The sequence below is a fragment of the Typha angustifolia genome, chromosome 7 (genome assembly GCF_048772165.1).
Source record: "Typha angustifolia cultivar Huaian chromosome 7, ASM4877216v1, whole genome shotgun sequence".
In the NCBI taxonomy this organism is placed as follows: Eukaryota; Viridiplantae; Streptophyta; class Magnoliopsida; order Poales; family Typhaceae; genus Typha; species Typha angustifolia.
The window spans coordinates 15391547-15512651 of record NC_133245.1 but is presented as its reverse complement, the minus strand read 5'-3'; the positions used below and the strand labels follow the sequence as shown (position 1 = coordinate 15512651).

General features: G+C 39.0%; 23 protein-coding genes and 1 non-coding gene across 33 annotated transcripts; 9 read left to right on the top strand and 15 right to left on the bottom strand.

Moving 5' to 3' along the window:
- Positions 1–5440: 5440 nt before the first annotated feature.
- Positions 5441–7505, bottom strand: LOC140763329 (protein DETOXIFICATION 49-like). Its single transcript, XM_073101466.1, has one exon. The coding sequence runs from the start codon at positions 7197–7199 to the stop codon at positions 5592–5594; it is 1608 nt and encodes a 535-aa protein (XP_072957567.1). The 5' UTR covers positions 7200–7505; the 3' UTR covers positions 5441–5591.
- Positions 7506–9307: 1802 nt separating this feature from the next.
- On the bottom strand, positions 9308–13034 carry LOC140762768 (uncharacterized). 4 transcript variants are annotated; one of them, XM_073100710.1, is made up of 2 exons: positions 12733–13034; positions 9308–11228 (listed from the first exon to the last, which is right to left on the bottom strand). In XM_073100710.1, exons 1-2 carry the CDS (start codon positions 12884–12886, stop codon positions 9538–9540), a joined length of 1845 nt encoding a protein of 614 aa, XP_072956811.1. In that variant the 5' UTR covers positions 12887–13034; the 3' UTR covers positions 9308–9537. The 4 variants fall into 4 exon arrangements, with proteins under 4 accessions (XP_072956811.1, XP_072956812.1, XP_072956813.1 ...); XM_073100711.1 differs by lacking the exon at positions 12733–13034 and adding an exon at positions 11576–11732; XM_073100712.1 differs by lacking the exon at positions 12733–13034 and adding an exon at positions 11321–11509.
- Positions 13035–13198: 164 nt separating this feature from the next.
- LOC140762770 (protein COFACTOR ASSEMBLY OF COMPLEX C SUBUNIT B CCB2, chloroplastic) lies at positions 13199–16308 on the bottom strand. Its single transcript, XM_073100714.1, has 6 exons — positions 16010–16308; positions 15817–15926; positions 15671–15742; positions 14888–15031; positions 14454–14607; positions 13199–13582 (listed from the first exon to the last, which is right to left on the bottom strand). The coding sequence occupies exons 1-6, from the start codon at positions 16215–16217 to the stop codon at positions 13344–13346; spliced, it is 927 nt and encodes a 308-aa protein (XP_072956815.1). The 5' UTR covers positions 16218–16308; the 3' UTR covers positions 13199–13343.
- A 690-nt stretch (positions 16309–16998) lies between these two features.
- Positions 16999–22825, bottom strand: LOC140763431 (lysophospholipid acyltransferase 1-like). The gene is made up of 8 exons (XM_073101623.1): positions 22410–22825; positions 21401–21456; positions 20492–20712; positions 19967–20375; positions 19109–19194; positions 18315–18378; positions 18058–18176; positions 16999–17449 (listed from the first exon to the last, which is right to left on the bottom strand). The coding sequence occupies exons 1-8, from the start codon at positions 22709–22711 to the stop codon at positions 17309–17311; spliced, it is 1398 nt and encodes a 465-aa protein (XP_072957724.1). The 5' UTR covers positions 22712–22825; the 3' UTR covers positions 16999–17308.
- A 978-nt stretch (positions 22826–23803) lies between these two features.
- Positions 23804–29477, top strand: LOC140763430 (probable transcriptional regulator SLK2). Its single transcript, XM_073101622.1, has 10 exons — positions 23804–23910; positions 24029–24199; positions 24296–24430; positions 24692–24740; positions 26387–26601; positions 26745–26813; positions 27318–27418; positions 28064–28157; positions 28269–28338; positions 28561–29477. The coding sequence occupies exons 2-10, from the start codon at positions 24068–24070 to the stop codon at positions 29187–29189; spliced, it is 1494 nt and encodes a 497-aa protein (XP_072957723.1). The 5' UTR covers positions 23804–23910; positions 24029–24067; the 3' UTR covers positions 29190–29477.
- Positions 29478–29991: 514 nt separating this feature from the next.
- On the bottom strand, positions 29992–33201 carry LOC140763458 (cytochrome P450 87A3). 2 transcript variants are annotated; one of them, XM_073101655.1, is made up of 9 exons: positions 32928–33201; positions 32085–32409; positions 31824–31973; positions 31480–31734; positions 31263–31352; positions 31098–31176; positions 30919–31025; positions 30459–30589; positions 29992–30342 (listed from the first exon to the last, which is right to left on the bottom strand). In XM_073101655.1, exons 1-9 carry the CDS (start codon positions 33158–33160, stop codon positions 30252–30254), a joined length of 1461 nt encoding a protein of 486 aa, XP_072957756.1. In that variant the 5' UTR covers positions 33161–33201; the 3' UTR covers positions 29992–30251. The 2 variants fall into 2 exon arrangements, with proteins under 2 accessions (XP_072957756.1, XP_072957757.1); XM_073101656.1 differs by having other exon boundaries at positions 30919–31010.
- Positions 33202–35847: 2646 nt separating this feature from the next.
- LOC140761983 (probable methyltransferase PMT15) lies at positions 35848–38616 on the bottom strand. The gene is made up of 6 exons (XM_073099560.1): positions 37828–38616; positions 37525–37735; positions 37129–37426; positions 36576–36968; positions 36389–36466; positions 35848–36292 (listed from the first exon to the last, which is right to left on the bottom strand). The coding sequence occupies exons 1-6, from the start codon at positions 38482–38484 to the stop codon at positions 36064–36066; spliced, it is 1866 nt and encodes a 621-aa protein (XP_072955661.1). The 5' UTR covers positions 38485–38616; the 3' UTR covers positions 35848–36063.
- A 3470-nt stretch (positions 38617–42086) lies between these two features.
- LOC140763114 (E3 ubiquitin ligase BIG BROTHER-related-like) lies at positions 42087–45941 on the top strand. Of its 3 annotated transcripts, none has more exons than XM_073101169.1 (8): positions 42087–42287; positions 42715–42889; positions 43383–43626; positions 43976–44055; positions 44128–44172; positions 44257–44378; positions 44709–44817; positions 45724–45941. In XM_073101169.1, the coding sequence occupies exons 2-8, from the start codon at positions 42743–42745 to the stop codon at positions 45760–45762; spliced, it is 786 nt and encodes a 261-aa protein (XP_072957270.1). In that variant the 5' UTR covers positions 42087–42287; positions 42715–42742; the 3' UTR covers positions 45763–45941. The 3 variants fall into 3 exon arrangements, with proteins under 3 accessions (XP_072957270.1, XP_072957269.1, XP_072957268.1); XM_073101168.1 differs by lacking the exon at positions 42087–42287 and adding an exon at positions 42294–42618 and having other exon boundaries at positions 43991–44055; XM_073101167.1 differs by lacking the exon at positions 42087–42287 and adding an exon at positions 42294–42618.
- A 2236-nt stretch (positions 45942–48177) lies between these two features.
- On the top strand, positions 48178–51230 carry LOC140762358 (F-box protein PP2-A13-like). Its single transcript, XM_073100099.1, has 3 exons — positions 48178–48847; positions 49046–49164; positions 50481–51230. Exons 1-3 carry the CDS (start codon positions 48521–48523, stop codon positions 50908–50910), a joined length of 876 nt encoding a protein of 291 aa, XP_072956200.1. The 5' UTR covers positions 48178–48520; the 3' UTR covers positions 50911–51230.
- A 496-nt stretch (positions 51231–51726) lies between these two features.
- LOC140762357 (probable pectin methyltransferase QUA3) lies at positions 51727–57257 on the top strand. Its single transcript, XM_073100098.1, has 7 exons — positions 51727–52396; positions 53652–53855; positions 53947–54157; positions 54259–54520; positions 54629–55000; positions 55485–55580; positions 56789–57257. Exons 1-7 carry the CDS (start codon positions 51944–51946, stop codon positions 57009–57011), a joined length of 1821 nt encoding a protein of 606 aa, XP_072956199.1. The 5' UTR covers positions 51727–51943; the 3' UTR covers positions 57012–57257.
- Positions 57258–57577: 320 nt separating this feature from the next.
- On the bottom strand, positions 57578–57651 carry TRNAV-AAC (transfer RNA valine (anticodon AAC)). Its single transcript has one exon. It is a non-coding gene; the product is annotated as a tRNA-Val (tRNA).
- A 2362-nt stretch (positions 57652–60013) lies between these two features.
- LOC140763242 (RHOMBOID-like protein 2) lies at positions 60014–63576 on the bottom strand. Its single transcript, XM_073101334.1, has 5 exons — positions 62876–63576; positions 62050–62213; positions 61667–61830; positions 61329–61579; positions 60014–60354 (listed from the first exon to the last, which is right to left on the bottom strand). The coding sequence occupies exons 1-5, from the start codon at positions 63175–63177 to the stop codon at positions 60243–60245; spliced, it is 993 nt and encodes a 330-aa protein (XP_072957435.1). The 5' UTR covers positions 63178–63576; the 3' UTR covers positions 60014–60242.
- Positions 63577–68440: 4864 nt separating this feature from the next.
- Positions 68441–73676, top strand: LOC140763078 (homeobox-leucine zipper protein ROC5-like). Its single transcript, XM_073101116.1, has 9 exons — positions 68441–69063; positions 69171–69361; positions 69454–69571; positions 69665–70369; positions 70485–70586; positions 70693–70908; positions 72079–72256; positions 72396–72766; positions 72874–73676. Exons 1-9 carry the CDS (start codon positions 68971–68973, stop codon positions 73228–73230), a joined length of 2331 nt encoding a protein of 776 aa, XP_072957217.1. The 5' UTR covers positions 68441–68970; the 3' UTR covers positions 73231–73676.
- Positions 73677–74573: 897 nt separating this feature from the next.
- On the top strand, positions 74574–80936 carry LOC140762206 (shaggy-related protein kinase epsilon-like). Its single transcript, XM_073099848.1, has 13 exons — positions 74574–74837; positions 75060–75353; positions 75436–75528; positions 75964–76023; positions 76109–76381; positions 76508–76582; positions 77299–77355; positions 77428–77568; positions 79039–79089; positions 79182–79277; positions 79342–79425; positions 80213–80315; positions 80446–80936. Exons 1-13 carry the CDS (start codon positions 74778–74780, stop codon positions 80499–80501), a joined length of 1443 nt encoding a protein of 480 aa, XP_072955949.1. The 5' UTR covers positions 74574–74777; the 3' UTR covers positions 80502–80936.
- A 343-nt stretch (positions 80937–81279) lies between these two features.
- LOC140762207 (replication factor C subunit 2) lies at positions 81280–83550 on the bottom strand. The gene is made up of 7 exons (XM_073099849.1): positions 83238–83550; positions 83009–83115; positions 82824–82925; positions 82537–82732; positions 82100–82228; positions 81824–82018; positions 81280–81736 (listed from the first exon to the last, which is right to left on the bottom strand). Exons 1-7 carry the CDS (start codon positions 83409–83411, stop codon positions 81626–81628), a joined length of 1014 nt encoding a protein of 337 aa, XP_072955950.1. The 5' UTR covers positions 83412–83550; the 3' UTR covers positions 81280–81625.
- A 1886-nt stretch (positions 83551–85436) lies between these two features.
- On the top strand, positions 85437–90052 carry LOC140763005 (E3 ubiquitin-protein ligase At1g12760-like). Of its 2 annotated transcripts, none has more exons than XM_073101024.1 (5): positions 85437–86174; positions 87471–87590; positions 87689–87821; positions 88816–88980; positions 89595–90052. In XM_073101024.1, exons 1-5 carry the CDS (start codon positions 85636–85638, stop codon positions 89766–89768), a joined length of 1131 nt encoding a protein of 376 aa, XP_072957125.1. In that variant the 5' UTR covers positions 85437–85635; the 3' UTR covers positions 89769–90052. The 2 variants fall into 2 exon arrangements, with proteins under 2 accessions (XP_072957125.1, XP_072957126.1); XM_073101025.1 differs by having other exon boundaries at positions 85438–86174; positions 88819–88980.
- Positions 90053–90396: 344 nt separating this feature from the next.
- LOC140763103 (mitochondrial inner membrane protein OXA1-like) lies at positions 90397–97609 on the bottom strand. The gene is made up of 10 exons (XM_073101156.1): positions 97434–97609; positions 96545–97289; positions 96380–96470; positions 95098–95142; positions 94855–94913; positions 93739–93814; positions 93461–93592; positions 92364–92471; positions 90980–91034; positions 90397–90880 (listed from the first exon to the last, which is right to left on the bottom strand). The coding sequence occupies exons 2-10, from the start codon at positions 97000–97002 to the stop codon at positions 90624–90626; spliced, it is 1281 nt and encodes a 426-aa protein (XP_072957257.1). The 5' UTR covers positions 97003–97289; positions 97434–97609; the 3' UTR covers positions 90397–90623.
- A 143-nt stretch (positions 97610–97752) lies between these two features.
- On the bottom strand, positions 97753–99210 carry LOC140763104 (heat stress transcription factor B-2b-like). The gene is made up of 2 exons (XM_073101157.1): positions 98686–99210; positions 97753–98591 (listed from the first exon to the last, which is right to left on the bottom strand). Exons 1-2 carry the CDS (start codon positions 98938–98940, stop codon positions 97941–97943), a joined length of 906 nt encoding a protein of 301 aa, XP_072957258.1. The 5' UTR covers positions 98941–99210; the 3' UTR covers positions 97753–97940.
- A 1024-nt stretch (positions 99211–100234) lies between these two features.
- LOC140763107 (uncharacterized) lies at positions 100235–102168 on the top strand. Its single transcript, XM_073101161.1, has 3 exons — positions 100235–100577; positions 101692–101774; positions 101868–102168. The coding sequence occupies exons 1-3, from the start codon at positions 100319–100321 to the stop codon at positions 101937–101939; spliced, it is 414 nt and encodes a 137-aa protein (XP_072957262.1). The 5' UTR covers positions 100235–100318; the 3' UTR covers positions 101940–102168.
- Positions 102169–102265: 97 nt separating this feature from the next.
- Positions 102266–103064, bottom strand: LOC140763105 (uncharacterized). Its single transcript, XM_073101159.1, has one exon. The coding sequence runs from the start codon at positions 102994–102996 to the stop codon at positions 102343–102345; it is 654 nt and encodes a 217-aa protein (XP_072957260.1). The 5' UTR covers positions 102997–103064; the 3' UTR covers positions 102266–102342.
- Positions 103065–103424: 360 nt separating this feature from the next.
- LOC140763106 (uncharacterized) lies at positions 103425–106513 on the bottom strand. Its single transcript, XM_073101160.1, has 4 exons — positions 106210–106513; positions 105992–106132; positions 103688–103863; positions 103425–103604 (listed from the first exon to the last, which is right to left on the bottom strand). Exons 1-3 carry the CDS (start codon positions 106402–106404, stop codon positions 103720–103722), a joined length of 480 nt encoding a protein of 159 aa, XP_072957261.1. The 5' UTR covers positions 106405–106513; the 3' UTR covers positions 103425–103604; positions 103688–103719.
- A 3477-nt stretch (positions 106514–109990) lies between these two features.
- On the top strand, positions 109991–116795 carry LOC140762680 (laccase-6). Of its 2 annotated transcripts, XR_012104743.1 has the most exons (7): positions 109991–110229; positions 110399–110550; positions 110665–110909; positions 111005–111133; positions 111236–112177; positions 112266–113004; positions 116488–116795. XR_012104743.1 is itself a non-coding variant. In XM_073100573.1 (6 exons), exons 1-6 carry the CDS (start codon positions 110092–110094, stop codon positions 112394–112396), a joined length of 1737 nt encoding a protein of 578 aa, XP_072956674.1. In that variant the 5' UTR covers positions 109991–110091; the 3' UTR covers positions 112397–113355. The 2 variants fall into 2 exon arrangements, 1 of the variants encoding a protein (XP_072956674.1); XM_073100573.1 differs by lacking the exon at positions 116488–116795 and having other exon boundaries at positions 112266–113355.
- Positions 113502–115658, bottom strand: LOC140762682 (pyridoxine/pyridoxamine 5'-phosphate oxidase 2). 2 transcript variants are annotated; one of them, XR_012104744.1, is made up of 8 exons: positions 115477–115658; positions 115366–115415; positions 115203–115260; positions 115090–115122; positions 114707–114802; positions 114289–114456; positions 113781–113948; positions 113502–113705 (listed from the first exon to the last, which is right to left on the bottom strand). XR_012104744.1 is itself a non-coding variant. In XM_073100575.1 (7 exons), exons 1-7 carry the CDS (start codon positions 115576–115578, stop codon positions 113847–113849), a joined length of 609 nt encoding a protein of 202 aa, XP_072956676.1. In that variant the 5' UTR covers positions 115579–115658; the 3' UTR covers positions 113763–113846. The 2 variants fall into 2 exon arrangements, 1 of the variants encoding a protein (XP_072956676.1); XM_073100575.1 differs by lacking the exon at positions 113502–113705 and having other exon boundaries at positions 113763–113948.
- Positions 116796–116948: 153 nt separating the features above from the next.
- LOC140762681 (aluminum-activated malate transporter 10) lies at positions 116949–119201 on the bottom strand. The gene is made up of 5 exons (XM_073100574.1): positions 118649–119201; positions 118409–118549; positions 118036–118308; positions 117687–117946; positions 116949–117592 (listed from the first exon to the last, which is right to left on the bottom strand). Exons 1-5 carry the CDS (start codon positions 118989–118991, stop codon positions 117080–117082), a joined length of 1530 nt encoding a protein of 509 aa, XP_072956675.1. The 5' UTR covers positions 118992–119201; the 3' UTR covers positions 116949–117079.
- Between the last annotated feature and the right edge of the window lie 1904 nt (positions 119202–121105).

Here is a 121105-nt window from a genome sequence, read left to right as displayed (position 1 = left end):
TGGCACAATTCAGTGCAGGCCGAAGGCACTGGGAGATTGCCATGGATGGCTTTATTACTTTATTACAATTATATTGAGAGCAGAAGGAACTTTGGCAAATTTCAAATAAATTTTTTTTCCTTCTAATAAACAATAATGTCTTGTATTCAAACTCAATTGTGACTGCGTATTTTGTGTAGTATGCAATAGCAGAAGCAACATATCAAGAAAGGGAGTTGACAATTACATGATGCAGTATGCAATAGCAGAGGCAACATATCAAAAAAGGAAGTCCACAATACAGAGCCACTTACTGGGCATCTTCTTTGGAACGGAAAGCGTCCCTGTTGTACTTCATTTTTGGAATAGCAGCAACAGCAACAGGTTCCAAGCCACTAATTGCATGTTCTGACTATTGGCCAAAGTTGCAAATAAATAAATGTCAATTGGAATCATAATTCCCTTGCATGCAAATGCTACTTATCGTCTACTTGGAAGAAAAGCTGCTGGGGCAGACTTTGGTAAAACACTTCCACCAAGTTATGACTAATAAAGAATCAACATATTTGACATGTTAACATAAACTTAGATCCTTTTGGCAATAGTTCAACCATCCAAACACAAGCCAAAGTGGATTTTTCTCCGAGCAACTTAAGATATTAACACAGAAACATTTTGCCTCTTCCCAACAAACTTGTCTTGCACATCAAGTAATGAAAGGATAAGAGATGCCTCTGCATATTGTACATAAGTTTATATTTCACCAGAGAGAAGTCTCTTTCCTTAAAAAAAAAACACTAAGCAATTGATTTGCTACTTTAGTTATGAAGTGATACTCAGCAGAAGCATCATCAACGAGCACTTCAACCTCTCTTAGATGTGGCAAACGACTGACTGCAAAGATAAAAGCATCCAAAAGGCCATCCAATATACCTTGGAGAATTGCAACTAATATCTTAAGAGTCTTCTATATGTAGCTAGATCACTAAATATAAATTTTTGTAGAAACTAGATATTTCCTAGAAATAGCTAAATTATTCACTATAAAGCATTAAACAGCACAATTAAAGACTTAAAGATGTGGGCCCATCCGTTTTCGAAGGGGGGGCCGTGTTCTTATCCCGTCAATTATTAGTTTCATGGACCATGTTCTTCTCCAAACCTTATTCCTCCTCCTCCTGATTCATAAAACTCTATAGAAAAGAAAAAGGAAAAACACAAATAATTATCGAGGGTTCAGAAAGGTGAGTGGGAACTAACCGGCTCGTCGAGATCGGACTGGAGCTCGATATCGAACGGGGCGGCGCGAGACTCGTTGGACCGGATCCGACCGCAGATGAGTCGCGCGCAAACGAACACGATAAAGGTAGCGCTCATACCGAACCCGATGACGGTGGAGACTAGGTTCAATCCCGAACCCAACATCGCGAAATCCTTCACCCTACCTACCTCTTTCTATCTCTTATTACACCTATCTCCTCCTCCTCCTCCTCTTCTTCTTCCCCACTCTATCTCAAACCGTCGCCACCACCGCCGCCGCCGCCGCCGAAAACGGTGGCTCGGGATTGTGGATGGGAATGGTAAGCATCCATTTAGCAGTGGGATGGGATTTGGGATTTGGGATCTTGTAAATAGCTTTGGGAGAGATGGCAAGTAATGGTCAGAGAGGGACAGAGAAAGACTTGAATCTTAGCGATTGGAATCAAACGTTCCACAAGAGTCACTGTGGAAGGCGGGGCCCGCGCGGCGGCAGGCGGCGTGGGGGCGTCTCTTTCCTTCTTTCTTACTTGCTTAGGGGGAGGGGCTTATGATATGTGGTAGGTAGGTTGTATAGGGGGGGGTGAGGAGGGTCTTCATATAGTAATAATATGGAGATATTATTTTGAGTTTTAGTCTTTAGAAAGTTTAAAAAGAGAAAAAGGAAGATTCTTTGGCTCAATAATGAGTCAATAGTTATGCCAAGAGACAACAAAGGTATTAGGATAAAAATATCTAGGCATGTACGTACAGTAGTAACACATGGGGGCTACCTTGTCTTTCAAATCAAAACCTCTCTAAATAAAAATAAAAATAAAATGGCTGCATAGAAACAAGGGATAATATATTAGTAGTGATGCAAAAACTTTTTTTATATATACTAATTGTCTATAAATTTTAGTAATTATATCATAAACTTTTATATATTTAGGAGTGTAAATAACTGAAGCCTAAATAGGTTGGATCCGCTCGAAATTAATTTCGAGCTTAAAATATTATTTAACTTCAACTCGGCTGGGCTTGAGGTGAGTCGAACCCGTGCCACATCTATATATATTTAGAAAATAAATATAAATATCTCAAATATCTAATTTGTATCTTCGATACTTAGGGAATATAGTAATTTAGGTTACTATCCGAAGAATCCCATCAAAGTTCCCATGGGCCACTAAAGCCCATGGCCCCTCAATCGGAGCCCAAACAGAGCGCTGTTAATGGCCCATCATGGACCGGCCTTCTCCGAGCTATAGTCCATTGGCGCTAAGCCCAACACCCACGAAAAGGATTGGACCAGGCTTTCCATATGTTAACAAAGACGAGACAAATTTAGAGGAAGCTTTATTTTTTCTTTCTTTATTTCAGGGAGTACTAACATAAAGAGAAAATTAAAAGAGTGGCAATGTTAACATCACCAAATTGTACATCTATATATATATATATATATATATAATAACAATAATGAATATATAGTATTTTCATTCTTGTTGGTATGGCCCTATCTTAACGTGCTCCGTTAACGTCAGTATTCAGTCCTTTGGAAAAATATACATTTTATTTTGTCAATGAAAATGACGTCCTTGAGAGATCAACGAACTATTACGGTCGTGTGGATTTTCTTTCTCTTATTTTGTCCTGCCTCAAACAAATAAATTGATTGAGAACCATTCACCGAAGAAAACGAGTCCCTCTAACGCCGCTGCATAACTCAAATAGTAACCCTACATAGACTCCAAGCAAAAATCAACCCTTGAAATCAAACTTCAAAAAAAATAAAAACTGGCGCTTCTTTCAATTTGTGCACCGCACGCATACTAACTTTGATCCAGTTCATGTTTCAACTTTTGAAAGTCAAGTAAAACATCCAATAGGAGTAATCACTATGGTGGCATTTTGATCATCTCTCTGACTAGAAACCATCCATGGATTGTTTTGGTTTGGTCAAGCTATATACGCTATGGATGCATATGTACTGTAAATAACCCTATTTTGCAATATTAGACCTTGGTTTCAAGTGCATAATTCGTTGCAGGTCATTTATGATCATGCGTGACAATAATTCTACGTACGAACTTTATTATACCCATGCAGCAACCAGATCACCTGATCAGAAGAAAAAAAAATAATGCAGCCAAGTAGTATTATATCCAATATTAATTAAAGCTAGCTTTATATATATATATATATATTAGCTCATTTATGTGCACGCACACCAGTTGACCATGAGATGATGACGCAAGGCAACAAAGTCAAACAATAAATAAGGAGAAAAAAAAAGTCCATTCTAAAGAATTCAACGAATACAGATGTCAGAAGCTTAAAATTTCCAGCTCGATTCGGGATAAACTTAAAACACTACCTGGGGAATGGATAAGGTAGTGTTATTATTTATAGGAATACTTATAATACGTATATTGCGTATGAGGGTTTATTAATCAATATGAGGTTTATGAGGGAGTTTGGTTCAAATTATCGATGTTAGTTGTTGCCTTCCATAACGTAGTGAAAAGAAGACCGGGTGTAAATTGCCGGTCTCCCATAGACAAGCTTGGTACTCTCTCTTCGTTGACCAAGCCAAGCATGCATGAGTTGTTGACTTGTTGTGCTTTCGTCAAACACTGACTTAGCACCATTTGAATCTACTTTGTTTCAAAGAACTCTCACAGACACACATACTAATCCAGAATTCACAGAATCAGAGAAGCAAAGAGATTAAGACTAGTAAAAGATCTAAAATGCTCTTAGCATTATATTTTCTCCTAACACGATAGATAGATAAGATCATATCATGACGGCCACGGCTCTTCGAATATAGTATCATGAGCAGTACTTTTACCTATAAATACATTGCTACACGTAAATAGCCCAATGAGAGCAGCGTGTCGGTTGCAAAGATTGGTATTAATTCTATGACTCAGCAACCCAAGGTAGCATCATTGATCAGCTTATATTAAAGTGCATATATGTATATACAAATAACCTCTGGGATTGAAGGAATAGGATGATTGGTTGTGCTGAGTTGAAGTTAATTAGTTTCTTTTATCACCCCTTGATCTTTTATTAGTGCACATGTCATCCATTTCTGTGGAACAAAGCAGCCCATATTTTTCACAACAACTGACCTAAAACTGCGATTCAAGAAGGTGGCTGCATAGATAATCCATAATGGTAATTTAAAAACATACAATTGGATGCCGCGAGCCGCAATTGGCTTTAAAGGAGAGAAGAATCTCAAGTCACAACAACTTGTTTATAACTTTTATGGAATCAGGTTCTTGATTCATCTCTTAAAAGTATGATTAAATAACAAAGAATCAATGCGATTAGCCAGTGGGCGATTCCGTGAAAACGATACATAAGAAGACTGAAGAATTATTGAGCCATGCATCTTCTTTTACACCGTACATGATACGAATAGCTATGTAGAGTTGAAGGTAATCCATTGACTTTGAGAGAAAAAAAAAAAAAAATTTAAAGGGACGCAACCATTCGCATCTAGCTTTGACTTTGCAGGCAGTGGTGGCCTCCATTGATGTGAAAGTTGGAGATAGGTATTCAGAGAGTGCTTTGGTTTTTGGCCTTTGGAGTTTTGAAACGATAACTTGTTATGTATATGATGAAAGCATCAAATTAAACCACGAGTGGATTAGTGGAACAGTATGGATACCAAGTATATTGATGCACGCATGCATCTAGGGGGGTGAATCCACCTGGGCTTCTGCTTGCTTGTTCTCCAACAACCCAACATAGTTGTTGGGTACGTGTCATTTTCTCGTGCATGCTTCATTCTTATGCTGAGGCGATCGATGACTTGGACAAAATTACGCAATGAAGGAAAAGTAATACGTCGTTTAGGTAGAAACATCTTTTATGGCCTGCAACCACTTCCTCCTATCGTCTCTACTTAATCTCTCCACTCTTTCTTTCTTTCTTTTTTTTACTTCTCGTTTTTCTTTTTCTTTGATATAGATTCTACCGAATGTGGGAAGGCATAAATATGACTGGCCCAACGAGTCAAATAAAATCGGTGAGTTGACCAGCTCGGCGGGCCGACTGGGTTAGAAAATGGAAGGTGGACCGGCTTAGTTCCAAAAATCGGCGCCGTGTGAAGACCAAAGTATATGGAAAAGCCGGTGACTGAGTCAGAACGATGCCGGCTTTATGGACGCAATTGGTCATAGTACGAATTGTGTAAATATATTTTATTTTTAATTGATGTTTTCACTCTCTTTATAATTACAAACATAATCTGTTACAAAACTGAGGAGGATTTAATAATAAGAAAAAAATGTTACAAAAGTGTCACACCTAAAAAGAATAATAATAATAATAAAAAATAGTTACCATTAATTTTCATTTCATTGCTCGATTTTTATGTGAATTACCAGACGAGTCTTCTCGTCTTCAGTAAAAGTCTCCTTCTCCGGTCCCGCACCAGTGAGTAGCTGCGCCCGCTCGGCCTGCGACTCCCAATCCGTCCGCATAATAACCCCAAGCATGAGTAGGACGCAGGTGCCTTGCGCCGCGAGGAGTCCAAGCCACAGGCCCTTAAAGTCGAGCCCACCCCAGAATGCCAATCCCACGGCGACAGGTGTTCCGACCGCATAGAACGCCCCTAGGTTAATGTTCGCACCGACCTTGGGCCTCGCGCTTCCTCGCAGCACTCCGCACCCGGTCGTCTGCGGGCAGTTCCCCAGCTCGCACATCCCCAGAATGGGCAACACCGACGCCGTCAGCCCGATGATGGCCACGTCGGACGTGAACATCCGGGCCCACACGTTCCGAACTGAAACCGAGAAACCGAACGCGACGAGCCCGAGCACGAGGCTGCACCCGAGCCCGACCTTAGCGGCGCGGCTGGCTCGGTCGGGCCGGTTGGCTCCGAGCTCGTTCCCGACTCGGGTCGACACGCCGAAGCTTAACGACGATGGGAAGATATAAATCAACGACGTGGTCTGGATTAGGATCCCCATTGAAGCCACGGTCGCCTGCGGGTTGGCTAGGAGTCCGCATAGAAGTATCATGATCTCGTACCACCACCACTCCAAGCACACGCTAATGCAACTTGGAATGGCTAAGCCGAGAAGAGATCCCCACCCTCGAATGCAGTCTTTGGAGGCGGCAAACCCACCGGTGACTTCGTGGATTCCGGAGAAGTAGACGTAAGCGAGGAGGAATAAGAGAAAGTTAAGGTTAGCCCACACTGACGCTAATGCGACTCCTTTTATTCCAAGGTTAAGGATCGAGGCGAATAGGTAATTTATCGGCAAGTGGAGGAGGATAGCGAGAATAGCGCAGTAGGTGAGGGGGAGAGTTATCGACTGTGCGCGGAGATAAATACGCAGAGGGTGGATAAACGATTGGAGGAGGAGATCGGGGAGGGAGAATAAGATGTAGGATTGGGCTGCGGCTGAGATGGAGTCGTCTTGGCCGCAGAGGAGAAGTATGGGGCGCATGTAGGTCCACAGGATGGCAATGGGGATGGAGACGCATAGGAGGAGGAGTACGGTGCGTTGGAGAGCGAGGCCGAGCAGGGCGTGGCGGCGCGCGCCGAAGGCTTGGCCGCAGATAGGCTCCATGCCCATCGCTAAGCCAGAGAGGACGGAGTAGCCGGTGATGTTGGCGAAGCCGATGGCGAGGGCGCCGCCGGCGAGGGATAACTTTCCGAGCTTACCAAGAAAGAGCATGGAGATCATGGAGCGGAGGTATAGAATTAGGCCGGTTAGGATCATCGGAAAGGCTAACGCTAGTATTGCCCTGGCCTCTACAAACGCCGCCGTTGATGTGGCCGACCGCAGTTTATGGTCAAGGACAGGAGGCGGCGTCTCCGCTATCGGGATCGATACCGCCGGCTTTTTGACGAACGGGGTGGTGAGGCGCTTATTAGGGTTAGGGTCATGGTGGTGGTGGTGGTTGCATTGGCATGGTGTGGTAGTGTTCTCTAATAAGTTGGAAGGGTTAGACATCGTTATGGCAGTTGGGAGTTTTGGAGGGAGAAAAGGGAGGGTTTCAAATTAAACTGCCAAAGAATATTAAGTTGATATATAGAAAGGTAGGTAGGGAGGTAGGAGGGGGTGGTTGTGTTGTGGTTTCTTATGCCTTCTCTTTGGAAGCTATTGTTTGTCGTCTATAGGAAGGGGTTGGTTTGGCCTGCAACGATAATTTAGCTTACAGATCTAGAGGAGTCTTGGCTTTTGGAGATCTCTTTTGGCTACAAAAAAGCACCGAGTTCTTCTCTTTTGGGGCAGAGACGATGGGGATGAGGAGGAGGGGGAGAGGGAGGGGGTTGGCTTGAGAATTACGAGAGTTATGGGGGGTGGGGGTTTATATACGACAATGGATTAGTTATATCCATCCCTATTTCTACCATCTATCATATCAGTTGTCATTTTAAACGGTTTGAGAACGGTCCTAACTTCTATTTTATATAAAATATAGATATCTATTTATTTAACTTAAATTATTATTTTTTTGTCTACTATAATATTTTAAATTTAAAAAAATAGAATTTTTTTTATAACTTCGTTAAGAACTAATATTTGGGTATATACCTGAATTATTTTCTATGTGTAACCTGCATGGTAATTATAGGATATTAATATAATGTCTTACTTATTGTTTATGAATTCTTAAGGAAATTTTTTATGGTAAATTTTCCATACCACTTGGTCCCCTACACATCGCTCGTCGCTGCAATATATATATATATATATAAGCTTTGACGAATGGCTCTTCGTTGACCAAATACCATCCGCCACGAACGTAAGTTTGGCGCTTGAAGGTTTATTAATGTCAACAGATTTATAATAGCTAGTACTATTTTTTATATTTCTGTTTGTCAAACAAATGAAAAAAGTACTACGAAAAAATATAGGAAAAAAAAGGTACGTTTACTTTTTTTTTTTTTTTTTTTAGACAGACAGCCATTTAAACGGCTTTATCATATCATTTCTCTTTCCTCTTGGTGATAATTCTCGCCGTCCCTACTAACTCAATCAAATTCTTTAGCAGAAGTATGAACAAACCAAGACTATGCCTACCATTTTCCATTTGGTAGCTTTAAGATGATCGAGACGATAATAATACATTTATAATATCCAAAATTGTAGCAGTTGTACATGAGTTCGAAACTCCTCTTTTATAGGAGAAGTTAAAGAATTATTTCTGAAGGCTTAGTCTATCACCTGCACGAGGTGTAACCTATTAATCGGCACTTCCGTTGTTTCTATGCGTTGTTTCTTCGTGGCAGTGGTCGTATTAGAACATTATTTTGGCTTAATTAGGGAAGACCCACGGGCAAGTCATGGCCACTTTGTACTTTTGGAGCCCATGGTTTGTTTGTATCTCTAATTAATTTTTCTGTTAATCTATGCGTCCAAAAAAACCATTTGCAATCTCGCTGGAGCACGTACGATCTCAAATATCTAAGGAAATAGCCTATCAGGATCTCGTTGCATGCAGGCCACGTGCAAATTTATAAGATTAAAAGACCATCTAGAATTAGTGTTTTGACACGGAATAATTCTTCAGTTTACTTCTTTGATTTGATGTCAAATTTGAAAAATTTAGCAACCAAACAAGGCGAGCAGCCCACTGGGCTTGGAAGCCCAATATGCACAGCCCAAAAGGATTAGAAGTAGACTTGTCTATGTTCTGTTGCATAACTTTTTGATAGGCCTCTGCTGATAGAATGCACCTGAGATTAAAATCCAATTTCTGGGCCACTCTTCTCATTTCTTACTGGTCACTGCGAAGCCTCTGCCTTAGCTTTTTTTTTTTTTTTTTCTGGATTATTTTTGTTTCAACCTGTTTGGGTCGTCTTCTTTCCTTCATCAGGCGAAGGCGATAATGATGGTGAGAACAGTGTCAAGGGCAAAGGCGAGGACGAGGACTCTCGTCTCGACAAGTGCTACGGCAAGTGTCACTGGTACAGCAATTCTTAAATTAAACTACACCCCCTTCTTAAAAGTAAGCAAAAATGGTAGGAAAAGCGATAGAGAAATGCTTCAGGGTAGCAATGCCAGAAAAGAGAGCAGCATCATATATTCTCCTTTTAAACTGAATAATACGAGCATCATAACAAGCAAAGCATTTATCACAAGAAGCCAGAAATTAATACAAATAAATAACTTAGTCTAAGTTAGAACTTATGACCCTGCAAAAGGTAATCACTTATATATTACATCAAATCTCAAGAGAGAAGCAACCACTATGCTTTTAAAGCGCCCTACAGCTTCAGTTCTCCTATTTCAAAGAGACAATGAAACAGGAAAAGTACACACAAAGTTACGATCACAAACTAATTTACTCTCTGGTGAACAACCTCCTCAATTTCCCTCTCTCTAACTTCTCAAGCAGCTTCTTTGCACCAGCAACATCCATATCAGAGAGCTTCTTCAGATACCCAATTGCCCCATGAGAAGTCATCAGCTTCTTGCATCTCTTGCTCTGCGAAAGACACAAGAGGCAAGAGATGGCATACTTCTTCGCAGTATTCGCCGGACTTGGATCAAGCAACTGGACTAGATTTGGCACACTTTTCTCATCCTTCTTGATGTCTCTACAGTTCTGTGGGTAGCTCATCAGGCTTGCAATGGCTTGCGCCGCGGCCTCCCTAGCCGCGTTTGCCTTCGCCTCGAGGAGAGTTACTAACAAAGGCAAGCAACCGGATTCTCCGACCAGTTTTTTAGTCTCCGGCGAGGTTGAGATCTTACTAATGGCAGCCGCCGCCGCCTGCTTCGCACCCAAAGACCCGTCTTTTAACACATGGAGTAAACTGGGAAGAAGGCCGAGAGATACGAGAGTATCAATGGAGACAGAGGCCACTAGATTCCTTAAAGCTCCCATTGCGGATTCCTGCGGCAATGGGCCGTCGAGGTAGGCTAAGAGGTGACTCAATCCTCCTTCGGAGATAACCAATCTCCGTAGATTCTCGTTGGTGGAGGTTAGATTTTGCAAGCACTCGGCGGCGTACTCCTTTGCGCCGATAACTATTCCGCTATCGAGTAGATTTATCATGACCCGGATAACTCCTTCCTCGGCTAATGCTTGCCTCACTTCCGGCACGGCGGAGATGTTCTTCAGTGCGCCCGCCGCCGCCGGTTGGGTGATGGAGTCTCCGGTCCGGGAGATCTCGATCAAGGGGCGGATCCCGCCGTGACCGGCGATCGTGCGCGCCGTGTCGGCGGACATAGACAACCTTTGCAGCGCCACCGCAGCTTTCTCCCGGCCGACGGGGCTCCCCGACTCTGCGAGCCGGATCAGCGGCGGGAGCACGCCTTCCGCAACGAGGAGATGCTCGCAGGCGCCGGACTCCGTGAGGAGGCATATCACGGCGGCCGCCTTGTCTCTGACCCTGGGCGGCGCCGTCGCGGAGAGTAGCTTTATGAGGGCGGAGATATTGCTCCTCCCAAGCGCGGCGAGGACGCTTTTCTCGTCGTCTTTGACGACCTCGAGGAGCTCATCGACGGCCCGTTGCTTTGCCTCCGCGTGCCCGATCTGGAGCCGGGCGAGCAGCTCCCGCACGTTCGGCTGCTGGTTGCCGGCATCAGCGGCGGGCTGCGGCGGGGAGGGCGCCGTGGCGTCGCTAAGGACACCCGTCTTGATCAGCAGCGCGCAGTCGCGGAGGTTGAGGTCGAGCTTTCCGGCGAGGGCGTCGAGGTCGCTCTGCATCTGGAGCTTGCCGACACTTCCATGATCGGCGGCGGCGAGCCCGACGGCATCGGAGAGAGTGGCGGCGACGGATTGGAGTAGCTCAACGCAGAGCGAGTTCTTGGAGAAGCAAGGGTGGCTGGAGAGGTCAGAGAGGCACGGCTGGACGCGCTCCAATTTGGAGATTATAGACTTCCAGCGGCCAGGGAAGCCGGCGGCCGCGCCGGCCTTGTCGAGAGCGGCGGGGACGAGATGCAAGGCTTGGGAGAGCAAGTGCTCAGCGGCATTAGCGTCAAGAGTTGGCTCTGGGTCGGCGGCCATTGCTGGGCTGCTGTGGTCGTGGCCTGAGAAGAATTGGGTAGTTGAGATGGAGAATAGATAGTGGTATCATCACTTAACGAGATGCTAATTGATTTAATGACACAAAAACCACTACTTGTGCGTCGCTCGCCATTAACGCACATACGTTGTACATGCCCTTCCCCAGGGGAAAAGATGGTGCCTTTCGCTTTCTCCCTTTTAAGGAATGGTCATTTGCCATCAGCGATACGCCAATATGAAGTTCGTAGAAATGTCAATATGAAGAAGGCGTTATAAAAACCTCAATATTTGAGTAAACAATCTAGACGACTAACGTTGCCAATAAATTACAAAACTTGGCTTCAGAATGATTCTCCACTCACGAACTTACAACTTACAACTAGCTGTGGTGAGAGAATCCACTTGACTCGGTTCATATGGTGATAAACCCAGGCGTTCAACGTTTTGCCTGACCGCCTTGCCATTTCATCATCCTTCTCCAGTACAAAGTGAGTGAGGACAAAACGAGGCATAAAAGCTAAAATGGTTATATATTTAAAGTGGTCCCTAGTAAGTTGTTGGCATATGTTTGGTTTCACAATTCACAGGACTTGGCCTGGTAAACAAAACAATCCAAAATCATATATGCCAGCAAATTGCATTTATGACCAAAATCACAGCAAAGAATGAGATGCAAGTTGGCATACACTACGAGTCTGGCGACCCTACACCCGGTTTGTTCAAAGAGAGAGAGAAAAATAAAAAAGGAGACATAAATATTTTTTCTTATTTAAATATATTTTCAGAAGAGAATATAGAAGAAAGTGCACCTTTTTACTCTCCATTTTTTAGACTTTTCCCTTCCTTTCTCTCTCTTTTTTTCCCTCTTATATTTCTAAGCAGATTCTATTCTTGTCTCTTTCATTCTCTATATGCAAATATGGTGTTAGTTTCAGTAAATATATTCCAAAATGGTTTTCACTCGGTTAAGTAGGCAACGAGTGCTCCAACCAAAATGTACTTTTTACTGCTAAGAAGCGGGTAGGCAAGTGGCATGCATATGATGTGCTAAGGATTAGCTAATCCTTATCATATTATAAGAAAAAATAGGTATCGTAATCTTTTGTCATCTACTTTATAGCCCAATCGCACAAGTGAGTGGAGCTTCTTTCTGGTAAAGCCATGGTTCGAACACAACTAGAGCTTAGCTTTTCATAGTGACACCACTGGACCACCCAAAATTCTCAAATCCCCTACCGGAAATATCTGCCTATCTCTTTCTTAACGGAAACAGCTTCACAAGATTAAGGGTGATTTAATCATCTTAAACACCCCCTGATTAATTCCACTCGGCACCGTTCCAGCCAAAGCAATTCGGCCCCCAAAAATCCAAATCAAAACAAATCTCGAAGAGAAAAGTGGGGAAAAAGATCTTTGTTTCGAAAGCAACAGAGGAGTGAGTGGACCCTAAGATGCGTTAATAAAACTCTAATAACTAAAAGGGGAAGAGATAGAAGAGGTGGATAAGTTGGAAAGTTGGATAAGTACCTCTTGGGATCTCTTCGCTTAGCCGAGAAGCTTGCACGCGTACCTCCGGTGCTTCTTTCTGCTTCTTGATCCAAACTACACTGACGGAAACGAGTGCTACGATCAAGAAGAAGAGTAGCAGAGAACACTGCAAACCCAAGACGCCGGCATGCATCAAACGATCTCTTGGCTTGCGATTTCGGAAGCGAAGCTAATCCAAGATAATAGTAGCAGAGCGGAAGAGGAGATAAAAGTATTTTGAACTCGCTGTTACTCGTGCTTCCCTTAATAGTTGGGCATTTGAAACTTGAAAGTTTGAATTGGGCCACGGAGGGCGTTGGATGTCCAGATCGGACGGTCCTGATTTGCGCGTGGCGAAGGCGGATCCGACCGTTTGGAGGAGATTTCAAATGAGTCTGACAACACGCGGCGAGTTGTACGACAGAAACGGATCCTTTTTGGATCTTCCGAGCGTCATATGATTGGATCCGGAATCGATTCGAACCCAATATTATTTGAGAATATGAATCAAGCATGATTGGTATAGAAAAGTATCTTGCAGGTTGAAGAATGTTATTTCTTGATTAAGAGTTTACAATAAAAAAGAGAAAAAAGAAAAAGAAAAAGAATAGTTAAGATGTTATAATGGCTTGGAAGTCTCTGACTTCTGTACCTTGAAACTTATTTGCAACTGCTCGTATCCAAGCTCTATCTTTATCACCATATGCATAATTTGAATTGGAGGCCAACAAGACAAAACCTTCAACTTCTGTTGTAAGACTTGTATCTAAGTTAGAGGTACTAAGAACTGGCTGCACGAGCAAAGACAGAGGTCCACTGGGGAGCGCCCTCCCAAGTTGAGAATCTGAACCTGGCAAAACAGTGATTTTGTGATGACAAAAAACTATGCCATGCTAGTGGCCAATATTTACAGACAGATGCATGTTCGTTCATTTTCAAGTAACAAGTGTGTACACAAGATATTGATTGCATCATCATCTTGTTTCCTTTTGGGCCAAGAATTAAGCAACAAAATAAATTGAAGGCTTTTTGGAATTCAATCTCTTTGTTTTTTTTCCCCGATATCTGGTTTGATTTTCAGCAGTTATGGTGTAGACTTACTGGATCTTGGCTCAAATACTTATTTTATAAGAGGTTTTCAGTTATAAAACAGTGTCGTGATTTGAGCTCCATGCTTTTCATCTAAACTCAAGGTCAAGTTTGTCATAAATAATCTGAGGGAACAAAGTAAGCATATTTCATATTCTTGCTCAAGTCACGCTTACTAGAAAGTAGAAACTAAATCAATTATAACAAAGCGAGTGTGATCCTGAAAGCTCAAATTATGTAAAGTTGAGAGTCTGAGACTGACAAAATGTTCAATTAGGGTAATACTTGATCAAACCCTACTTTTAAAGTTCTAAACAAGCCTTCCGGACTAACTCATGCATGCTCCAGCTCAAATGTGCATATTATTGGGGTTCACAAAATACATGGCAAATTTTGGATGAAGTTATGCAGTGACCCTAATTCCCCATTACAATCTGAAGCACAACATAGTTATGTCCTAGTCTTAATAAACACATGCATTAGTACAGAATATCACAAACAGTTGAAAAACTTTTCAACAAACTTTAAATACTACAATCCTATTCTACACTATCTAGTAAGAGATGAGCACCTCATGAATATAGTACGTTTCTTTTAATAAAACAGGAAAATCTTCTCGCAAATATGTTCACCTGTAAATTTAGGGAAGTATAGGATGTCCTTCAGATCAAGAAACCCAGTTTGTTGAATCTGAGTCTTGAACCATTCTATTAAGTCAGTCTGAGAAAGATCTTCAGGTGTGTTCCAGTAGCCACGTATGCATAATGCATCATTAACTGCTATAAGCTAGTAAGGAAGAGAAAAGAGGAAAATTCAGAAACAGAATTAGATGTCAGATATAAGTATGAAAGTTGATGACTTTGATTTCATAACAACTAGCTGTCAAACATGGCTGTGACTGGAATAGGTGGCACAATCATAAAAACACATAAATAAATAGTAGCAAAAATCACTGGACGGACTAACATGGCCAGGCCAAAGGCACACCCTCCAACATAAAACCTTTGATACAATATATTTCCATGACATTGAAGTATAATACATACATATGGTGTAGAAAAAATACCACTGACATGGTGTTCGTGTTGCGCAATAAAACATATGATGCCCAAGCCATGTCTTCCTTTTGACTAACCGAGAGACTTTCCGACATGACAAATATTTGCCTGCTTTCTTCTGGCGGAGACAGGCGATCTACTGCATTTATACCCTACAAAGTTCCCAGAAGTAAAACATTTTGTTAGTCATAATATTTTACTGACAGTGGTGATGAATTATGTATCATTATAGATAGGACCAGAACACTGCATAAAAAAGGTCATGACAATAAAATACAGGATTATTCCTTAAAACACAAAAGGCATACTCTTACATACTTCTGAAATGAAGAAAAGCAAATGAAATAAACTCATTAATTGATAATGACTAATTAATAGAGAAAAATAGTTATCTCACTACTTCCAGCAAAAGTGAAGTATAAATGTATGAGTAGCTTGAATTTGAATATATTCAGTAACATGTACAACCGAAGAGCAACATTGGCAGCTAGAGCAACTCAGAGAAAGTAGCTCCTCAGATAGTTGTAACAACAACAAGAAGTTAAAATAAACAAGCAGATATAGAGAGATAAGACCATCATAAAATACTAAGTAATAATCACATGATCATATCGAATTACAGCATATATGACCGTATGAAATGGAACTCTCGAGTCAATTTCGCTGTCTTTGCCAAGAACAGGATAAATTTCCTCAAAATGAGATCTCAATATGGAACTTAGTTGCGGTAGCGCATTTTGCAAACATCTCCAGGATTTAACAAATTAAACACAGCCTCACTAATTACTCACCTCAAGAAACCTTCCAAAATACGGGAGGGCAATCGAGAAAGAAGCCAAGAGAACACCCAAAACCTCCGATCTCTGCACCCAAAAGGACTAACTCAAGCAAAGTTTATGCCAAAGGGGCGATAAAGATTGTAATGGACACCGATTACAAGCTGTGCTGGCGTGGGCGACGACGAGAGGAAGTGATTGAGGAGGACAAGGGATCCAAATCCTGCTCCAATCCATCTGGGTAAGTAGGACTCGTCCAACCCAGGTATTCCTGACATCCCAAAATGGAACCTTTGTCAAGAAAAACAGGTGGAGAAAAACTCCAATGAAAAGAGACTAGAATTGGGTGCTTGCCGAGAGTGAAGCGGAGCACGGAGAGGTTGAGTTCTTGCTGCTTCCGGGAGTTAGAATCTTGAGCTTTCGTGGTGAAGCAGCGACGATGGCGGTGGCGAGTTCGGCTAAATCCTCTGCAAGGAGCGAAGGGTTTGGAATTGGGATTGAGATACGCAAATCGAAGTAGCGGTGTCGTAGCAATTGGAATCGAGACGCACCCTTTCGCCATTTCTTGCCTTCTCTTTCTAAGTCTCAATGTTTACTGCCACTCCCCACCCCCCTTTGGAGGATTGGGTGGGGGCGTTAATGAATGCAAATCGCGTGTGTAAGCTACGTCTCTGGCTTTTTATGCTTTTGATTTCGTTCCGAGTAATTCCACTATTTGAGAAATAATGGGATTGAAATAAATTTGACCAAATATTCTAATTTATGGATTTTAATGTGTATTATAAATATAAATTATGTATATTAAAATACGCATCATCTATAAAAAAATATATGCATTCAACTTTATATACTAAATTGAAAAGCTAAATATAATTAAATTGTAAAAACTATGGTGAAAGTTATATTTGCCGACCTGAATTCCTCGAATTTGATCACTTTCAAATCCACCAAAATTAATTTAAAATAATTTCAGAGAGTTGCGAGCACTGTGACGAATCCTCTTGTTCAAGAATTCCTTGTGACTTTTGCAATTTAATTTTAGATTTAACATATAAAATTGAGTATAAATATTTTCTATATTCGAATGCATATTTTGTTATATTACAGTGCACACAAATTATATTTGCAATACACAAACAGAAAAATCTAATTGAATTATTACATTATAAAAGTTCCCGTCCATAGAGAATTTCCTGGCTGGCCTTTTCTTGTCTCCCAAGTGTTATCTAATATCACCAATGGTGATAAATCTTTACATGCAGAAAATTAAAGAAATAAACTTTTAAAAACCTTCATAGTGAGGAAAAATAAAGAAAAAGTAATAATAATTGGAACCAGATATAAAAATTTCTTCACAATACGAGAAGCTAAACTGTTATTGCTGAAAAGGAAAGAACATCCTGTAATTGTTTAACATTTAACCACAATAGACATATCAAGCTGAGGATAAAAATCAATTACTATGGTCTTGAATTCTCACAACAGACACAAAGGATCAGAGAAGTAAATTGACCTCATGGGTCTTAGAAATGTTCTTCCACCTGATTTGGTGATAATTAAATTTTCAAGAAAAATAGCAAGAATGGGCAAAGTGAATTCATTCGTAACTCTCCTTCATGGTTCTTCCAGATGTATGATATAACATGTTTTGCCTTACTCATTCTTCTGAGTTCTAGGCTTGACAGGTCTTGCTGGTTTCACAATGTTACCCAGCAGAATAAATAGAATGGGAACCATGGTGCCGACAAAATATACACTTTGGTAGGAGGCCAGGGTTTCCTTCAAGCTCAACACCTTCAACAGGTAAAGATAAACATAAGGACATGATTATTGTAACTAATAAACATGCGAAGTTCTAAAAGGTGGAAAAAAATAGTTTCTTTTATTTCAAATTAGCAAGACAATAAGACAGACTGAGAAAGATCGACAATATTATGATCTCTCATTTCTTTTCTTAGGCACAGGTTGCTTAGTTTTCATCACCTGTCAACTACAGCTCATTCACAAGATTATTATATTGAGTTCAAGGATAATTTAGTGGTGTGTTAACATATTCTCACAGAAAAATAATATCGTGTGAAGTAATAACAAAAGAATATATGAACTATGAAGTATCAATAATACACAAATAATCAATCTGTCAAATGTAAATAGTTCTTAATTAATCCAATTAGAGAGTACTTAGAGAAGCATTCAGCTAGTCAGAATGTTCCTACTATGCTACTATGGATTTTTGATCCCAAGTAATAAGGACATAAACTCAAGAAAAGAAATAAATGGCATGCAAATCAACAAGGTGACTTCTATTTGACTGAGAAAAGGAACTTTCATCAAAGTAACTTCCTGTGCACTTCAAGGAAAAGGGTTTATTGTTAAAGAGATGATTTCAGAAAGATACTGACCATAAAACCAATGCAGGAATAGTTAAGCACAAGTATCGTGTATGACAAATTGATGAGCATCAACATCTTCTCAAGTACTGCACTTTTTACTGAGACAGCTTGCTGCCATCTGTATATGACTGTTAAAAACTTAAGTCAGTGACATGAAATTAAGAAAGATCAAAACCCTCCTTAAAGATTAACATGGGTGGAGGGATGGAAACCACACGTAGGTATATTACTGAAAAAAGTTTAACAACAATCCGAGGAAGAGCTACCTCGTGATCCTGCTATCATCAACGCTGATTGAACAAAGAATATGATATATCCAGGATACAATCCCTGCAGTTATATAAAGAATCAGAGAGAATAGTAGAAGCTGAAAATAATGTCATAATATGCACTTGAACAGAAGCAACCACTGAAACTAACAGTTCCAGCAGTAAATAGATACTTAGATGGTGACGGGCAGTCTTCAAACTAAAGAAAGGGAATGATTACCAGCCAAAATGGTATAACATAGATCTAACCATGGACATTGTAAAGGTAGCATAATCAATGGTCTTCAATCCTTATGGTTACATATTCCAAACTAAGGGATATATGAGTACCACATCCATTAGGAACTTAAAGCTTAAACACGCAAGGCAAATTCACATACTACAATACAAACACCACAAAGAAGTGTACAGAGAAATGGCATTCAGCCATGAGATTCCTGGGAACTATTAATTGCTTGAACAGATTAAAGTTTTAACATAAATCTTAAAAACTTATGAAAAATGCCAAAACACAGTGATGGAGGCAATCATGCAATTATAACCACACCAAATGTTACGATAACATGGATTGTCATCAAATATCCTATTTCTGCATGCAATTATTCTAGGGAGACCAGATATAGGTATGTCTTTATCTAGCAGACTAGCACCCTATTATCCTACCATCACGAATGAAAACATTCCAGGATACCAAACTACTAGTTCGAAATTATTGTGAGTAAAATAGTTAAACCATATGAATGACTAGAATAGGACATTTTCCAACAAGAGAAGAACAGCATTATACTCACATGCCATATCGCGCTAACTGTCTGTGTCGCCAACAACTGCAGGAATCCAGGTTTCTTGCCTTTCTGAATTAGCCTCTCATAAACATCTATAACAGAACAATATTGATGTTAGATGGTCCTACAATTTTATATGAAGCATAAAGAGCAGAAGCAGTCCATACTAAGAGCGGATATTATTTCATGCTAACAAGATTTAATATCCATGAGAAAAGTTGTAAAGTTAACAAATTCAGCTAACAATAGTAAGCCATTTTTATTTCTGAATGTATTGTGATATCTTTCATTCAGTAATGCACTTTTTGAGCCATAATGGTATAGATGTATGTAAGCTTGTAGAAATCCCTGTACCAGAAATTCCAGCTCTTCAGAATGCTATCTTATGACTTGTTCAAATAAGGCCCATGACTACCTGAGGTTTCTAAGTGCCAAACACAAATGGCCATCCTGTCCGCATGGTGTCTCAGTATTAGTTTATTGGTGCACATTGTTTTGTCTCCTGGACTACAAGCATCCCTTTGTGCTTTTCTGCATGTATGCGGACAGGAGCTATCTTTTGCTGAGCATAGCTGCAGAAAAGCACAAAGGGATGCCTGTAGTCCAGGAAACAAAACAATGTGCATCAATAATTAATACTAAGACACCATTTGTTGTTTCAATAGATAATGAGCAGAAATAACAAAACATAAAGCATTGAAGACTGCCATTTATTGTTATCCATGCATCTGTTCACACGTATGTGGAAAATTGCAACAAAGTTATTCATGCACAAATTTCCATTGAAGAGGAACATATAAATTAGACTATATTAATGAAATTTATGACACTCATTCCTCATCAAAGCAAGATGTTGAAACTTACAATACCGTAGCCAAGTGCTGACTTGAATATTCCACACGAGGGGCAGTTGCACTGCACTTGTAGCAAGTTCAACACCATGAATATCAACATTTTTTGCACGCTCCCACTTGGGTTTTGGAGGAGAAGAGTCTGTCCAACCAGTGAAACCCAGACCAGATATGATTACGGATGCTTCTGAGATCGACCAGATAAAATAATACTTCCAACGCATGGTAAAGCCAGACATGTATTGGTAGGACAGCCGTTGCCAGAAGCCCCATTCATAGTATATGGGTTCACTAAACCTTGAAAGTGGATAATACGGCACCAAATATAAGTATAAACCCATACATATGGCAGACTGAATTAAAGCACGCAAAGTAGCAAAGTAAGGTGAAGGTGATGGCTTGTCCTTGGAACAGACCCATATCTGAAAAGAAAAATAGGGAGAAAATAACTCATAAACTGGACCAAGAAAGAAAAGTTAGAAAAAGAAAATAAAAACACAGCCGGCCTGAAAAGTAAAGGCAGGCAGCTAGCACCTACCCCTTTTCTTTCAGTCCATTCAAGGTAATCCTTCACCTCATATACAGGTCCGGCAAAGTGGCTGCCACAGCATAGACAGTAACCAAAATATTCTATTATAGAGGGGCAACGAAGCAATCGGTACTTTTTCTGAGCCTCACGCAAACCATCTTCTTTCAGCAGACCATCACTGTAGTTTATTGCGCATGAAATGACTTTCAGTGTCAAAACCATTAGAGCTCCTGCATGATGCACAACATAAGAGTAATAAGAATGATGCAGTAAAATGATTAGATTTTTCACCATCATCTTATAAAGAATGCATGATACTTTATCATCACAGAATAAAATATACACTCGAATTTTGACTAACATTAAAAAAATTGAATATCCTATATATTTAAATTTCAAAGATCATGCCGTGAGAAAGTATAATAAAACTGGGCCTTAAAAGTTGTCGTAACTGAACTGCAATTTCAAGGCCTAAACTGACCTCTTCATGTTGGGTCCAAATGGAGAATCTTTGACACAAATCAATAGAACCACAGGGCAACTGAGAAAGAGATATTTGCATTTATATTTTCAGGTATTTAGAAAAGATGTTGATGATAACTACCTTTAAGTGAACCATATAAAAATGGAAAGAGGAGGCATTTTGCACTTTGCAGTAACAGGCCATGCATCTTTTGTACAGAAACCATATGCAATGTCCTACCGAATGATGTCTTTTCAGGCTGGTTTAGGTCAATTTTAATGTGACTTGGAAAATATAAATGATGACAGATCCCTACTTTGAAGAGTCATATAACCTTAAGTGAGGAAAAGCTGTAATTGATGTAGTAAATTATAATTAATCAACAAGAAAAATGTAATTACCAGCTGTAATCAATGTAATAAATTATAATTAATCAACAAGCAAAATGTCATTACCAGTCGCATCAATGCCTCCTTCCTTCCATGCATCCCCACTCATATAGTATACATGGCTTCACAAGAAAACAGAAAAAAGGAAAAAGAGATCAGTAAGAAAATACAGAGTCACATATATTGAAAATTCAGACCTTCAAGCAAAAATTGCAGCATAACTGGTGAAAAGTTTATATGTAGAGATAAAAAAGATTCATGTATCTATAAATGTATGAAAACTGTCATCATCATTATCATTCAAGTCTTTTCCCAAAAATGCAATCCCAACTAGAGCATAGATAAAGTTTCAGAAGGCTCTCAAGAAAGAACTGATATTTTTTTTTTAACTGGCTGTCAACCTGCCATCAACCCGCTACATTTTGTGCCCAATTCTGGTACAGTGGGCAGGAAGCATTATCAAGAGTATGATCATCATAAGCAAAGAATAGAGATATTAGCATAAACGGCAATATCTATATAACAGAAACTGGGTGTACTCCATGCATATTGCATGATGCTCTGTAAATGACCAAAACTTCAATACAGCAAATGTAATTAGTAGTTAGATGTAAACGTACAGTAATTCAGAAAATGTAATGACCTAGCCAAAATCTAGGAGACACTTCAAGTGTTGCTTTAATGAACAGGTAGACATTATTAATTGCTTGGTTGGCTCTTCCAGGTGAGGCCACACTAATGATTGGGGTAGGTGTCTGGTCATATCTTCACTTTCTTGAGTCGACCATCAATTAGGAGGCGACTTACAACTGTAAATTGCTTTACCATAAATGGTGGTGATGAGACAATAAATGAGGCTATATAGTTAGTTGCTTGTCTTTGTGAAGGATCTACATTTACAAAACAACTTGATTCTAAGTACATAACAGCTAGAGCTTGGCGCATCTAATCAAACCAATCTAAAACGACGAAAGATTCAAACTTTCATTAATGTACAACTATTTCATCAAATACTAAAATAAATAAACCATATTCACTCAAATTGATATCTAAACAAGATCGAAGGGAAAATTACCAGCCGATGAGGTAACCGAATCCGGCGAAGAATGTGAAGATACCGCAGTAGCGGCGGAAGAGGATCATCGAGGCGTAACCCATCGCCATGGGGAAGAAGAAATGGAGGTTGGAAGAGAAGCCAAAGGAGAGATACGAGAGAAAAGCCCCAGATAGACCCGCATAGAGATGCTTCGCTAGGGTTCCGGGGACGAGCCGCCACATGAAACTCACGGGGATGGTGGCGGCGAAGCATAGGAGGAAGCGGAGGACTGGCACCGATACCCCGATCGCCGCCGCCATCGACTCCATCTCCAATCCCATCTCGATCGAGGGAGAGAGAGAAGGAAGCGTCGGAAGAGGAGTAACGTCAATGGCCAAGTCGTATGGGGAGTTGATAAGGCTTTTTGCACTTTAATATCGCATATTTTATGAATTTGCAGTCGAGGGGTTTAACAAGTGCTCATGTGTTGGGATTTAATAAGGATTATTTTACATTTCAACAGCCAGTATTTTTTTTATTAGATTTACATGTGAGGATTATTATTTTTATAATATCTGGTTGTCTCTTTCTAAAGGAACTAAAGGGGGACCAGTCCTTTTACCCTACGAGTCCTTTCTTCCTTTTGGGATCCTGAAATTAAAACAGTGATCAGGGAGCAACATTAAATGCATCCTCTTTACTCTCTTTAGAGAAAAAAAATAAAATAAAATAAAATTTTAATTTGAGTTGGTCTTTTCTAATTTTAATATTTATAGGTTACAAAGAAAGGAGTTTCTTTTTTTTCCGAATAAAGAAAGCTGAGAGTCTTAAATTTGGAGGTGGGATTGTAAGAGGAACATATGGTTTGCACTTTCCCCTGCATTAATTTCATGCAATCTGGGTATTTAGTGAGTTTTTTCCTCTGAGGAGTATCCCCACTAGCACAACAACAAGTAGAATAAGTATTTGGATGTTGAATTGAAATATAGCTGGACCTTGAAACTCATGAACTGATTTAGTGGCCAATTTTTGTGAAATGGCTAAGGAGCCAGGACTGTAGAAAGTTATTGCAGTCGTCACTGCAGGTGATCTGCGGAAAGTTGGAAACTGTTGCTATCCGTGAATGTTTGTTATGTCGACTAGTAGCACGAGTTTGTATTTTAAATTTTACTTGGATTAGTGATTTGGACGTGCAACTTTAGGATCTAAGTTATCCAATTTCGAAGGGTAATTGGGAAAATATATATAATCTTTCATAGGCTCAGATACGGAATAAGAGTAGAGAATCCGAAACTCACTTTCGACCAATCAGACGAACCCACGTGTCTTTTAAAGCCCCGTAAGACTCCTGCGGTCCAACCCGTTGGCGGCGAAATATATAGGACTAGAAAACCCAGTCCCCGTCTCGCTCGTAATGCAAAGCCGATCTCTTTGGAGCGCTACGAGGGAGCCTAAAGCCGTAAGCCGAAAGCCCTCGGCGTTGAAGACAAGGGCGAGCGTCGAAACTACTAAACCTCGTCTTCCAAGATTTCTACAAGAAGTATTAGCTGCATCCTTTTTTGTTCTTTTTTTGTTGCATGGATCAATCTAATTTGATATAGAATTTGTTTTGTTCGGTCGTGGAAATCATACTGATGATATCTGGATTAGGGTTTTAGTTTCCTGTGATCAGAGTCGAGGCGAATGTTAGGACGGTTATGGCTTTTGATATGATCCAACAACCACAGCAGATATTGTCTCCTTCAGTTGTGGAGAAACATTCGCCAAGTGGTGATTTATGTCTTCAAAGGCTTGGGCAGTATATTAATCACCTGCAGTATCAGCAGCGTGTGAGTTATGGCTATGATTGCTAGATTCATGTTGATGAACTGTGACTTCTTAATGGTAATTAAAGTTGAACCGACTCTGTTTGTTGTTAAATTTAGGACAATTCTATGTCATCCTGGAGAATGTTTGTCAAAACATTTTTTGCACGTCAGGCTAAGAAAAGGTGGTGTTTTTCATCATATGAGAAGGTTGGCACTCATATGCATGGTGTTAAAGAAAATGTCTCTTCCAAGGTGAGATACTTTCTCTGCTAATTTCATTCATTTCTTTTGTGCGTGCTTCATTTGTCCCTATTGCTGTGCCTGCCATTAGTTGCTTTTTAGATTGCTATACATCTAAAAGTGACATTCTAGAGAAGCACATGCATATGCAATATTACTTTGTATAAGCATGTCTCTACAGATAGTCATTTCGTCAGTGGAGGTGTGTACACAGAGCATTTATCTACTACTACAGATCTGTTGGCATACTGACAACAGGTGCATTTATTGCAGGGTGCATGGCGGTGTAATATTTGTGGTTCTGAATCTGGAAAAGGATTTGGTTAGTATTCGGTAGAACCTTTACTTTTGTTGGTTGCTATTTACGTATGAATCTACAAGTTTGCTGATCTTCTCTTCGCATGCTGATGATTTAAAAATATGAATCTCTACTTTCCTTGAAAGTTCTTGCCTTTTAAGTTCGACAGTTGGTATTATATGTTGGAAGGAAGAACAAAGGAAAGCCAATTTAACATTCTGTAGAACAGCAATGGGATAGAACCTATTATGAAGTCAGGGGCTTGGTAGTATAACTAAAAGATTAAAAGAGTTCATTGAAGAACCCATATAGAAATGTGTTGGACTAGAGCAAATATGGTACGCTGATGTAGATTGAAGGCAGAAAAAGTAAAAAAATACTAATTTTATGGCCATATTTGTTCTTCAAATAAGATTCCTATACTGATCTTTCTTTATCTCTTCAGCCTCCATGAAGCACTACTATTCAAGAAGCACTTTGTTGTTCCTTATTGCCACAGTCCAGTTCTTAACAAAATGGTAACTTGCAACAAGGATCCACACTTTCTAGTCTTTTCATAAAGCTCAATTTAGGTTAGTAAGTACTTTCAGAATATTTGAGTTGAACTAATTTTTGTTTGATTAAAACTTGAAATCTATTTGAAACAGAGTTTAGGCAGTACCACCAATTTTTGATTCAATTTCAAGGCTGAAGAAATTAATCTAGGCTTGTTCTTTTCTTTTGTAAATATAAATCGTCATTAATCATAGATTAGAGAAAACAGTAAATTATTGCCCAACGAAAATGTGCCGTACTGCCATAAAGGAGTAAACCTCATTGATAATTTGATATGTGCTGATCTGGTTAACACTCTTAAGAATGCCCTTATGCCTAATAAATATGTATTAAGGTGTTGGCATGGTACCATTATCAGTTTATCACGTGTAAACACAACCATCATGTCCATCTGTATAATGCAAGAAAACTTGGGAAAAGTTGCTGGTTTAATTTGTCATAAAAGCATGAAAATTGAGGTGAAACTTGATCTCAGAAAGTTATCTGACTATGTTCTGACTACAGTCTACGGGCAGTCTTAATGAAATTGCTAACAGCTATTAAAGTCTGATAAAATAACTAAATTTTAATAACAAGACATAATTTAATGAGAAGAACCAAATATTTGTTTTCTTTACATAACTTCTTAGCTTCTTGTTGGTTATGAAGTTATAACCTTGGTACATGACTACATAGATTTCCCTTTCTTCACATTCATCCTTGACTCTTTTTAAATAAAATGACAAGAATTAATAAAGTTTCTGACTGTGCTACCACTAACTAACTCTGACAATAAAATGAAGATGATGATCTGAAATAGTGTCATTGATTTTAGATGTGAATGATCAATTGTCAGAGAGAATACCTCTTTGTTAGTATGTGTCTAAACAATTTTGTTTTTCATTAATAACTATCAAAAGTTTATTGATCTTCCACCATGTCCTTTAGAAGACTATGCACTTTTCGCTCTTCGAGGGATGTTTATGCAAATAACAAATTGTTGAAGGAATACATATCAGACAATCCTTTATTCAGTTTCTTTTGAAATTGGACTTCATGTCCTTTGGTACTCTATTTCTTGGCTTTTTTTTTTCTTAACTATGGCAATAATTTTGTAACCAATTTTCCTTCTGCAGAAGCAGTGTTTGAGGCACTTCCTAGGCTTTATCAGATTGAATTTCAAAGTGGCATTATAGATGAGCCCTTATCTCTTGGTATGCTCCGCCAATATAGGCTTTTATCGGGAATGACTATGATAGTGGATGAGAATACTTCTCAAGAAAGTATCTTTAATCACCATCGCGTCATTCATAAGGGTCAACTCTGCATCATTTTCACACCAACCTTAAAGGTTTTTAACAAATGACTAAGATCTATTATGTTTGCTATTTGAGTATGACTTTATGAGTTTCAGTTTCATAGGTTATTATATTTGTATCTAAATTTTATTTCGTTGTTCTATTTCAAACTTGAGCTTATCTCTTTACTGTTCAGATATACTCTTGGGATTTCTGTGTTCGACAGCATGAAAAATACGTCCTTTATAAAATGGTGGAAACAAAGGTATATTTATCATCCTCATTACTTTTAAATGTCCATATTCGGATCACTTTAGTTCAATAATGTCATGTGGAGTCATCTGGAAGTAGAATGTTATAACAAGCTACTATTAGGACTCAATTGTGTGGTAAAACATGGAGCAGAATTAAATTTCTTACTTTTACTAGCTTATTGTTGTATTTTCATGTATCATTTTGTTGTTCTAAATTTTTTTATTACATTAAGTTTCTCAAACTGACAATCAGGAATCTTATATGAAGTGCTTTTTATTTAACTCCGGATACATATCATGTTCTTTGTTTGTACCTTGGAATGCATAAATAAACACGAATGTGACTGTATTGCCAAATTTCCACCTTTTCTTATGAAAGACAATCTAAAGGTACCAGAACCAGGACAGATTTATAAGTTAAGAATGGTGGTTCACATTTAAAATTCTGATTTAATCTGACAACTGCTTTAATCCACTTTTAACATATGTCATAGTTGACTGACTTGTTTTTTCAGGCGGACCAGTTGATGCAAGTTTTTCAGACGTACGAAGCTGCTGCCAGTGGAAGTGGATCTACCGTGGCTTCATCAGGAGTTTCTGAAGCTATTTATGAAACGTGAGTGAATTGATCGCATGTTTTGTCAATAGTGTTAATTAATGACACATAGGGATCCACATATTCCTTAATCTATGTTGCCGCATTGGTTTTAATTTTAGTAGCATATTTGACCAAATTTAGATGATTTCAGTTAATTTTGCATGTCTGACATTTGGGTACTTGTGATGAATATAACTTTTCTATACTGTACATTTATAGTTCCTTTCCCAATGAAGACTCCAGAAATAAGGAGACCTGAATATCATGTTTGTGAGCAGATGATATCAAGGATTGCTGTGCAGAGACATGGAGGAATGTGAGCCTTGGGCCAGAATGGCAGCAGATATGCCATCCCAACACTTGGCACTTATAATCCTGCCACTGGCACAATCTGTTGTGCCAGGTTTTAATGCCTCATTTTATTGAAAATGACTGCTTTTGCATTCTTTTACGAGTTATTCCATTGGTCATGCAGTTGCTGTAGTAGCACATTGTCACCAGCAAAGTTGTCAATGTTTTTATTCTTAGATGATTTATTTGCCGAGTATGTGTTCTGAAGTTCCTCTTATTTCCTACTACACCGACTTAATCAGCCCAATTTATCATGCTTTAATCTAGTAAATTCACTTTAAAGTCTTTATTCTAGACTCGTTCTTCTGTCAGGTTCACTGAAGCAAGCTGTGAGCTAGCTAGAAGCCTGGAGCTGCCACCTCTGAATGTATATGGATATGCCGATCAATTTGCACAGTGCTTAGAGGTGTTTGGTGATATCTCAGCTGGATATCTCAGCTGGAATTAACTTGCCTTATTTTTATCTCTTTTGCACATTTATTATTGATTTTTATTTTGTATGATTGCCACTTGCCAGTTGGCAGATGTTGCGAGTAGAATGGTGGACCTAATGGACTTCAGCCAGAAGTACAATATGGGTGCCATAGGTATCATTATTTTTCATATTCTAACTGATTTTACCCGTCATTTGCAAAGACAACATTCTACACTAGTATGCTCCTTCAGTGACGAATGATATTTATTGTATGGACACGTCTGAATACATTATTTCATCTTGTAGCACATGTTTTCTGGCCCAGTTCAGGGAGACTCCAAGGGAGCTTTCCTTAATAACACAATATTTTGATCAAAGCTCATCTTACTTGCAGAGAGCTTGAACACCTATCATGTTCAGGTTGCTGCAGCTAAGCTCCAGACTCCCAAGATGCACAAGGTTGAGCAACCTAGGTGTTTGTCAGTTGATCCAAATGATAACCTCGTTGCTCTCGAATTTCTGAACAATGACCTGAGTATTGCTGATAATTTCCGTCAGACAAAGAATATGGCCTTTCAGATCCCTATGCCAACTGCAACAAATCCGGATGTTAAAAGTTCACTGCCGCCGCATCAGCAGCAATCACAACTCCTACAAAATTGTGATCTGCAGGCCTTCCAAGTGAACCAACAGCTGCAGAGTATATTCAATAACAACTTGGAAGCATCGGAACAGCTACAAAAGAGCCACAATATGAATGGTAATGTAGCAACCTGTGAAGTCTTTAATGGACGAATCATTAATACTGGAGATTGCTCGAGTAGCATTAGCAAAGAGCCCCTTTTGAATGAAGGAGAGCAGCGCAGGTGCATGAACTTGCGGAATAGCACTTTTCAAGAAGTGGTAAGCTTCAGGTCAGTCTGCAACTGCCATAGCTCTTCCAATTATGGCAACAACAAATCCAGTGAGGTACCAAGGAACCAAGTACTTGACAAAGATGCTTGTCTGACTGAGCTGATGTAGAATTAATTTAAAGTTATTGAAAATGAGAAAGCAAACAGAGATGGGAGATGTATCTCATGCTCGGAAGATGTGAAAGTCTAGTAAATAGAATTGACAGGTAGAGATGTGAGCTAGTAATTATGACCTTTCGTCATGGTTGAAACTGTTTATAGTTCTCTTTTTTCTCAAGAAAAGATGAAATCGACATTTAGTGTGTCCACTTTCTTACAAGTTGTTGCCCATAATTGTGGTTTCTGACGGCGAATTGATTCTCGCATATGTGACCAGGACAATTAAGTTATAATCAGATGGTCGAGAAGTGACATCATGATGTTATGTGTTGATTTAATCTGAATGGAGCTTGGCTTACATAAGATGATGTACTTGACCTTAAGACCGTGTACTCCAGCAATGGCATGTCCTCTCTACTTTTAGTTTTAAAAAGCTGACAATCCGAGCTACGCCTGTCTCTATACTTCCAACATTCTGTTCACAAATTGAGTTTAGAAATCCTTTCTCAACTAAGGAGATTGATTCCTAAACTGATTCAGTAGTTAAATAATTTTTTTATTTTTTTATATTTAATTAAATTATTATTTTTTAAATATTAAGATTGAAAAATGAGTTTAATTATTTGAGTTGGAGTTTAAATTCAAACCAAACAAAACCAGTGACCAAACGCCAAAACTTTGAAGCTACAGTCCTAAGTTCTTTTATCTCCTTTAAGAAAATGGTATAGAAATTGTCTACTCCTTTTATCCTACGTACTCTTGTTAATAAAAATAATAATAATAATAAAATTTATGTTAAGCAAGCACTCCACAAGCACTTATATAATATATATTAATTCAAGCTTTAGTACAACAGAAACTGGTAGCTGCCAGTTTAGAAGCGATAATACGTAGTAGTACAGTAGGGACAGAAAGCTGCCTATGTACTTAGCACACTTTGCAACACACCAACAAATACCCCAAATAAGACTAATATTTGGCAATTGAACCGATCGATACCATCAAGTAGCAATCATGGTTCTAGTAGCTAACAGTTGGATCTGCAATTATTCTTACATCAGACGCTTAGGCATCAGGCTTTGGGGATAAGCTGGATGTGAAAACCATCAGGAAATCCAAGTCCAGGAGTTCGAACTGTGTTTCCTCCTTTAATTGCCTTCCAACTGCATGCCAAGAAGCAGAAATATACCTTAAGCAATTCTAATGAAATCAGAGACACACGCAATGGATATTTAATTTGGTATGTCTAAGGTCTTAAATATATGCGAAGTAGCAATACCTATACTTTGTAACCAAACAATGGAGGAAGACGGCCATAAGAGACTTGCTGAAGTCAGCGCCTACACAGAACCTTAATCCACCTCCAAAGGCCATGAATTGCTTCGTTCCACCAGTGATTTCGGGTTTATCCTGCCCACCAGAGTTGATCTTTTTTACTATTATTCTTTTGTTAGCAATCAAATTTAGATTTCGTTGGATAAACTAGGCAGTGACCCATCTTAAACTTTTCTCGGCCTCTGGTGATATACAGTCTTAATTTGATCATGTTAAGCAAATAGAATAAGAAGGAAGCTGGCCAGCAAATAGCAATCCTTTGTCTATTGTCCAATGGCCAGGAGAAGATATATATATATATATATATATATATATATATATATATATATATATATCACTAGGATTCCTAGTAATTAGCACCTCTATCGAGTAGCATTAATCACTTTGATGAGAAGATTACAAACCTGCCACCTCCATGGATTGAAGGTAAGTGGGTCTTCATATATCTCTGGATTCAGATGAACTGCAGGAGGACAGACCATAACTCCCCATCCGGCTGGAATTGTATAACCTGTGAAAATTAACAGTAGATCAAGTTTAATATGAAACAACTGTTATATATATATATAATTTAAAAAATTACCTTTTATTTCAATGTCCTGGAGTGCTTTTCTAAATATTCCTGGAACAATGTTTGCCAATCGAACGATTTCATATATAACCTTCCAAGCCAGATAGAAAACAGAACACGTCAATCCCAACACCATGCTTAGGAGTTTATGTAGGATCAAAACACAGTCGCACCCACCTGAAATGTGAACTTCATAGATTTGTACTCCTTCCATGTGATACCCGAATCCGGATTCTCCCGGTTTCTGAGAATTGTTTCATGCTCCTCCTAATAGATCGAAAAGGCCATTTTCTTCAGCTTATATATGCATATATACTTCCAGTTAAAAATTTAGTTTCATTTTTAAGTACGTAATTAATAATTATCGTGTCATGCAACGTAAGCATGCACTAACCGTTAACTCTTTAAGTACTTTAGGATTGTTCGTGAGATATGTCATGCCATGTGTTAGTGCCAAGGACGTCGTCTCAAAGCTTGCAAAGAGGAGAACAAACATCAAATCCAGAGCGATTGTTTCAGTTAACACCGGCTTCTCTTTCTTTAACTCCTCGATCACATGGTCGAAGAAATCCTCACATTTCCTCTCAGCTGGGGAGTTCCTCCTCTCATCTAGCATACTCTTAAGCACTTTCATCGCCCTCTTCCGACCCTAATTAAAGTGCGTACCTCATTAGACATAAGCAGCAATCTTTATTGGAAGTACGCAATCAAGTACGTATATAATTCATAATTGCGTACCTGCATACAGTCGTGATAGGCAGTCCCAGGAACGTTCAGTGGGAACGAGATAAGTCCACGAATGAATGCAACAAAGCTTTTCCTGAGACTCTCGGATTCATCTGAGGGCTCGTAGCTGATCAACTTCTTAGCAGTGAGATCAAATATCATCTACAAAATAAAGCAATATACATGTAATATATATATATATATATATATATATATATATATATGATTAGGTACGTAAGTTTGAGTACGGATTTAATTTTATATATAGTATACAGTTGAGATGGCTTCTTTCAATTCGATGCTTGGTTTGCTCGACCAAGTGCTAAGATTACTGCAGCAAGACTTGTCCACCTCACTAAGAAGCACATCTTTGAGGTTCTCAGGGCCATACAGCCTAAGAACCAAACTTTTGAGGTATTTGTACAAGAACCCATGCAAGGATCCCACGTTATCACGTCCAAAGATCTCCGTGAACGTATCAGGATACCAGCTCTGGAATAGCTTCCCTTCTTGTTGGAATACATAGTAATTCACGTCTGGATCCGCCGACACCACCACCGGCCGGCCGACCAAGCTCGTCCTGAACACCGGACCATACCTAACCACATTTCAGGGAAAAAAAATTAAAAGAATTTCTTATATATTTGCCAAGGGCGCAGCAAGGATTTATTTTATGGAGGCCAAATAACAATATGATATTATTTAGTAATATTCTTTAAAAAAAATTCTCGTATTTATACTAGATATGAGTTATTTTAGAAATTAAAGTAGTTCTTTGTGGAAAAGAAAACAAAATTTTGAAACAAATTTTAAATCAGGGAGGACCAAATAATGATACTAATAGAAGAATACCTTCTTTTATCTATAACTTTCACTATTATTAAAGGCCCCCCTCTTTCAAATAGGTGGCCCTTCTTGATGACGGTCTTAAGTATTCCCGTGGTTAAAACAATATTTGTTTTTCACTTTCTCTCGAGTTTGTTTACTAGAGACTTATACTGAAATAAGTGACCAAAGTCTTTGATGATGATGATGATGATGATGATGATGATGATGATGATAGATAATAGATAAAGAAGAAGAAGATTGAGGTATATATCAACGAGCAATTTCTACCTCTCCATCCTCTTCTTGACGAAGGGAGAAATGTCAGTAGTGGTGTTTGGAGAGAAGAACTCAAAAGTCTCGCCAAGGAAAGGTAAGCCCATGGAACCAGGAGGAAGCCTCCCGTTGCATCTAGGGTTCTTCCATCTGAAAACAAAGTGAACAATCCATAGAGCGAGCAGGGTTGCACTGCCAATGGCTACATAGGACATCATATTTAGGTTATTAAAAGCCACGAACTCCATTAGTTTGACGTAGTACTTGCTATCACAATACTATGGGAGAGAAGCTAGCATAACATATGGGTGTGCATGGGAGGAGTTGTATAAGAGTTGGATGAAGAGATGCTGCTTAAATAGACAATTTTGTTGGTAAAATGGACATTAAAATATAGGAAGTCAATGTCAGTATTATATTTCTTTAATAAGATGAGAGCAAAATCGGAATAAGACTCCGAAGAAATTTAAGCACAATCACGTCCTAGTGTCAATATATTATCAAACAGATTAAACTTTTAAATTGATTGATTACGCAGCATAAAAGTATGGTAGCGGAATATTTAACAAGATCGGCACTGTATATGTGCAATTTAGAAGGCCAAATGCAAAAAGAAACGAGAACACGGCATTAATCTTATTGCTGTATGACACTTCCTTGACCTAGTTATCTAGTTTTTATTCAAGGATATCTTTCAAACCTAACTGGTTCTAGAATATTGAGGAGTATAGGACCATCTTGCTATATATATATATATATATATATATATATATATATATATATATATAAGTGTACGTTTCAATGAAGAAGATTCAAGTATAATAAAGTGGTTCGGTATTATTATTTTTTCTTCATAGTTTGGTAATGATGCTCACTAAGTAGTTGTAATCGATTGGTGGTAACTAGGGGTATTGAATGACACGAAACAAACTATCTCAAACAATTTAATAATTGGCCAGTGTTAATTAGGTCTTGCTCTAACCAGAGAATTGTGGCACAAATATGGAGTAAATTAATTCATATGTTCCTATAACCTGGATGTTCCCATCAACACGATAAGTCATTAGGTTACGTGCATGCATGCATGCATGCATCATTCATGACATGGGATTAATGCTTTCGCTACGATCAGTAACGCATTAAAGATGCATGCCTCGTAATCATACGGATATAATAATCAATTAGACGAAGTATGTAGACCAAGATTGCGAAACAGGAGGCGGTTCATTTCTTAGGCTAATCCGCTCATCATATTAGAATTACCATTGGGTTAGCATCTTGAATAGGACCGTTATTGAGATAAATGATTCGATACTTATCTCTAAGATTTATTTCGTAGGCTAATCCGCTCATCATAGCAGAGATTACCATTGGATTAGCATCTTGAATAAAACCATTATTGAGGTAAATGATTCAATACTTATCTCTGATTTCTTCCTCTCCATCTAATCCAATGGCTGAAATTATATGATATTCTACAAAATTAACTAGAAATACCTACCATTCCTTCACTTTTTAAAGGTTAAATCAGTCTCTTTGTTTTCTTTTCTATCTTAGGTGGTTTAGAAATTAGCATAAGATCTACAATTTAAGTTTTGAAATTACATTAATCGGTTAGTCAAGTAACGGATGTAAAATGATGAATTTATCTCTTGGTAGATCTACGGATAGAATCTATTATCAGCAATCATTGGCGTGTATCAAATGATGTAAAATGATGAATTTATCTCTTGGTAGATCTATGGATAAAATCTATTATCAGCAATCATTGGTGTGTATCAAATCATTGCTATATATTCTTTTATTATCTTTATTTTTCCCTGTTAACATCATAAAACAGGGGGCGGTTCATTTTGAAGTATAATTATCCTGCTCATCATAGTAGATTATAACAACATTAAACTTATATATTAGAGAAGACCATCATTGATTATGAAATTGATACTTAAAATAAGCTTGTCTTTGAAGTAAAGTAGACTTTGGTCTGATCTTTTCTATAATCTAAACTAAGAGCAGAGGATATTGCCATCACCATATAGTAATATAATTTGGTGCCATTATTGGCAGGTTAAAACTCAAAATCACTTTTAAAAAAGGCTAGTATAAGTTTCTAAGCAAATTGAAGTGAAAGATCCTTTTCTTTACATATATTGTTTGATATCACCATCTAATGGACTCCAATTTAATTAGCAAGTTGGCAAATGAAGTATGCAAGTCATAAGCTTGAAAAGAAAGAACTTTCTGTTCCTTAATTGTATAAGCAAGAATTAGCTAGCCTATATGTTACTCCATATTAGATATTGATTAACCTAAGTGGCATTTATATTTTCACATTAATGAGAATTAGAGGATGATATCTATTTTAAGAGTGCAAATCACTACTATTTCCTAGGAAAGAAGAGATCAAGAGCATCAACGTGAGCATATTATGCTCCGTCCTCTATTGATCTTAGATGGCTGATCTTTGAAAAATAGATGTTTGCGTATATACTCTTCAATTATCTATTTATTTATATATTTCTTTAAATATAATATTTGCATGTATATCTTTAAAATATATGTTATTTACATAGATTCTTAATGTATTCTCTGTATTACAGCCTCCAGAATGTTAGGATCTCTGCCTCCTGGCGAAGTATATAACTTCCCAACCAGAGAGACTTTTAATGCTGGCAAGCTTAACCAGAGGATCTAAGTCAGCATATCGATCGAGTAATAAAAGTTTTTTAAGTTTGGATTACGTGGAATATCACGTCGATTCTTACACTCGATGATCAGCAACAACTACTCCGTGCAGACATGCTATATGATTAACTGCTGGAAGATAAAGCATTTCATGTTATATTAGGTGCATTTAGCTGTGACTGAGAGAGATCTAAGACAATAGCTTCAAGATTCTTCCTTTCTTATTCCCACTAATCTAATACAACGATGGTTAACTTCCAGTTCAATTCATTTCTCAAAAGATGTTACAGAATTTGTGCATGGTACATAGTTTTAATATGTTACTGTCCTTCAATTTCCTCTCACTGGCCTGGCCTCTTCCCCCTGTCAGAGAAACCAATCTAATTCGCTTCTTAGAATTTATGATCAAAAGAATGGTAAACAAGCAAATATATCTGAAGCTCCGCACTCCGTAAGCAACTTCATGTCATTGCTCGTTGTTTTGATCTTGTGCTGTCCAGTATGTCTTCACAACCAGAAGAATCTTCTCCCTCTCGAGCGGCCCGTCTTCGTGGTCGACGATCTGGCTATCCCACCGCATTCCATCAGTAATGCTCTTGATCTTTACCAAAATATCCACATCATCTCTAAAGATCACCGAGCCCTCCGGCCTCAGGATTCTGTCCATCTCCAGGAGAATGTCTTCCATCTCACATCTAATACAACAAGTTTGACCATGTCAGAGCTAGCTAGTAGTTTATCCTAAGATGAATAGCAAGAAAAAGAGAATAATTAAAACTTATCCAGATTACCGATCCTTGTACAGTGTGAAAACTGAGTCAGCATGGAGGAGATCATACGTCCTTGGATAAGTTGACATTGCCTCACACCTACAATGAATTAATGAAGAATGTGATGCGATAAATTGGTAGCGATATATATATATATATATATATATTTAGTACTAGAGAATAGCACTCATTTGTGCCAAGAATTTACCAGTCCTGGTACGTGCCAATGAGGCCACGCTCGTAAATCACTCCGAGCGTGTTCAAGTTTGCTGCAGTCGGAACTACGTTCATGACCCAGACCGGGTCGTCGATGGCTGCGGCGGCGAAGCCGCCGAAGCGAGCGTTCATGTCGAGCAAGTTGCGGTATCTGCCCTTCTGGCCTAGCTGGTTGATCGCCGTCTTGTAGTACCCAACTCTCTTCTTCCACTTCTCAGTGTCTTGCAGGAACATCTCTGCAGTAACTCCTTCCAGGCTCCCGCTGCTGATCCTCGGCGGTATCGCGGTTAGTCTCTGCGGCCATTTCGCCAGTTCTCCGCCGGCTACCTGTTCGACGTTGGCCACCTCAGGCAGGGGAGTTACGCAGGGCTCCATCTTGTTGTACCTAGAAGAACAGAGGTAAATTCCAGGGAAATTTGCAGATAACACCCTAAATGTAAGCAACTTAGCAATTTGAAACTAAGATTTGACTGTTGCATCGATCGATCTACTGTTTCACTATAAAGGTTGGTTGTAAAAGTAGAGATCTTAGTGAGGATTAATACCAAGCGGCATCGGGATTTTGGGCTGGGCAGAAGGGTGGGGCGTGGACAAACTTCCGACTGGCCTTGCAGTTAATATGATTGGTAGGCTTCTGCCAAATTGCAATATCACCCTCCTCTTTAATCTTATTCCAGCAGAGGCTCTTCGCCACGGCTTCTATCGCATCTTGTTCCGCGTTCAAGTCCTCCTGTGTTCTCTCCCACCCCTTCCAGTGGCGCCTCCAGTGGATGGGCGGACCCGACAGGATCCAGTAACCCCCCGGCCTCAAAATGCGGTCGACTTCCATCAAGAACAACCCATCTGTTCATAAAATTACAACAACAACAACAAAAAGGTTAATAAAACTTGATGCGGGGATGGAATTAGAAAGAAATAGGAGGGGCGGAATGATTAATTACCGTAGTGATGCCATGGGATGAGGCATCGAGAGCAATGCGCCATGTCGAAGGCTCTGGAAGGGTAAGGAAGGCGATTGGATGCGAGGACTCCGATCATGGCCGGTACCCCTCGCTCGAGTGCGAATTGGACCTGGGCCTCGTGCGAGTCACGTGGCGCGAACGACATGGTTATAATGTCCCGCGACAGGAGGTAAGCGCCCCAACTCGCCACCTATTCGATTCAATCCAACGGGGATCTCGACTCAGATCGGAGTTAAACCGAGTTAGAATAAGAAAATGAAGAATAACACCCCCCCTACTTACCCCGCATCCAGTGTCGATAGCCGTCCGGATAGATCCATCGCGGAGCGGGATAAGCCGGTCGATATCGTCGATATACGCATCGGCCCCGTTGGGGAACATAGTTCCGCCGCCGGGAAACCGGAACTTATCTCCGTCGACCCGGATCCAATTCTGCACCGCTTTCTCCACCGTCAGCTCCTTATGCGGAACGTTCGCGAACCAGGCCACCCCGCGGCTCGCCGGCCAGGGAAACGGGTTCCTGTAACCACCGGGCGCCGGAATCAAGCACTTGAGCAGCTCCCCCTTCTCCGGGCAATGCCGCTCCCGGTATATCAGCCGGTCGCGATCGAATCGGAGCGACCGGTCGCGGTCCTCGCACGGGGTGTACTCCGAGTACTTGGCGTCGCATGACGGGAGCCTCCTCGGCCCTGCGGTCGCCGAGTCGTTCGCTGTATGGTGCGCCGTGAAGTCCAGCGCCGCCCCGCCGGCGCTATTGGCGCCGGCACTTTCGCAGGAGACGGTGGTGATAACGGTGGGGGAGAGGGCGGCTGTTGTGGAGCCGGCGTGCTGCCAGATTCCGAGGAAGTAGGAAGCGGAGCAGAGGAAGAAGACGAAGGCGACGGTAAGCAGGTTGGTGCGCTTCCAGTAGCTCTGGTGTACTTTCGCTACACCCGCCATTGGTGACTTCCACTGGAGTACCAAGACGACAATAAACTACAAATAGAAGGAAAGGGAAGGGTGTGATAATGAAAATTTTAAGGTGATGGGTTTTTGGATTGATACGGAGAAGGGTTGAATAATGAAATAAGGTGGGATGCACCGGAGGTGAGTATTTGGGGACGAGAACTGCCAATTAATTAATTAATTAATTGTTGTTATTGTCGGGGTGTATCTAAGGAAGGGTAGACGTGAGAATATGAGACCGCAGCCGGTGATTGGTGGATGGTGGAACTTTTGCGGACACCTACGGACAAAACTTTATTTAGGAGTAAGGGCACTTTTGACCTTTTCTGTGAATTTAAAAGGTTTTTAGAAATAAAAGATTATTTAGATTCAATGCAGTCAGTTACTAACTTATGAGCAAATTAATTTTGCTAATAACTCCTCAGAGGTTGGAGAATTAATGTCATATATATAGCGATTCTAATTACTAATTCTTACATAAAAGAAAGAAAAAATAATGTGAATTTTCTTTTCAAGCAACTTTGTTTTAATTGATGAGGTGAACATACCAAGATATTCCAAACACGTTACTTTGTATGCCCACTTGGACTTGAAGAATACTCTCTCTCTCTCTCTCTCTCTCTCTCTCTCTCTCTCTCTCTCTCCACTTTCCAGTTTAATGCAACAGTGCACAAGTTGGATCAACTCCAGCGATCTGCCTGCTGTTTGACGCCGAACAAGCCGCTCACAGTTTCCCCTGTCGAGAAAGTAAAGCCCTTCGTGGATCTCAACGCGCGAGCTGGCGGCGCCCACCGAGGCCGTTAAAAATGGCACGAATCCCAAGGGGATTTGGTCAAACAGCACCGATCGTGAGGTGATACATTGGTTGTAGCCCGAGAACGAGATGCGATCGCTCGAATTTAGAACTCATTTCGAGCGATGCTAATCGAACGTTGGAGTAACGATTCAACTTTCCAGTGCACGAAGCTTCAATTAATACGATTAGGGATAAAATGGATAATAAACTTAGATGTACTATTCATGTAATTATGTTCCCATGCACCTCCTAAATAAGTAGTGAATAGTGTAGCATATGTAGTAGCTTCATGCAAATGATCTCTGTTGCGTTATAAAACTCAAAAGGACTAACCTGCCCGTATAAAAATGCCGGCTAGTAATAGCCAATGCAGTGAGAGGAACCACATGTACAAGAAAAGCTCTTTCAATCAGGTGGTCCACTTCCACTTTAATTAGTAGCTAGCTAATTAATTCCAAACTCTCTTTAATGCATCGAAAGTCGTGCTTCTATTACCATGTTTTATTATAACCTCTTCTTCTTCATCATTTATAATAAACACCTGTGCATCTCTCTCTCTCATTTTTACATAACTTTTTTAATTGATACAAACTTATATAGATAAATCTTCCCAATTACAAGACGTAATGAGCTTTACTTTTATCTATTCAAATCTCATTAATTTTTATAGATCATAAATTCATAAGTTAATCATAAACTAAACAATAAGCTAGTTTCTTTTGATATATATATATACTCTAATCTCGAAAAAGAGAGTGAAAGTGCACACCAAATAAGAGCAAGAAGGGTGGAATGGGTAATTCAAATGGTCTATTATATCCACTTATATAGCAATACTGAGGTCCAGAAGTGAAGTGATCACATAACGTGGAAGTCAAAATAGGAGTTCAACATCCACATGGATATATATATATATTTATATGTATATGCATATGGAAGTCATATCTCACCAACTCTCTGAGTCTGTCAGCTTTGTGACCCACTTGAAATAGTATATGTCAAAAGGGAAGACAACTAATATATAGCCACTAGTAGTACCATTATTAATTGTAATAATAACCTTACAGTTTGCATGTCTTGCTACTTATCCTCGAGTTCTTTACCAAACTAGTTAGCTCCTGAACTTTATTTACGAAAATATATTATAATTCAGATTTAATATCAAAATAGATTTATTTAATTATATTTATTTATAAAATATCGGTAAGTTTAACATTTTAAATTTAAATAAAAATACTGTTACTTTTTACAAATCACTATACAGTTTAGCAATTTATTTGTAAAAACCTAAATAAAATATAAAATTAAAATTTGGAAGAATTATTATTGTTTTTTTAGATGTTAAGCACAGTCAGCTGCAGAGAATAGTTGGTCATTCTAACCTATAAGATCTTTTTACTAAAATGGATAATTAAGCACAAAGTTACTATGCTCTAATTTTTTTTAATATTTTACTTATATATTTTTTATTTGAAATGCTATTAAATTTAATCATAATTATTGTATTTACTTTTTTATCTTAATAGGCTATTGTCTAAAAAAGTTACGATTTTCATTCTCAGTTAAGATGCTAAACAATTTAGTATTTTAAAATAAGATGTTTAATTATTTAAATTGTTCATGTGAAAAAGAAATAATCATATATTATCTAATAAAATACAATATTTTTTTAATAAAATATTAATAAGATCAATGTTTTACTTAAAAAATAAATTATTAGATTAATCAAAAAGTAAAACATTGATTAGTATTTTATTAATAGCTATAATAAAGTGCACTCTTTTTTGTGTTAACTTTGAGGTACGGTATATTTTAATAAATAAAGTTGAGGAAATGGTTAGTTTGGTCAAAATCTCATCTTCTAAAGACACTCATTAATTTCCACCGATCCACGAGCATTGCACGCGAGTGACATTAGTGCTTACTATAATATATGGCCAATTAGTATAAATTTAATATATAAAGCCATGTGCAGAGCACGCGCACCACTCCACTAGACAAATCACTAGGCAGAACTAGTGTAAGGGAAGAAGAAATGGCATCTACCCTCCAAATCCAATGGAAGCTTCGTTGTCCAAGTAGAACCCATGACGTGGCCGAACGAGAAGAGGTCGTCGAGAGGTAGGACCCTCGTCCCCAACCTACCACGAGTGTACGCGTTTGTCGGATCTATAACGGATCCAAGTGAGGTGGCCCGAGGTGGTCTAAGGCACATGGCACTGGTAGTGATCGTCTTGTCTCCTAGCATTCGTCTTTATGAGATCAATTATTTACCGAGGCTAGCAAAACAAAAAAGAAAAGAAAAAAATCCATCAATTAGCAAGTATTAGTGATCCACATATACTTAGGTAGTCTATTTGTTGACGGATTCGGGTTCGCCGTTTCCAGCCGAAGTATCCGCTACCAAAGCCCATTTTGTAGCCCGCACTGGGTTTGCTTGGATCCCAATTTAAAAAGGGTTCAATATTTCTATTAGGATATAAATCCAGAATACCTCAGTTTGGATGTATAAAATATGCAAAAGCCAATTATTTGGGAGGAATGGCCTACACAATGGCCCTCTCATTCTTCACCAATGTGGAAGGAGAGCTTCTGGGATTTTTCTTTGGCAGCAATGTTAACGTTGTATGATACTTGGAATGAGAAATGGATATGTGAGAAGGTCTGAATCATTTACAAACTAGGATGCTCAGCAAAACAAGAGTATAGTATTATATATAAATATATATATATATTAAATTTCTATCGATCTATTAATCTATTTGATAGATAGATACAGACATGAGACATGGACTTGTCAGTACTCTATCCGGATCCGACGCTTTTGCATCGTTAATTGTGGAGAGTGGGAGCCTTCTTGGAAATTGCTCGGAATTCGCCACCGAACCGCACGGCAAAACGCCATCCCAGGTCACATTCGTACCCTTTTGAACACAGAATAATTGAGGTAATCATCACCAGATGCAGATGGTGTGGCAGCAGAAGATCCCATCTCCTCGAGGTCACGACTCTTCCAGTTTTCTTGCCCTTTTTATTTGATTTAGTGGAGTAGTTTGATTCAGATCAGCTTCTCCTGCTTTCTGTTCTAGCTCAGGTTCCTTAAAACCCAGCTGATATTTTGATTCTCTTTTTTCCCCCTTGCCAATTTGGAGAAAAATTGTTTCTTGGAACACATCATCTATACTTTCTTTCTTTATTTTCCGGTCTCTGCTAGAATTTAGGTGTATGTAATCTTGAGATTGGCTAAAGATTTCTTCGGATAAGTAGAGGAATTGTGCTGTAATGAGTTCAATTTGTTCTCAGTTTGAAATCCTGGTTGTTCTCTTGGGGAGGTGTGTGAGCTCAGGCATTTCCTCACTTCTCGGAAGTGCGTGTTAATAATATCTGTAAATATTATTGCTCACTCCTTCCTAATCGGTCGTTCTCAGGGTTTTCTCCGATTGCTTAGCCGACATCATGGGGATGGAGTCTGACACGACGGGAAAACACAAAGTGGTTGTTCATTATGTAAATTCTCCTGTTTCTTGCGTTGTTGAAGAAAATTTCGGAGGATATTTCGATGATCTTGATGATGTTGCTCTTGCAGAGGTTATTCAAGATCAGGTGGGCACTAGTAACCTAATAGAGGGCTTTTCTATTTCTCAGATGTCTTGAAGAAGTTGAAAAGATCATCACAGGAGTAGGCTTTTCCTAGTAGACATCTTTCTGAGTAGTTTCTTCTAAATTGACAATATTATCTATGGTGAAGGTTACTGTGAGTACCATCCACAGTAGTGGCTTTCAGAGAAGGTCTATTAATGACTGATTATACTGCAACATTTGTTTGATGTTATGGGATACTACTGTAACTCCCATGTACTTAACTTCTTTTAAATGAGCTTATCGTACTTTATCATAATACCTGAAACTTGTCAAATTAATGCCTGAGCCTTTATATGGGTTTCACTTACTAGAAACTTTTAACAGGTCATTTGACACAAACAACAAGAATATATGATGGTTGTTTTTTCATGTAACCTGAGTTGGTCAGCTAAGAAGAAAGCGTAAGGATTTGGTCTAGAAATGCTTTGTTGTTCTGAATTGTCATTTTATTCAGGAATGCGTCTACCAGTCATTCCAGAGAAATGTTGAGAGTGGTAGGGCTAGAGCTTCAAATGCAGATTCTAGATCTAATAGATCTAATCATAACCAAAGGCGAAGCTTAGGAGAAAGAAGCTCATCAAGAGCTCCAAGTTCTGATCCACAACTAGCTGCAGATGAAGCTTTCGCTAGAGATCTTCAAGAGTTAGAGAATCAGATGGCTGGTACCTCCATTGGTGATATTAGCAGAATGGAAGCTGGTAAAGATGGTTTTCTGGCAATTCTAGTGTTCTTGGAATATGAGTTTGTAGAAGTTATGTTTGTAGGATAATCATGCTTTTATTTCATTTAGTATGCTCCTCTTCTATCTTGGAAAACTTGGTTTTTTACACAGCCAGTTTTATATATTTTTTATCACTTTGACTGTCGGATCACTCTGACAAACCTTAAATAAATCCGATGACATGAGTTATCTTGCATGTTTTAAGAATGAATGTGCAAACTAAGGGAACAATGTACATCCTAATAGCTTAGACCATGGTCTGGCCTTACGGAGTATAGTCGTTTGAATATCAATTGGCACACTTAAATGCTAACACTTTATCCTAGGAATGGTTATTCAAGGAGCCAACTCCACGTCATCTTCGACATCTAACAGTGGACTCAATTCTGCAAGCACATCTGCTCAGGTAACTTGTTGCTCTTCATAACTATGTTATTTGATTAATATAAGAAGATCTTATTCCTAGGTGGCAATACAGGTTGCAAGGGAAGATGATATTGACCCAGATAGTATGAGCTATGAGGTATGTCTGTGTAAATCCTGTAAGGAAGCAGTGGGTTTGGTGCTCTAATGCATCTAACAACTTGCATTTCTTTTACAAATTTAGGAATTGCAACAATTAGGTGAAGCCATAGGTACTCAGAGCAGAGGGTTGTCAGAAGAGCTGATACAATTGTTACCATCTACAACCTACAAAACAGGGTTATTTTCGAAGAAAGAAAAAACTGAGTATGTTCTAACTCATTTCCTTCATTATATGTATAATGTAATGGTTGATTTACTTAGATTATCTTTTTGGAGGTCATTGGTATTCCTATCTTATATGAGCCTGTCTCCTCGGGTGAAAAACTACTTGATGTAGCTATACATTTCAAATATAAGGATAGTTATATATATATATATATATATATATATATATTATATATATATATATATATATATATATATATATATTAATATTATATCCATCTTAAATACGCAAAATGTCACCTGTGGACTGAATCATTGAGAAGTGAAGTGCTTTTGCATTTTACTACTGATAATATTTGCTGTATGCAGATGTGTGATTTGTCGTATGGTTCTTAAGAACAGAGATAAATTGATCACATTGCCCTGCCAACATCAATACCATAAAACTTGTATCACTGAATGGTTAAAGATAAGCAAGGTAAATTTCTTACGATTACCATTCCTATGATTTCCGTTCTCTTGCCGTTGGTAGTTGGTTGTTTTCCAATTACAATATAACTTTTCTTCTTGCTACGGTTTTTCATTTGTTTGGCATTTTTTAGTGTATCTATTTGATTTTGATTTTGTGCGAGGTCATTTCATCTGAACTTTATATCTTACAAGTAAACTGGAATACCTCATTCAAATATATAAATAAGTGACTTCATATACTCTGTTTTATGTGTACATACTTCAGAACAAAGGAATGAGCAGTAAGAAAATGATTCATTCGTTTTGTTCCAGCACTGTTGTTTTTCAAACAGAAAGCTACAGGGAACAACTTTACTAGAATCCAGACTGTCAGTTCACAAGCCAATCTTAGTACTCAAAATAAGAACCTAAGTGATTCATGCTTTTCTTATCTGATTCTAATTGCCTACTCTTGTGTGGTTCTATCTTTTGTTATACAGTAATGTATTAGGTCAATTCCTTTATGTACTAAAACCAGAATATACCTTCCTTTTTCATTTTGCTCAAAAATCTTCTCTTCAGTAGTTTTGAGTCAAATTCCTTCAGTTATTTGGAAAATTGATGGCCAAACTGTCATCTGGCTACTTGCATAAGCCCTGTTACTCCATTATGACTAATTTTTTCAGATGGTATGACCCTATCTTTCATACTTAGAAGTTAGATCTCAACAAGCACCAACCATCCATGGGTGACCTCAATAGGAATCAATTTCTATTTAAGTCTGACTGAAATTTCTAGTTGTATATAAGCTTCATCTTTAAAACTCGGTAAGATTTTTGTCACATGCCCATATCTCTAAATAGTTCAAATGCTTACTTCTCTGTCGCAAAAAAAAAATATGTTAATGAGTTTTTTTTTGGTTTTGATTTGCCAGGCATGCCCCATTTGCACTGAAGAGGTATTTGGCTCTTAAGGGTAGGTACATCCTTCATCTACATATGGTTGCCGAGATGTTTTATACTACTTTCGGTTGTCGAAAAGCTTGTAATGTTGGACATTATTGTACCAAGAGTTGCTAAAATCAGAATCATATATGTAAGTTTTATAAAAACTTGAATATGAGAACTGAACAACTCATAAGTTATGGCTCCAGGTCACTTTGATTTTGTGTTTGTATATTGCTACATCATTAAACTACCAGCAACGTGACTATAAGCCTGCTGAATTCTTGTGCTACTACACTTCTCTATGTCAAGAAAGATTTCGAAAGATAAACTATAAATACTACTTTTAACTGATGAGGATTACTATTATATTTGTGTTGTCAACTTCCAAAATACTTTATTTATAACATGCCATTGTCCTCATTTTATCATGTAAATAAAATTTGGAGTCTACCAACTCTTGCTTAAAATTCTCAATCAAGGACACCGACAGTTTGGTTGTCGTTGTGCTTCAATTTGAGATTAATTTATGCTCTCATCGTAGAGAACAAAGTAAGGGTTTATTTATCTTAGCTATTTTGTCGACCATTCTCGACGATGCAGACATATAATTTACCAGAGTTGCGGACGCATTAATATGTCGATCAATTCATATTCCTGAACTCATAAAACTGGGCATAGATGCACTAAAAATTCGTATACCAAAGGCAACAATTTAGAGGATAAATTAAAGATACACTTGCATAAAAGCTTTATAGACATTGGGGGTGGCAAAGTAAAGCTAGAGCATGCTCGAATATGGTGGAATAGAACATACAACCACACACATAACCCTTTACGCTTCTTGAAAGCATGCAATAAGATTCCAAGCAAAATAATTAGGTACAACTTTTGTTCTGTCGGGTGAAAAGAATAGTAGGCAGTGCGTCGTATCTAATGTCGTTGACCGAAAGTGCTCGGATAACATGATGACCTGGAACTTTGTCTTCCCACTAAATTAATCATACGTCGGTTTGGTCGTGCAATATGCCTTTTCTATTTTAAGTAATTTCCTGTGACCCATTATATAATTGGTAGCATAAATATACAGAGGATTTCTAGAAAAAAAAAAAAGGTAAAGGAAAACAAAACAATGAGCATTTGTTTATTTTAGGAATATCCTTTTATTTTAAAATAATAATTAAAAATTATAATAGTCATGTTCTAAAATATAAATATTATTCATCAAAATATACTATACTAATGCTAACTCAATTACTAATTTATATCTGATATATATCTCATCAATATTTATTATACTTTCATAAAAGATAAGATTTTATATTTATTGTATTATATTATTATATTCTTAGTTCAAATTATAAGTGAATATAGATAAAGTTATTTTAAAAATAAATAATAGGAATACATATTTTAGAATTACGTTTTACTTATATATATAGCAAACACTTTATATATCATAGAAGATAGGTGGGGATGGATAACTTTTATTCCTAATAGAATAGGAACAAATGAGCAAACTCGAATAATGAACCGTATATGTGCCCATAGATGTTGACAAAGTTGACCTCCGTATCATACAACTTGGACCTCCTCTATCAATACATAGATATCTCTATTATAGTTGGGTGCTAAGAAGTATTACAATAATTTATTATTTTACTGTGTTTAAAGTGTTTAAACGAAGAAGGTAAAACAGTAAGTAAAATCCAACCTTATAAAATTGAACTCATTTCGCTTTCTTAGCTAATAATAAAATCTATATAAAGTTTAGGTAACATGTGAAAGGTGGCGTCATTTTATAAATCGGCCCCCACGACATATTATGATAATTCCTAGGTTAATTTAGCAGCCCAGGACGCCGGCAAATGCTGACGAGACGTGGCCAATTTCCACGCAACAATGTCGTACAATCCGCCTTATTGTAAATCCACTGGCGCCTTATTATATTACCTCGTCTTTAGGCAATCTGCAATTAAAGCCACACACTAAAAGAACTAATTTTAACACCAATCGCATTGCCTTTTGCCACCTTGGCTGGATGGGTATGGAATGGGGACAACAGCGTGTTGCTGACTCGGATCCACGATGCTAGGCCAGGCCTTGGATAAATCTTTATTATTTACGCCTGAGTACCACCAAGGATTGGCCCCCATGGGGTGGGCGATGAGACGCTCAGAGTAAATCTTGAGAGATTCCAGTTTGGAGACAAAAGTAATATAATATAGTATTTGGTTATTATAATTTTTTATTTGTTTTATCCAAAATTTACTTCAGGATAATTTTTGTAAATAGTACCATAAAATGTGAATAAATCTTTTTTTGGTCCCCTTTCTAAAGGGGGGATTGATCCGTAGAGCAGCCATTCCAACTCATAAAATCTAGTAGGTTTCCAAATTCCAACTACAAACCCTCTTAGATTCTCGACGCCGTGGTTTCAACTCTACCAATGGCCGGGGGCAAATCCGTAAATGGAGAAGTCCCCTTCTTTCTATAAATGGCCGCCACCGTATCCGATTCCTATCTTTCGCCAAGTTTTAGAGCAAAGAAATAAAGGAAAAGTTTTTCCCTTCCTCCGTCTTCGCGCTACGATCTCTTTCTTCCTTCTGCTCTCTGGCGAAGAGGCGCAGAGCGCGCTAACGAGCACGGATTTTGGAAACGAAACTGCGATTTAACAAGAGCCGATCGGAACGGTGGAGTTCCCTAGTTTTTGGTGGAATTTTTGGTTGGGTTGGGGCTGGAAGTAAGAGGGTTCCAAGGAATTGTGGTAAGATTAAGGGTTACCGGATGGGGTCCGGGCTATCGAGTTTACTGGCGACGAAGGGCGAGGGTGGATCGCCGGAGACGGGGCTCGGCGATCTGCCGGAGGGCTGCGTTGCGGCGATTTTGCTCCACCTCGACCCGCCGGAGATCTGCCGGACGGCGAGGATTAACCTGGCGTTTAGTGGGGCAGCGTCGGCGGATTTCGTGTGGGGCGCGAAACTTCCGGAGAATTATCGGTATCTGATGAGTTTGGTAGCGGATGAGGAAAGTCGTAAGGCTAAGGGTGGATTTACCATGAAGGAAATCTACGCCAGGCTTTGTCGGCCGAATCCTTTTCATGGAGGCAACAAGGTATTACCTTTAATCATAAATGGAAGAAATTAGGGGATTGTATGAGCTGGGTCGGTTCCATTTTGTTCGAATGCTTGGTTTTAATGGGAAAGAGTAGATCTTCTTGCGTTAAATCAACGGAATTCGTTGGTGCGAGTTGTCATAGAGAATATTATCTTGCTCTTAATTTGATCTGATTGATCCTATTTGGGGTTGCAGGAGTTCTGGATGGAGAAGTCCAGGGGTGGGATTTGTTTGGCGATATCCTCAAAGGCGCTGGTGATTACAGGGATTGACGATAGGAGATATTGGAATCACATCCCAACTGAGGAGTCCAGGTATTGCCCTTTCTGATCTTATGCATCAATTTGTAACAACTTTGGCTTCTCATGTAAGATCCTAATATTATATAATTTTTCTCTTGTTAAAATAAATAGAAATTTGACTTTTCTTCATCAGTCTGGTATATGCTTCTGGAATGTTCATACTTTCTGAGTCAAAAGTTGATCTTTTCAATATCCTACTTTATTTTCTGAGTCAAAAGATTACCTTTTTTTTAAATGCCTTTCAGCTTCTCAGAAAGATTTAGGTCGTTTGGTAGTAGCCTAATGTTTATCCTGAACCTTAACATGTGCATTGTCTTCTAGTGGTCAGAGGTTTAACACAGAGTTCTGTCCTGATTTGTGCTTGCAGATGTATCGTAAGCACTGCCTATAATCTGATCCCTTGCATATGTACTCTATTTTGAGTGTCAACTTTCTTCCTTGATCCAATCGAAGCATTCATTTCTGCTAATGCCCTTCCTCAGTTTCATACTTTGGTTTATGACTACTATTGTAAGAACTAAACCTTCTATCAGCCATGTGTAATGGTGGGACTTGCAAAACCTGAGAGCTAGTGGTGTCTGCAGATCTCAAGACATACTTTTCTCCCACATGCAGTAGGTTTATTTAGTCTTACGATATTACACGTGAAACCATCAGGCATGAAAACTTTCTTTTTTCTGGACATGAATCCACCATGAATGTGGAATGTTTGTTTAGATATAATGTTAGGAAAATCAATCAATTGGGTCAGCTATTTGGATCTGTTGTTATTTGCTTTCTTGAGCATTCCCTGTTGTTAGATATAGAAAGAAACTCATAGTCCTATTAAACCAAAATGGAGATATATTTGAGATAGGCTCTACTCAGCAATAATGCAAGGAGTTTTGATAGAGCAACTAAGTTATGACGGAAAACTGATCCAATCTCATAGTCTGCATCTGCCTTCATGCAACTAATTTTCTGTTTGAGAATTTTAAAATGTAACAAGCCATTGTATTTTTTTTCTTCTCTAATTTGTTGATTCATAATATGCTCAAATTGAAATATCAGTCCAAACTATTCGAGAGACTTGTGGTCTGCGCAACTTCTGCTCATCCAGCTGTACTTTTGATTAATTAAACGCTAGCACTGGAAATTTCCTGACAAACTGCATGTTGTTTTCAGACCCTTACACTACAAAAGTACTTTGGGCAATACTAATCAGTAGTGGGATCTAACTTCTAAATTTTCAGATTACAAGCAGAATATAACTTTTTCTTCAAAGATATGATTGAATGCTCTTTGAAGAAAAAAAGAGAATTGACTGAGTTCCTCTATTCTCCTTACAGGTTCCACTCTGTTGCTTATCTTCAGCAAATCTGGTGGTTCGAGGTGGTTGGGGGAATTGATTTCTGCTTCCCTGCTGGTACATACAGCCTATACTTTCGGATCCATCTAGGCCGAGCCTACAGGCGATTTGGCAGGCGAGTCTGCAACTCTGAGCATATCCATGGGTGGCACAAAAAGCCTGTGCGCCTTCAGCTTTCAACCTCAGATGGTCAGAATGCTTCATCGCAGTATTATCTAGACAAGCCCGGGAGTTGGATCCTTTATCACGCCGGCGACTTTGTTGTAGCAAACTCCAATACTTGTACCAAACTCAAGTTCTCGATGACACAAATTGATTGTACACATACAAAAGGTGGTGTGTCTGTTGATTCTGTGTTCATATATCCCAAGGGGTATTGGCAAGAAAAAATAGCCACAACCAGCATGTAGCTTTATTAGATAGAATGTAGTTAGTAGAGCGGCAGTAGACGATGCAGAAGGGTGGCTATTTTCTTATCGCCTGAGCATCAGATATGCAAGATAATGTGTATATTGTTGTAGAAGCAAATTTTGCATGAGTGTCTGAGGTCATTTATGTGTTCCTTTTTATTGTGAGCCATAGTTGAGTGGATAATGTTGTATGATTGCAATGAGAGTACGAGTGGCCATGTAAAACATTTGGCTGGCCATCTTAGTTTGACAAACTCTTTGTGTTCTTTCCATAAAGTCTCTTGTATTTGTTGCGAATAAAAGGTTTTTCTTACTAGTGACATGAAAAATGGTGCCGTTGTTATTATAGATTAAATGGGCCCAATATCACGGCCCACTAGTAGCATTTGTATTTGGTCCTGTTATCCATCTATGTGATAGCCTATGTCACATATTATAAGTTATCAATGGGTACAAGATTAATAACAACAGTCAACCAACATTTTGAGGTCAATGTTGTGCGTTTTTTTTTTTATTTTGGCCCTAATAATCTAAAAGACTATAAAAATATAATTGCTATGGAATTAACAATAGGTGAAAGATTGTTAATAGAAGACTACCTAGTTATAAATTCATGTCGGTTCTGATAACTGGTACGCATCAGTTAATAATTAAACATTTTTCTTTTAATTATCTCAGAGTATCCAGATGTTGAGGAGGAGAACTTAGGGCTCAGTTATTATGAACTCTTTTTTTTTATCAAATACTAAATACAAAATTGTACTCCTTTGCATAAGAAAGTTGTGAAGATCCCACCACAGTAACTGCGACTAATTAACCGCCCTTCACATCGCTGTCTTCCTCCGTCTCTGCTACACACTCGCATCCCACCTCACTCAGATCTCTCTCTCTCTCTCTCTTTCTCTCTCTCTCTCTCTCTATAGAAAGGAGAGAAGGAGAGAACCGATCGGATCTTGAGATTAATGCTTCCGATCTAACCTATATCTCTGCCATCTCCTCCTCCCTCCCTTGTCCTCTCCGATCTCTCACCGGCATGGGCCACGTCAACCTCCCGCCGACGCGCCGCGGCGGGCCCCAGCGGCCGTGGACGCTCCTCGACATCGTATCCGCCGCCTTCTTCGCCGGCGTTCTCGTATTCTTCGTCCTCATCTTCACCTCCCTCGGCGACTCGCTCGCCGCGTCCGGCCGCCGAGCCCTCGCGCGGTCTTCCCCCTCCGATCCGCGTCAGCGCGAGAGGATCCTCGCCCTCATTGACTCCCGCCCCTCCGGATCCAGCGGAGGCTCTGGGGCGGTCGTGGAGGCGTGCCCCGCCGAGGAGGTAGATAATATGCCCTGCGAGGATCCCCGACGCAACAGCCAGCTCAGCAGGGATATGAACTATTACAGGGAGAGGCATTGCCCGGTCCCTGGGGAGGAACCTCTCTGCCTCGTGCCACCGCCAAAGGGGTACCGGGTCCCCGTGCAGTGGCCAGAGAGCCTTCACAAGGTATCACCCCTTAGCCTTTCTTGGTTCTCTCTCTTTTTTTTAAAGGGTTTTTGATTCGGTGGATGTTTGAGAGAGAATTCATCGAGAAACAGGAATTTGTTTCGAGTGTTTAGATCGGGGAAAGATATTTAAATAAAGATTGCACTTTGACAATGATAACTGGTCTTTCTTCTTAAAAAAAGAAAAGACAATGGTGACTGGTGCAATAACATTATTTAGATTAATTGACAGTAGCTGGAATTAGAAATTGAGTGGCTTTCTTTTGTTTTTTCTATGTTCAATTTAGTGATTATGTGGGTTATTTAGGGTTAATAGAATATTTTGCCACACAACTCAGTAGAAATATTGATTTATGCCGGCACAAGGCATTCACTGATTTGGTTGTATGAAATACTGTCATTATCTTGGTGTGACTGATATCTCAGGACGGGAAATTCATATGTTACTAGGTGGTACAGATATGCCCAATTTCATATTGCTCGGGTCTGGGCTGTCAAGCTAGTACTATCTAAGTTTTTGCATATCCCACTCAAGCTATCTGCTGATTAATGTGGCATATTGATCAAAGTGCTATATTATCAATATGAGTTAATAGATGGGATAATAATAAAATTTCACTCTATATTGTCAGAATCTACCATGTTTTCCTTTGTCTACATTCAATTAAAATTCTGCATGGTGAAAGATTGTAATGTTGCTTAGGATCTTTTGAGCTTTGACTAGGGAATAGTTTGCGCACTGATCTGCAGCTTCCTGAAGACCTGCCTCGCATACGAACAGAGTTTTATGTTAAAAATTAATCTCCAATAATAAATATTCTAGCATCTCTCTCCATACTTCCTGTAGCAAGAGAGCACAGGAATTAAAGTTGCAAGCATGAATAGCCATTAGTTACAACATATTCTTTCTTTTCTTATCATTTAAGTCATGGTTTTTGGTTTTCTACCTTACCTGTCTGTTTTTTACATTCATTCCTTCATGGTTATATACTTAAGTCCATCTGATTTTTCTCAGCTTGCACTACAAATTTAATCATATAAGAAATTAATCTATCATAGTACCCAGATTGGTACATTTGAATCTTATGCCCTTACCGGTAAATGAATGAGTCACATGAGTCTTCACTGTTCCAAATTTATACATGTGAATACATATTGGATGATGCTACATAATAAACATCAACATCCATTTTCCTTTTCATATGCAGTTTAATCTGGTTGTGTGAAAAATTAATGTCTCCTTATTTTACTTGCAGATATGGCATGATAACATGCCATATGGTAAAATTGCAGAGAGAAAAGGTCACCAGGGTTGGATGAAAGAAGAAGGCTCATATTTTACTTTCCCTGGTGGTGGAACTATGTTCCCAGATGGAGCTGAACCATATATTGCAAAGCTTGGACAGTTTATCCCGATAAACACAGGTCAACTGAGGACAGCCCTTGATATGGGATGTGGGGTAAGATGTCTATATTTAATTTGTAAGCTTCTTTTATGTTTTTATTTTTCCCTTTCAAGAAATTACTGTATGATCTCAATTCTTCGTGAAGGTTGCTAGTTTTGGTGGATTTCTGATTAAAGAAGACATAATGACACTTTCCTTTGCCCCAAGGGATTCACATAAATCCCAAATACAATTTGCATTAGAAAGAGGAATTCCAGCATTTGTTGCCATGTTGGGTACACGTCGGCTTCCATTTCCGGCACATTCTTTTGACTTGGTTCATTGTTCTCGATGTTTGATTCCTTTTACTGCCCACAGTAAGTTTCTTCTGCTCTTTTGCTTTTGCATTTACTGCATGCATCTGAATTTACTGTACTTGTCGTCCTCAATTGGTATCTAAACAATGATTGCATTACAGATGGAACTTATCTGATTGAAGTGGATCGTTTACTTCGACCTGGAGGATATCTAGTTATATCTGGACCTCCTGTGCAATGGGTTAAACAGGACAAGGAATGGGGGGATCTCCAAGGTATGGTACGGGCATTGTGTTATGAACTGATTGCTGTAGATGGTAACACTGCCATTTGGAAGAAGCCATCAGGGAATTCATGTCTTCCTAATCAAAATGAATTTGGTCTTGATCTGTGCAGTGATACTGATGATCCAAGCGAAGCATGGTAAGACTTTAACCTTATGTGATTAAATAAATGCAACTGTCATTGTATTACACATAGTTTCTCCTGAACATTTAATTGCTTGCTTAAATATTAAACATTTCCATCCAGGTACTTCAAGTTGAAAAAATGCATTAGCAAGAGCTCCCTTGTGGAAGAAATAGCTGTTGGCTCCATTTCTAAATGGCCACAGAGGCTATCAAAACCATCTGCTAGGGTATCTCTCATGAAAAATGGAATCGACGTGTTTGAAGCTGATGCAAGGAGGTGGGCCAGACGAGTTGCATTTTATAAGAGATCTCTTGGTGTGAAGCTTGGGACCCCACATATACGTAATGTTATGGACATGAATGCATTTTTTGGAGGATTTGCAGCAGCTCTAGTTTCTGATCCTGTCTGGGTTATGAATGTTGTTCCTGCTCGAAAACCATTAACCCTTGGGATAATTTACGACAGAGGCTTGATTGGAGTCTATCATGATTGGTAAGCTTTCTTGCTTAGTTTGCTGATATCCTGTGTAGAACTGTGAATGTTTTTGTAGCACACCTTGATGCTCAATTTCTCCTCTGTTGCTAACTTGTAAATCAGTAACTTTGCACTGACTCTATGCAACAAGTACACTTTTTTGGGTTTAGATGGGTTTCATTTGGCTAGCTAAGAATGTTTATCATTTTATTGTGTATAATATATTTTGCATGTTTCTGAAGCTTGTTTCCTGGTTTTATCTGATAAAATCTGGTAGACATTCTTTTTAACTTTAAAAAAAAAGAAGAGAAACTCAAACTGGGTAATAAAATGTGGTCTCTTCTGACTTACGACAAAGATGCCTCCAATGTTTCTTCCATGAAGTTCAATTTTGAATCTAAAGAACAAAAACTGAAATCTTATTCTATCTATTTTATCAGTTATTGAGTTTCTACTGATGTATAATTAATTAGATGTTCTTATGTTTATTTGCTGGTACCAGGTGCGAGGCATTCTCAACATATCCTCGAACCTATGATCTCATTCATGCAGCAGGAATTAACTCCTTGATAAGAGATTCAACTACTGGCAATAACAGGTATGCCAGAAATCATTTATCTTGGATTGAGTAGATCTTTTTAATGAAAATTTTCTTCAGAAGGTAGATCTTCTGTAATTAGACCTTTCCTGGTGCTCATTATTTTACCTTAGATATTGTATACAGACCAGTGATCAATAGGATAGTCTTGATTGCTATCAACCCTGGTTCCTGCTAACAGACCTGTTGATTATTGTTGTAGGTAGTTTATGGCTCTTATCACAACTATAGCAGCTGCAATCTTAGCATAGAATCTATATAGTAGCATCCATTTATTGAGGGGTTTTCCCCGTTGTTGGTATAGGAAGAATATTTGATTCTGAAGACTGCCCATTTCCACTCATTAATTCTTTCTTACCTTCACTTAGAATGATTGAGTTGGCTCTGTCATTCTCCGATGATATAAATATTTTCCCTGTTTTCAAACTTAATTAAAATATATTTTCTTAAGTTATCTTAGACTTATGTCTTTACCCACTCTACCTTGCACAATATGCGGTAAAGAGAAGGTCAAGTTCAAGTTGCATATTGATTATTCCCTTCTAAAGTAACCTGGCTAAAGGATTATCTAGCTGGCAAACTTAACCGAAACTTAAGCTTGGCTCATTACTTTTCATGATTTGACCTTGAACATTATAGCTAAAGCCTAAACATTATCTAAGGTTACAATCAAGATTGACAACTTCTCTTCACCTTGGTTTAACTTTTCCTGCTTTGAATATCTCGTCATCATGTAAGCCTTTTTAAAATAATGTGGCATCTGGAGCACATGTCGAAGATGAGAAAGCTTCTTTATGCCCAACAGCCAGCTTGACATTAATCAGCTTGCCATTTATTCTCTTATGTACATGACTTCTTAATTTTGTCGATCTGCTAGGCAGGAAAGTGACAAGACCTGAGGACAAGAAATCATAATTTGTGCCAGTGCCCTTTGCTGGCATGATAGTGATTATTATTAGGCCGTCCTTTCCTCTTTGTTCTATTGTTATCTTTTTGTGTTTTAGAAGCGGTTTAATGATTATTATTAGATATTATTTTGAGATGTTCCAATCTCAAACCTCATTAACTTTCTGATGCAGTCCTTTACTGCAGCCATTACCCACTCCAAACAGACTTAAGGACTAGCAAAATGATTTTCTTTATTATCCTCCATTATTGTCATGCCATGGGAAAGATAAATTCATTCACTTCTTCTACTTTTATTGCAGGTGTCATCTTGTTGATATCATGGTTGAGATGGATCGCATGCTACGGCCAGAAGGAACAGCTGTTATACGAGATTCACCAGAAGTCATAGATAAGGTGGCACGAATTGCTCATGCAATTCAGTGGACGGTCCAAGTACATGGGAGTGAGCCTGAATCACGTAGCGGAGAGAAAATTCTTGTTGCTACGAAGACTTTTTGGACGTTGTCCTCAGCCTCGCATTGAAGTGTTTTCCTTGCTTTTTATTCTCCTTCCTTATCTTGACTTATATGGGTGGGTTAGTAGGCGATTTGGGGATAAGTCTCCCTTGTTTGTGTAGTAGCTAGAAAATGCAATAGGGTAATCTCATTCATATATTTGTTTCTCCTTGTAAGAAGTGAACCAAATATTTATTTCCTTCTTAGGGTAATTGGATAAGTTGTAGCACGTTGAAGCCTATATAGCAATCAACATGGGCTCCTTTTTTGTGTTTATTAGTTGATACAGGAAAATACCGAAATAATGATAAATATCGTTGTCAATTGCAACTATGATATGAAACACAGGCTTAATTTGTTGAAGTGACTTTGCATGACAAGATATTTGACCGAAATTTTCCGCCATATTTGACAGATTGTCCTACGAATGATGGTTTTTAGCTCTGTTCTCTTTTTCTTGCTATAGAAAGCCATTCCAATTTGGGTTGAATAAAAGGACCGGAAAAGTCGTTCTAAATTCTTTGAGAGATAAGCCTTGGAGTTGGAGTTGAGAGTTTCGTGCTATGAAAAGAACAACAAAAATAAAAAAATGTATGGCGTCGCCCGGACTCGAACCGGAGACCTTCAGTGTGTTAGACTGACGTGATAACCAACTACACCACGACACCGTTTTGTTATAGCCCGGAATTAAATATATTAAATATCTGAATATAGGTTCAAGGTTTCCTTTGTAAGAGGGTGATGATCTGTGGTCCCGTAGAGCCTCTCATAACAATGTTGTACGCCAAGAAGATTATATTCTAAGAGCGATAACTGAGGGGAAGGCAAGCCTAGGCTACGAATAAGAAATCCACACTTTAAAATTAGGTATTGGGACTATGATATCTCCCCCCACAAAGAGACATGGTCTACTTTAAATTTATGTTTTGGATAATGTCCCTCATATGAACCCTACGAAGAATAGCCAGCCAAAGGAAACTCTTCATGTTAGAGGTTAGCAAAGTTTTGTTGGTAGTTCAGTCGAGGCCAAAGAAATATTGGAGCAGCAAAGAATTAACGGACGCTACTAAGGATATGAATCTTTAAGATATGATGTCATGTTGACTATGTGAGCCTCTTAGCGAGCCCGAGCATTTGCAAAGTGCCCTGACCTGGTTAACCTTGGCTAAGATATTCTTATCCATCCTCTTAGGCCATCTTAGCAATGTCCCTATGAAGGGAGAAGGGCTCAGAGAAGAGAAAGGGTAGAGGGAATCAAGTTTGTGGGGGAAGATCACCGTTCCACCGATTAGTCCAAAACCTCTCCCACTCCTCATTCCTCGAGTAGAGGTGCTGACCACAAAAGGAATGACCACCTTGAGGATCCTTTTCCAATTCCCTGATGGATCCTTAAGATGGATAGGGCGTCTATAGTAAAGTTGTAGGATGATATCTCTCTACAGTTTTAGCATCTCAAGCTCCAATAACCTCCTTCGCCACTTTCCAAGGATAAAGATGTTGAACCTGTAGTTATCAAAAATGGAGTGAAGCGGTGAATCGGCTATTAGACTGATTCAATTTTGTTATCAAATCTTAAAAGCAAATGTTAGCTCTGTTTGGTTATGATAATGATAGTTGAACCTCCTCAAGTTCTAGATTTCTAGCATAACTTTGCAGTGGAAACCTAAGATTGACGCCTGTCTTACCCTTTCAAGGAAGCCCCACTTCAAGGAATCAATTCTTTTAAAGACTAAAAACATAAAAAGAAAATTTTAAATACAGAAAGGTGGTTTGCATATTTAATATTTTAGATTGAGATATTTTGATAGGCTTAAAAAGTATATTTAATTTAAATAAGTTAAATTTTATTTTTTCAAGTAAAGATGAGCATGATAAAATTTAAACTTATGACATCTAAGTTAACATTACGTTGGTGGTTTGTATATTTTATTTTCTAATAAAGATCAAGGGTATTGAAGAGTCGGGATGAATGACTCCGGTGAAAGGCTGTGGCTGCAGATCAGACCAATAAACCTCGTACTGAGGTCCACAATGAGAATGAAGAGTGACGACAACAGTGGATTGCCGTGGCCGAGAAAGAAGGCGTTCAACGAAAAACCGTTGACAAACATGCTAACCTGGGTTGACTTTAAGGCTAGGCGTAACCCGAGCAATCCAGTTTGCCAAAAAGTGCTTAGAGAATGACAATGAGGGAGTCACACTTGACGCAATCGAAAGCCTTAGCTAAGTCGAGCTTGATGAAAGATACTCGACTGCCTGCATCATGTCATCCAAGCAGCGAGCTCATGGGCAAGGGTGGAATTGTCCAGGATCAACCTCCTCTTAACGAAGGCAGATTGGCAGTTGGGAATGAGGCCATCAAGAGCCTCGATCAAGCGTACTGTGAGGACTTTAATGATCACCTTAAATTAGCACTGGAAAAGACTGAAGAGTCTTGAGACAGAGGTAAGTCTGGCAAAACCTTTATTAGACAGGAAGATGAAGGAGGACTTCCCCTCCAACCCATGCCGCACCACCGAAGACGCGTATCAGGTCGGCCTTGATCGCCAGGCCAGAATTAGTGATAGAAGAGGAATCATATACGAGCTTGAGCCATTTGACCTTCATGGAGTTATCATTTGATCGAGAAAAAAGAAAAGAAATATGCCTACTGCTCCAAGCTTATCAACAAAATAAGTTATCCCGAATCCAGATGAGTACACCTGCATAGTGCTCATCATTTTCTAATTCTCATAATTTTTCTGCAGACATGTGCGTTGGATTTTTATTATCTTCTTTTCGTGCCGGCGACTTCAGTTCAGTATCTTTGAACCTCTATGAAAGTTTTTATGGTTATATTGCTTATGCCAACCATTAAATTTGTTATCTTCTTGTCACACTTGTGCCATTTTTTTTTAATTGCAGAGTAGCATGTCTTCAAGTAATTAATATCTATGAGTTAGATAAGACGCTGTTAAGATTTTCTTTTTTGAAGACTGGGGTTCCAAAAATTCTCTTTCCATCAGCTAATATATCAAATCTGCTCCCCAATAAACAATCAATCAACCAACGAATAGAGTTTTATTTCATGAACTGGTGATCAACAGTCCAAGTCACAAAACCAAATCTGAAGCTAATAATCTGTCAATGGAGGAAGCAACAATGTACAATATACATGAAGTGAAAAAGCAAAATATCAAAGTGGATGGCATTCCAATACCCTATAGAACATCTGGAACATAACTCTACCGCCCCCGAAGAGAAAGTAAATAGCCACGCTTCAATTGTTACAAGTCCATTTCGACGTAGGTACGCAGGTCAAATAGTGGCACCAATGGCAATGGTCGTTGCCGTTCACTCCTCTGAACAGCTCTATCAATCCAACAGCAAAACTGCAAAACAATGTGAAGGTTCCATGTAAGGCCATTAACCTAGATCAACATTGACAGCATCATATATGGAGTTGAAAGTTGCTCGGAAACAAAACACAAAATAATAGATCAGATTCAACAGTGTACTCTAGCAGAGAGCAACTATCAAAGCCAAACAATTATTAAAAAGTGACAGTCAATGATGCAAACGAACTTTAAATCTAAAGGGCTTCTTCATGCCAGGACAATTGAAAGTTCTGTTTAGTATGCTTCGACTAAATTTTTGTTGAGAATCTGATCTCACACTACCAAAATTACAGCTCTAAAAAGAAATTGATTTCCACACAACGAAGTTTCAAAGCACCCGAAAATCAAATCAATTCTTATAATAAAGCTGAGCAAATTAGAGGTAAAACGACAAATAAGCCCCTCTCTTTTATTTGTTAGTTGTACGCAATAATCAATATTATAGTAATCATCCATTTCATATCTAATAAAAATATCATCCTCCACTGCTACTACTAAGATAATTGATATTATTATACAAAGCTAAATGATGCTGCCATTAGACGAGGTGTAAAAGTAGTGGTAGATAATGCCTTTATCATTAGTAGAGGGTGCCAACTAATGCTAATGCTAAGGCTTGAGTCATAAAACAACCTCCCTAACAATGAGGATAGAGGGCTGCATAAATCTTGGCAGACCTACATTGGAAGCCAAATGCATCAAGATGCCATCTTTTATTGTTAGAAAAATGAATATGCCTGAAGTAAGGTACTCCTACCATATACCATTTAAAAATGAAAGGAAAACTGGGGAAGAAAAGAAAAGGCTATTTATATGCTTGTCCAGTGAAGCACAAACTGAATATAAAAAGAATGATTCCCAATAGTGGACCAACTTAAACCAGAAGGCCAAAAGAAAACTACTAATATTTGTAGCCTATAGGCTCATCAACACAACAACAGTTAGCACTAGTAAAATGGAATGCTTACCCAGCTACAAACAAGAGCAGCCCAACGACCAACAGTACATACTGGTATGCCAAATACTTGGATTTGGGCTGGCTTGAAGGAGGTAGATTGCGGCGCTCCAACCATTTAAAGTGAGGTTGCATTAGTAGAACAAATCCCAAGAGAAAACCTGTCAGAAATCCTCCAATATGGGCAAAATTGTCGACAAATGGAAGTATTCCAACAGCCAAGTTAACCGCAACGATGATCACAAGAGTAAATAGAGCTGAAGCCTGCAAAAGAGAATAAATGGAGTTAAGATCCTAAAGCTTATAGAAAAAGCTGATAAGAGTCGAAAAGAGTGGGGAGAGAATATCTACCCTGTTGGTGTATATAGTCCAATTAGTAAGAAGCTCTGATAGAAGTGCTCCAAGAAGTCCAAATAAAGCACCAGAAGCGCCGACAGAGATACCATTTCTCATGAAAAGAGCCGAGAGAATGCTGCCGCCAAATCCTGACAGAAGGTAAATTATCCCAACTCGCACTGCAAAAGCCAGGCAGAAATCATTCAGGACCTCAAATTAGTAAATACTGCATTGGATATACTGTAGATAAAATTAGCCATAAATCGAAGTTATTTATGTGGTGTGGAACAGATATTCACGTATCATCATGAATCTTTCATTTAAGTAATGAGAGAGAAATGATTTTTTGGCAATGTAAGAGAACAACAAAATAAAGGATTGACGAGAATGAAGCTTACCAAATCCAAATTGCTGCTCAAGCCGAATTCCAATTACAACGAGGCTTATCATATTAACAGCCAGATGAATAAGACCTGCATGCGACCAAATGCAAGTCACAAGTCTCCAGCCTTGATGTCCATGCACAACTTTGTCCCACTTAAGAGCTCCCATCTTCAGCAATCTGGAAAAATAAATGTTTGCAAACCGACTTGTTAAATAAATCATATATCCCCCTATTTTGAATCCCCACATAAAGAAAATTATGCTCAATAAACAAATATGTTTCTCAATGAAACATAAAAGGTCACGAGAATCATTGAGTATCAACACGATCAAAAGGGAAGATGAAATATTAAGAATGCGATGCCTAATTTATTACTTGATGAGAACCTGCATTGACATTTCTCAACTACTCAAGACTAGCAAAGCCATCGGCTCGATTCGTTATGTGATTTAAATAATTTGTTTGATTCAAATGCCCAGCAGCAATTTCTCAACAAAACCCCCATATTTTGCTTACTTTGTGACCTAGCAAGCAAGCTAAGGAACAAGAAACAAGCTTGAATCTAATTTGTACCACTCAAACAATCCCAAATTCGGCAAGTACCGATCAAGATAAACGATACCACGAACACGAAGCAGAAAAAAAAAACACCAATTTAGTTCCAGCCGAGAGAAAAGAAAAAAGAAAAAAAGAGCAGAGCAAAATGGAAATGGATCTTCCCCGAATCAAACCTTATACTCTTCTTTTCCCCAAACTAAACCATATCAAAAACCATAAAGATCGCAACTTCATCTCAATTCCAACAACAGAAAAAGCGTAAGCACCCAAAGAAACCTTACGTGGAGGCTGACGGACCCAAGAGAGGGTTGTCGTGATACGGCTCGAACGAGAAGCGGCGGAGGAAGCGAGCTTTGCAGGACCCAGATGGGTGGTGGTCGGGGCAGTTATTCACATACATGGCAACGACGAACACGATCACGTTGGCCAGCACGAACAATGGTATCAACCACGAAGTCCACCCCCTCCTCTCCCGCGCCGACGAGTCGTAGTAGAACGGCGACGGCGGCACGTGCCCCCCGGTCTGGGCCATGGTTTTCGGCCTAGGCTTTGCGCCCCCATTCTCCACGTCGGTGTTCGACATCTCTAAGGACCAAAAGTTGCTCTCTTTCGCTTCTAATCTGATCTCAACGGAGTCAGAGAAGAGAATGGGAGAGTTGGGTTTGCGCTAAAAACAGAGAAGTGGTCGTAGAATGCAAACTTTCCTTTAAAAGGAGAAGATAGAGAAGAATTCAAACCAAAAGCGAACGATGAAAGAAGGAGGGGTGACTTCTAATATATATATATATATATATATTTCGTAAATGGTGGTTGCCGGCGAAGCCAGTAGTTGACGGTGTCCTTTTCTGTAGTGTAGCAGAAGCAAAAGAAAAAAGGACAAGTTTCCTTCTTCTTTCCTTCCATTGGCTAATTTGAAAGAAAATATCATAAGATCATATTCTTAAGCAAGAGAAGTGACGATATTTTTGTTATCTAACCAAATGTTATTGTGGTTGCTCTGGCACCCACCTTCTACATCGCTAATATGACTACTACTGGGAGGGATTTTGGAAGACAAGGAGATTTGATATATTTTATTCATTGTGATTTGTGCTGCTGTATGGAAATTCAAACTTTGCTTTCAATTCCATTTGGCAAAATCTTTTGCCGAAGATGAATGAAAGTAATAGAAAAAGACAAGAGGAAAGTGGAGAGCTCCTTCCAACATGATCATAAATTATTACTAGAGATGGTCCAATCTCTTTAGACGCGGATTCAGAATGCTTTGTGTTGACTCGTTCCAACTCGAAATCGTGTGGCCAGTACGTCACGCGTTTTAATTGATTAACTCCCACAAACTTATCATCCATCACATTCGTCTCAAGTCATACACTAATTGTGTAATATCTATTTGGTTATAGGATTGACTAATAAAAACCAATATTTTTTTTAATAATATAATTATATTAAATAATTGGGACAGCTCTTCTGTTAAAACGAGCTATCACGGGTCAACTTCAATACACTAGTTATATCATCGAGAGTTTAAACTCCACCAGTGGAATAGGCATAAATTTATTTCAAAATAAGTCTCTTTATATTTGTATAGTGACGAGACAATAAATTATCTTAATTATTAATTTTTTTAGCCAAACTATCAATGATAAAATTTAAAGATCTATCAGTAAAAGAAAATAACAAACTATCAATTATCGTCGATTTTATAAGAATATTTTAGTTATTTACTAAAATAATTTTATTATTATGTCACATTAAGAATAATAATTATATTAATTTACAATTAAATATTATAATAGTCTAAACTGATATAAGTACTCTTATGCAAATTTTACATCCCCTAATATTATAGTTAAAAGGATATAATTTTAGTTACTTGTGATAGTGATTAGACTGTAGAGCATTAATCGAAACTCACATGGAATGCAATTGCATTCGTATGAACAGTGTGGCAGAGGGTGCGATCGTTTGGTCAAAGATTGGTGGGTGGCGATTGTCGCGTAGAAAACAAACCCACTTTTTGGTAGAAGGGGTTGTTGGATACGCATCGACACCTGGCCCTGGGAGAGCGTTTCGTTTAGTGCCTTTCGGACGAAGCTAAGGTAACAATTTTCTTGCACTTCGAACCCTCCAAAGAAAATATTCATGGACGAGGAACGACAGGAAAAGTAGGGGCTATTTTGCTAGTCCAGCCCAAGACTCTTATGATTTCGTTATTGGGCCAGCCCAATTATTCTATTGAACTAAAAATAACCCAACTTAAGAGCTTGGTTAGAGTGTCCAGTAAGGCTTGTGAGCTCGGCTCGATTTAGCTTTAGCTTGATATATATTTTTAATATGTTATCATATATATTGGCTATCTTATAATACTCAGTAATGTATTGTAGCATGGGTAGTTATACTATTCAATCTCAAATAAAATGACTTAGGAGTTACATCCTTAGACGGAAGCTTGTCGACCATGGAATTATAAGAGAAGGGTTCATGAAAGTGAAGAAGACGACTTAGTAATTCGTCTGACAATTTTGCAATGCAAAAAAGGGTAAAGACATGGATGGGTTCGATTGCAACCACATAAGTGAGATGAATCTGGACAAAGCTCACTGGTGGGGGAAAACGAGATTAGCCATTTTGTCAGCTTGATCATTCAATCTGTTTACATTATTTAAAAAATTTAAGTTCCATAATTGAATTTTTTTTCACTAAACTTTGTTATAGTTCTAAAGTACATGCAACTGAAATTAATGATGCAAATGCTCCTTCTTATCTCCTTTTTTATATATAACTTTCAATCTTTCTCATGTTCAAATGTTTAATCGTTCTAATAGAGAAGTTTTTTAGCAGTTCCTTTTAATGAAGAAAAAAAAAAACCTAATAATTTTACTTATAAATACATAGGGTTTAATTGACACATTACAATGTTCACCCGAGGGGACGACACCTTGAAATTTGACCTAATTACGAAGAGTAAAAATATCATTTTCTATCTCTATAAGCTTGTAATTGTCATTAGGAATTGTATGGGTATTTAATTTTTTCAACTCAAGTATTTTGCATTTATTAAACTTAAAACACATTCTACTGTTAGTCGACTTAATCGATAGTTGCCTTACGTATAACTTCATTTAACTACTTATACACAATGACTATAATACATATACGTAAATTAACTCATTTTAATAATAGTATTGTGATCATCTTCTAGTGGGCAACTTTACCGAGGGTATCACATCAATACTCGTAAGGTCAGTTGGAAATATTAATCATGATTTTAACATTAATTTTATATAAATTTTGAGCATAAATTTTAGTGGGATTCACGTGTTATTTATAAAAAATTAATAGTGAAATAGATAAAATTCAAAGAGTCATTAATTTCCTTCAATTTGGTAGAACTTGATACATAAGAAAATAAGGGAAATAGGGTTACAACTATGAGAATAAGCTGGTATATATTACAAACTGGATTATAATTATAGTAATGTATCAAAAATAGGCACCCAAAGCACAATAAGAGAAAGAGAAGATATAAAGCATTGCTTTACAAACAAGTCTCCTTGGTCAATCGCGACTACACTATAGATTAAAAAGCATAAGTTTTGAAAGGCTGAGCACTTGACAATAAGCTCAGATAGCTTGGAATACATACACATCAATGACAAAGTCTATTTGAGCGACTTATGAAATCTAAAACAAGAAAGGAATAAATGAAAACAGTAAGAAGGGACAAATATGTCGATTACATTCATGAACAAAAAATTTATTTTTCAAAACATAGATAAAAAATCTAAAATTAGCCGAGTCGTGATAAGTCTAGCAATCTATAGTACATAGAACTACTTTGAGGAAGATTTCGAACAATAGTGAGCCAGAGATAGTTCAAGTAGAACAATGGTGACTTGCACAAATGGGTTGAAACGAAGATAGGATAGGTTTACGATAGCCGACGCAAGCGACAACAACGCGGAAGGACTAGGAGGAGAGTAAGGGAGAAAAACTCTATAAGAGGGAAAAATCCAAACCCTAGCATAGCACTGCTAGGGTTTGGCGCGAGAAATCGGTATATTTTACTTAACGTCAACACCTCGATTATAGGTGTACTTCATCGTCTTTTCAAAAGGTTGCTCTGTTAGTCAATGGCGAAGTCTTCTCTCCGAAGTGTCATTATCCTTGAATGTTACTTTGTCTCCCATCTTCATTAGAATTAAAGCTCAAAGTGTGGAACTCGTGGCTTTCTTCTTCTTTTTAAACAATATCTTACTCCTCCGGACTTTTTTACGATAATGCCAACTTAATCATCTATTCCGCGTAAGTGTTTGGAGTCATTTGGAGCAACTGACATTATATATAATTAATAATTACTTTCAATAACGAACTCTCATGCAACGTTCGGTAATCGAACTTCATCAATCAATAAGATTCTAGTAACCTCTCCAATTTATCGATTATAAACAAGATAAATAAAGGGAAAAAATAATTGAAGAGTGTTCATACGACTTTCTTTACAAAAGATAAGAGAGTTGCAACTTAAAGTTCACACGTCATGCATCCCTTTACGGCATCGTGCATAAACTTTCTAGTACGAGGAATTTAATCTGTCTGAGAAACCACACCTCGCCGATATATAAATAAGAGTGGCAACTCTTGACAAATTTATTTATCTAACTCCATTGTTAAATAAGATTATGATCGTGTTTATTATCTCAATTGCTTCATAACTCAGAAATTAGTTTATTTTTCATTACTTATATATCAAACGATCAATTTATCCTTCTAAATAATTTGTATATAATTCAAATAGATTAGTTTATTATTTCAAATAACTCACCTATGCGAGAGAAAAAATAATCTCAATAACATGTTTATAAAGTAATGATTTGTTCTCCATTGCAGTTTAATTATTGAGTTATATCTGTTTATTACCGAAGTCATGAGTTTAATTTTTTTACAAATTAAAATTTAATACCACATCCCACTCATGCAATCCACAGAATAATAATAAAAAAATGTTAAATATATTTAACTCGGTGCACTTATATCTAAAATCATTTTACTTCCTATATAATATTTTATATTAAACTAGCATCTATAAATATAACCAAAGTTTCCATCTCATTTAAAATGAGTCTCACCTGAAATTTCCAAATGCTTTATATTTGTTAGACATATTAATTTTAGTGATTTATTATATTTGATAATTTGTTAGAAAATTTTAACTATTTCAAAAGAAAAAAACGGCATCCTTATTAATGCTGAAGTGATAGTGCAATATAAGATATCAGCTAGTTAGGATCCGTATCTCTGCATCTCTGACATTTGGCGTACGTCTAACACCAACTCAACGTGAGCTAACATTTGCCTGGCGGACTATCGATAAGCCCAGCAGCAGAATCCAACGACGCTCCGACCCGAATCCAACGATATCCACCGGACCGGACCGGACCCATGGCCACCTCCCCAGTCCCCACCGTCGCAAATCCAATCTCCACGTCCTTTCGCATCTCCCAACCAATCACAGCAATCTCAAGTGTGAACCCAAGAACCCATTCCAAAAGGCGAAAGGCAAAAAGGCTGCATAGGGTGGGAAAGCATCCATCGAAGCCTATGAGGTAAGAAAGAACGCTAAAAGGCTTTCTGGGTTCCCTTTTTCTTGGGACGTTTGAAAGAGATGATCTTGGCATTTGACTCTCTTATTAGCTTCCCCCTTCAAAATTTCACACCTTCGTTTTGTTCGTTTCTCTCTTTCGTAAAGGTGAAGTGGGGACAAAAGCTATGCTGTGTGGTTTTGGCTATTTTAACCACAGGAGGTTAAAAAGCTGGAAAGGAGAAACGAAGACCGAGGGGGTTGAAGAAAGAGGTAAAAACAAGGGCGGGGGACAAGTGGGTTTGCGTTTGGTTTGGAGTTTGGATTTCACTTACCTTTCTACGGGAAAGGCAGAGAGGTGGTGGTCAAGGTCAACCGACGCTGCTTGTATTTTCACTACACCTCCTTCCATTTATTATAAGCTTCGATACTTGGGTTCGTGTGTGTGTGTGTGTGTGGTTAGGGTTTTGGGTGTAGAGGTCATTTGAGTATTCTCCGTAAACCCACTTTAATAGATTTCTTCCATCCTTTGGGTCTTCTTCCTTTTTGTCTCTTTAATCTCTTCCATTTCCATCGTTTGGGTCTTGCTGCTTAGTTTCTTGTGTTGTAGGGATCTCGCTGTGCGTCCTCGGGGATGGAAGTTTTTATTTTTTATTTTTTGAGTCGGTAACCGAGACCTTTTAATAGATCTAGTACTCTATTGGGGGCTTAAAAGGTACCTGCCTTGGAACCAGGGGAAAGAGATTGGTCGACAAGAACAACCGAAGAAGGATAGAAAAGAGAAGACAATCTCGGATGAGTTTTGGGGGCTTATTTGGTAGCGCGTCTGTTGGATTACTACCACAAGGCATCTCCATGTTGAGCTCCCCTGCACTCTCTTTAGCCTTGGTATACCACCATCTCTTTCTCATTTTTTGTTTCTTTTTGTTCAACTTTGTGGTTGGTATAGCTCTTTTGGGTTAACTTGGGAGGTGGGTTTTGGTTCTATTGTGCAGCAATCCAATTTGGAGTCGCAAAAACGAGGTTTTGATGCAGTAAATGGCAACAAGGAGGACGAGAATGAGAGCAGATCGGGGAGTGACCACTTGGATGCACTCTCTGGAGACGATTGGGAGCAGGAGAATCCTCGTAAGAGGAAGAAGAGGTACCATCGCCACACTCCTCAGCAGATCCAAGAACTCGAAGCGTAAGAAACCCATCCATCTTTCTCCTTTCTTTCACTTCTATTACCCTCGTCCCATACTCGTTTAACTTCGTGACCTTATTCGCCTACTTTAGACTTTTCAAGGAATGCCCACATCCAGATGAGAAGCAAAGGAATGAGCTTAGTAGAAGGCTTTGCCTGGAGAGCCGCCAGGTCAAGTTCTGGTTCCAGAACAGAAGGACCCAAATGAAGGTAACCATGATACCATAGCTCTTACAAAAAAAAGGCTCCTATAATTTCTTTGGGTATTGATTTTCTTCGCAAAATATTTGTTTCACATCTTAGACGCAATTGGAACGCCATGAAAATGCCATCCTTAGGCAAGAGAACGACAAACTCCGAGTCGAGAGCTTATCGATTAGGGAGGCGATGAGAAATCCTATATGTAGCAACTGCGGTGGGCCGGCAGTGCTCGGCGAGATATCTTTGGAAGAACAACATCTAAGAATTGAGAACGCTCGCCTTAAAGATGAGCTCGATAGGGTCTGTGCTCTTGCTGGAAAATTTCTGGGCAAGCCTCTCTCGGCCATGACTAATGATCCACTACACCTTCCAATGCCAAACTCATCGTTAGAATTGGCTGTTGGCACTAATGCTTTTACTGGTCTCAGTCCAGTTCCTACAACTTTGCCTGCGTTGACTGATTTCGCCATTAGTGCTTCAAGTCCATTGGGGAGTGTCATTAGCACTCCTAGTAGGAACGTGGGCGCCATGGCAGCTGGATTGGACAAGTCCTTGGAGAGGTCAATGCTATTGGAGCTTGCCCTAACTGCGATGGATGAACTGGTTAAGATGGCACAGATGGGTGATCCTTTGTGGATTCCTAGCTTGGAAGGCGGCAAGGAGACGTTGAACTATGAGGAGTACTCGCGAGTGTTTCCTCGATGCATTGGGGTAGCGAAGCAAGTCGGATTCGTGTCTGAGGCCACGAGGGAGACCGACGCCGTGATCATTAACAGCACGGCGCTCGTCGAGACTCTAATGGATGCGGTGAGCATGAGGCTATTTCTTAGTAGATTTCTACTATTTCCATATTGATCTGAATGCATTTTGCTAGCCAGAATCCATCGCAAGAATTAAATTATATGCATGTGTCTCTTTGCAGACCAGATGGGCCGATATGTTCCCTTGTATGGTTGCGAGCACGACTACTACTGAAGTGATATCTAGCGGCATGGGTGGCAGTAGAAATGGTGCATTGCAACTTGTAAGTTGGGGACTTCATATATATTTGTATATATATTTACTTGTAGGTGTCGTTTTTAATTCTAATTCAACACTGTGTTACTGCACTTGTCATCAATATCTGCCAGATGCATGCAGAGCTTCAAGTTCTTTCCCCTTTAGTTCCTATTAGAGAGGTCAACTTCCTCAGGTTCTGCAAGCAGCTTGAAGAGGGTGCTTGGGCCATCGTAGACGTTTCCATTGATGGAATCAGGGAGAGCCCATCCACTCTTCCTGCTAATATGAAATGCCGCAGGCTTCCTTCTGGATGTGTGGTGCAAGACTTGCCTAATGGCTACTGTAAGGTACTCATTCCACTTCCTTTCCACTAATACACTTCCAGTTATTTTTATATTACATGCACTACATGCTAATAACTAGTAAATGATGGTGTTCTTTCTCTCTCTAAACTTTGGAGATAGCATCTTACATCATGTCAGAAACTCTCAGAGGTGTGTGACTTAGATTAAAGAGCTCAGTGTTATCTGCTTTAGTTACCCATGCATGTGTATTGCTTCATAAGTCAAGGCTGTGTAACTTAGTTTCCAAGACCTTATTTGGGTCACGAGCCCACGAGCGAGACTTGTCTTGGTACGAGTTTTCTATAGTTGTTGTAGATCCACACCTTTCCCTAAGCGTATTTCTTGTGTTTGTTTAATTAAAGGTATTAGATGCTTCTTCTACTCTTTGGGAGCAGCACCCCTAGGTAGCTTTCTGTCCGCATTCAATCAATTAATCAACGCTGTAACAGTCTAATTTTTTGCATTTGATTCTTTCAACTTTGGATATGTATATACCATACGCGTGTTTGAAGATTAGCACTTACAATGGGAGAGAGTTTTTAGTGGCATAGGAATTCTTTTGATAATTTTTTTTTAAAAAAAAAAAGAATCTTTTGATAAAGTTGTGTTGGAGTAAGAGAGTTACACTCGTTTTCTGTTGTATTTTCTTGTGTAATCTTTCCATGGATAACTTTAAACGTTGAAAAGAATTCTTTGGAATTCTCCGAGACTTGCCCTCCAAAGTCCAAACACATCAATTTTGTTCAACCCCTTGCCTTTTGTGCAACACCCTCGTGACCCGGGTTTCTCACTTTACCCTGGAATATCTTATCCCAGGGTTTCCTGGTTAATAAATATGTTTTGCTAGCTTCTATTCCCATCTCGTTCCACGTTTTATGCTTCTTCTCTGATTCCTCTTGATTATTGTATATCATCTTTCAAAAGTTATCCATACTTTATTCAAGCCCACGTTAAACCTTATCTGGCATTCGTAATAGTCAAACCTTATGGTATTAATATAACGCCTCGAGGTGGAAGAGTAAAACTAAAAAACAAAGCCTTTGTCCTTTCTCACATGGTCGTATGTCCTCACGTACGCTGGAGCATACTGTGGTCCAGCAGCGGTGTGACCTCATGCAGACACATGTGAGTGCGTATTAATGAGCTAACGGACGCGACGGCGCGCGCATGCAGGTCACGTGGGTGGACCACGCCGAGTACGACGAAGCCGCGGTACACCAGCTCTACCGCCCTCTGCTGCTCTCCGGCTTGGCTCTCGGCGCGCGGTGCTGGGTCGCTAATCTCCAACGCCAATGCGAGTGCCTCGCTACCCTCATGTCCTCTTCCAACCCCATCCAAAACAACACCTCAGGTAAGAACTTAAGGGTAAATGTGAAATTTATAAAATTATTACACTTGATATCACATTGAGATCGGCGTGAAAAAAAAAAAAAAAAAAAAAAAACTGGGAAAAAGACATACAAACAGTTGGTGATCATAAGATCTCGCAGCTATTACTCCAAGCGGGAGGAGGAGCATGCTAAAGCTGGCGGCACGGATGACGGATAACTTCTGCGCGGGGGTGTGCGCATCGACAGCGAGGAAGTGGAGCAAGCTAGTCGGGGCGGGGAACTTCGGGGAGGACGTGAGGGTAATGACGCGGCAGAGCGTGGATGACCCCGGTGAACCGCCTGGGGTTGTGCTCAGTGCCGCCACCTCGGTGTGGGTCCCCATGCCGCCCCACCGGCTGTTCGATTTCCTACGGGACGAGCGGCTTCGGTGTCAATGGGATATACTATCCAACGGCGGGCCCATGCAGGAGATGGCCCATATTGCCAAGGGACGACACCAGGGCAATGCAGTGTCGCTACTACGTGCTAGTGTAAGTGCTTCACTTTACTATTATGCGAATCACAACATCAATTGTTGGATAATGAGAAAAGTCGTAACATTTTTTTGGGTGCAAATTCCACCTCCTATTGAGTGCAGGCCGTCAACGCAAACCAGACCAGCATGCTTATACTACAAGAGACATGCACAGACGCTTCCGGGTCGATGGTGGTTTACGCCCCTGTGGACGTGCCGGCTATGCACCTCGTCATGAGTGGCGGCGACTCCGCCTATGTGGCGCTTCTCCCCTCAGGCTTCGCCATCCTCCCGGATGGCGTGAGCGATAACGCCTCATGTACGCCCAAGGTTGCCGGCTCGCTACTAACGGTGGCGTTCCAGATCCTGGTCAATAGCCAGCCCACAGCCAAGCTCACCGTTGAATCCGTGGAAACCGTCAGCAACTTAATCTCTTGCACTATTAAGAAGATTAAAGCAGCTCTCCATTGTGACAGTTAAAATATGTTTACTTAATTGAGTCAAGAACGAACCGCGCGGGTAAGGAACCCTTGCTAAGTGGTAAGGGAGTATGGGAGAAAGTGGTAGTCTATATTCCTTAGCACAGAGCAATGGTGGTGGTTCGGGAATTGACTCAACTTGTGTCTACTCGCTATTAATTCTGATTCTATCTACGGTGGACTCTTTGGGACGGTATCTTAGCTAGAGACACAGAGATCGATGTATAAAGAAAAGGTATGATAGAGGCTTGTGTTTGCAGGTTTGTTCCTGCGAGTTCCTGTTCTTTTGGTATTTAATTTGCTTTGTGGTATGCCTCAATTGTCACAGTAAACTATAGTTTTGCTGGATAATTTATAATTATCCAGATGCCAAGTGTTTGCAATTAAACTTTGGCTCTACGCATTATTCTGGAGTTATATTACACTAGCTGGAGTTAAACCACCGTAGATCAAGACTCATATCTACTTCCAATTCTAGAACAAGAAGCGAATTTTATTCGGAGGGCTTACTTCTATAAGCAACCAGTTTCCATTAGCAGCGAATAAATAGAAAGGGTACTAAGTTACTAATTAGTATCATTAGTTATTAAACATAGTTAGGATAGAGTATAATCCGTACAGTTTGATGACTCTTGGGCTCAATCACAGTACCTGAGCAATCCTAATTTTATTGAGTACAAGTTCATTGGATTAGCCCAAGTACCGTATCTATAACTCGAATAGCAGCCCATTAATCTCATCGGCCCATTAGCGCCCACTTTAATGAAACCCAGTTCCCCCTTGGGACAACTACTTGCATGCACATCTTGAGCTTCATTTATTTGGAAAATATAGGTGGATATGCATGCCTCTTTCGGGGGCACTAATCATCTTTATTTCTAACTGTCCAAATTGATATCTATATTAATGTCTTACTTGTTCGCACATCTTAAGTAACATCCTGTTCGCTGTAAACAGTTTGCATATATGCAGGTCAAACAAACCCATGAGAAATAACTAATAACTAATAATTAGTAATTAATAACTACCTCTCTCTTAAACGAATCTTGCAACCGCATCTCACCCGCAAGGCGAGGCGAAACCAAGACAAGCCCCCTGATATTCCGGACTGATGGCACTATCGTAATTAGGACCATTCATTCCTCCATCGTCCGATTCGATTGTTGATTGCATCCGACGGCGTAGAGTGGATGTCAAACTCCGGGTACGAAATCCATGGATGGGAAATAATGATTGGGTATATGGGAGTGCGAGTATTTGACCACGAAGCCAAAATTTTACCACCAAAATAAATAAAAGAAGCGGAAAAAAATGAGTAATTTGAGAGAAAGGAGACCACCAGCCATTTCTTAATTCTTTTTCTAATTTAGAGAGGGGGAGAGGTATAACCTCCTCCTTTTCCTTGTTTCCATCTCCTTTCTCTCCTCTCCTGTTCTTCTTCTTCTTCTTCTTCTCTCGCTCCGTTGTGAGCTCGGCGATGGAGAGGAAGAGAGAGGAGAGGGCTTAGGGGTTCGGGATTTGTGTATTTTATTACGAAGGGAGAAGAGGATGCATACGCTGCGGCGGCTCAAGAGCATCGCTTCGGGCCGCTCCTCCATCTCCGATCCTGTGAGCCCTACCCTTTCTTATTTCGCTATTTGAAGCATCTGTTATTAGTTTATTTGTCGATTAATCTCTGTATTGTTATTTGTTTGATTCTATGACCAATTCACAAAGGAATCAGAATTTGGTGTTCCTTCTGTAATGGAATTTGCAAAAGAATAAAACCAATTCGAGAAGTTATACGATACGACCTCCCTCTTCTCTCTTCTCATAAATTTCCTATCACAGTGTTCTGACTTGGTAGAATGTTTGCCACCTTCAAGTAAGGGTGGAGACTCTGGCACCAAAAGAACCAAGTTTGATCAGGATGGTGGAGAGAAACTTCCTACTGAACAAAATCTGATTGAAGACGAATATATTGGTGTAGACGAACATAAGAGATCCGGTAGTGCTGATATTGATGCGTGCGAATCTTCGATGGATCCTACTGCCAGAACTGAAGAGATTGGTGTTAGCGAGCTTCCAAAGGAAATGCATGAGATGACAATTAGAGACGATAAAGTTAACGACCATAATGAGAAGGTTCAACTCAATGCGCCAATGTTTCCTCTTGCTCTATTACATTATATCTGTCAGTTTGATTGATTATAATGAGTGTTTATAGGAGATGGAGGGTTCAATGGTGAATGGAAATGGAACAGAGACGGGTCAGATTGTTACAATGACAATAGGTGGTCGAAATGGACAGCCAAAACAGGTGATTTTTCCCCTGACGTATTTGTTTTTGGTACTTGGCAGCTTCTTGTCTTGTTCTTAACATAACAGCAATGTCGCTCCATCAACTTGTAGTACTTCATTCCTGATTTCATCAGTTAGTTATGCTAGATTTATTCTGTCCGGGTGTTCTCTTTTCTCTTTGTCTATTTGTTTAGCTGCTTCCTGTAACTTTTTTTCATTGATGGTAGAAAATTGTTAGAGTACTTGTGTCATTTTTAAGCTTTGGTATTGACCCTAATATTCAAGATTTTGTTAGATTAACTTGTCTATGAATTGGTTGTTATATGTAAATTCTGTTTTAATATATTGGACATTTATATCTTTTTGATTCTGAATCTCCGTATCCTCTCGACCTTTATCTCTCTTCTTTTATTGATCAACTGATTAATATATACTTTTTGCTAATGGATGTCAGACAGTTTCTTATATGGCGGAACGTATTGTCGGCACCGGTTCATTTGGTGTAGTCTTTCAGGTAAATGGAAATGGCTTTATTATAGTCTGATGTGTGAGGTTTATACTATATTGCGCTTCATTATTTCCCTGCAAACTATGGACAGGCTAAGTGCATGGAGACAGGGGAGACTGTTGCAATTAAGAAGGTGCTCCAAGATAAGAGATATAAGAACCGGGAGCTCCAAACTATGCACTTACTCAACCATCCTAATGTGGTTCAGCTAAAGCATCATTTCTTTTCAACCACCGAGAAAGATGAAGTTTACCTCAATCTCGTACTTGAGTATGTCTCGGAGACGGTTTACCGCATAGGAAAATACTACAACCGGATGAACCAGCATGTGCCTCTTATACATGTTCAGTTATATATATACCAGGTTAATTATCTGCTAGCACATCAGTCTTTTTTAATTGTCTACTGTTATAGAATGTCTTTTCCATGGGTTGTTTGGAATTGGTAAATTTTACAATTCAATGATGTCTACATGTTCTCTCTTTTTTAGATATGCCGTGCTCTTGCTTACATCCATCGTGTTATAGGCATATGCCATCGTGATATTAAGCCACAAAATATGTTGGTAAGAGATTTTCTCATCTCTTGTCTGTCTTTATTGTAAGTTCTTTCTGGTTGTGTATTAGTCTGATGAGTACAGTTTTAAATACTAGAGCAAACTGTATGGATTGTAAGGAGACCTTTTCCTCATAGATTAGGAGCATTGTTGAGTTGTTATCACTTCAATCATCTGTTGGGTATCAGATTAGCAGTTTGGGTCTCCAGCAAGAAGCTTCCTGACCTTCATTACCTAGTAGTATGTTTTCAACGCCATCAATTAAAGCTTTGTGATTTAGAGAAACTTATCTAATCATAGTTGGTCTTACATAATTTCCTCTTACTTTCAAGTTTCAACACCATGAATCACGCAATATAGACATGAATTGCTCTCCCTCGAGCAAAATTCTGTCACCATCCTCTATTGCAGGAAGCTAGGAATCTCTGTTCTTAATGCTATATATTACATGCTGGGGTTGTAAGCCACAATGAAGTTCATGTTGTAGGTCAATCCTCACACTATCAATTAGAGATCTCTGATTTAGAGAAATGTGTTTGTGCTAATGTTGATCCTGTTTAATTTCCTTGAATTTTCAACATCGTGAATCGTGCAACATAGACATGAGTTGCAGGTAACTGTCATTAAGCAACACTCTGTCATAGTAATTGTGTTGCAGGAACCGGTGTTAACAATATAGTTTGAATGCTGGGTTCTATATATTAGTAACTAAGTTCATGTTGCAGGTCAATCCTCACACTCATCAATTAAAGCTTTGTGATTTTGGTAGTGCGAAAAAATTGGTATGTCATTATTTTGAAATTTATCATGTATGATACTTTTTTGCAACCTAACATTTAATTCACCAATTTCAGGTTCCAGGAGAGCCTAATATATCATACATTTGCTCACGATACTATAGGGCTCCTGAACTAATATTTGGTGCTACAGAGTATACAACAGCCATTGATGTATGGTCTGTTGGTTGTGTTTTTGCTGAGCTTCTAATTGGACAGGTGAGCTTTCTGCCAATCTGCTTAAGTTCTTGTATTTCTTTTTTCTCAATAAAGGGAATCTATTGCATTTGATATTAGTATAATTACCATTGAAGATAATGCTTCAAGTAGGTGATAGAATGTCTCTGGTGCTATAAAGTTCATTTAAATGTGGACTATTTTGTCGGCTATTAAGACATACTTCCTATTGTTATATGTCCTCAAGTATCCTCATATGTTGGATCTGGAGCTTCAGTTCAAACAGTGCTTTGTAGCCTTCTGTATGAGGTTTCATTTGCTTATAAGACAGCCTAAATTTCACCCTTCTGAAATTGTGCCTTTGGTCGTTTTTCTTTTATTTAGACTATGTGTTTTATAAGATTTAAACAGGACCAACTTGCCTCTCTTGCATTTCTGGAGTAACTTAAGTTTTGCTTTTTGACCAATTTGACCATTACTCTTGGATAACTAGTTTCTTCTAACATGGCAGCACAAGTTTTGGTTAGCTTTCGGCATTTTTGCTTCTTGTTGCTAGTGTCAATGTAGTACCACTTGATCAACCAGGTTCTCACTAATATCAGTTGAAAACATGGAGCAACAAGGGACACCTAGACAATGCTTGTTTGTTTGCATTAGATACTTCTATCATTCTCAGTTCAATAAATATCAAATAGATAAATGTTATTCATATATATTTCTTTGTGTAGTTATTTTGTTTCCCTGAGACCAAATTTAAAATTGCAACGAGCCTATACTGGGGAAGTACTTGTGTGAGATTTTATCATGCTTGCTTAATGAATACAAATCCAAGATATCGCTAACTTTTTGGTTACTTTGCATGTACCTTCTGCTTAAACTGTTCATCCAAGTGAGATTAGTAGTCCATAAACTTGGTTGAATTACAAAGAGCTTTTTGCCATTTCCTAACCTAAAGATACAAAACGTAACCAATTGTTTGATAATCATTCTTCACATGCTCACAAGAGAATAGACATAAAGCTTTAGAAACACCCTATGGACTTTTTGTCTTTAATATGTTAATTACCATTATGTCCATGTGGCACTCTTGAAGTGGGGCTGTTCAAGTTACATAGACACACATACAGAGAGACCTGCTGATCTGATTTGAAACACAACACTTTGTTTGAAATGTGTAAAATCAATAGTTGTTATAAATTTAAGGAACAAGGGATCATTCAAATAGACGAAGTTGCAGCCTGTTGTGAAATCAGGGACATGAAGATGTGGCCAGGGTTCCAGCTTGAAGTCTTTCTACCTTTTCTTTTCTTAGTTGAAGTGTGCTAGACCCTTGTTGGGAAAATACTTGGATACCATAATGTCTATTTTAAACTAGGTAATAAACCATGCATAAACTAGTTGGAATTTTCTAGATTAAACATTTTAGCTTTGATGTGGAGATTTTTCTTTGGTAGGTTTCATATAACAGGAATATTCCATTGATCTTTCCTTCTTTACATGAATGGTATGCAGCCTCTGTTCCCTGGAGAAAGTGGTGTTGACCAGCTGGTGGAAATCATCAAGGTCTTGCATAGTTACATTCATGCTGCTTATGGACTATTTTGGTTTTCCTGTGAGATGAACTTGTTTTCAACTGATCGTTCTTGTTATACAAGATCCTAGGTACCCCAACACGAGAAGAGATTAAGTGTATGAATCCCAATTACACGGAGTTCAAATTTCCACAGATCAAAGCTCGTCCCTGGCACAAGGTGAAGATGCTTTAGAGCTTAGGCAAACTAAGATGATTTTCTAATAATTTTTTTATTTTGCCAGATTTTTAACAAGCGTCTTCCTCCGGAGGCAATTGATCTTGTATCAAGGCTACTCCAGTACTCGCCAAATTTGCGTTGCACTGCTGTACGAATCTGTCACTTTAAGTATAAGATGCTCCTGAATCTTTTAATTATAACATAGATGCTCTCTTGCATTCTTACCTAGATTTCCATGCATCCTGAATTTGCATGTTTGCCTATAAATAAGTAGGGTATTCCTCTCAAGAAATAGTTCACGGTGGTAATTTTGAAAACATATTGTTGCTTACCTCTGCTTGATCTGTTTATAACTACCTTTGTTCTTATTATGCTAGCCTCTGCCTTTGGCTAGCAGATGAAGTGTTCATGGCTCTTCTTTCTCACTTCAGATTGTTCACTTCTGATCAACACAGAAATGCCCACTGTTATCTCCTGTAACTGCAGAGCACTAACATACATCCAAGCCTTTGGGCTTGTTGACTTCTATGTTCCAGAGTTAAATAGCAGAACCTGCATGTGCAATTCAACTTTGTAATATATTGACCTATTTTCATGTAATAAACTGCATACGCCAATTTCTTTTGAGGTTTACATCTGTTATCACCATGCTTTACGATAGCAATCTGAACCGCTTGCACTATGCTAGTGTTGATTAGAACTCAGGACTTAAGCAATCCCAGAACAGTTTGCAAATCAGGATCTGTTATCTGCTTGCACATTCATTCTGCTGTTAGATGTTATGAAATTGGCATATACCATTTACCGCATCACAGATGCAGCTTGATAAATTAGCAAAGTATTAAAAGTGACGTGAAGTAATTAATTACACGGCTATTAATATGTTAAACACTTTGAAATAGCTCAATAAATTAAATGTTGGATCAATGCTGCAGCTGGAGGCGTGTGCTCATCCATTTTTTGACGTGTTGAAAGACCCCAACACCCGTTTGCCAAATGGACGCCCCCTACCTCCTCTATTTAACTTCACTAGCCAAGGTAATTACGTGCCCATTTCCCTTAGCTTCTTTGCATATCTGTTTCAGAATTAATTCCTTCATGTAACTTTATGCCTGAAGTTTAAAGTCTGGCTCTTTTGTACATGAACATCATTCCGATGTGTTTGCAGAGCTTGAAGGCGCTTCTCCCGAACTAGTTCAGCGGCTCATTCCTGAGATTAAATGAAGGATTACGGCAGCAGCTGTAGCAGCAGCAACAACATATTATTTTGGTACTCAGTAAAAGGACTCCAATGTGGAAGGTGCAAACACTAGCAAATCTGTTGTGGGTGGAACCCGGCAATGACTCTAATTAAATGATTGAAGAGGCCAACAACCCTAAAGGAAGGGAGATCCATCCATATGATAGATTTTCCACAAGTATTTTCGAGGTGGCTTCATGCACATGGAGAGAGGTGACGTGCTCTTGGCTCATCTATGTTGAATTTATCCACTCCCTGAGATTGTTCTACAAGCCAGCTGCAATTTTGGAAAGTGCCAAGTTAGACACCAACCAGTCTCTGGTTTAGCAATGTATTTTGATAGCAAGAATCTTAATTGCTAGTTACATCTTAATGTTTGCGTTCTGTTATTGGTTATGTGGGACACGTATTGGTTCTGAGCTTCAAGTTCTTCCGTCTGGTTTCTTTTATGCGTTCCAAAGACCTCCAGTTGGGCTTATGCAAAACTAATATATTGATTAAGCATCAAGCTAAGCTTTGAAATCGATTAGATTCTCTTTAATTGAAATCTTGCTACTAAGCCAGATTCACCCTCAATGTATCTGATTTTTTTCCAGTACGACTTGCAGCTTCATGGTGCTCAAATAATTGTCGTCCTGTTGGTTCACAGTTGAAAATATCACTTTTGAAATGAACAGCAGGTCAATTTAATTCAAATCGACCTCAAGTTGAAGGCCGAATCTGTCCTCTTAATCACTGTAGCAAATCTCAGCTTCAACGGGATTCATGAAGCTTCTCACATCAATATTTCATCTCATAATCTAACATTCAGCTACAATGGGATACATGCCACTACTCACATCAATATTTCATCTCACAATCTAACATTTCGTGGGAGCGACTTAACAAGATCTTTCAAAATGAAAATAGATTCAGAGATAATAAAAGACAAAAAGCCAAATTTGCCAGCCAAATGAGTGCATAGTCTTCGTCCAAGTAATATGTTTCTGCACCAACCGCTATCACTTCCTACAGATATCCTAGCCATATAGGTAGCATGTCTCAGTTAAAATGTTGAAGTTTCATGATTCCACTGATAGCAGAAAAGGTCTCTCTTCCAAGAAGATACTCATGGGGCTTTTGCAGTCTCCCTAACCAGCGAAAGCTTAGCCAGAAGACCAGAGAGCTGAAGCAGTGAGCCAACACCATCACAGATTCTCATATGGGCAAATCCTGCTTCCTGAACCCAGTGAAGGAAAAGTGCAGTTCTAAATTTTATATCTTGGACAATTATGAAACGAAAGCATCAGTTGCTCCAGTTAGTTACCTTCAAGAATTCCAGCTTCAGATATTCGGCCATGTCATAGTTTTTTATAATGCGGAAGAGAGTGGTAATTATGTCAGTGGGAGAATAGCCCAGATCATAAAGTTGCTTCAGACCAGCACAAGCATCATCAAACTTTCCCTCAAGTACATTACGAACCATACTTTTGACATGCAAGGGATGAGGTTGATCACAAACCTTAGCCAACATTGTAATGGGTATCCATTAGAAAGGCATCAACACCAAATATGAAAGCGAATAATGAAAAATTGATCAAACCTTGAACACATTCTCCTGATTAACAAAACGGAACCCACTGAAGGTAGCCTGCAGATTGTTCAAAGCTTGCCTCATATCACCATCAGCAGTGAATATGATGGCCTCAAGGCCTTCTGGGACATAAGGGACCTATTTCATGGTTTTAACAAGACTTAGCAGAATAGATACAATTCAAACCGCAGTAGAAATGTAGTGTAGAGCGCACTGATAAGATCATATAAGTTCGCCAGTGATGTATGACGAGTTCATTTCACTAAAAGATGAAGAGCTTTAGATATAAAAGGTGATATAACCTCATTTTTACTAGCTTATTGTTTTAAAATCACCACAAGATGTAATATAAGAAGCTAGCTTATAAAGATTGAAGTAATTCTAGGCGAATCTAGGTGGGATAAGAAACATACAAAGACGTGCAATAATCAGTGAAGTATTTTTACCTTCTCAGCTGCCACTACGACCATAAGCCGACCAAGAATCTCTTGATCAGACAACCTTGAGAAGCGAACAAGAGCACATCTACTCTGAATGGGCTCTATGATTTTGGATGATGTGTTGCACGCGAGAGCAAACCTCGTGGTGTTTGAATAGATCTCCATCGTCCTCCTCAAAGCTTGTTGTGCCCCAGATGTCATGCTACATATTTCCAACATCAGAGCACAACCATCAAAGATCATAAAAGACAATACCTTTGGCCATATATTATCAGAGAATCCTAACAAAGTACCTGTCCGCCTCATCCAAAATAACGATCTTGTGACGCCCAGGCAAGAGGGTCACTTTCTTCTGGGCGAACATTTTAATCTTGTTCCTCACTACATCAATACCCCTATCGGAATTGGAGCGAAAAAAGAAAACTAACTTGATCCTCGTTAATAACAATGCCATGAAGGAAACAAGCAGTATCAATACCTATCATCAGATGCATTCAACTCAAGAACCGCCTCCCGGTAATTAGGTCCTAAGAGCTCATGAGCAAGTGCAAGTATGCTCGTAGTCTTCCCAGTTCCTGGAGGGCCCTAAAGATACAAGACAATTGAAAACCCAAAATGCAAATTAATGACCGCGAGAAACCTGTTCGAGGAAATCCCCAACTGGGTTTGCGCAAAAGTGAGGTTTTGGAGATTGCACTGGGGCTCACGGAGAGGATGAGATTCGGCATGTTCCCGTCTCGGGCGATGACTTGGAGGCGAGAGACCGCGTCGGAGTTGCCGACTACGTCGGCCATTTTGGCGGGTCGGTACTTCTCGACCCATGGGATGTCGTAGTTGCTGCCGGCGGAGGAGGAAGGAGGAGGGGAGGATGAGGAGGCCATGGCTTTAAGGTTTAGAGAGAGAGAGAAAGAGGGGAAACCCTTGGGCTTAGCGGTGGAGGGGAGGAGGGGAGGGGTGACTTGGAAACCTCGGACTTTGGGCTAGGATCCAGCTCGCTCGCTCGTCCTCTAACAAGCCAGATGTGGTTACTGAAGAAAAAGTTGATATAGAATACTTAGCGTCTTTTTATGTATACTTTATTATAGTCTTAAAATTGAAGGCACTTACTATTAACCTAAGTACCTCTTTTTTTTATACAAATAACCTATTTTTATTATTTTTAAATTCATTTCTTTACTTTTAATAAAATATCAGAAAAACTAGTTGGAACTATTCTTATATTTATTATTGGATTTTTAAGAAACACCGTGGTGATTCTATGACCTATAGTGAAATGCTTGTCAGTTGTCAACGTGTATTGCTACCCTTGAGCAAAAAGGAGTACATCTCCCTTCTCCCCTTCTCCCTTCTTCCTTTTGATGAATCGTACTGATGGTCTTCGTTCAACTCTCCATCATAAACAAACATTTTGTTGTCATACTCCATCAAATTAGCCTTAGGTGTCATACCAAATCCCGTAAGCTTGATTAAAGAAAGGGATAATATCTCCTCCTTTCACCTCACTACTCGCATCAATAAGCAACACGACTTTATTGGTGCTCTGTCTACTTCTCATGGTATCCTCCTCCATTGTATAGAAGATTTATAGGTTTTTATAGAGAGTTGTGGTGTTAGGATCTCCGAGGTGAAGGATTATTGCTCAACTCTATCAGTCATAACTGTTGTATAATTTGGTTAAGTTGATAACTAAGGATGAGATAAAAATATCTTGCTGTCGATGCTGATTAATAAAACTCTTAATTTGAATAGTTTTCAAGTTAAATTTTAAGAAATATTAACAAGTTCAATCCGTCGGTCACTTTCTTGAATCTCACTCCCTTTTCACTAACCGGGGACGAATCTATATTTCTCTCGCTCGTAAAAAGTCTTAACTTAGACCGAGGTTATTGATTATGAGCCAATTTTCTTTTGTAATATTAATTATCAAATCTTATCTAAAATACTTAGAAATATAATTATATTTTATTTGACCGATATAATTAGATCTGGGCAAATAAGTTTATTTATGGGTAAATAAATTCATGATAATCTTCTAGTAGCCCCAAAATTTGTTTGCTTTTTAAAATTAATTTAAAAAAAAAGCCTACGAATCTAACAAATTACGGGATACCAGGGGTTGCATGAATAGTGGATTTTCAAAACAAATTTATTAACAGGATAAAAGCGTCAACCTCTTATCCTAGCTGCTCATTATTTTTAAGTGGTTGTACTTTTTCTAATGTTTTTGTGAAAATATAGTTTCGCTGAGGTGACCCTTTGTCCAATTACCGCTTCACTGTAATGACTTAGCTCTTACAGGTGCTAAATTAAGAAGAGATGTCTTAGTAGCCACCTTATGTGTGTTAAGTATCTTCTCATTGTGGTTCAAACTAATATGACCTCCTATGATGCTCTAATGACCCTTCCCAGAATTATGAGGATATTACTAATCTATGCATTAAAATAGATAAATCTAAAGTTTATTTTCCTGCCAATTTTCCTTTAAATGACGAATCCGTTGTCTTAAATTGCATGAGGGTCTTTCCTTTTAAGTACTAAACATTTGTTAGTCATAGAGATCATGAGAATTTTGTTGGCAAGAATTATATCCAAGTTAGCAGGGTGTTTTTTGCAAGCAAAAAATTAGTAGGTTGAAAACGTAGTGCTAAACTTTCTTAGAGGGAGGGGATTATTATTTATAATTTTGGGCCTACTTTATTTGAATTTTTTTTTATTTTCATTTTGGCTATTAACTTGCCTCTTCTAGTTTTTTTTTTTTTTAATTATTTTAAAAGACACGATGTTAACCGTAATAAACACATAAGATAAGGTGGGAAATGAAAAAAAAAAATCTCATCCAGCACCTGCCACCTGGGACTTCTCGATATCTCATGCCAGTTTTTAACTTGCCATTTATTTAATTCTTACGGCAGAGGTGCGATAGGTAGTTTGAGTTTTTATTTTCCATCGCGTTCGTATTGAGTTATTTCTCAAGCTTTGAGGGTATTCACTCTCTTTGTCGATCTAGGGTTAGGGTTTGAAGCGATGTTCGTCGTCAGTTCCGTAGATTAGGGTTCTGGTAAGCGTATCCTCTCCTTTGACATCGTGCCCTTTCGATCCCCGACCATGGCGTCTCCAAGGTCTCCGAGCTCTGCCGTCGACCCCTCGCCTCTTCTAGCTTCTCGGAGCGGAGATGATCGCCGCGGCCTCTTCGGCCGGCGGCCGAGCCTGCGCGGCGCCGCGCGGTTGCTCCGCCGAGTCAGCAGCCGCCGGATGATGCGGGAACCGTCGATGTTGGTGCGGGAGAATGCGGCGGAGCAGCTTGAGGAGAGGCAAACTGATTGGGCCTACTCGAGGCCTGTGGTGCTTCTTGATATCCTTTGGAATCTCGCCTTCGTCACCGTGGCCGCGGGGATCTTGGTTCTTAGCCGGGAGGAGAACCCGTCGAAGCCGCTTAGGGTTTGGATCGCGGGGTATGCGCTCCAGTGCGTGCTTCACGTGATCTGTGTGTGTATCGAGTACCGGCGAAGGCAACTGCCTCTGGAGGACGCAGGCGAGGTGGAGGAGGTTGGTAGTGGGAGCGGAAGGAGCTCAGGATCGGATTTGATGGTGGAGATGGAAGAAGCTGGTGATGGGGAGCATGGAAGCGATGGAGATAGGATAAGGTAAGAAAGAAAGATGATGGTATATGTTATGAAATTTCAGTTTTGATTTCCTTTATTAGTCTGCATACAATATAACTAGAGTAGCTTTCCAGTGATTTTGTACGCAGGATTATGCTTCCCTAATATTATTGCAAGCAAAAGCATTTTCTATTCCTGTATTCCATGAAGGGGACCGTACTCTTACTTAGCCCTATATTGACATGACCTCCTTTTAAGGGCTCTTCATGATGCCAGTTCCTCTGTTCAGTGTAGCTTTTGGTGTCACTGAAGAAAATGAATAGACAAATTGTCCCATCTACTGCTACTCATCCGAATATGATCGGTTTAGAATTGGAATTATAGGATAGGTCATGCTTTAGATATATGATAAATGTTTGAATTCAACTTAATTTTTTTAAAGTTTAGCCATGTGATCTAATATAATAAGATTGAATCATAGAATTATAGGATTCCTAGTCATAATTAAAGAAAGAACTACATTTTTTAACAATTCTTTGAGGATAATATTTTAAATTATTTGCTCTAATTCTTGAGGATAATATTTTAAATTGTTCGCTCTTAGGGCTGTTAATGAACTGGCTTCCCAAGATTTTGCTTCCGATTGCCATATCTGAGCTTAGCATGACTTGGATTTAGAAGTTTTTAAGGTATTCCAATGTGACTTAGCTATGTGATTGAGATATTAACTTAGTCAAAGTGTTGGGTGTTCTTTGTATTCAGATATTAGGGTAATAAGTAAACGGAGAGGGATATGATATCCCATTTATTTGGGATGTGGGGAAGAAGCAATGTTTGATGTCAAATGTTGAGGGTTAATGATCAATATTCTAAGTTGAACGTTTAGTGAGCAAGGCTAGTGGTGAAGGGAGGGTGGAGAAGGATATATTATTTAGGAGGATATGTGAGCTTGGATAGCTGGAGGATGAAGGCAATTTGAATGCAGAGGGGCGTGAGGTATCAAAGCAGAGGAAGGAAAAAAGATGATTAGACAGAATAGTTCTAATTTGGGACTACATTGATTAGGACGTTTTGATGGGATCATGTAGCTAACTTTAAGATTCTAATGAAAGTTATTTCTCGTCAAGTTTTGACAAAGAATTTACACGGAGAAAAACCAGCTTCAAGGAGAAGAGAAGTCTCATCATTTTGTTGTTCTTTATATCTTTTCCTCAGTATCCTTAATGCTGTTGAATTGGATCTTTTATTCTTTTATTTTGTTAACATAGTGCAACATGTCTGCTTCTTTTTTCATTCTTTTGGGGTTGATTCTATCATTCTTCACCTTTACTGTGGCAGCGTTCCAAAACATTTAGAGTCAGCAAATACAATATTCTCTTTCATATGGTGGATAATCGGATTTTATTGGGTATCTGTTGGGGGCCAAGATTTGACTCATGATGCACCTCAGCTTTACTGGTATCCCTCTAAAACTATATATATCTGAACGTGTAATAGTATTATTTGAGTTTGGTCATTAATCTCAATTAATTTCATGTACTTGACTTGCTTTGCAGGCTCTGTATAGTTTTTCTGGCATTTGATGTCTTCTTTGTAGTTTTTTGTGTTGCTTTGGCTTGCGTTGTTGGTATTGCTGTTTGCTGCTGTTTGCCGTGTATCATTGCGATCTTATATGCTGTAACTGATCAGGTATTCCTCCCTAATTCCCTGTCTATCCATAAAATATGTTTCAATCTCCAAGAAAATATAATTGCCTTCTTTTCTATCCTTTCCTCATGGGGTGCTCTCTTGTCTCCCAGTAAACTGGAATGTTTCGTAATTTCAAAACTAATGATGCTTGTACACAGGTCAAGACTAAGTATGTGTGAAATATGCTTCGTGATGTATATAATGCAAGTGCTCATTTTCATGATTCGCGTAATTTTGAGAAACCACCTTTTGGAGTCGATATTCTGACTTATGCCTTTAGAATAGTGGACAATGTCAAAATCATTGCACTATGCCCTTTCAAGAAGTGTTTTCATGGAGGAAGGGATGTTGATTTATCTAATATCTTTATTTGCTCAAAGTGTACAAAATTTCATGGGAGGTTGTGGAACTATCTGGAGGATATCTACATTTTCATTTTGGTCACTGATTAAATTACTGTTATAGAATTTAGGAACTGAACCTCAGACAACTTTACAAATTTTATTTCTGCTGCTGGCTGAAAAAGATGCATATTTACATTGCTTTTCTGCCTAAATCATGAACTTCCTACTTCCCATTGATATTCTATTATTGAATTAAAGAGCATGCTTCTATCTTCTAAATCATAAGTAGCTTGCATGAATGGAAAATCCTTGCATGGGGATCCTATTTTTTATTGCACAACATGATTTGTTTGTTGTAATCTGATCCATCTTTGCTCTTCCACTTTCTCTGGATAAAAGTAAACAATTCTTAAATTGTCTTCCCATTTGTCTGGCCTAATACTTCAATAGTTAAATCATCATGGTTAGAGTAAGCTGGATTTCATTTTCTTAACTTTTTTGCAGATATTCTATTTGGTAAGACATTTTCTAAATTTTAATAGCCCCCACTCCATGCCCCCTAAGAAACTCACAATGATTTGGCGGTTGGACTATAATATAGTACTGAAGGAAGTAAAAAATCTATGCCAATTATTTCATTCTCTTTAAAGCAGAAAGGAGCAACTGAAGAGGACATCTGCCAACTTCCAAAATATAAATTCGAGACAATAGGTGATGAGAAGCTGGCTAATGAGATATCAGGACCCTGTGGTGGAAAAATGACCGAGTGTGGCAGTGACAGACCCATTGAGCATGTTCTTTCAGCTGAGGATGCAGTAAGCTTTCTAACTTTGTGCTTAATATTTTAATTCTATGTTTTCTCGATAAGTGATAATTTGATGTAACAATGCTGAGTGTTTCTGAGAAGCAATTGGTTATCATTACCACTGGAAGCTACTAATAGTCCTCTGAAGCTATTGTTTAGGAACTCATGGAGCAAAAACAATCTCCGTAAAGTGTAACTCATAATTTAAGGACAAGTAGTAGGTCTTCAGATTATTCTGCAAGTTTTCGGGAACAAGGATCACTCATTTTGCAAGCAGGATAGGACCCCTACTATTATGAAATTTTCTTGGCATAATCAAGATGGGCATGTGAATTCTGTTACCTGGATTTTAATTGGTATACTTCATCAAATCAATCTTGAATTTTGTCATATATGGTCTTATTAGACCAACATTTAATGGAACCTCAAGGAATTGTTAATCATGTCAGACAACCATCGGATTTGGTGATCCATGAGTCCTGAATCTAGTGACGTGGTGAAAACATTGAAAAGCTACGCTGTTAGTGTGTTACTTCAGTACACATGTTGTGCTCTATGCTGCCTCTACAAAACAATCACCATTGTGTTACATTATTATGCTTGACCTTCTCAGTGCCAATGCAGGAGTGCTGCATCTGCCTTTCCGCATATGAAGATGGGGTGGAACTGAGGGAACTTCCGTGCAGTCACCATTTTCATTGTGCCTGTATAGATAAATGGCTGCTTATCAATGCAACATGCCCGCTATGCAAATTCAACATTATACGGAGTAATAACCATGAAAGAGAGGAGGTGTAGTGGTGGTCTTTCTCAAGGATTTTGACAATTTCAGGTTGGCTTAGAGTATCAGCAATGCCACGCAGATGCATACGCAAGCGTACACCTTCACTAATGTAACTAATACGGCAACGTAGTATGTTTTTTTAAGTTTTCAGCCTGGTGTTTGTTATGAGTCCCGCTATAGATTCTGGAGGCATGTCGATAACACCTGTTGTAATTATGCCGACGTATGTTTATGATAAATTGGTGTTCCATAATGTGGCAGTTTGAGAAATTACGAAAAAGATCATAGTTTCTGTCAAGTGTGATGGTGTTTGATTATAAATAGAACGGTGTCATATTATCTTTGATGTAACATAAAAATTAAAAATATTTTATTAAATAGTTAAAACATCTTTTATGAAGATAGATGAGAAAATGATTGAAATTACAAGTTATTAAAATAATTTTTTAAGAGCAAAGTGATTAAATTTTATTAGTAATATGATATTAGATGAAAAAAGAGAAGGGAGAAGAATAGATTTAATTGTATTACTCTAAATTACTTCTATAGTCAACTATCATTTAAATATTAAATTTATTTAGTGTTAATTAAATGGTTTAAAGTAATGTCTGAATCACATCCAAACAGGTTAGTATTCAAGTATTACGGACTCAGTACCTAATTGCACTTCATTATATCTGGATCCACGTTACAGGCCATCAAAATCATATTCTCAAATTCTATTCTACATGTCAATCATCACAGTTATTTATTTGCTGAAGAATGACAATATCCTCTCATATAACAAATAGCACACAACTTAACTCCCCTGTCCGCCGATGGATAATAAAAAGTTCATCCTCAGCATGGGAAAAAACTGCATAAAAACCTCACCTTTTTTTAGGTTTATTTCTAGCTTTCACAGTTTTCTCTAGGTTTCTAATCCGTTGACTGATGACGGAAGATGAAGATACCCTTTTTTGTGGGGGATTTGATTGCCGAGTGTCCTTAGCCGACAGCTGAGAGGTTGTCGGAGTAATTGACTTGGATGCCCCAAAGAAAGAAAAGCTTGGTTCTGATGCTGGGGTTGGTCGAGGTACTATGTCAGGAAGATTTAGAAACTTCCTCACTGGAGGGCGTCTAACCACTGATTAATGACATACCGTGTTCATCAGGTCCTTGTAGACGAAGAAATTTAACTCGACCAATAGCATGAATGAGCAAAACTTAGACCGGAATTACTTACCAAACCCATAGATAAGAGAGAAAATATTTGATGTGATCCAATAAGAAAAAATGGCCTGGCAGAACAGAGAAAAAGGTCAGCATTAAGAGACAAATTACCGAACAAGTGCATTTCAATAATAGAGGTAATAGAAGTGAGATAAGACTTAGCTAGGTAGGTTAAAGTAGCAGTGAGGATCTACTAAATAGCTTTAAGTGCACAATGTTGTACGTCATCATTCAGTTTCTTTCCAAGGATTGTTATTTTTGCAACAAGTAGAAAATGATTGGAGAAGATAGATATGAGGCTGGAATCATGGTTTAGATTGTCCAGAAGCTTAAACACAAAATAACACATACAACAGTATTAAAGTTTGAAAAAGAAATTATCCCGTGAAAAAATAATTTGCATCCTATTCTTGTGGGTTCTTCATGTGTTGAGCATTAAGGAGCTACTCATGATCTTTTACTGCATCTCAGTTGGATCTCTATCTGTCATGTTAATTTTCCTAGTTACTTAATGTTACCAATAAATCGCCACAATGTTGCAATGAGTAAATTTATTGCATTTGTTGTGATTTCCTTTTGAAGCCACAGAGAAAATCATGACTAAGTACCTTTAGCAGAGTTTCATTCCTTCCATTTTGCACTTGACCATACTACATGAGAACATCTAATTTATCTACTTAATTCTACTTCCTTTTTTTTCTTTTGTTGAGAGAACTACTTAATCCTACTCAATATTAGTAATTCATAGTTTCAAACCATTGGCAAAGAAAAAACAGCAAAGGACCTCATTATTGAATATGGAAATATGGTTAAACTAGTGCAAACAACAAAAGACTCGACACTACCTCTTGGTTCCTAGTGTCCTCGTTATGATTGCACTCTTTCTTTCCTAAGATCTACAAGACTACATTATTATTTCCTGAAAACCGTATCCTCATAAGCTTCTTGTAAATTGACAGAAGCCATATATATATATATATATATATATATATATATATATATATATGCATACACCAGATGACTTAATTAGCATAAAACTGACCATCTTCATATACTCTTTTCATGTCCTGGATTTCGTGCACTCAATCTCTTCCAAAATTTCAGTTAAGGATCATAGGCTTGGTTTCCATGTATAACTGCAACCAAGCAGTTGTTCACATAGTAGATAATAAAAGTGCTCTTCCTCTACTCACTTGGCATACTCCTAACCTAATATTGTTGAATAACTATTAAGAGAAATTATCCACATTTCTTTGATATTGTCCTCTTTAATGCATAATTGGTAACATTAGAAAACATGAAACAAGCTTAAACCTAATTCATATACACCCCTTAGATCATATGACAGAGAGTATAATTGTATTGGATAAAATGTAAATAATCTAAAATTATCATACCTTTGGGAAGTTCGCTGTAAATGGGATGGTCAAAAGAGCAAGTACTCTAGAAAAGTTCTTCATGGTCTTGGCCATAGGGTTTCCTTCCATACCTTCTTGCATGTTCAGCTGAAAGAACATTAATTATATCTCAGGTTGCTGATTTCCTCAAGTTTACAGAGGATAAAGCAACTAACTGAAAAATATTTATAGAACTAAAAAAAACACAATCAAAGCAGTCTATACACACTATAGCTAAATACAAAAGGATGCAACATATGATGTAACATTCTAAGATGGCTAGTAATGGATCCAACTCTGAAATATATTAAATTGTTAATCAGATAAAAAGGGGGAACTAATTGATGATATAAACTGATGTGGAAGAAATTGTAAACTCTACGAAGTGAGAGCTAAACCAGAGAAAGACAAATTACTTAGTTCTCTCTTAAAAATTACAGTGGTAATATTGAAGTTGAAGATCAAAAGGCTACACAAGGAGGCACAGTTACAAATGTATGATTACATACCATCCAAGGACAACGAAAGCATTAACCACAATGCACTTGCTTCAGAAAAACACATGTAAAGTGAAGCGTAGCCAATAATGTTTTTTTTTCTGGCACATCTCCATGCCACTCAACTATTTAAATAACACCAGTCTAAATTAGTACTATTTCTATGATTGCCTTAAGAAGATGGATGGATCCTGCTGAAAATGGTGAAACCGATCATACTACTAAGTGTCGTCCAAGACTAATGTTCCTAGTAATTTCCCAGTTCTTATCCAGTGTACATGAGATTCTCCAAACTCTAAATCTATAATTAAGCTTCAATTTACACTTAAAATCCTGTAAAAAGTTACAAATACTGCTTATCTTTGACACTACTTTTAGTAACTCATATTTAAACATCTTTCTAAAGCAGTTTGTTGGTGAATGATTTCAATACCCAACAAATTAAAGGAATATATGTACACATGGACAAACATGAAGTTAAGTTCCAGTCAAACAGAATCGAGGATGGTATAGTTTAGGAACAATGAATACCATTCATGAAATAGTAGCGCATGCAATTTTTAGACCTTACATACCTATCACATGAAACGGCATGCTTACCTCCACTGTAGCCAAAAAGATCAATGATGTTAATACTGGCAAAATATAGAGAGAATCAGGAGTTGTCAAATCAGTAAACCACAAGGCTCCCCCTCCTTTGAATGATGGAACTTTCTCAACCATGTTGGATATCTAGAATTAGCAAGGAGACAAGATAAGTTCTCAATCAGCAACCTAAATAGTATTATCACTTCAAAATTTAGCAAACAACTGAGCTGATGCCATTGATTAGATATAAACACAAATTATGTAATAACCTAGTAGTGAAGTCAACATACAGCCAAGAAAAAGCTGATGAAAATGGGTCCTTGGATGAAAATTCCTTTTAGTGGAGTAAATGGTGTAACCCCATGCCTGAATAAATACGCAGACAAAGTCAAGTAGTTCCAGAAACTAAAGCAACTAAGGAAACAATATGCAAATTGAGCCACAAAATATTGATATAGCCAGAAAAAATGACAGCATAATGGATACAAATACAGAATAACAAGACTAGTCTTCAAACACAAACTACAGAAACACATCCTCAACCCCTGATTTCCTCTCACCTTTACTTAGATATCCTGTAACCAAGAGAATAAGAGAGCTTATATTCTTAAGATCTATGTCTAGAACTAACACAAAGACAGATGGATAAAGTATGCTGTAGGAAATACTTTGTTTCCCATCAGAAAAGGAAAGACTTCTTATTATTGAATCCTACTTTATCGTTAAAATCATTCAAGAATATTTCATCCAAAATATGCTCTTTTCATGCTTATTTTAGTAATTTTTAACCCTTAAATGCACCTCTTTGTGTTCTGCTTGATGATGCCAGTCAACTTGAAAGAGCATTGCCCAACCATGTCTCTCCATCCATTTGTATGATCTTTAAGTTCATTGTTCTGGATTTTGATCCAAATTACAAAGATCGAATACAAATACCTTATAGATAAAATTGTGGACATCACTTAATATGTAGTAAAACAAGCAATTGTGAGCCTTGATGGCATGGGTTTGTCATACCTCTCTATAAATTGTATGCTACAGCAAAGTAGGATTACTAGGATAGGAAAATCAGGAAGATGATTTATTTCCAAAACAGGAATAGTAATGCTGAAAATTGACCTACAACAAGACAAAAACTAATCCTTAAGTTGGAAAAGAGATAAACAGTTCTAAGACATTCATATAACAAGCCTAAGAATACAGAATTAGACTAGTATCTAAATTTTTGGTGGCCCAGCAATCGAATTGCATTCATAACAGTTGCAATACATCTCCTCAAATGACAGAAAACTCTTCCCAACAGAGTGTATGAGCAAAGACACAATCAGCTGATTGGCAGATAAAAGATCTATCTGGAAAAATTACCATCATTAGAAATAAGACAAACATTCTTCAAAAGTGCTTACTTTTTGAACAATGCTTTCATTCGTCTTTGACCCTCCTGAACAGATTGAGGATCCATAGACTGCAGCAAACAACTAAGTATTAGCATTCAGCAAATAACGGCTACACAAGATAGAAAAACGTACTTTTGTCCACTAATCTTTCTTCTTTGTTTGAGAATGAAATCTAAGTTTGCAAAGCAGTCCGCAAAAGACACATAATTCTCTTCCTATCAAAAAGGTACTTAAGCAGAGAATCAAACATACATTTTGCATCCCTTGTTTAAGTTCCTCCAACTCTGGCTTCATCATCTGCATGTTGCAAAAGAAAATTATATATATAAGTATTCTAGGCATGCATCAAATACTAATAGACAGATAATTCAGAAACAAGTTTCAGGCAACCACACAGATGGCAAATTCATATGATTATATCTTTGACCCAAATTAGCAGGCTTTTGGATCAGATTTTCAAAAAAAAATGGACACAATTAACTTGGTCAATGGGACACATAATTTGACAAAAAGTTTAACTATATTTTAAACCCCTCAGCTATCCCTCTATATCACTATCACCCTATCAAAAATTTAGTGGACACATGCTCTCTAGTACCTAATTATATCACTAAGCCTCCTCCACTAAAAATTTTGTTATGAAAGAATATTAAGTGGATTTTGAAAGAATTAGAGATCAATTTAAAGTTTAATATTTGGAGAAGTTGCTATAAAGATCACGAAGAAAAAGATGAAAGAATATAAAAGGAAGACAGAGGCATTTACGTACATCTAGTAAGTTGTTTAAATTTTTTAGATTATTTTTATCAAAATTTATAATGAAACATTGATGGAAAGGCTTAGCGATATATTTAAATAGTTTAGGAGAGTATCTATCCATTTCTTTCGACAAAAGCTTTAATTACTATAAAAGTGTACAAATACCTCCTAAATTTTTTAAAAACTAATTAAACTTATTTGTTAGTACTCCGTGAGTTAAAAGTCACGTGCCGAGCACATGAATCGTAAGTTATTTTCAGATAGACTAAACTACCCTCACAAAAATCAAAAGAAATAATTCTTGGATAATTTTGTCCTCATCTCCTTCCATAAACTGAAATAAAAAAGGCTTGCCCTCTTTTTCCTAGGGCATCTTCTCCCCCAAGCTCTAAACTACTTCGTGTCATCTCTCCATCCTATCTTTTCTCACATGACTTCTAATAGGAACAGTAGCAATACCAAATCGGCCTCACTTGGAGATGTTTTTTACCTTTGTGAATTAAGAGTGTTTGTTAGGATATCTAATCAATACTGTCTAATAGTTAATTTTAAGTTGTCATCTAATAAAACATAATATTTTCTCCAACAACATAGAGATAAAAAGGTAAATGTAGGATATTTGTTAACAGAGTCTATTAGGGGTTGACAGTCTAGAGGGTATTTGTACGTTTATAATATGGGTGAGTGGGTTGGGTAGTGATACTGGGTTGGGGATAATTAAGCCTTGACAAAATTAGAATAAAACAGAAAACCGGAAGGACGAACTGCAACTCACACTAAGCTTCACGCTAGCCCTCATCTGGTTCAACAAAAGCGGCACCGTAGCCCCTCGAATCAAAACCGTCGTTAATGCGATAGACGCCCACCTGAGATTAAAATACAAATAAAAAATCCAAATCGTGAACAACAATTCAAGAACAGAAGGGCAAAAGAATCAGACCAATTAAAGCCAGTGACGGAATGAACCCCATCAATCAAGTGCTGCAGCGCCGCCACCGGAAGAAAGGAATCTGCGGCGGCTGCGGCAACCTCGCCGGCGAACGGAGCTGGTGCGGCTGAAGCGGCGTCGATGCCCGCGTCGGTGATGACCTCGGCGACGTCTTTGATGTAATCGATATCATTGGAGCCGTCGGAGCTGGAGGAGTAGGCCCGGAGGAGGAAGGGGTCGAGGCCGAGAGGTAGGTGGAAGGCAAGGCGGCTTCTTGGATGGCGAAGGGTGGAGATTGGCGTGGGTTTCGAGAAGGACGAGAGGTTTCGAGGTGACGGGGATGGAATAGGAGGACGAGAAAGGTGGGGTTCTGCTTGGTCGCGGTGAAGGAGGAGATGAGGGAAGGAAGGGTGGATACGGCGGGAGAGGTAGGTGAAGGCGGAGGAGAGGCTTCGTCGAGTGGAAGCCATTTTGGAGAACTACTGTGACTCTCTAGAGTCTCTGTGAAAGAGAAGAATAGGATCTCAAATAGGGCGGGTTCGGAATTTGGACCCGGATCCTCTCCAGTGAGTCGGATGAGAACTGGATCCTCCAATTGGGTCCGCTGGAATGTGGACGATCATCCAAGCCCAAACACATCCGGCCCAATTAAGAACTGCCTATTGGTCTTCCTCTTCCCTCGCCTATCGCCTATCAGGTTGCGCGTTTCAAGTAATCCATCGCGGCCAATAAAAATGAGAGCCGTCTTGCAATCATACTTCACCGACGAACACCATCATCATTAAGTATAACTTTCTACTAAATTTTAATAATAAATAAGTTCCATATTTCTTTTAACTTTCTCTAACCATCCGAACTCTTCCGGTGGGAATTTAAGAAGGAAAAGGGCTGTGGCCCGTACCTTTAAACTTTGTATTCCCACGTCTGATCACACGACAAGACAGTCGACAGCCCACGTTCGAAGCCTCAATAAACAACAGGGAGGGCGACCATTCGATTCAGCCTAAGGACGTCGATGCCGCTCGCTCGCGACTCCTTTTAAAAAAAGGCAAGAGAAAATTACCGGACGAAAAGGACAAAAGAAGGATACAGACTCCATCCGGAGAACAGGTCTTCTTCAATGCGAAAGCAACGCCTTCCTCTTTTCTCGCACACGCTCGCAAAACCTAGTAACCCATTTTATCAACAAGAAAAAAAGAAGAAGCTAGTAACCCGTGGTGTACTGGAAAATGATCTCCATCTTTTCTTACACTAATATAAATACAAAATTAAAGAGGCTATATTACACTTTTTGCCTCGGAAAATAAGAACTAAAAGAGTAATAACTCAAAGAAAAGGAAAGACTTCCAGCCGTTTCGCGATCCGAAAATCCTTTAAAGCACGTCGTTCTCACGTGCATCGCTATCAGCTAGCTGCCTACCCTCTGGTTCGCCCGTCGGCAGCACAGCAGCCACCGACGGTGGTTTACCACCACCTCACCCCTAGCCATCTCTTCATCCTCGTGATCAGGGTCGCAATTCGATGATTCAGATTTCAGCTCCTCGTCGGCTCGGGATCTCTTCACACCAATGGGAACACCGAAAAGCATGGTGCCAGAGGAACCACCGTTGGACCCTACCTCGGCTTTCACGCTCGCCTCCGGCAACAGATCCAGTGGCTGAGACACCTCGAAAGACGTGCCTCCGTAGCCTCGAGATTGGTGATCGGGGGCGTATGTAGACACCAGACGTAGGATGTTGCTGCAGAGGTCCCTGATCTGCCCGAGCTCATGGGAGAGCTGCGTGTTCTCCCTCCGCAGCCGCTCGTTCTCCTCCGAAAGCTCCGGCGACGCCCGCGGAGCCGTGGATCTAGGCGGCGTGGCCCCCGGATACGAGCTCGAGGAGACCATCGGATCGCCATCCGAGTTCCCCGGCGATCCGGCTAGTGTAGTCGGTACGGCCACCGATACCAGCGACGGCGAGATCTTGCGGCGTTGGATGTCGCACAGGAGGCCCTTCTCCCCGCGGCGAAAGCACTCGTTCGCAAACTCCCACCGATCAGGCACGATCTTGCGAAATCCCTAACGACCATTAACCAAAAAAAAAAGATCAATAATACATAAATAAATAATTTGATCTGAGGATCATGCAGATGAATAGATGAAGCAGACTCACGTAGGTGTTAAGTTGGCGAACGAAGCTGGAGAAGTTGTTGTGCTTGAAGTATTTGGGGAGGATGTCCCGGGCGAACTCGGCAGGACGCCACACAATGAAAGCGGAGCCATCGCCATTCCATGATATCACGTCGTCGATGCTTTGATCGTCCACCATCTGATACGTCTTCATCAGGAACGGAGTAGGGGTCGCCCTGTTCCTCTCCGTCGCAATAGGCGGATCTCCCGCCTTCTCCACCTCTGGGGTCGGAGTCATCGTAACTTAATAATTTTTTTTCCAATCCAAATCTCTTTCGAGATCGACTAGAAGAAGGTTGGAGGAAGTAGCATGGCTGAGCTTGTCGGAGAAGAAGAAAGAAGAGGAACTTTAGAGAAGGGATAAGAAGAAGAAAGCGAAGAAGAAGTCGATCGAGGACACGTACAGATGCCAAAAAGGGAAGAAGATGCAAGAAAAGGAGTAGCGCTGAAGCACCATCCGGTTTTTTTTTTCTTCCAGAAACTTCACCGCCGCTTTTTCCCCCGACACGTGTCAGTCGGCCTTCAAATTTATATAAATAATGGCATGTCCGCAAACACTTTACAAATATTATGAGATGACGTAGCATGATTTACTCATCGATAGTTTTCTTTTATCTTAGTAATTTTTTACTTATCAATGGATAAGAGTAAACTATATATCTAAAGCGTTTATAGAGTGCTTTTAAGTTTGTTTGTGAGTGTAACATTATTATTCTTTATAAATATAGAAATAGACGTGTTTAAATGTAGTAAAAGGAACGGGATGTCAAGGTTGGCAATTCCTTCTATGACCGAGATTAGAATGACCTTCCAGAAGCTTCCCAATCTCAAGTGGGACTGGATAAGGTTATCCTAGCCTAAGACTTTTTTTGGACTTTTCTTTTTTATCATTTATCCTTGGCAATAATAAAGTTGATTGTTTTTGCATGTGAGCAGTGTATGGTTTTGGGCCCACGGTAATTGCGTTCTTTGATCATGTTTAGGCAATTAGTCCCGGATCCCAAACTTTTCGGGCCCACGGTAATTGCGGCCTACTACAAGTCTTTTTGGGCCCAAAGGAATCAAAAGAGTGTTTTTTTTGTTTAAAATTATTAAGATTAAATATGGTCGGATAAAAAGTCAAATAATTCTTAGGTACAAAAATACTTAGGTTCTATCGAAGGTCTAAATTTTATAGCGTCCAATAATTACTTCAAATTAAATATTACTGAAATTTACTTTAAATCGTCGTGTCGTTGAACTGGTCCTCAATCTAATCATAATGATGAACTATTAATCGAGTTAAATCATTAAGTTAAATTATAAAAATACTAACTTTAATTATTTAGAGTTTGAATCGAAAAGTTCATGAAAAAGGTAACTACTGTTTCTGTTATAATTGCTTGGTAGAGAAGCTTCACTGGGGAGGTTGTACAAATATCTAACGGGAGTTCTATGACTTCATGGTCGGGAAGTTAGTGCCAAAAAATATCAGGAGGACACGTGGCGTAAACTTCCTAGATATTTCAGAGGCCTTTTCAAAGTCTCCCAATATCCAACTCGGTTTTTATTGGTGTTAACACACGGGATCGTGTACTCGATTTCCCCCGGAGCTCCGATCTCGACTGTCCGATCGAATGGATCTCGAGGCGACGATGGACGGCAGAGGATGGACGGAGGAGCGCCACGCGTCCTTCCTCAACAGGATCGAGGACGCCTTCGTCCGGCGAATGCTCGTCGACGACACCGAGTTCTCGTCCTCCGCCGCAGCCGCCGCCGCCTCCGGTCGCTTCCTCCGCCGTCCTCATCCTCCTCCGGTCGACTGCCACCTCCCCGACAGCGACGCCGAGTCCACGCACGACTTCCAAGGCCGCCGGACGAACAAAACGCTGCCAGGTGAGATCTCTTTCGAGAAATGCTGGTTTCTTTTACCACCGAGGAGGTGACGAGAGAACTCGCGCCGCCGTTTCAACGGCCGGTTGGCGGTGGGAACGAGGAGTGGAATTATGGAAATAGGCTTAAAAATTTATTGTGGGGATTATAATTTAGTTTAATCAGGTATAACATACGTACGGTAAGAACACAACCACATGGTTAACTGTTTTAGATAGCATTTTCCGGTGGGTATAGTTGGAAGATTTCATTGAATCTAGATATCCTTTTTCGCATATCTCTGCTTGCATTATCGTTGTCCATGCTAATCTGTACTGCATAAAGCGGAGCTTATCCGTAGTTATGTTCTCCTTTTTATCACTATGTATTTGCTTCCATATGGTGGGGTCTTTGATATTTTCATTGGCACATCGTTGTTTGCTTTATTGTCTCTCGTTCTATGTTTATGGAATAAGAAAACTCTTATCCTGATCATATTAGTACAGTAGGTGAATAATCGTTTACCTCAATAACAGTATAGTAGTACTTATTTCTTTCTGCTTTGGTCTTTCATTTATTTTATTTTTAAAAAATATCAGACTATTTTATTATAAATAGTATTTTAGTTATTTATTAAATTATTATATTAAGTTATATTACATTAGATATGATTATTATATTTATACTAGTATTAAAAATTAGTATAATTATAGTAATATTGAACTTATTCTATTAAGTGAAAGTAGCATTGAAATGTAAACAACCCACTGTGAATCGAAAAAGTGATAAAATTATATATGTATTTATATTTTATTTTTCGAATAAGTTTTCAGATATGGGTTGAATGAATAAGAACTTGTGATATTAAAATTTATAAATATACTGAATAATATGTGAATATTGATTCGGATATTGTTCTTCAATCTATGTTGTATAAAACTTTTAGATATAAATACTGATAGCAAAAAGGATTGGAAAGAAAAAAAGAAATCAATCCATATGTGATAACTCCGACATGTTGCGCTATTGATGACTATGCTAATCTGTACTGTATAAAAGTGAACCTTATCCGTAGCATTTTCATACTTATGATTTCATCCGGTTGGGCCTTAGTTTGTTTGCCTTTTCCTACTTCCAGATAGTGGCGACTTGGTCGTTTTCCCGAGTCGAGACAGGATGAGGAGACGACCACTTGCACAGTATGATGTTTCGCAGGATCAGGTTTGTAGATTCTTCTACTCTTCCTTCATTAGAAACTAGAAAGATCTCTTTCCATTCATCCCACTGAAGATATTTCTTGTTATGTAATTAAAGGTGGTTCCTCAGATAGGGAGTAAATGGATTGACGCTGATTACTCTAACAAGAAGATGAAGAGCAGGAAGTAGTAGAAGTCTAGGAGAGGAGAAAGATGCTCTACTCGTTGATTATCTCAGTTAGCACTAGAATGTGGACTTCATTGTGGTCTCTAAAGCTGCTCAACTTGGGTTCTGGAGAGAAGGGAGAAAGACAACTCCATAGTGTGTGACGTAACTGTTCTTTTGGTTACTTCTATGTGGTTCAATTACTGGCCATGTTTTGGCATATTAATTACCGACGTGAAGCCGTAGTGGTTAAGTTATCGTTTCTCTTCCAAGTTACTGCAAGTATCACTCCATTTGTAGCTTTGATACCTAGAATAAGAAGATCGGGAATATTGGCAATCAAATGGGTGTCACTGCAACAAAGATATAATTAATAAAGCAAGAAGAGATAATATATAGCTCATGTAGTCGAATACATCTTATTAATTTACTCGAGATTAGTATGGCGAGCACGTAGTTGGGCCGGGCTTTGGCCCAGGACTTCTCCAAGCCTTAGGATTACCATCTCGAACAGCACAAACATCGCTCCCTCGTAGACGCTCCCCATCGGTAACTTCACCCCCTTCGACTCCTGCGGAGCACCCGATCCCCCTTCCCCTCGGCCGTCCTCGTCATCCGCCATGGTCCGAGCCGGCAAGTACGCGACCGCGTCGGCGCACTGCCGCGCGCCGCTACCCGACTGGGGTTGGGCGGTGAGGAGGACCACACGGGCGCCGGAGGACTTGGCGACGGCACAGATGGCGTCGACGGTGGAGAAGCCGCCGGGGCCGGCGGATGCGAGGAGGAGGTCGCCGGATGAGATCGGAGGAGTGGTGACGTGCCCGACGACGTGGGCAGGGAGGCCGAGGTGGAAGAGGCGCATGCAGAGGGCCTTGAGCATGAGGCCCTCGCGGCCCACGCCATGGACGAAGACCTTACCGGGGGAAGTCGAAGAGGCGACGGCGGAGATCTCGGAGACGAGGACTTCGAGAGGTGGAGGAAGGTCTGTGTTAGGAGGAGGAGGAGGAGAGGTGAAGACGGATCGGATCTGATCGCAGATTTGGGAAGCCATGGCGGCAGAGGGATCGGTTAAGCCACTCATCCCTTATCCAACTATAAACCGGCTCAACTCAATAAAATGGGGAGGGAATGGGATAAATGAGAAATCATAGACGTATAAAACCCGAATAAAAAAATGATAATATTCCAATTTTAACCCCCGACCGTAAAATTTGATCTAAAGTTTTCTTTTTTCCTCTCTTCCTCGCTTTTTAGAAAATATTTATCTCCCTTAATCTCTCTCCCCCTCTTCTCTTCTCTCCATCCAAACACGGTATAAAACCTAATTAAGATGAACAATCTAGCTTGATTCATCCTAAAAATCGAGATGAACGTAAACTAGTTTTATAGCGACTTGATGAAGGATTGGTATTTCATGCCTCAGATAGTGTAGGAAACCTATAAAAATAAAGACAGTAAGCTTATGGAGGTTTACCTACCTAAAAGTATTGAAATTAAGTTCCTAGAACAAAGAAACAAAACCCAAAAGCTTCTCTAAACTTGAAAGAGTCTATACAGAGAGATATTATTAACATGAAGACTTTGAACAGTAATGTTATCTGGACGATTGAAAACTGAGGTTTTCAGTTTGCGAATCCCAGTTGCAATCCGGAAGTACAATCTGATGCCATCTCTAAGAACATGGTGCATCTGTTCAGCAACCAACTTTTAGCTATGTTTCATGTTATCCCAAATGCTAACTTACAAATCGGTATCAGCATTTATTTTCAAACCTGATATTCTACTTTAATTTTCATGTGCCCATTCATAACCTGGCAACGGGCATCACATAAAAAGTAGCACGGGATGTGTAAATAAGGTGCCTGGTTTTCTTTGTCTTGAATTCCACAGAAGTTACTATCACCCTTCTTCCCTGCCGCAGTATGGATCCATCAACTTCCACTTCCATCTGCAGATAAAAATCATATTTAAATGCATTAATAGAAGAACAACTAAGGCAGAGACCAAGAGGACCACTAAGAAGTTCAACTGGCGCCGTTTGGATTGATGTATTTCAAGATGCTTTATTTGTACAAGTGTATAATATGAAAGCAACATCAGCACCAGATGCTCATCACATTCCTCTCCAAATTATAGCATCAACTACAAATTTACCACTCATTCCTTCTCATGAAAGGTTATAAGAACTGTGTTGCGGCTTCCACTGAAATTAAATGGGTGTCAAAGTATTGCATTTGACTTATTAACACCTTGAGACACTATATTAGGAGATTCATAAACCAAACAATTGTCTTAAAATATGTAATAATGCAGTATTTTCACATACACCACAACAAATGGGCCCTGAGTGCCACAATTGCAATACAATATCAGAACTGAAATGTCAGCATTTTGTATGTCAATCATGTACAAATGCAATGCGGCGTTAGATTTTAATCTTGCATAAACTGTTTAGGTGCAAGGATGAACTAATATGTTAATATCAGACCTTTGCTTGAAACCTACCCTATTCAGAAGGTACAAGGATGGTCAATATGGAAGTATTATACTACTACAATGAGATTTCTTAGTAGAAATCCATACTATTTATGATTTACAACAACTTAATAAAAAATTGTGCATAGCAATCAGACCACACCGGTTGGTGTCACATGAAAATATAAATGAAACAACAAACTTTGAGTATACCCATACTTTGGGACACTGAAAATATACCATAGATGACATGATTTATCAAGTTTAACCTGAAGTTACATTTCTAAACCATGATTAGTCATGCAGCGTCCTTTAGAAAGTGCTCAACCATTTCAGCACCTCTATTTTCCTACTGAACAACTGTAACTATGTAGATCTGTTTCTCAAACCAATTTACTGTTCAAGTATTTATGCTTGAGGATAAATTATTGCTTCTGTTAAAGAGCATATCCAAGCATTACTATGCACATACAGAGTAGCACCAAAGATCGAAAAAGAATGTTGTAATTTTGTTAATAGTAAACTCTATAGAATGCTAAGAAGTAAAGAAGCATAAAATCCTCTCTATCTGAGCAGCTTTCAGAGGAGCAACTTTTACCCTCAGGTATAAACATCTAATCAGTAAAGAGAAAAAAGAAGTGAAGCAATAGTAAACTAGTTAGATAACAAATAAAAAGAGAGAAATGCTCTCTTCCTGGCATGTTCTTCGATAACCAAGGAAAATATATAAGCTCTTTAAAATTCAAATACTTACAGTTTTCAACATGAGGAACATCTAGTATTATCCCAAGAAAGGGGATGCTACTGATTTACCCTGCTAAAAATAATAAAAGACTTTCCACTAAGCTAACAAACACATCTTACAGTAGAACTCCTGCGAGGGAAGTATAAAGATGGACCACAAAACAACTGCTGAGGAGACTACAATCATCATATATTCATGATTTCGTGCATTTTAAATAATACTGAAAAAGAAAAGCTAAGAAAAACAAATGCTGAGACTCGGCTGTTTTCAAGGATGGCATCAGATTACAAATAACAGTTCTCTGTCTGACATCAGACCTAAAAGATATTGCTATAGTCAAGAATTAAATGATATAACATCTAGCTAGTAGATAAGCACTTCTATAGTTGGTCAGAATCAGGCTAATTAGAAAGGAGCACCGATCTCGGATATCTTACAACTTGGAGGAAACTTTCGCAAAGAATGAAGATTACACTGAGAAAGCAAGTTAGTTCTTCTAGCTTGGAAGATATCAAAAACCAAGAGTCCAATTGTTTTTATAAAATAATAAAGCAGTCATTCCTTGCATGATCACCCCGACAGCTGAAGAAAACCTACTAGAATTTAAAGTCTACATGTAAAAGTGAACAAGGATTACTATATGGACTAACATCATATTATCAAGGCCGAAACCTTGTTAGTGTTAGTCAACTAACCGCTCATATCACAGTGCCTAGATGACCTCGTGGATCGAACTCCCCCCGAAACCCAAACCCTAAGATGCCGCTATGAAACCCTAGAATCCTCAAACAAAACGATCGATTGCGCAAAAATTGGTCTAAACAAAGAATTCACGAGCTAGATTTAGATTCCTCACACCGATCCTTGCAGCGGCGAGATACGAATTGCTCAACTCCCCAAGAAACAATTCCTCACCGACGACCGTCCTCGCGCAGGCAAGCGCCACCGCCTCCGCCACCGCAGCCACCGCTCCCCCGTGCAGAGTGTTGTAAGGATTCTAAAATCCCAAACAAAAGGAATCAAGGAAGAGTAAAATTAAGCGATCAAGAAGAAGAAGAAGGGACTAGTTGCTACGGTGACGGCGGAGTTGACGGTGAGGGTGCAGACGATGCGGCCGCGATCAATGGAATCGACGGTGAGGATGGAGCGGATGAGGTCGGAGAAGAAGTCCTTCTTCTCGGCCGCGGCGGGGAGGGTTTCGGAGACGCCGAGTTTGCTGAAGAAGAAGACTGTTTTGGCGAGGGATTGGTCGGACGGCGGCGATGTCATCGTTATCGAATAAGTGGGGAAAGAAATGATACGAAAAAAAAGAAAAACAATTGAGGGATGGGTTTGTGGAGAGGTTAATGGAGACTGGATTAGTAGAAGGCAAATTAGTTCTAATTTCTCCTCTCTCCTTTTTTTTCCTTTAAATTAATTGGATTGTGATTACTTCTTTCATCTAATTAATACTAACTAATTCCTTCTAAAATCTCCTTTTTCAATTCTTCATCTTCTTTTCTCTCCTAGTACGCTAGATTGTTCTCATTTTTTGTGTATATTCTGTGTATATATTATATACCCCTAAGGTCTCTTTAATAGATAATTTTCATTTCGTGCTCTAAATTTTTATTCTTTTTTATAATTATTTTATGAATTAATTTTTGGCACACTATAAATATCAGAAATACAAAATTAAAGAATTAACCAAATTAACTCTCCACTAATATAAATTATTTATTTATTTTTAAATTTCTTCATTCCCCTTGTGCCATAATCCTCCTCCAACTTCTATAAATTTAACATCTCCTTTTGTCCCGAGCACATTCTATTCTGAGCTCTCTTCTCTCGTTTCTATTATTTTGAACGACATTTTTATTCCGTGTCATCCTCCACTAAGATTTGGAGGTTAAAAATACAAGTTGGAAGATCAACTTTAATATCAAAATAAAATAAATTTTTAATAAAGGGGAGAGGTTGGAAAGATTAGAGAAAGAAAAAAAAAGGATTATTTGACAAGGTAATATAATTATAAATCATGAATAAATCTTATTATTCTTTACACATATTTTCGTATCTAAAAATAAAACTTATTTTCGTACTAAATTTGAGAGGTTAACTATTTAAAAAATGAATAATTTTACCCTGAAGCCTTGCACGGTAAAAGAATTAAAGAAAAAAAGAAAAAAAAACTCAGCAAGTGGACCCATTTTGCCAGAGTTAGAACTTGTACCTCTTCTTGCTAAATTGGTAGTACAATGTACTACGATGTCATAATTGTTGAGAACGTAACGATAGTATTTGTCTAACTGGAAGCCGATACATATATGAGAGATGCTATTATGCCAATATGATCATATGAAGTCCTTGCCTCCGAGTCATCCTGGTTGTGAATGTTCCAAAGAGGTATTATGGTAGAGCTCCATTCAAGTAGGAGTTCTTTTTATGCTTATGTTGATCATCGTTGTTAATTTTCCAGGTAGCCCAGCAGGTGATCTCTCCAATGCTGCCTGGATTAATTTGAATCCTATTTGGAATTAATGCCAGTATAATTTGTTTAAGTGGTCCTTCGTTGCAAGTTCTTTACGTACGTATGTTTGAGAACTCTATGCTTTTGATATGATTGTTGTCCCCCTGCTCATGTGAATTCAGACTTAATTTCAATTCCCTTTTTTTTTTAGAAAAAAAAAGATTTATTGATTTAATATCTTTCTTAGAAATCTCTTATTTGATAAATTCTTTTAGATTTTGGACCTCTAAAATTAGCTTTATCTATTTGTATATTTTATCTCGATTTTGCTAAATTTTAAGCAAAATTATTTATTTCTTATATGTTGCTAAAGATTGTAATTAGGACAGATGAAATAAAGTTAATTACTTGTGTCTTTCCTAATTCTTTTTCTTTGTTCTTGGTATTCTCTTAAATTAATAAGACTTTGATACCGATTAATAAGATTGAGAAAGATGTTTTTACTCTCGCTCGACAGCACTCATTCCTTATATAATTAATATCTGTCAACGGACTAAATCTTTGAGATAGAAAAATACTACAGGAGCCTTAGCTTTCGCATTGTAAAGTCAAGTTTAGTCATTCACTTAGTAGGTACGATGCTTATTTAAACGATGGAAAAGTAAAAGACAAGCAAAATATATAGTTTGACAAGAAATTTAAGTACTTATTTATTTTGAGTTTAGGTTTAGAGACTCTTAATCTAGTTCGGTGATTAAATAATTTTTTTATCTTTATCGTATCTAATTATTTTTTATTTTTTATTTTAATTTTATTAATCAAATTTGTGAAGTAATCTTAAATGAAACAAGACCCTTAGAATAGCCACCAAATAAATTCCTTTAAACTAGGAGCACTTAGGTTGCCAAGTAAGTTCACTTAATGCATCTGGAAAGAAAGACATTATCTTTTACAGCAAGATCTTATACTATTTGCCAAGAAGTCATACGACATCGGTATCATCATTATCTTTAAAGTCAGTTTTGGATATCGGCCATAGAACCTCTGATCCAAGCTCCGATTCTCAAAAATCGTGTTGGTTTCGGGTCCAATCTATCTCAGTTTTGGTTCGAGAGGCCACATTCCATCGTTTAAGGGATAAAATTGCAATTCATACCAAATTCTCAAAAGAAAAATAGTATTGCAAGTCACACTTTAATCGTAATACACCAACCATTGACCATTTTAATTCCTTCGGTAACTCATGCATATGCCAAAGTCATAATTAGCAGGCCAATTTTGCCCAAATGCAAATGCATTCACCTTAATCCATCTTATTTTATGTGTTAGTCCACCTGATCCAGATATATATACTGTACTGCAAACCCCACATAATTAACTTAAACCGAAAAGGCTCCATCTAGTCTATTTAGGCGGCTGCAGTTAATTAGCATCCTTAATTATCATTAAATACAAACAAAGTTTTTAGGTAAATAACGACGATATAAATATGCTACGTCCCAGTGAGCACTCCCTTTTAGCAGGACGATAGTTGGGAAGCAAACGAGTTTTTAAATTCTTGGATGCATGGTTGTAGGTGTAGCAGTTGGATTAGAGGTAAGGATCGTACGTCTGAATGGGTTTTAGGTGAACCACTTCAAGAACTAATATTCCAATTAATCTCCTGATTATTAATGAACATCTCAGGGAATCATCTGACCCGATAGTTTGTGAGAATTTGGATTAATTGCGTTATATTCTAACTGCCTAATTTGCATGGTAATTAAGTAGTGACAATTGGATAAATGAAGATTAACCACTATTAATTACTGCCAGTTGAGCTCTTCCATTGCCCAGTAAAAGATGGACACATCCACACAATACTCGAATCCTCTCCCCAAAAGTTCATCTAGGTTTGCTTTCTCTTTCTTTGGCCTTTCCAATTCTCAGTAGAAGAAGACTTTTATCTTTTGAGAGCAATTGATAGTCTACAATGGTCATTGTAGACTCTAGTCATCAACTTTACTCAAAGTCCCCTTGTCTCTAGTCTGGTCCATCAAACCCTCCTCACCTTATGCGACATGTGGCTCCTACCTCGGGTCCCACAGCTAATCTAACTTAAGGGCAGGTGAGTGTATGATGTCTCCAAGCCTTCCATTTTTAATTTCCCTCAACCTTAATTTAATTAGCTAAGTTTGAGAGTATACAGTAGTAATAAAGCTAGCTACCAAAAGCCTCTCATGATTATAGACTGCTACATCACTCGGACAGCACATAATAATAACGAACACGGGGTTAGGAGAATCATGGAACCTGCCAACCTCTCAACCTCTCTCTCTCTCTCTCTCTCTCTCTCTCTCTCTCTCTCTCTCTCTCTCTCTCTTCTCTGTAGTTTAAATTAATATCTAAGGTTGAAGACAATGAGAAGAGACCAAACATATAAAGGCATGCAGATGCGCTCCTCCTCATGTTGTCTACCCATAGATTGCAAGGCTCGTTTCCTTTTTTCCTTTGGCTGCACATAAGAGATGGGCTTTATCACTTCTCACCTCGTGATCTTATGGCTAGGCTTGCTTAGTACATCTTGTGGTGCTTCAGTTGGATTAGGTGCCCGCCGCCACAAGCACTGGCCAGTTGGAGGATCCACTAGATTCTACGAATTCAAGGTTTCCTTCTCTCTCTCTCTCTCTCTCTCTCTCTCTCTCTCTCTCTCTATATATATATATATATATATAGAAAAACTTTAAGCTTTGAAATGGTAGTGTTGATCGACGATATATGCGTGCATGCATTGCATGAATGCATGCATGCATGTCTGCCGTTTCACATATGAAGGTGCAAACTACGAAGGTGACGAAGCTCTGCTACACCAAAGAAATCGTGACCATCAATGGCATGCTCCCCGGGCCCGTCATCTATGCCCAAGAGGACGATCGAGTCATCATCAAGGTCACCAACGAGACTCCTCACAACGCCACCATCCATTGGTATATTTACGTCTATATATCTATCTATCTCCACGGACGATCGTGATTGATAGAGATCCCAATAGTTTTATTTTATTTTTTTATTCCCCTGACCTTCTGCTGTTCCACGTGTAGGCATGGAGTCCGGCAGAGGCTGTCGTGCTGGTCGGACGGGCCGTCGTACATCACCCAATGCCCGATCCAATCGGGTGAGACCTTCACCTACGAGTTCACGATGTACCAGCAAAAGGGCACTCTTCTATGGCATGCACACATCTCATGGCTCAGGGGTACGGTGTATGGAGCTATTGTGGTGTACCCTAAGACTGGGGTCCCTTATCCGTTTCCTCACCCTTATGAGGAGCACATACTCATCTTAGGTAACCAACCGCAACCGTTGGTTAATTATACTGATCTCATTAGTACCTCATTCATTCGAATACTTAACCTCTTTATATTATATATATTGTTGTAGGGGAATATTGGAACAAGGATGTGCTGCAGCTGGAGAAGGCGGTGCTGGCGAGCGGCGGAGGGGCTCCGCCGGCCGACGCATTTCTCATCAACGGGCATCCGGGCCCCCTCTACAATTGCTCGGCCAATGGTAAACTAAGATTTAGAATATATATATATATATATATGGAGCCAAATCTCTGTTAGCTTAACTCTAAGATTGCTATCTAAAGTAGTTCGCCGCAATCTTCAGATGTGTACAAGATCGACGTAGTCCCCGGCAAGACCTACCTCCTGAGGCTAATAAACGCAGCCCTAAACATGGAGCACTTCTTCTCAATCGCCGAGCACAAGCTAACCATAGTGGAAGCCGACGGCGAGTACACCAAGCCGTTCACCGCGGACCACGTCATGCTTGGGCCGGGCCAGACCCTGAACGTCCTCGTCAAGGCCGAGAAGCCCATCGGTACTTACCAAATGGCCATGGGCCCTTACATGTCGGCCCAGAATGTCACCTTCCAAAATATATCCTCCATAGCCCATTTCCAATACTCCGGCGCCGGCGTCGACTCCCTCGCCCTGGAGGCCAAGCTCCCCGTCTACAATGACAGTCTCGTCGTGTCGCGGAACTTGGCCGGGCTGAGGAGCCTCAACGCGACGAACCTCCCCCTCGAGATCGACGCCAACCTCTTCTTCACCATCGGATTGAACGTCGAACGGTGCAACCGGGCCAACCCGAACAAGACCTGCCAAGGGCCCAAAGGCGGCATTTTCGCGGCGAATATGAATAATATTACCTTCGCGAAGCCCACTATCTCACTGTTGCAGGCTTACTACAACAGTGTAAATGGTCACTACACTGAGGATTTTCCAGGGGTGCCTCTAAAGACCTATGATTTTGTGAATGGCGCACCGAACAACATTCCAAATGACACACAGTCATTAAATGGGACTAGAGTGAAGGTGTTAGAGTATGGAACTAGGGTACAACTAATCCTCCAGGACACGGGGACTGTGACCACTGAGAATCATCCGATCCATCTGCATGGTTTTAGCTTCTACGTCGTCGGTTTCGGGACCGGCGACTTCAATCCGATGACGGCGAGGCTTAACTTGGTCGATCCGCCGTACATGAATACGATCGCCGTCCCAGTCGGAGGCTGGGCCGCCATTAGATTCGTTGCCGATAATCCCGGTATTACATTTCACTCCGTTAGCTAAAATTTATTTTGCCACTGGTGAGCATATTCAACTTACCAGTTTGATCTCGGTGAATGTTGCAGGTGTATGGTTCATGCATTGCCACCTTGAGATTCACATATCTTGGGGCCTTGCGATGGCGTTTATTGTGAAGAATGGAAATGGTCCACTGGAGACTTTGCCTCATCCTCCTTCAGATCTTCCAAAATGCTGAAATAATTATGAGAAAACTGATACGGTCGATTTGATTTATTGTGCTTGTCAATAAGTTAAGAGCTTGTTTTGAGTTTAGATTCTTTGATGCAACCCTCATGTTTGTCTTCAAGTGTTAAAGTATCTGAAATAAAGCAACTCATTTGTTCACCATTTCAATCTTTGTATCTGCACATCTCAAACCCCACATCATCAACATCTGGACCACTCCAGTAACTGGAGAAGAACTTCAGATTCTAGCTGTTATCTACTACACATTCGCCAACTTACAGCCCAGACTCCAGATTCTACTTGCTTGGAGGTTGCAACAAACCATCAAACCATACAAAAGAAAAATTAAACCATCAGCTAACTCTCAAATGGTAGGAAGGCCTCCCACCTACCCCTATAAGAAGGGAGGGAAAGAAACGATTCAGGCAGGAGGTGTGTGTGATATGAGTGAAGTTTTCGCCTGCTTCACATGGCAAGACCTCTTGCTCAAATGAGTATTCCATTAGGAAATCATTTACCTGTGTGTGCGTCAAAGCTGTCAGGCTTTGTAATGAAATACTCATTTGGGCATGATGCCTTGCATGGAAGGAATACAGACCAACCTGGAGGACGCCAGAGGTATATCCATGTCTCAGCTCTAATCCTTGTTTCTCTTGGAATGAACGTCTTCTATTTTCTGATTTATTTTCTCCTTCTCTATCTATTGTGATCTGAGGTAATTACACTTGGTCATATCAACACTTTTTCTGTCCAGCAATTCTATCTTCTTGTAGAATTTCTTGCAAACTTTTCAGCATGAAATAGATAATCTAATGACAGAATTGCTGATGAATTCTGATATATGTCTGGATGCCTCTATAAATTCAACCTTCTCCACTGGAGGGTCCGGAATTGGGTAATTGAAATGATACCTACTAAATATCTGACTGAAAATTCATTATTTAGTAGAATCATGCATTTGGTTGAAAGATCTGCAAATGAAGGTCAATACCAATAGGAGCAAAACTCTCTCCAAATGTTTTAATTTCATCACCTTTTGCTGACAAGCAACTAAATTTGATGGATTCTTCCTTAAGAGAAAAATACTTCCACAGACAAAGTCATAAGAATCAAGATAAAGTTTCTCATGATATCGTGACTATATTTTGCATGTATTTACACACCCAATTGAAATTGTTCTCACAAAGAACACTTCCAGTTGAAATCAGATCCCTATTTCCTCAAGCTTATGATTGTAAGAAGCGGAGATCAGAATGAATTTCCAGATAAGCAGCCATGCTTTCAGCAACAAGGTTAATTAACGGGGACTCAAGAGATGTCTGACAATTAGATAAAAAAGTCGAAGTCAAAATATCATTGAAGTTGGAAGGATGACCTTAGGCAAAATTCATTACCATTGTATATAGCGTGAATTGTGCCGATGTTTCAAATGATGTAGACAAGTGATGAAATTTGAATAACTATGGATTGATTTTCTCTGATGTCCAATGTTTGCAATTATCAACACTCAGTCTGGAAGTGAACAGCAACCTCTCATTGCTTTTCAAGTTCAAGTAATCAACCTGAATACAAGATAATTAAGAATTAACGGGATGTCATACATATCGCATAAATTATGAATTGTTGGGAAGAACATTTATATCAGGACACAACGCCGGCATACTCTTTTGCTTCTTAAAGAAACTGTCCTTTCCAGATTTTTTTTTTCAGAAAGAAAGGTGAAATAACCTAACCAGTTTCAAAAACATTCCAGAATAGTTAATGCACAGAAATTGAACATGAAAGTAGCAAAATATCATGCAACAAAAAAAACCTTAATTCATGTGGTCAGCTTTCCAGGAGCGCACCACATTACACGATGCAAATATACACTAAAAATATTGTTGCTATTGACAGACTAACCTGTTCTGGATCAAAAACCAAAAGACAGAATGCGTCAACTGGGCCAGCAGATGGGTTAAGATTGTTCTCTTTGATGGGTTCTTCATTTATAACTGGAAGACGAGGAGCAGGCCCTAAGTATTGTAATCTTGACTTAAGAGAACTAGCGAACCAAGCTTTCTCTCTTTGCTGCACAAATGAGCAATTTCTGAACTTTGAGGTGCAAGTCATTCAGGGTAATCACATAAGTACATTTCAAAATGCAAAATTTGGCCCTAAGTGCAGTTCAGAATATATCTGCAAAATCATATAAGGATGGAATGTATGAAGGAAGACATTGACACATCTAGACCTTGTCAATCCTGATCATTCCATCTTTAGAATCTACTTTGAAATCATAAGAGCTCTTAACTACAAAGATTTAGAATTCTCTTTTAACCTGAAGCTTGACAGGGTCAGAGTGCCATCCATCAATAAAGTCAATCCTTCCGTTCATCCTAAACTGCTCCCAGGAGTCAGTGAAATACCAGCATATCTACAAGAAACAAGACATCTTCGTTTTTAAAACAACATGTCTAATAGTTCTTAAGAAGCCAATATTGCAAGTCCACTTAAAATTTTTAGTTCATCCATATGAACACACTTGCAACCATAACAATTTGATATCTGAGTCAAGGTTATCCGAACATGTTGGCAGTTAAGTCTGAGCATGACAAGCACTACCAACTATGAACAATACTATCAACAACACACCGTACGACCATTGATAAGCTATTTTAGTGGAAAAAAGAAAAGAAAGATTGAAACTCAATAGCCAATTACCTCTCCAAAAGGGCAATTCTTGATTTCCTCTATCTGTTAAAACTCTGAAAAGAACAATTAGTGCCGAGAAACCTAAAACCACATAAAAGAACGAGGAAAAAAAAAGGCACTACCTTACTGCTTCGGCTATCAGTATTGATCTGGATCTTATCAGAATCGTCTTGGAATCCTCTAAAGATCCGGGAAATCGCCAAAAGAAACGGAAATAGCCAATTGGGTAAGTCCCAAATCAAGAAAAGGGAGGAAGCGAACGAGAAAGTAATTAGAGGTCTTCACCTAAACACCACGGTGCGGTTCGCAGGTCTCCCATTAGAGCCGATCGTTGCCTGGTAGTAATGCAAGCGGAATTAGAAAAGAATCCAGAGAGAGAGAGAGAGAGAGACTTACGAGTTGGAAGAAGGAGGAGTGCTTGAGGTTGGCGTTGGATTCGAGTGCTTTGAGGAGGAGTGGCTTCCAAGAAGGCGACGTCGAGGAGATGCACCCCGCCATCTCTCTCTCCCCCTCTTCTCCTCTCTCTCTCTCTCCCCTATCTCTTCGAGCTGGAGGAGTAACCGAGAGGAAGCAGTACCTCTCCAGTGACTGGAGCGTTCCGGTGATAAACCACCGGTGGCCCCCACCATCTACAGTGCAAGCAAGCCAAAATTTAATTAAGACATAACTACACATCAACCCTACAAACTATTATTATTATTTTATATATCTTCTCTAAACTTTTTCCATGACATACAGACGAAAGAGGCAGAAGACCAATATAACCCTTGAGAAAATAAGGGTACTTTAAACAAAAGAGAGCATCGAGTGCTGACCCGGCCCATGTAATTATTTCATTGATTTGTTCAGCCCATTTATATCCTATTATTAGCTTTGGCCCACTTCACAACCCTAACTCGCCTCTCTCTTCCGCACTATTCCATTCTGCGAGGACTTCAATTCAATCTTCTTGGAACAAAGGGAAAGGGTTACAGAACGTAAGATTGTAATACTATAATGATGGTCTGTCGTTGTGATGTGCTTATTTCTTGGTGTTATTTTTCTTGCCAAGGTTTTAGGATCATGATGAGTATTTTTGAAACTAATTCCCGATGTCAAACAACATTCCTCTGTTCCATTCTGTGAATTTTGCATGAGATAAAGAAGAGAAACTATGGCAATTTGTATGGTGTTTGTGGGGACATCACTGTCTTGCAAAATAATTACTATTCGTGTTTAAGGATTATACACCAACCAAACAAAGAGTTACGAGTTTGAAAAAAAGTTTACTATCCATTGTTTTGCGGATTAAAAAACACATTGAAGTTTATATTTTTAAGTATATGCTTTTGTTCATAGTAGAGTTATGCTTTTGTTCAAATTGCATTACTGTCTTCTTATTTACTTATTTATTTACTTTTATGCCAGCATTAAGAGGTGCAAGATATACTTTTCTACATCCGAGGATACCATGTGTGGTCCTTGGCAATTAATATGTCCACTTGCCTGCTTCTTTTATTCCATTACCAACTGCAGTCAAAATATAATCTTTTAAAAGTGAACTCCATCAAGTGGATCAAATGTATTTATTCGACTATTTATTACGCCCACTGCCTTGGGACAAACTGTGATCGTGATGGTCAGCAGGATTTCTTCCTTCCATTCCAATCTGCTACTTGCTTGGAATCTTCGGGCTAAACAATGAGGTAACCAATCTTCTTTGATCATTCTTTTTTCTGAGTGCTTGTCATGTTGTAATGCAATAATTTGGAACAACTTCTGCACCAATTCATATTCTAGCGTGAACCTGGACAACTTGGCTTTCCTTTACTTACTTAAATTAGTTAGTGTTCAATTTTATAACATGTAGATAGAGAAAAACAACCATCTCATAATAGAGCTGTGATGAGCTAATTAATAAGTTGGAAGTCTGATTTCAAAAGGACAGAGCACCAATTTTCACCTCTATTAGTTTATTTCCTTAAGCTATATGTGCAGCTCCTTTCAAATTTTCAATTACTTAGACCTCTGGAGTGGCTTTGATGGTTTCTTGTCCTTGGGGCGTATCAGGAAGTGGATCGCTCACTGGATTTACCTTTCCGGGCTTGCCGTCATCGATGGGCTCGAAACTCGCACGGCTTGATAAAGTGTCAACAGCATCCACAACTCCTTCGATCCTTGTTGATATCTCAATCAACAGTGACACTACTGTGATGAGTGGCAATGCTTCCATTAGTGGCACAGTGGGAGCTATTGAGATAGAGTGTTTCTTCTCTTCTGATGCTTCTGTTGGTTGTTGTGTTGTTGTTGTTGTTGTTGTTGTTGTTGTTCCTTGTGCTAATCGATTTGGAAGTGATTTTAAAGCACTTTGGAGCTCCTGGACCGCATTATTCATATCTGCCACTAACAAATCTATGTTCTGAGACCTTGTCATTTCCTTGATAGTGTTTGATACGTCCTTCAATACCAGTGAACATCGTGAGCTCAGTTTCATGCAGACATCACTCAGATGCTTCTTCATGGACTCAGGCGCCTGATGACAAATAGCATACCATTTCTGAGGAAATTTCTTTAATGGTGTTAATTTAATTGACTTTGTATTAATTCTGTCTCCTGATCGACGTTACCTGAATCTCTGAATTGATGCAAGCATTGAGGGCTTCTATGCAGTAAGCACAGTATCTCATTGCGGCTCCCACCTTCTGGTACTGACTCCATGGATGACGAAAGCCAAAGCGGCCATGGGCAGGCTCCCATCTTGCTAAATTTGCCTGTGAATCTTCTGACGCCTTGGAATTCAGAACACACTTGTAGCCCTCCGACTTCTGGGAGGATGAACTCTTTTCATCATCGGTTCCATCCTTCATGAAGTAGTCCTCAACGCAACCTGTTTAATTTGTTGATCAGTTTCAATTCAAGAACAGTGGATTCAGAATTAGGAAGTAATGGAGGCTTGTTGAAAACGTATGAGTTTACCCTCCAAGGAATCGGCGAGCTTTTCCATGTTCCGGACGATGAGAAGACGCAGTTCTTCCCCGGCCCAGACTGGGCGAACCAGAAGGCATACAAAGAGGCAGATGCAGATTCCAATGGCGATCGTTGACATGCGCTGCTGTGCCAATTCAACTAGTTCATCCACACGGTAGCCTGAGACTGCCACCAAGCTGTAGGTGAGGATGAATATCGTCACGCCGTAGTCGAACCGGGTTTTTATCGTCGGTATGAACCGCGAAAAGGTGGCGGCAGATGCTGAATGTGACAAATAACTTAAGAGGTCAGTGATCAAGTAAGTAATTTAAGAATATATATATATATACTTCTAGCTAGCTAGCTACAATGTTTTCAGTACCTAGTAGAAAGACTGATGCACTAAGAATGACTGGCTCCATTTTATCTCCTGATTTACTAGCAATCCAGTGGATGCCGACCGCAAGGGCGCCTGCGCTCAGTGTTGCAGTTGCTCTGTTGAATCCTTTGTACAAGCACCCACCTACAATCAAACAAGTCATTATAACTGTGAGTAACCATGCATACTCATATATTTGATTCTCGTATCTATGTATATATATATTTATATAGATGCACGTACCAACAGTGAATTCGAAGACAACCACTACTGTCATAATGGCCCACATAGATGCTCCCCCAACACCATCATACAAAGGCCTAGTATAGTAGAAGAGCGACACTAAACTGAGAGCAATTCCAACTTTAAGGCCATGGATTACTTTTCTAGGATCGTCAGTTCCTATCTTCCAAACTCTCTTCCCAAAGCTCACCACCTTCAACTTCAACATCACCACAAAACCAGCCAACCATGCCCACGCTCTACTTATCACACTGCCCTCGAGCCGATCCATCTTCGCGGACGCCCCCTCCGGGATCGTCACCCGCCATTCCAGACCATTCGACCCTTCTTTATCCCCGGCCATCGATGCCCCCTCCCCGCGGAACGGAGACGACGAACGAGTTTAACCGGTGAGGAGTTGGACCCTATTGTATTTGACTAGATGGACCAAATGCCTTTGTTGGTACGCAATGGGGAGAGAGAGAAGAGAAGAGAAGAGAAGAGAAGAGAAGAGGACCTCAAGAGGATATAAGACAATGTTTGACAAAGTTGGCTGCTTCTCATGTAATAATTTGGAGGTTTACGAGCTTATTATATAAGGGAGGGAGGGGAGTGGAGAGGGACGAGGGAGCGGTTATAAAAATTGATGGTAATGGGCTGACGAGATAAGGAAGAAAGGAAGAATTAATGCAGTAGAATTGGAAAGAGAGTGGAGTAGACCGACCCTTGCACGATAAGGTACGATTGGGAAGAGCATTTGGAATGGCTTTTTTGGAGGGTGACGTTTTATAGAATATGATAGTGATACGTGGGATTTTTTTGCTGGAAAAAAAATGGACCTAATTTCGCACCAATAGGAGGATGGATGGTGATTCACAGCTAGCATAGTGTAACTAGGGGTACATTTTACAAGTACGGCTTAGTTTTGGGCAGGCTTTTAGTTAAAGACTAACTCAAATCCAACTTGGATTTCGTTACTCCTAACGGAAAGAAAGTAAATTAAGATTCACGAGATCGAGCTGACAATTGACTGGTCTCATTTGGTGTTGGGTTGGTGTCCAGATTGACCACTAACCCGACCCAACACCTGCTGCTTTAGTGGCTGTTTAAAAGCCCAAATCTAGCATTATTTTTTGTGATTAAAAAATAATTAAAGAGGACGCACGCGGAAATTTCTTGTGGGTCCCGTATGTTTAACTAATGCGGCTAAACACTCCAAATGAACCGCTGTGGGTTGTCTGCATTAGTTAATCCAAAGTTGCGGCTTGATATTAGTGGCATGATGATTAATTATTTGCTTAGCAATATATAATTAGAGGAGGTTTAGTCCTAGTCTAATTAAGAAAACGAAGTGCATTCTTAAATTTCTCCCCCCTAGTGGTTTTGACTTATATGCTATTATATGACCCAAAAAAAAATGGCGCTTTTGATTTACATGCAATCACTTTTGTATTTTGAAAAATCCTACAAACTCTATTTCTATGATCTTTTTATTTTTATTTTTGTGGGTTTCAAATCCCTTCTTTTGTATTTTTGGCATTGTAATTTTCAACAAAAAAGAAAAAAAAAAGACAAGCAAAAAGGAGAAAGTTTAGCTTATTATGAGAGAGGATTAACAATAGAAATGGAGGTTGAGGGAATATATATGTTATGCTCTCTTTTATAAAAAGATTGTAGAGAAGAAGACAGGTAAAAAAGAGTTCATGAAAGATTTGTATGACAAAAGTTATCTCAAAGTAATAGTAGTTTACATCTAAGATCTCTCCCTTGTCTGCCTCTAGGTAGAAATGAGACGGTATGTGACTCAGACTGGTCCCACGTCCACGTGTAAACATCCATCAAATCCCCTGCTGACAGCGAAGCAATACTTTTCTTGGACTCTTCCATGGCGTCATGACCTAAAAGGCTTATCCGGAGTTATCCCTCACCTCTCACGGATAAGCAGATTAAGGCAGGTAGGTCATCCCACAAAGCTTTTGGGAATACTTATTCCCTCTCCTTGCATAAACCCATTATCCCGTCTTATTAATCCTCCCTCTCCGAGCTTATTATATATACTACTACTCCATCAAAAGCAAATCCACCAGAGTTAGGCAATCGATGTAATTGAAACCGGATTTGTATGACAGACACCCAAAGTGCTACAAATGGTGAGAAGAATGGCTGGAAATAGTAGTGCTCATGTAGACAGGTTGCTGTTTAAAGCTAAACAGATTTATTATATGTGGATTAAGTTGTCTAGTGAGACAGATCATACACATCAAGTCTAAAATCACTGGCCTTTTATGCTGATGTATCATGTGTCAATTGGCACAAAGATTGGGGCCTTTGGCATTTGTGTCTTGTTGTGTAACAAGTCAAGGCTTGAGAGGGACGAGTCTATCTTTTACAAGGAAAAACCTAAGGGGCCGAGGAGAGATTTTATTCAATTCTAAATAGATATTCATAAGCTTGATACATAAATGAAAACGAGTGATA

Bases quoted from the DNA above. Each gene is read 5' to 3' on its own strand.
- LOC140763329 (XM_073101466.1), bottom strand. From the start codon at position 7,199: ATGTCTAACCCTTCCAACTTATTAGAGAACACTACCACACCATGCCAA.
- LOC140762768 (XM_073100710.1), bottom strand. From the start codon at position 12,886: ATGCATGCCGGCGTCTTGGGTTTGCAGTGTTCTCTGCTACTCTTCTTC. The intron at 11,229-12,732 runs GTACTTATCCAA...AATTCTTCTCAG, and splicing joins AAGCGAAGAGATCCCAAGAG to GCCACGACCACAGCAGCCCA.
- LOC140762770 (XM_073100714.1), bottom strand. From the start codon at position 16,217: ATGGCGAAAGGGTGCGTCTCGATTCCAATTGCTACGACACCGCTACTT. The intron at 15,032-15,670 runs GTGAGTAATTAG...GGAACTTTGTAG, and splicing joins ATTTTGGAAGGTTTCTTGAG to GGTATAAATGCAGTAGATCG. The intron at 13,583-14,453 runs GTGAACATATTT...CTGTTTTGCCAG, and splicing joins ATACTTCCCTAAATTTACAG to GTTCAGATTCTCAACTTGGG.
- LOC140763431 (XM_073101623.1), bottom strand. From the start codon at position 22,711: ATGGGATTGGAGATGGAGTCGATGGCGGCGGCGATCGGGGTATCGGTG. The intron at 21,457-22,409 runs GTAATTTTCCCT...TTTCTTGTGAAG, and splicing joins TTCGGTTACCTCATCGGCTG to CCATGTATACTATATGAGTG. The intron at 20,713-21,400 runs GTAATGACATTT...TGCATCATGCAG, and splicing joins AGGAGGCATTGATGCGACTG to GAGCTCTAATGGTTTTGACA.
- LOC140763430 (XM_073101622.1), top strand. From the start codon at position 24,068: ATGGCTTTTGATATGATCCAACAACCACAGCAGATATTGTCTCCTTCA. The intron at 24,431-24,691 runs GTGAGATACTTT...CATTTATTGCAG, and splicing joins AAGAAAATGTCTCTTCCAAG to GGTGCATGGCGGTGTAATAT. The intron at 24,741-26,386 runs GTTAGTATTCGG...TTCCTTCTGCAG, and splicing joins TGAATCTGGAAAAGGATTTG to AAGCAGTGTTTGAGGCACTT.
- LOC140763458 (XM_073101655.1), bottom strand. From the start codon at position 33,160: ATGGAGTTCGTGGCTTTTAATAACCTAAATATGATGTCCTATGTAGCC. The intron at 32,410-32,927 runs GTAGAAATTGCT...AAATGTGGTTAG, and splicing joins GTCAAGAAGAGGATGGAGAG to GTATGGTCCGGTGTTCAGGA. The intron at 31,735-31,823 runs GTACGCAATTAT...CACTTTAATTAG, and splicing joins CCTATCACGACTGTATGCAG to GGTCGGAAGAGGGCGATGAA.
- LOC140761983 (XM_073099560.1), bottom strand. From the start codon at position 38,484: ATGGCGGGTGTAGCGAAAGTACACCAGAGCTACTGGAAGCGCACCAAC. The intron at 37,427-37,524 runs GTAATTAATCAT...TTTTATGAACAG, and splicing joins CATCCCATGGCATCACTACG to ATGGGTTGTTCTTGATGGAA. The intron at 36,969-37,128 runs GTATTAATCCTC...CTGTTCTTCTAG, and splicing joins CAAAATCCCGATGCCGCTTG to GTACAACAAGATGGAGCCCT.
- LOC140763114 (XM_073101167.1), top strand. From the start codon at position 42,569: ATGAGTTCAATTTGTTCTCAGTTTGAAATCCTGGTTGTTCTCTTGGGG. The intron at 42,619-42,714 runs GTGTGTGAGCTC...GGTCGTTCTCAG, and splicing joins CTGGTTGTTCTCTTGGGGAG to GGTTTTCTCCGATTGCTTAG. The intron at 43,627-43,975 runs GTAAAGATGGTT...ACTTTATCCTAG, and splicing joins TATTAGCAGAATGGAAGCTG to GAATGGTTATTCAAGGAGCC.
- LOC140762358 (XM_073100099.1), top strand. From the start codon at position 48,521: ATGGGGTCCGGGCTATCGAGTTTACTGGCGACGAAGGGCGAGGGTGGA. The intron at 48,848-49,045 runs GTATTACCTTTA...TTGGGGTTGCAG, and splicing joins CTTTTCATGGAGGCAACAAG to GAGTTCTGGATGGAGAAGTC. The intron at 49,165-50,480 runs GTATTGCCCTTT...TTCTCCTTACAG, and splicing joins ATCCCAACTGAGGAGTCCAG to GTTCCACTCTGTTGCTTATC.
- LOC140762357 (XM_073100098.1), top strand. From the start codon at position 51,944: ATGGGCCACGTCAACCTCCCGCCGACGCGCCGCGGCGGGCCCCAGCGG. The intron at 54,158-54,258 runs GTAAGTTTCTTC...ATTGCATTACAG, and splicing joins GATTCCTTTTACTGCCCACA to ATGGAACTTATCTGATTGAA. The intron at 55,581-56,788 runs GTATGCCAGAAA...CTTTTATTGCAG, and splicing joins TCAACTACTGGCAATAACAG to GTGTCATCTTGTTGATATCA.
- LOC140763242 (XM_073101334.1), bottom strand. From the start codon at position 63,177: ATGTCGAACACCGACGTGGAGAATGGGGGCGCAAAGCCTAGGCCGAAA. The intron at 61,831-62,049 runs GTAAGCTTCATT...TGGCTTTTGCAG, and splicing joins TGAGCAGCAATTTGGATTTG to TGCGAGTTGGGATAATTTAC. The intron at 61,580-61,666 runs GTAGATATTCTC...TCTCTTTTGCAG, and splicing joins GGACTATATACACCAACAGG to GCTTCAGCTCTATTTACTCT.
- LOC140763078 (XM_073101116.1), top strand. From the start codon at position 68,971: ATGAGTTTTGGGGGCTTATTTGGTAGCGCGTCTGTTGGATTACTACCA. The intron at 72,257-72,395 runs GTAAGAACTTAA...AAGATCTCGCAG, and splicing joins CATCCAAAACAACACCTCAG to CTATTACTCCAAGCGGGAGG. The intron at 72,767-72,873 runs GTAAGTGCTTCA...TATTGAGTGCAG, and splicing joins TGTCGCTACTACGTGCTAGT to GCCGTCAACGCAAACCAGAC.
- LOC140762206 (XM_073099848.1), top strand. From the start codon at position 74,778: ATGCATACGCTGCGGCGGCTCAAGAGCATCGCTTCGGGCCGCTCCTCC. The intron at 74,838-75,059 runs GTGAGCCCTACC...TTCCTATCACAG, and splicing joins GCTCCTCCATCTCCGATCCT to TGTTCTGACTTGGTAGAATG. The intron at 79,278-79,341 runs GTGAAGATGCTT...TTATTTTGCCAG, and splicing joins AAGCTCGTCCCTGGCACAAG to ATTTTTAACAAGCGTCTTCC.
- LOC140762207 (XM_073099849.1), bottom strand. From the start codon at position 83,411: ATGGCCTCCTCATCCTCCCCTCCTCCTTCCTCCTCCGCCGGCAGCAAC. The intron at 82,733-82,823 runs GTACTTTGTTAG...GGAAATATGTAG, and splicing joins ATTTTGGATGAGGCGGACAG to CATGACATCTGGGGCACAAC. The intron at 82,229-82,536 runs GTAAAAATACTT...ACCATGAAATAG, and splicing joins TCGTAGTGGCAGCTGAGAAG to GTCCCTTATGTCCCAGAAGG.
- LOC140763005 (XM_073101024.1), top strand. From the start codon at position 85,636: ATGGCGTCTCCAAGGTCTCCGAGCTCTGCCGTCGACCCCTCGCCTCTT. The intron at 87,591-87,688 runs GTATCCCTCTAA...CTTGCTTTGCAG, and splicing joins GATGCACCTCAGCTTTACTG to GCTCTGTATAGTTTTTCTGG. The intron at 87,822-88,815 runs GTATTCCTCCCT...TTCTCTTTAAAG, and splicing joins TATATGCTGTAACTGATCAG to CAGAAAGGAGCAACTGAAGA.
- LOC140763103 (XM_073101156.1), bottom strand. From the start codon at position 97,002: ATGGCTTCCACTCGACGAAGCCTCTCCTCCGCCTTCACCTACCTCTCC. The intron at 94,914-95,097 runs GTATGTTTGATT...TGTTTGCTGCAG, and splicing joins TTAAACAAGGGATGCAAAAT to TCTATGGATCCTCAATCTGT. The intron at 93,593-93,738 runs GTATGTTGACTT...TGCTAATTCTAG, and splicing joins TCATCAGCTTTTTCTTGGCT to ATATCCAACATGGTTGAGAA.
- LOC140763104 (XM_073101157.1), bottom strand. From the start codon at position 98,940: ATGACTCCGACCCCAGAGGTGGAGAAGGCGGGAGATCCGCCTATTGCG. The intron at 98,592-98,685 runs GTGAGTCTGCTT...AATGGTCGTTAG, and splicing joins TTCGCCAACTTAACACCTAC to GGATTTCGCAAGATCGTGCC.
- LOC140763107 (XM_073101161.1), top strand. From the start codon at position 100,319: ATGGATCTCGAGGCGACGATGGACGGCAGAGGATGGACGGAGGAGCGC. The intron at 100,578-101,691 runs GTGAGATCTCTT...TCCTACTTCCAG, and splicing joins GACGAACAAAACGCTGCCAG to ATAGTGGCGACTTGGTCGTT. The intron at 101,775-101,867 runs GTTTGTAGATTC...ATGTAATTAAAG, and splicing joins ATGATGTTTCGCAGGATCAG to GTGGTTCCTCAGATAGGGAG.
- LOC140763105 (XM_073101159.1), bottom strand. From the start codon at position 102,996: ATGAGTGGCTTAACCGATCCCTCTGCCGCCATGGCTTCCCAAATCTGC.
- LOC140763106 (XM_073101160.1), bottom strand. From the start codon at position 106,404: ATGACATCGCCGCCGTCCGACCAATCCCTCGCCAAAACAGTCTTCTTC. The intron at 106,133-106,209 runs GTAGCAACTAGT...TTGGGATTTTAG, and splicing joins CCGTCAACTCCGCCGTCACC to AATCCTTACAACACTCTGCA. The intron at 103,864-105,991 runs GTGAGGAATCTA...TTTTATCTGCAG, and splicing joins TCGCCGCTGCAAGGATCGGT to ATGGAAGTGGAAGTTGATGG.
- LOC140762680 (XM_073100573.1), top strand. From the start codon at position 110,092: ATGGGCTTTATCACTTCTCACCTCGTGATCTTATGGCTAGGCTTGCTT. The intron at 111,134-111,235 runs GTAAACTAAGAT...CGCAATCTTCAG, and splicing joins CTACAATTGCTCGGCCAATG to ATGTGTACAAGATCGACGTA. The intron at 112,178-112,265 runs GTATTACATTTC...TGAATGTTGCAG, and splicing joins ATTCGTTGCCGATAATCCCG to GTGTATGGTTCATGCATTGC.
- LOC140762682 (XM_073100575.1), bottom strand. From the start codon at position 115,578: ATGGCGGGGTGCATCTCCTCGACGTCGCCTTCTTGGAAGCCACTCCTC. The intron at 114,803-115,089 runs GTAATTGGCTAT...TGTTTCTTGTAG, and splicing joins AGAATTGCCCTTTTGGAGAG to ATATGCTGGTATTTCACTGA. The intron at 114,457-114,706 runs GTTAAAAGAGAA...TCATTTGTGCAG, and splicing joins CTGACCCTGTCAAGCTTCAG to CAAAGAGAGAAAGCTTGGTT.
- LOC140762681 (XM_073100574.1), bottom strand. From the start codon at position 118,991: ATGGCCGGGGATAAAGAAGGGTCGAATGGTCTGGAATGGCGGGTGACG. The intron at 118,309-118,408 runs GTACTGAAAACA...TGTCACATTCAG, and splicing joins TGCATCAGTCTTTCTACTAG to CATCTGCCGCCACCTTTTCG. The intron at 117,947-118,035 runs GTAAACTCATAC...CAAATTAAACAG, and splicing joins GCTCGCCGATTCCTTGGAGG to GTTGCGTTGAGGACTACTTC.